We start from the raw sequence: 114,760 nt of genomic DNA on the forward strand, positions 1-114,760 counted from the left end.
GCTAGCTACCTGTATGATTTCGTGTTCCACAATTCGGTGTGTACCTGCGCTACTTAAACTCACATCAACGAGTTCAAAAATACTCAATTGTGGCATGTGATGTTTAAACGACGTAATAATGCTGGAAAACCTCAAAAATGATCGAATTAGCTGTGGCACCCTGAAAAAGGTGCCACAATTTTTGAAGGTGCCACAGTACGGCCGTGTGCCTGTGAAGGATGCCACTATTCGGTGAATACAAACACACACACACACACACACACACACACACCCATATGTATATGCATTTGAACGGATGGTGTTTTGGCATCTAGGGACCTCAAAACGAAAAAGTAAATCGGTCCCGGGTCTAGGTCTTACCATGAGTACTAAGGTAATAGCTTAATCCCTATATGGGAAATTCGCTAAAATTGCCAACTCACATATATTCCTGAAGTAAGTACTCATAATTAAATCAACGATGCATTTACTACGCAGTACCACATACTATATAGAATCATAGTTAAACATACTCCCATAGAACCAATTACTGTAATGGTCTATTTTCTGTGGACTAACTGAATGTTGTGTTTGTGTACTTCAATAAGTTAGTGATATTTCAGGCAGAAGGATTCAGTGCGAATGTTTCGCAAGTGTCAGCTAGTAAATATTGCGATTTTCTGTTTTTTTTTATGTACCAACTATTTAACGCTGGAACTGCCAATTTGGCCATTTTATGGCCGATCTAGTACCTCCGTGAAGTGCCATCAGTCATGAAATGACTGATAGTATTTTACATTTTTATTCTAGCTTATAATCAACTGTTTTACTTCTATTAAGCGGTGATGTGAAGTTAAAGATGTTGGCTACCCTGCGAACTCACCTGTTATATTTTTTGTTGAGTTGGGATTTGGGATCCAGCTTGCTACTACTACTACTACTACTACAACTACTACAACGTCAACAGTCCAGTCAGTCACAGTGGTTTACTGTTTACTCACTCACTGAAATTTTGTTTTCTACCCTAATTTCTTTCTGCTAGCCTAGCTTAACTAAGTTGTAGTTGTAATTGTATACTAACTTATAATGTAAGTGCCTTTTACAAACAATATCAATTATTTGAGTAATTAAAACGAGAGTAAATTGTTTTACTTTATGATTTTTGATACTAACACATAAAAATAGGGGTACATCGTATAAAAACAAACATTTTATTTTTCTAAGATAAATAAATTCAAAACCAACTTAACTTATTTCCAAAAGATAAATAACATTTACTTCAAAATTTATTCAATGAAACTTCTGTATATTGTGTAGTTTTTATATGACCCATAAAAATGTCTATAGCGAAAAGTTTTTACAGCCCATAAAGTAGTCATAAAATGTGGTTATGTTTTATTACAACACAAATAAAAAAAATATTCTCTGTTTCTTCCTAAAAAAAATTATATAGGCCTACAATATAGATTAAATGTCTTATAAATATTTTTTTTCATTTTTAAACCAAATTAAGTTACTGTAACTAAGTTACTTGTAGGTATGCAAACTGTGGCAGCCAATCTAACAGGCAGTTCTAGAAAAGGGGTGTCTGCCACTCTTTTGAGTGTGCTTCGGAGTATGGGTTAAGTTATTTTGGATCAGTTTAGTTCATAGCATGATTGTAAATTTGTGTTAGATAAAACCATTTGGCAAACTACCTCTAAACTGACTTATCAGATAACTTACCCATAAACCTCGAGCCTACCTCTTCAGCAGAAAGTCTGCATATTTTCGCTTATTTTAAGAACTCTTAACATACTAGATTTTTATGGATTGTTAGCATCTTGGTCGGAAAGAAGGCTCCTATTGATGCTTTTCTATCCATTGTTATTAATGATTCCCAAAAAATTCTGCTTTTCTAAAATATTTTAAGACCACAAAGAGTGATGCTTTTCTATCCAATGTTATTAATGATTCCCAAAAAAATCTGTTTTTCTCAAATATTTTAAGACCACAAAGAGTGTGCCAGCTTAGGAAGATTGTGACATTCTTATCAGTTGTAAGCCCGTCTCCATAGTGTCTGTTTTTTTTTTTTTACAGCAGTTGATCAGATTATAATAAACTTAATTTTGTTATCCATAGAACTATGAGCAGAGAGCAGTACGTGGTAGGTGTGGACGTTGGGACAGGAAGTGTACGAGCAGCTCTAGTTAGATCTGATGGATCCTTTGTCAAAGTTGCTACACAGGCTACACAGACATGGAATCCTGCTCCTGGCTACTATCAGCAGTCCTCCATGGATATTTGGTACTGCTGCTGTAAAGTCATCAAGGTGAGTTCGGTTTACCAAACATCCAGCCTCAAGTGGACCTTGTGGGAAATCCTCTAAATTAAGCTCATCTTAAACATCAAATTAGGAGGCCTATGCCTCTTTGTTTTTATGACATAGTGACATTAAAATAATTACTGTAGGGCTAATGTTCCTAACCTAATGCTGAAAATCTAATGAATGTATTTCCTATCTTTAGGATCTAAGTTTAAATCACCTTTGTTGGGTTGTATAAATCCATTTGGGGTTGGCCATTTTAGGCTGTTATCAACTTAAAAGTCAGTCAGATGTGACATTTAATACCTAGTGTGCACTTTTTGACGAATAAAATGTGGATTGATAGGCCTACTATCTCATCAAACTTTGAAACCATGTATATTTAAAGATCATCATTTTACCAAGATAAAGATGTACAAAAAGGCTAACACGAATATGCCAACGGTCAGATTAGTCAATGATATTGTGTGATCAATGAATCTATAGGCCTATATAGTAAATGAATCTGTATAGTCAATGAATATAATATACTAGTCGTTTATTCAATCCTTAAACAATGAATAGAATATTTTATTGACTTCATCAACAATAATAATCACCCTATAAGGCTTTTAAATCTAATTAAATTGTTCCAAGAGACAACATTGCAGGCTCCTAATTTTGGAGTTCAGAAAGATCTCTACCCAATAGAAAATGTTTTGAGGATCTTATTTAAGCTTTTATTTTTATGATTTCTTATGAATGAATGAGATGAGAATGAGAATGGGATTTTTATTTGCCAGATAATATTCCATACAAATACATTGGCACGTCAAATTATTCATAATATAAAATTTATTAAAATCCAGTGGAGTTCTATTGTGCTAATAATGGCTGATTACAAAGAAAGTTATTTATTTTAATCTTGAAATCCTTAAATCACTAAAATATTCTTATGGCTAGTGGTAACTTGTTATTTACTGCTTAAAATTAATGGTCTTTTGTCAGTCTTAGCAAGTCTAACATAAGGAATATTTATATTAAGGAACGCGGCAGCCTTCCGCCCCGCCAAGTCCCCCAGCGGTACACAGCTGCTGCAGTGTATATATACATGACGTGACAAAGTGGCTTTTTTACTCGTCTATAGCTCTGAAGAAACAAAAGCTATTGAAATAATGATTCGTCTACTGGATGGCACTCATTCTCAACGATCTGTGGCCGTTACCAAATCTTATATAGGCCTATTAAAAAAACTTGGTTTTTCTTTTCCGACTACGTTTGGCTCTTCCACCCGACCGGATTTTCATGATTAAGGTCTCAAATTGAAGGTATGCACGCACAGATTTGCCATCAAGCATCGGCATATATTTATCTATAATCCCACTCGGCTTATATGTAAACAAAATTTGCTCCCCATATATTTCTTATGGGAGTTAAATTTGGTATCTCTTTGTCGAGTTGTTTGGCTCTTCTATCCGACCGATTAACATGATTGAGGTCTCAAATTGAAGGTATGCATGCACAGATTTGCCATCAAGCTTCGGCATGTATTTACAGTAGACTCCCTCTTATCCGGACCCTCGGGACCGAGGCCAGTCCGGATAACGGGTTTTCCGGTTAAACCGATGTCCCCAAAATCTTGTTAAAACGGCCCGTTTAAATGCATACTCTAATCCGTATTTGACTTAAAATTAGGAGAGCATTGTATTTAGGCACGTAATCACTGGTCTCAAATATTTCCCATGAGAACAATCGTTTCAGTAACGCCTACTTCCTGCCGATCTAGTCCGGTTAAACCGATGTGCTAATAAAAATTATCCGGATAAAGATATGTCACTTCTACCAAGTGTAGTCCAGTTAAACCGATGTCTGGTTAAAAGGTGTCCGGATAAGAGGGAGTATACTGTATCTATAATCCCACTTGGCATATACGTAAACGAAATTTGCTCCCCATGTATTTCTTATGGGAGTTAAATTTGGTTTTTCTTTGCTGAGTTCGTTTGGCTTTTCTACCTGACTGATTTTCATGTTTGAGGTCTCCGATTGAAGGTATGTGTGCATAGATTTGCCATCAAGCATCGGCATATATTTATCTATTATCCCACTCGGCTTACACGTTAACAAAATTTGCTCCCCATGTATTTCTTATTTGAGTTTAATTTGTTTTTTTTTTTTTTTTGAGTTCGTTTGGCTCTTCTACCCGGGAGTATTTCATTTGGTCCAAAATCGTTTGGTCCAACACTCTAATACGAGTTCGTTTGGTCCAACAGTATGAACTATTGCGTCCCTCACATTGAAGGCGTTCAAATAATCACCGTCACGTCATCAACCCAACCGCCTGCCTTCCGAGGCCTATTTGTTGTTTTGTGTTATGTTTCTAAATAATTGATACTAGTGTACACATTGCTCGAAATCGAGCAATTGCAAAAAAGTAAAGTAGTTATTTAAAAACAAATAATAGTCATCATAATTTACGATGAGTTTAAAAGACTCATAGATCAACATTTCTTGTAAATATTTTATCATTTTTCAAAAGCTGATCTGGCTTTTTAAATGTTTCCCACTTATAGCCCCATTAGTTTTGTGACGCAAAATTCTAGGGGGGGGGATACACTAGTATTCACATAAGTCAGGCTAGGCCTACCCCTAGAACCGGCCAAACTCAAATTTCTTCCCCGGAGTGCTCAGAAGGAGCAAAAAAAAATCCAGGGGTCGATACCAAGTTGTCACGGCTTTGACTGATCAATTTATTCAAATTTAATCAAAGGCTCAGAGCTCTAGAAGCGCTCAGGAAATCCTGCAGACGCCCAGCTGGAGCTATATCATCCCAGCCTTCGCTAACGTGTTGTGGAGAATTTTGCCCAACTTTTAGAATGACTCTGTAGGGCCAACGAGTATTCAATCTTAAGCCAATGTGATTTAAATACTCGTAATAAATTGTAAACTATCTGGCTAAAGACGGTGGTAGATAATAAAATCGAATCTAATGTAAAAAGCAATTCCTACAGAGTCTTCGGGCCTAATTAATATGGAGAATTTATCGTAGGATGATTTAAAATAGATTTAATATTAATATTCGTGGCTGATGATTGTTCAAATCAGCCTGCTCCCAACACTTGATTCTTTCACCCCCCAAAGACGGGGTTTATAACTTAAAAGACAAGTCTCGGGGTATTAAAACGGTGAAAACGAGAGATATAACTTATACGTGATAATTATTTGTTAAGCAAACAGAGAAATCGTAATTTCGAAACTAATTTACTAAAATTAAATAAACGATCGCCACCGCTAGTCACTGGCAGGCAGGAACTGGCGGGTCAAGACCCAAGTTCAGTTATTAAATTTAGACAATTCGAATCGGGACTTAAAGAAAGCGAAAAGGTACAATAGATTAAAATGAAAATAACATAAAACGTGAAAAGGTCCTAACTAAGTATGCTAGCTAACCTTCGTTCGAACGAGAACGAAGATCGTAGATGCGAGCGTAGAATAATCCTGTCTTTGAGGAAAATCCTTCGTTCCTGCCCTGTTGTGCCCTTAAATATATTAAATTAAAACCATTTTGTTAGAGCCACTTCTTTCATTGTATTTAATAACAAAATCCAAAACTTAAAGTAAACATGAAACAATAATATATCAAACCAGATGACAAGCAAATAAACAAACTATTAATGTAGACCTCAGGACATCTCCCTCTTAAAGTTCTTCTATGAACCTCTTGGCAGGTTTAACAATTCTGGTAGGTCTGTGTATGGTTGAAGAATGATTATGTAGGTTGGATCTTGGTGTATGTGTCTGTCTTGGAGGAAGTGTCTGTGTATGGGGGTTTTCTTTATCAGGATTTTCTCTTTCTCCAGAGGAGAACATAGGGAATAAGAATTTTGAATTCCTGATATATCTTCATGGTGTCTACTCTCCGGGAAATTCGGGAAAACCGGGAAACCTCCGGGAATTTTATCTTACCTTGAAATGTCCTGGAAAACTCCAGGAATCCACCCAAACCTCCGGGAATCCGGAGCCCAGTCATCGGAATCGTCGCCTAACCGAAACACTACCGCTTTTGTTGCCACGATCGCGGGAAACGATTATCGGTGTTGCCGAAACCGCAAGATATGCTCACGGGTATTGCCGCGATCGCGAGTGACGATTATCGGTGTCGCTGAAACCACGAGATATGCCTACGGGTGTTGCCGCGATCGCGGAACACGATTGTCGATGTTGCTAAAACCGCAAGATATGCTCACGGGTATTGCCGCGATTGCGGGAGACGATTATCGGTGTCGCCGAAACCACGTGAGATGCCTACGGGTGTTGCCGCGATCGCGGGAAACGATTATCGGTGTTGCTAAAACCGCAAGATATGCTCACGGGTATTTCCGCGATCGCGGGAGACGATTATCGGTGTCGCCGAAACCACGTGAGATGCCTACGGGTGTTGCCGCGATCGCGGGAAACGATTATCGGTGTTGCTAAAACCGCAAGATATGCTCACGGGTATTGCCGCGATCGCGGGAGACGATTATCGGTGTTGCCGAAACCGCAAGATATGCTCACGGGTATTGCCGCGATCGCGAGAGACGATTATCGGTGTCGCCGAAACCACAAGATATGCCCACGGGTGTTGCCGCGATCACGGGAGACGATTATCGGTGTCGCCGAACCCGCGAGATTTCCTCACGGCTATTGCCGCGATCGCGGTAGGCGATTATCGGTGTTGCCGAAACCGCAAGATATGCCTACGGGAATTGCCGCGATCGCGAGAGACGGTTATCGGTGTCGCCCAAACCGCAAAATATGAATACGGGTGTTGCCGTGATCGTTGACGGTGTGACGTTTTGTCGCTGATGTTGAAGATACTGCAAGATATGCTCACTGATATTCCCACAATCGCGGGAGATGATAACTGGTGTCGCCTTACCTACCAGTTATACTGTTTTATTATGTTGTATAAAATATTATTCTTTGGAAATGTTTTGTTTCAAATAATAATAATCATTATTAATAATAATAATAGCCTAATAATAATCATTTTCATTTATTAGCTGGTTGCGATTAGTTAAACGGGTTCCGATAGTAGCTCCTTAAAATTCAGGAATTTGTCTTGAATTCTCCTGGAAAACTCCTTGAATTTTTCAAACCAGGTTTAGTAGACACCATGATCTTCCTCCCTTTTTTGTTTCAACGTTATATTTCCTGTTCTCTAACTTCTCCTTGATTACCCCTTCTTCTCTTCGGTCCGATACCCAAACTTTAGCGTTTTCTGGGTAATCCTTGACCTGGGTCACTCTATGTCTTTTATTGAACTGTTGTTCCTGTTTCCTCTTTTCTTCCATTTGTCTAAGTCTATATCTATTGTGATTTGGAGTGGCTGGAAGTAGAGTTGCTTTATTCACTGGTAGATTTGTTCTTAAAATCCGTCCCATTAATAGTTGTGATGGGCTATAACCACATTCCTTTGGCGTCGTATTGTATGCCAATAAGCCCAGATGTCTATCCTTACACTTCTTTAATATGTTTTTGAAGATTTTCACACCACTTTCAGCTTGACCATTGCACTGATGATGGTATGGTGAACTAGTTTCCACTGTGAAGTCGTATTCTGATTTGAATAGTTCCCATTCTTCTGATAGAAATTGTACACCTGAGTCTGATCTAATTGACTCGGGGATGCCATGCTTTTCAAACGATGTCTTCATTGATTTAATCAATATTGCCGTTGAACAGTTAGATACCTTATATACATCGATGTATTTGGAATAATAATCCATGAGAATTATGTATTTATCATTGTTGAATTCACAAAAATCTACTCCGATTTTCTGCCAGGGTCTTTCAGGAACCTCTGTAGGAATCATAGGATGGCGAGGAGGCACTCTGTCAGCAATGCATTGCGGGCAATAGGTTACTTTTTGTTCGATGTGATGATTAATTTTGGGCCACCATACTGACATTTTAGCCCTTTCTTTACATCTTTTAATACCTTGATGACCTTGATGAATATTATCTAACATTTCTTTTCTCAAGGATGGAGGAATCACTATTTGATTATTTCTCATAAGTATATCTTCATTGATCGACAATTCTGCTTGATGATCCCAGTATTCTTTTAATCTTTCATTTAATAGGTTCTTATTTTTAGGCCATCCTTGAATTGTAATATCTAACAATTCCTGTAATTCTTCTCTTTGATTTTTTATTATTACATCTAATTTATTAGATGATACTGGGATTGATTGAACAACTGTTCTTACACATGCTTCTGCTTCTTCTGCAAGTTTCTCAATATCTTCCTCTTCAGTTTTGTTGATTGGCGCTCTTGATAACGTGTCGGCAGTTGTTAATTGTTTTCCTGGTACCCACAATATGTCGTACGAATATCTCATTAATCTTATTTTAAATCTCTGAACTCTTAGCGGCAGTTCATCCAAACCCTTACTACTTAAAAGAGGAATCAGAGGTTTATGATCAGTTTGAATTTGAAACTTCAATCCTGTTATAAAATTTTTGAAACGTTCACATGCCCATACTATTGCATAAGCCTCCTTTTCAATTTGTGCATATTTCTGTTGAGTCGGTGTTAAGCTCTTTGATGCGTAGGCCACAGGTTTTAAATGTCCTTGATGTTCTTGCAAAAGTGTTGCACCCAAACCATAAGCTGATGAATCGGCCGAAATTATAGTTCTCCTTTTCAAATTGAATGGTATTAAGGCAGGAGTTGTTTGTAAACTCTTTAAGGCTGTTTTAAATGATTGTTCTTGACTAGGACCCCAAACAAAAGCCCTATCTTTTTTTAGTAGTTCCCTCAGTGGTTGAACGATATCAGCAAGGTTTTCTATGAATTTTCCGACATGATTCAACATCCCTAGAAATCTCCTAACACTTCCCACATCACTGGGTGTGGGGAAATCGATTATTGCTTGTAAGTGTTTGGGATCTGCTTGAATCATACCAGAAGAAATAATGTGACCTAAGAATGAAATCTTTGTTTTTCCTATTTCACACTTGTCATTTAAGGTAACTCCTTCTTTTTCCAATTCTTGTAACACTCGGTCTAGTCTGCTGTCATGCTCGGGTTTACTTTCTCCGGTAATTAAAATATCATCCATATAACACAAAATTCCTGGGATGTCTCCAATAATACTTTTCATCCTGTTACAAAATATTTCCGGGGCTGTTGAAATTCCGAAGGGAAGTCTTTTAAAACAAAATCTACCAAATGGTGTTATAAATGTTGTCAATTTTGAGGAACCCTCATCTAGCGGTATTTGCCAAAACCCCGAATTAGCATCTAATTTTGAATACCATTTGGAATTCCCTAGACATCCAAGTAAGTCCTCAACAGTATTAAAAACATTATTTTCTCTCTGTAAATGGTTGTTTAAAGCTGAAGGATCAATGCATATTCTTACACTGCCATTAGGTTTAGGTCTTACCACCATTGGATGACACCACTCCGTAGGTCCGCAAACTTCTTCAATGATTCCCGCTTCAACCATTCTTTTAAGTTCATTTTTCACTTTTTCTCTTAATGGAATAGGTATGTTTCTAGGAGTTTTTAACTCCATCGGTACCGCATTTTGTTTCAGTTTAAGTTGAGCTCCTTTCTTCATCTTACCAATCCCATTAAATAAACTTGGATATTTATTCTTGATCTTCTGTAGGTCTGTGTTGATATTCTGGTTGCTACAATATTCACTTGACTGAATGTCATTTTTAACTCCTCTGATGACCCTTAAGAACCCTAGGGCTGAGATGCATGGTTTCCCAATCAATGCTTCCTCTTGACCATTGATCACATATATTGTTTGACGAGTTGTTTTATTCTTATACTGAATTACACCTTCAAATTTACCTAAAACTGTTAAATACTTCCCCCCAGGTGTTTTTAAAACAATGTTTGATTTAGTCAATAATTTGTTTCTAGCCATTCTTGGAGGCACAATCGTCACGTCGGCTCCACTGTCAATCTTGAAATGTTCCAATTTCCCATCAAGTTTTACATCAATTTCAAATTCATTCTGTTTATTGTAGTTCCTTGTTGTCGCTCTTATTTTCTTAACTTCAGCTCTGTTAATGTAATACCTGTCCTCGCTTCTATTATCCTGTTCCAATCTGTTCTCGGTATTTTCCTGAATTTGATTCAGGGTTGGGTTTCTGTATTTATTGTTCTGATTTCTGTATTTATTATTCTGTCTCTTTTTACAACATCGGCTGAAGTGTCCTTGCAATCCACAGTAGTAGCATTCAATATTCTGAGCAGGACATTCCTCCTTAGGATGCCTCTGTCCTCCACAGTAAAAACAATTAGAAGTATATTGTCTTATGTTTTGTTTCAAGTTCGGATGTTTTTTCACTTGGTCTATTTCTGCAAAATCTTGTTCTCTTGATCTGTTAACAGTAATTTGTTGGTTCTTTATAATTTCACTTTGTTTCAATCTATTTATTGTTTCATGCAAGGTTAGGTCAGCCATCAGTTGAAGTTCCTTAGATAACTTTGAATCTGTTATTCCAACAATGAGTTTATCCCTAATAAGGCTGTCTTTCATGTCTTTGTAATCACATGAAGAAGCTAATTGATGTACATCTGTTATAAAATCGGATATCGGTTCATTTTGCTTTTGTACTCGTTGATTGAATTTCGCTCTCTCGTAGGTCAAATTCACCCTTGGTGTAAAATACTTATTAAGTTTTTCCACCACTTTATCATAAGTCTTTTCATCTTCTTCTGTTACTCCTGCTGCTATTAATACATTTTCTGCATTATCACCCATGGATATTATAAGGAAATTTACTTGCTTTTCTCCATCTATTTGATCTAAATTGGTAGCATTTCTGTACCTATTGAACTTTTTTAACCATGGGCCCCAATCTTCTGGTTTAAAGGAGTATTTATCAATGAAGCCCAATGTTGCTGAATGTTGTGTCATTTTAGATGTTTGTCTTCTTACTGTTATATCTGAGTTTTCTGAGTCTGACATTGTAATGCAGCATATATATTAGACACCCTGTTACTCAATTTATTGGGTCTTTACCGCTGCCACCATGTTGTGCCCTTAAATATATTAAATTAAAACCATTTTGTTAGAGCCACTTCTTTCATTGTATTTAATAACAAAATCCAAAACTTAAAGTAAACATGAAACAATAATATATCAAACCAGATGACAAGCAAATAAACAAACTATTAATGTAGACCTCAGGACATGCCCGCTCGAGGCTTACGCGCTCAAGCGGCGAACTTTAGTACTACTAGATAACAGCTGATCGAATTCACTTGTTGAGCCGGTCTAGTTTCGTCTGTCGTCTGTCAACAAATAAACACCAGCTTGGGGTTATGTCGTCGTCGGCGTTAAATGTCTCTAAAATCGGCCGGTTTAACTTTATTTGGTAAAGTGGAGTGCTAATATAGGTAAATATGTATGGTGAACGTGTGTATGAACTTCACTGTGATTAAAAAGAGGCCTACGTTCCTTGGCCCATAGCCCATAAGCTATGGCCAACACATAGGCCTAGGAGTAGGCTATTGTGGTAAAAAAATCGGGTAAGTTCTGGTGTTCATTTATTCGTAGTACGTTTTTACCCCCCTTAAAATTTGGTACCTTACAGGTTGTCCATATTGATCTTCGTCAATGATAATGTAGTCTGCATGGGTACCACCCATTGTCGCCAGTATGTTTACAAATTTCAGTCAATTTTTTATAGCGATAACATATTATTTACATGACAAAGAACTGCCTGATTTTCTGCACAACCCCTCTGTCGCAATTTTATTTTATTTATCAATTGGCATTCATTTGGCTAGTTACTGTTATATCATAAATTATATTTACCTGAAAAAATGCAGAATTGAAAGGCCTAATGTCGTTCAGATGGTTTTTTTGTTTCCCTTAAATGTGAATAATGTGAATCCTTCATTGAAAGTTTTATTAAGGTTTCTTGGATTTAGTCACATTCTTTTAAAATCACTTAACTTTTATGAAAACATATATTTAATGATTAATGTCCTTGCCGTACCAGTTTAATCCAGACTTGGAGCTTAGAGGGGGTTTCTTTGCCAATCATCATAAAGTTAATTAAGTCCATGTATCCTACAAAATAGTAGCACTTCAGCTAACATCCTTGTTTATTGTTTGTGGAAATCTTCATATTGTAGCTGTAGGTGCTCTTCATTATATAGGTTGATAACGATAGTAAACTGTTTTAAAATCTCTATTTCTTCTACTTGTTGGCGTTCTATGACTTTCCTATGTTTCCATGGTTAAAAAATCAGCTCTTTCAATGATTGCTCAAGAAATACAGTAGGCCTACCTACCCTGTCAATTCATTTTTCATTTTTTGTTAAATATATCAAATATCCCAGGCTTTCTCGATTTTTACATTGTAATATGTACAAATGTAAATTAAAGTAGTAAATATTCAATTTCAACAAAATCAGTGAATGTACCCAATGCGTTTCGTTAAATTGAAAAATAAATAACAGCAATTAAATTATACAAATGATTAAAATATAAACAACCATGTTCTCCATAAGGATAACATGGGAAGTTTCAAAGCCACTGGGGCAGAGCCCAAAGGACTTTTTCAAAAATGTAAGGCCAGTTAAATGTTAAATCCAGTTGTAAAATGTAAGGCCAGTTAAATCTACGCGACACGCTCTTTCCAATGAGACGTCAATGGATAAAATCGGTTAAGAAATGGCGGAGGAGTTCAACCGACAAAGTTTCATGTAGCGTATTATTTATATAGATGTTTGCATTTATATAGCCTACGCGTACATATACATATATTTATTCATATATAATGTGCTTGTGTCCTGTTTACTTTTTATCCCCAGTCAATCTTAAAACAACGCGTTTTAATTCCCTAGATTTGTGGATAAATATTGACTTTGCTCTGAGTTTGCATTTAATGTTAAACAGATGGTTTATTTAATTTATCTATATATTAAATTCAATCTATGTTTGTTGTGTGTATGTCATGGTATTTGTAACAATCATGTAGTTAATAATACAAATATATAAAGTGAATTTCTCAGTGAAGATATATCCTATTTGTAAAACTTCCCAAAATGTTGTGTTTACTCCCCATGAGAACCAAGAATAAATTATTGAAAAGAAAAGAGTTTGTATTTGTTGTGGCTTATTGTCAATGGTATTATCTTAACCATTAACTATATCTATATATATAATAGAGGAGGTATGTATTTATTTATGTATGTATGTACCCTATTGACTCCAAAAGCCAGTGTTAAGTTTGGTATGTTTATAATCGCAGTATTATAATCAATGAAAGGGATGGTAATTCTTTAATATTGTTATCCTTTGTTCTATACCCACACAACGTAACATAAATCGTGAAAAATAATTGTGCGTGCTATCTCAGATATACAAATGCCTCGCAATTTGTCATAAACCGACCACATTACTGTCACTAAAAGAAGGAATGCCAATAATACTAATGTGAAACTTAGGTCCACTCAAGCTGTGCAACGGAACCAGACTGACTACAAAAAACATCGAAGGAACAATCATAAGTGATAAGTTTGAAGTAGAAATAGTCCCAAGAATACCAACGATATCATCTAGTCAAAAGTAGTCAAACAGGCAGACACCAACCAGTACAATAGATATAACATAATGCAATAAGAAATCGTTAAAAGAGTTACTGTAATATTAAGACTATACAATTATTCGTAATGGAACGTTATATAGCTAAACATGACATTATACAGAAGAACATAAATTTTAACATAAGAAAATAAGATCCTTATATATTTTAAGGTCCTGTAATCCAGCTACTAGGAGGTTACGAATTGTGGATATTTATAGGAATGCACTGTGGATGTGATACTCCCTGGTGTGGATTAACGTCCGCACGAGTGAGTACTACGACTAACCGCAGTACTATTCTAATAATTAGACCAATTCGTATATACCAAGGCATAAATGTGGTTCGGATTCCACTATAAACTGTAGGTCCCTTAGTTGCCATTAGCTGTATGGGCTATTAATTAACAGCCGTTTCTAAGGAACAAGTCGGCCTTAGTCACTAACAAGACTACAAGATCGCGCCACTCATCCTACACTCATCTCCGTTCATACTTGGCTTAAAATACCTTCTTTGTATGGTCGCCATTTCAAAGAAAAGTATTAAATTATTAAGTATTAATTCTGTAAGACCAAATTTTTACCAGGAAATTGTGGACGTCCAAAAAATATGAGTAGGCTAATTAATGTAATTTTCATGTTCTATTTTAAACTTTTGATTAAGAACTATAGACAGCGATGGAAGATCAATAGTAAATACTCCATTGTAAATAGATACAACAATAAAAATTTAGGTGTATGATAAACATTTAAAACACGTTGGTCCACTGAATTTCTATACACTCTGTATATTAGGAGGTTGCCAAATGTGATAAAAACTGTTAATTTATAAGATTTCCAACTGTATGATATACTATTGAGCTTTAAGTCTGCTTATGTACGCTTTAGTGGTTTGAATACTACAAAACATGGTGTCTTTAATGTTTAAAACATAGAAAGTCGGCATGTCTAAAGCAAAAATTGTATTAAAATATTATTAAAAATATTATTATTGTATACGACGGCGGATATTTGAAAGCCTTCAATGTGAGGGACGCAATAGTTTATACTGTTGGACCAAACGAACTCATATTAAAGCGTTGGATAAAACGATTTTGGACCATATGAAATTGGATAAAACGATTTTGGACCAAACGAACGGCAATATAAACGTTGGACCAATTACGATTTTGGACCATTTGAAGACGATCCTTCTACCCAACCGAATTTTATGATTGAGGTCTCAAATTGAAGGCATGCATGACAAGTTTTCTCATAAATCATTGGTAAATATTTACCTACTGTATTACTCAACCAAAACACATAATTTGATTTATTTTATAATTCTTACTTTAATTTAAGATGTACCTTCACCAGTTATAATTTTATAATCCTATATATTTTAGTCTAAGAACCTTCAGTGAAATACTGACTTTCATCTAAGCTATTATTTATTAAAATAGTACGAGTTTCAAGCAAACGCAAGGTGAAAAGCCAACATAAAAATATTTTTCATAAGGTTTTTGTATGATTAAAAATTAATAGCTCCAGTATTGGTAATGTGGGGAGCGAGCTGGCGTAGTGGTTAGAGCGCGGGACTTCAGTCCCTGAGGTCCCGGGTTCGATCCCCGCCAAGTCACCAATGGATTTTATCTAAGTGATAATACCGCAACCCCTAGGTCTAGCCTGAAGTAATGTGAAAAACAATCCCAGGCTCGTGCCTAGCGTCCTTAGGACAAAAAAAAAAAAAATGATTTTTTTCTCATAAATTTGATTATTTCTCGGATATCATATTATTTTGTTTTAATGCTGATGAGCAGCACGGGTCCTATAGACTCAAAATAATCAGTAAATTATAGGCTTTAATTTGAGCTATTGATTGTTTGAATCAGTTAAGCTCAAGATACTGTATTACTCAATCAAAAATCATAAATTTAATTATTTCTCGGATATTATATTTATTTTAACGCTACAGTACAAACTGCATTTTTGAACGTCCGTAATTTTATTTACAAAATAGTGAGGTCATATTTTAATGGCTAAAGACACCCTCGCCAATCCAGTGAACACATTAAAATGATCTTGATAGGTACTCTCGTTTTCTTGGAGAAGATAGCGTAAAATGCCATCTTGAGTGTTACAGACAGACAGACAGACAGAAATAGAGATAAGACTTGTTTCTGCTTCTTTAATGTATAACACGTAAAAATAATGAACAAAATAAAAATGTATACAAAAAATATATAATTCTGAGCTATGTACAGACAAAACTCTAATTTTATTTATATAGATTAAAGAAATTTATAGTTAATATCACAGGTAGAGATTTTACTGAAATTACGATAGCCTACATTAAAATTAAAATCTTAGAAATCAGTAAGCATAATACACAGTGAATAGTAATTAATAACTTGAATTTACAAGAACTTAAAAAATTGTATCGTAAGTTAAATTTTATGGCATTAGTTTAAATCCCATAAATTATTATTGGTGAATTATTTTATTCATATTTACAGGAAGTGTTAAAAGATGTAGCTCCAGAGCAAGTGAAGGGGCTGGGGTTTGATGCTACCTGTTCTCTTGTTGTTTTAGATCAAACTGGAAAACCGCTTACAGTTAGTCCCACAGGTAGGTTTTGTTAGACCACACTTGTATATATTTTAACTAGATAATCTGACCGTGCCTCGTCATAGACAGTAGACAATAGACAATTAATCTTAGTTTACACATACATTAAGAATATTAGTATCGTCAATTTACGATTTAAAAAAAAAATATGTGGTTGAGGTGATGTTTAGTCAAAGATCTGTTGATAGTATTCTTTTAAGGAGTAGGAAGGTTGATTAATGAGCCATTGATGCAAAGCTGGTTTGAGGTAATCTTCTGTCTTGCTTCTTAGATCTGGAGGTAGCCTGTAGTAGATTTTCATTCCTGCGTATGAAGGTTTTTTATTCAAACTGTGCCGTGCGATGTTGTGGAAGGTTGTACTGCATGGTGTTTCTCAGGTTGTGTTGGTGCATTTCACCACGCCTTGTAAGGTTATTTCTTAATGTGAATAACACAACTTCCTGGATGTAGAGTGCTACAAGGTTGAGTACTTTGAGTGCCCTGAATGCTTCCCTGCAGCTGTCGAGTCTGAGGAGTCATGGGAAGAGAACACAGAGAAATGGTGATTCTTCACCGCTTTGTCCAATACAAACTGCTGGTTGATTAAGCGCTTGTTCTTGATGTAAATTAATTTTATCAATGTTCATGTCACAATGTAAAAGACTCTACAGATGTGTTTTTTCCCCGGTGGAACACACAAGGCTCTGTCCAAACTCTATGGTTCTGGTGTCACTTAATTATATAGGCCCCCTACACATTTGTCTGCAACATCAATTGCTATGTTTTTAAAATATATACTACTGAACTCATAAGTAAACAATTGAAACATAATTCAAAGGTTTGAACATTATCCTACATTATAAGAATAACGTTCTGTCACTTCTCTTGTTGCAATATAGAAATCTAGGGTAGAATGATTCAAATATTTTCAAACAGAAAATGAAACGGATTGTGGGGTTGGAGCGTCTGCAAAACTCGACAATCCATTCCATTATCTGTTTGAAAAAATTTGAGAACCTTTTGAGAAGTAGCTAGTCTGCTTCCCGTTGAAACCATGTGCAGGTTGTTGACGTGCTGCATGACCCAAAGAGTGTTGTCTCTTTTAAAGCCCGACTATTTACGCAAGAGCCTTCTCTTCGCGATGAGGTTTCCCAGCACAGAATACATCATGGTGGGAGGCTTCTCAAGAGTTTCTCTAGAACTTGAGAGGAAGAGCTTCTCATACTTTGGACCCTCGTTGTACTATGTGACGGCCTGAAGGTTGTTGCATCTAGCAAAACATTTGAAGAAAAACTTAAAGATATGTTAAAAAAAATGTTAATTATTGTCTAAGTGTATAACGGCCAAATAGTAAGTAGAATAAGATATCTAGCATAGTGATGAAAGTTGTTCTGAAAAGCTGGTGTACAAGAGAAACGCTTAATAAAGACATTTTTATGTACTGAAAAGTTTAACAATGGTTAAACGGGTTTTGCCCCGTTTAACTTCTTAATTTTCAAGATGATCTCGTTCGCATGGCTCAATCACGTCCTGGTTGAAGTTCGTTCGCTACGCTCACTCACCTTTAGGTTGGAGCTCGTTGGCTGCGCTCACTTGCCTTCAGGTTAGCTTGTTCGCTACGCTCACTTGCCTTCAGGTTAGCTCGTTCACTACGCTAACTCGCCTCCAGGTTGAAGTTCGTTCGCTATGCTCACTCACCTTTTGGTTGCAAATTAGCTGTTGTTATAAATGTAAAATAAATAATAGTGCTGCACCCTGTTGGTAATCCTTGTAACTTTAATGCTATTGAACATCATAGAACAGAACCAACTTGTTTAATTGAAACAGCTGTTAAGATTCATAAATTCCATTTCTCATAAGGTTAACATGGGAAACTCCAGAGCCACTGGGGCGGAGCCGATTGGACGGATCACGAAATTGATGGTGTATAAACCTATTCGATGAAATTCTACACGTATGTACCAAGTTTCGTGGCCATCAGTTCAGCGGTGTGTGAGTTTATCACTGCCAAATATATATACAAACATCCTCTTTTATACTTATAGATTCAATGGCCCCAAGTTCAAGTAATTCTCATTAGAAGGAATGTTAAAAGCAGTACTTTCATACCTTCATACCTTATGTTCTGAGGTGGCCGAGGTAGTTGTAGGCTACCTGAATTTGCTGCTCTCACGACGACCTGTTAAAGATCGGCGACAACCTTTTGGACTCTTTATTTGGTCAATGGCCTTAACCATTAAATTAGTTACATCAAATTTGATTAGTCTTTAATAGTGATGGGCGGATCCAAGAAAATGTTGGTACCGGATCTGGACCCTGATCTTGAAATAGTCGGATCTGAAGATCTGGATCCATATAGGTTTTTTTCTTTTTTTCCAAGGGCGGGTTTTTTAAATAACTCAAATAGCTAGGCTAGGCAATTTCACAGACGTCAAAAATTCATATGGCTAGGTAATGTGACAGTATATGTCAACGTTCATAATTCATATGGGTAGGCAATGTCAAAGACTATCTGTGTCCAGTCTTGTCAGTGTCCATATACAAGACTGTCAGTGTCCATATACTAGACTGTCTGTGTCCATGTACAGGGCTATCTTTGGACACAGAGTGTTAGTCTTGTACATGGATACTGATCGTCTTGTACATTAATACTGATAGTCTTATACATGGACTCTGACAGTCTTGTACATGGACACAGATTGTCTTATATATGGACACAGTTAGTCTTGTATATGGTCACAGATTGTCTTATATAAATAAATAAATAAATACTTTATTGTCTTGACAATATAGATTGTATCGACAGTACAATTAGGTACTTATGGTATTAAATAAAACTCTTTAAATTTTGATGCATTTTTCGTTGAAGTCTTCAATAGAGTAGATTGGATTTTCAGTAAGGATTTGTTTTAATTTTTTTTTGTAGTCTTTTAATTTTAAGTTTTGAATAATAGTTGGTAATTTGTTAAATAATTTTCTTCCGTTGTAATAAACATGATTTTCATAAAATTTTGTTTGGTGGAAAGTAGAAGAAAATGTTTGTAATTTTCTCAAAACATAATTCTTCTCACATAATTCATAATTTTTCAAGAATTTCTCAAAATTTTTCTTTAAAAATAGTAATGTTTCATGAATATAAATTGAGGTAAAGGTCATAAATTGGTAATTTTTAAATATTTTTTACAGGATTGGCGTGGTTTTAATTTGAAAATAATTCTTAATGCAGACTTTTGCAATTTAAATATTTGTTTAGTTTTTGATGAAGTTGAGCCCCATATAGGTATTGCATATCTAATATTGGAAATAATTAGCAAATGATATACAGTGAGTTGGACACAGTTAATCTTGTATATGGACACAGTTAGTCTTGTACATGGATACAGAGAGTCTTGTATATGGACACAGATAGTATTGTACATGGACACAGATAGTCTTTTATAAGGACACAGATAGTCGCTATTAATTTTATTTTAAAATACATCACTATGACAAAACACCTTTTCTTATGTATGAATTGTACTTTTTAAAGGACGTTTGTGTTAATAGAATGTGTTAACGGAAATACATTCACTTATTTAACTAATAATAATAACAATAATAATAACACCTATTGTCTTTTTTAATTGCCATTCCAAAATTCAATATTTTTTCTTTTTTCTATTTGACAGCAACTTAGCAGACGCACAGGTAGTACTGCCTATGTCTGCTAGTTCCTTATTTTATTGTTATATATTTTGGCTTTATTAAAACTTGTATATATATTTTTAGTGACAAAAGTCTCTGTCTAATACACTTTATTTTAGTTTATAATCACAGTTAATAAACTAATAAACTATATATTCATTCATTTATTAATATAACAGATTGGAAATCAGCCTGTTTAGCAGAGCCCCAATAGATTCTGTTTATACCAATACTTTTCGGCAAATCTACACACTATGAGCTTTGTTTTCATGTGCCACATGTCTACATTTTTATTTGGTTAATTACCTTAACCATTTATTTAAATAAAATTTCATTGTCTCATTTTAATAATATAATAGATTAAATACAGCCTTTTAACTCTCCAACAGGCATACTCTGTAGTGGCAAGGAATTTTTGGCGATTTTGCAGTCATATTTTTGAAAATTCATATAAACTAAACCAACAGAGCAAACCTATTGAACCGTATACTTAAATTGTTTCTAATGAAATAAAGAATTTGAAAATGGCAACAGGATGAATATTTAGAACAGTAAGTATTGACGTTAGGTAGGAAAAAAATGGTTTTTTGAATTTTTAAATGTTGGAGTTAAAACTTTGCTGTATGAACCAAATATTTGTCATGTAAAATTCAAGATACGGTATACAAAATGTTTAGATTTTATTTCCCTGCATGTAGATATAAAAACATTTCAATTATCATTTATTTTTACAAAGTTACGACCCAAAAACAATCAAATGGCAAGTTTAATGATTTTGCACTACAAATTTCAAACAAAAACCAAATAAATGTGTTATCAAGAAATGTAGTAAAAGTACACATTTTTGTAAATGCAATAACATTGGAGATCAAAAATGGAGTAAGAGTTGTCCATGGAAAATGATCATTTCAATAAATATTTATGACTTAAATTTTTATATCTTTCTAGAAAAACATTTTGTTAATCACACATGTATATTATTTTTCAAACACATACCAACTATATAAAATGAAAGTAAATTTATTACTCTACTTGATAGTTATAAAGGCAAATAGAAATAAAAAAATAAATATTTTATTGTGTTTTAAATAAAATGCTGCTGTGCCTTTTTCTAGTGGCGATCAAATTGTTTGTTCATTATGATCAAATGTTTTAAAAACAGACTAAATGTAATGCCCCAGATATCACATACACATTTACAACTAATAAATATGATTTGAAGTGATAAAAGTCACACCTGCGATATTCGTTGTTGGTAAACAGCCAATAGAGTTCATAAAAACTGGCTAAAAATAGTATCTCAAGTTTCTAAAAGTAATATCACATTTCAGTCAAGGCACAATAAATAATATCCAAACTAAACATTTGCAAATTTACAACTTATAATCATGGTGTAAACTGATGAAGTAAAATCACACCAAAACTCGACTTGTTAGTTGTTGGTCAACAGAGATCGAGGTTAGTTAGTCAGACAAATATTCATGAAAAGTAACAGCTGATAACTTCGGCCCCAGTGGTTCAATCTAAAACAACTAAATTCCACAATGCACAGAATTTCATGTACTTTTGAATGAGATAATTTATCGTATGGATAATTATATATTTTAGTAAATAAAACGTGTTTTACGAGTTTACGACTACGACTATTATTGTTTAAAGGTTTATTACGGACATTTTCCATCACGATTGTAAAAAACAATACACAACGTACGACTATTATAGTCGCTCTGCCCCTTCACGAACACGTAAAAACTGCTTGTTTTGTTTTTGTTGTTGTGAGATCATATGTAATTATATCGAGATGATTTTTGCACCATAATATAGGAAAATTCTTCTTTATTGCAGTGGTACAACTCGTTTCTTTGTAGACAAAAAATATCCCTTGTTATAATTTTTTTAAATAACCATGTTTGGCAGTTTTATGATGCGTGCATGGTGCAACTGACTTGCAATTGCGACTGAAATTTTTGTTCACTTTAGTGCCTAATTACAGTGATCTAATTGTGAGATAATCTTCATCTATGTAACAAAGTGAAAGTTTAGAATCTTATCTTTCTAAAGGTATAAAAATTATTCCATTTTACAATTGTTTTCAAACATTTATTTAGATTTAACCAAAACTTTGCAAAACGTTACTATTATAGTCGCTGCCACTACAGAAACCACCTACCGCGACTATTATATTCGTGCTGCCAGTTGGAGGGTTAATTGAGGTCCCTGCCCTTAGGGAATGCAACACTAAATAAACAGGCTGTAATGCTCCTCTGGTAATGGCGTCATCCTAGGTGACAGCAATGACGTAATGTTTGCTGTTTGTGATCAGCTACTTGTTTTAATCTTTTCTTGGAACACCAAAAGATAACTTCAATCAGACAAACAACAAACATTACATCTATGCCGTCGCCTATGATGACGTCATTCCAGAGGAGCATTACGGACTGTTTATTTATAGTGTTGCCTTGACTCAGGAGAGAGTTAATCGAAAAACTGATATTTTGGAGAAGTTTCACTTTCAAGTATGCGGTTGATAGGTGTGTGGCTTATGGTTTCCTCCAAAGTTCAGACCCTTCTTAGATTTCATCAAAATGAATACACCTTCATTTGTTGTTTTTATAAGGCCAGGCACACACAGGCGATTTTGAGTCGCGCAACAGTTGCCCGACTAATCGGGGGACTGTTGCGCAACCCACTCGGAGACTCTGAAGTCTAGCAACAGTTGAGCTGGAGTGCGCACACAGGCAACTTTTTAGTCGTGAATCTAAAGTCTTTAAGACGCAAGTTAGACATTACATTCGTTAACAGCGTTAACAGTACCGAATGGATTTCAATGATACAATTTTATCCTCTTGTGTTAGGTTGTTCCAATCTTTAGTAACTGCCAATGACACTTCATCCCACAACTTCTTCTTCAAATTAATATCCGAACAGTCTTTCAATGACTTTAAATATAAAGGCGGCCTCTTGTCAACTTAATCAATTAATTGTTTGACATCCTCATCACGGAACTCGTATCTAAGTAATTTTCTAAACACTTCACACAAGAAAAAGAGAGCAAACACTAGTGACAGATCTGGCCACGAGTAGTTGAATTCCTCTGTTGAGACTAAGCAACACAGCGACAATTTAGTTGCATGTGTACGCATCTACACTTGGTTCAATGGATACCAAACCTGGAGCGACAGTCCCGCAACAATTGAGTCGCAGAGCAGTCGCTGGCAAATTGGGTCCGGGAACATCGGTTGCAACAGTTGCGCGACTGTCCCTAGACTGTTTCCTTGGTGTACGCACTCCAATTTAAAACAATGTTGAACATTTTAGTCGGGCAAGTGTTGCGCGACTCAAAATCGCCTGTGTGCACCTGGCCTAATATTCGAGTTGTAGTCTAACCTATATTTAAACTAGCTGTACCCGCGGGCTTTGCCCCGTTTAACTTCTTAATTTTCAAGATGAGCTCATTCCTATGGCTCAATCACGTCTTGACTGAAGTTCGTTTGCTAAGCTTTCTCACCTTTAGGTTGGAGCTCGTTCGCTGTGCTCACTTGCCTTCAGGTTAGCTCGTTCGCTACGCTAACTCGCCTCCAGGTTGAAGTTCGTTCACTACGCTCACTCACCTTTTGGTTGCAAGCTGATGTCATAAATGTAAAAAAATAATACTGCTGCACCCTGTTGGTAAACCTAATGCTATTGAACATCACAGAATCAACTTGTTTAGTTGAACCAGCTGTTAAGATTCGTTAACTCCATTTAAATATGAGTACTCATAAGGTTAACATGGGAAACTCCAAAGCCCGATCAGAATAAAAACTACTTAGTTTTCCTATTTAATGCCCAAAGAATCGGTGTACCGAATTTCAGCCTCCTAGGTAAATGGGAAGTGGGAGAATTAATGATGAGTGAGTGAGTCAGTGAGGGCTTTGCATTTTATTAGTATAGACTAGCTGTACCCGCGGGCTTTGCCCCGTTTAACTTCTTAATTTTCAAGATGAGCTCGTTCGCATGGCTCAATTACGTCCTGGTTGAAGTTTGTTCGCTACGCTCACTCACCTTTAGGTAGGAGCTAGTTCGCTGCGCTCACTTGCCTTCAGGTTAGCTCGTTTGCTACGCTAACTCGCCTCCAGGTTGAAGTTCGTTCGCTACGCTCACTCACCTTTTGGTTGCAAATTAGCTGTTGTCATAAATTAAAAAAAAAAAATAGTGCTGCACCCTGTTGGTAATCCTTGTAACTTTAATGCTATTGAACATCATAGAACAGAACCAACTTGTTTAATTGAAACAGCTGATAAGATTCATTAATTCCTTTTAAATATGAAAAATCATAAGGTTAACATGGGAAACTCTAGAGCCACTGGGGCGGAGCCCAAGGGTCCGATCAGAATAAAAACAACTTAGTTTTCCTATTTAATACCTAAAGAATCGGTGTGCCAAATTTCAGCCTCCTAGGTAAATGGGAAGTGGGAGAATTAGTGATGAGTGAGTGAGTGAGTGAGTGTGTCAGTGAGGGCTTTGCCTTTTATAAGTATAGATACAAACAAACTTTTGAACACTGCTAAACTCTCTAACTCATCCCGTGGTTTCGATATTATTTATTACAACAACAAAAAACTACTTGATCTCTTAATTTTTATGTTTTTACATTTTAATTTTAAATTTTATTCATGTGTAGGATTCATTTTTGGAAACACGTGGTACAAATATGCCCCCCACAAATATGAACAAGTTCATACTGTCTTTAAATACACTTGGTACAATAGATTTGTTTTTCAGGTGAAGTTGATCAAAACATCATACTCTGGATGGACCACAGAGCCCACCATGAAGCTAAACTGGTCAATGACACCAAACACGAGGTGCTGAAGTATGTAGGAGGTAAGATATCCTTGGAGATGGAAATACCCAAGTTGATGTGGCTCAAGAAATGCCTGCCCAAAACTTGGAAACAAGCTGGAAAATTCTTTGACCTACCAGATTTTCTGACTTGGAAAGCTACTGGAACAGATTCAAGGTAGTGATGCATAGCCTACTTAGGTACATTTTTTGAACTGTTTTTCATTTCAGGGCGAGTGTATTATTTTGATTGAATGGATTGAGTGAGATAGGCAGTCTGCTACTGAATAAATTGGTTTACTACCCAGTGATCAAGAATAGCTATTTTCAGTTTTAAGCTGTCAAAAGCTACTGATATTTTTATCATTATTGAACCAGCTTTCTATTAATTTTCAGCCAAGTATCTCATAACCAAACTACTACTACTAGTCAGCTGCAATGCCGATCCTAAATTTTGGTGCTTAGTTTAAGGATGGTGATTACCGTAGGATGGATAGAAATAAGATGATAGTGGATCATTGCTGTTTAAAGCCATGTCTAAGACATGGATTTTAAAACACATTTCAATTCAAACCAAATGATTGCAACAATCAAAAATGAACGCCAACATTTTGCTGAAAATACTTTGATGTTACCAAAGTTTTTTCAGTGTTTGCAACAGGAATTTGGTATCCTATAAGAACCCGACGATGGGCGACAACAGATTGTAAACATTGGCGGTTAATGTTGAAAACACATAGTCAAAAACCTCGTTTACACCAGAGTTAACAAGTAAATTTTCTTAACAACAGCTGAAATCAACAAGTCTTAAATATTTTGTAAAATCTTTGTTGATATTATCTGTTGTCAAACAATTGTTAAAACAGTGTTAATTTTGCCGTTAACAGCAAGTGGCTAAGGATCAGCTCATTTCTGCACACTAAATCTGTCTGGTGCAAATCCTTAGCAAGTTCAAAGCTAAACATTAATCCATTCCCACAATCAAAAGTATTGAGAAAACTTAAAAAACTTGTGTAAGTCAGCAGCTACCGTAATGAAATGTTTTCATTTCGATTTCTTCCATTCACATTTGTTATTTGCTTATGTTGTGGGGAGGTAGTGCTGGGGCAGATAGGTTTTTTTTGTGACAAAAGAGACCAATAAGAATCTTGTTTGATTTAGAGTTAAGGAATAGCGCTAGGAGTAATTTCTTTGCACATAAAATTATGACTGTTTCATACACTTGGATTTTTCAGAATTTAATTTATGTTAGGGAAAATATTACTGACTTTGGTTGTTTTAGCGTCTAAAGTATGCAAAGAGTCACAAATATCAACAAATGCATTTTGTTAACAAAATTCCAGAATCATTTAAATTGTTGGATTTAAAATCATTTAAAAATAAGATTCATGATTGGCTTACTAGTCACACATTTTATTTTATAAAACATTTCTGTTATATATAGTGTAAACAAACTAAGTTTTGGGTCCTTTATTTGACTGTCTGTATTTGTATATCTTGTTGTTGTTTTACTGTTGTTATGTATATGTTTCATTTATTTATTTTGTTGTGACTACTTTAAATTTATATTGATTTTATTTAATATGATTATTACCTTGGTGCTGTCTTTCAATGTAGCCTATAACTGATGAAGCCTATTTTAATCTTGTAATACTCAATGGCAAATAAAATTCTGATCAAATTACCTATTTTAAGAAACATGGCCCAAAATTAATTGAAAAAAAAACAAATTAATTGATGAGCTGTAAAATAGTGAATGAGTTGTGTGTTGTAGCCTAGCCAATAATTGAAAATGAAATGACATATTTCATATTTCACAGGTCTTTGTGCTCAGTTGTCTGCAAGTGGACGTATGAAGTAGATGTGGACACTGGTGTTGTCAAAGGTTGGAACAGACATTTCTTTGGATTACTCGGCCTCTCGGACTTGTTGGACAACGACTGTGCCAAAATAGGTGAAGCTCTCCTTCAGGTATTATAAGTTCATCCAATGCTTATGTGTTGTATGGCGCATGCTCATTTCGTACTGATAGCATGGCTGTGTTTTTTGTTCACTAAAAGACTTTTATAGACAGATTTTACCTTTAAGATTTAATAAAAAAAAATTATAGAAATATTTTTTTTTTTAAAGAGGATCAAACCAATTTTATTGTGCATTATCATTTTAAATTTTCCCCATGATGGTTGATTGATTTAATAGTGTACTTCTAGGTCAGATATCACATTAAGGTGAAAAGTCTACTTACAGTATCAAAGATCAATACTAAAACACTGTCTTGTAAAGCCAACTGAGGTTAAAATGTTTGTGAATTGCTATTACCACCATTTTAATCAATATGCATGCTTGATCATTATATAATAGTTTGTCATTACAGTAACTGCTTAATTCTAAGTAGGTTATTGTATTTTTGTGGCGATATTCCTTTTTTAATGTACCCGATAAACTTATTTAATATCCAGTTTAATTAGTAGTTGCCTACCAAGGGAACATTTATTCATAATGCAAAGTACGTAAGGTAACTTATCAGAGTAAATGAATAAATTAAAATGAACTGTAAATTAATCGAGACAAGTTTATAGATCTCATTTCTCTTGGGAATTATTCGTTTGGACAGTTTTACTTACAGTTGTTAATAAATAACAATAAAGTGAGTTACTATTAAAACAACAACTTAAGTGCAATAACTAATTATTTATTATCGACATAAAAGAGTGTACAAAATAACAAAAGCTTACAGCAACTTAAATAGTTATGAAAATTTAAAAAGGAAAAAAAATAAAATGAAAATAAGACATCTTATATATAAAAGTGCAACATGCGTACCACAACTAGCTCCCTCACAATAAAAACAGCCTTTAAGGGATGAAAGAATTGTGTTTATCCGGTATTCATTTATCCGCGATTCTGGTTTATCCGCAAATGGTCTGCTTCAACCTAAATGAAAACTATACTTAAAGCAACAATTTACCTACGCAAAGAATAAATTAAATAAGATCGCCTTTGCAAAGGAAACGCTACAACCTGCTCCTGTATTGCGGGTATTGAATTTACTTTTTCTTTATCTCATCTTGAAAAAGTCTCAGAGCAAAGTTAATCTCGCTCGAACAAACAAGAATTTTTTAATCTCAGAAGTTTCTCAAATATTTGATACCTGTCTACCCCTACCTACAAATGAAACCATTGGGTTAACATTATTGTTCATTACTCTAAACAAATAAATGGGATTGGGAGTGGAAGTTGCTATATTATGATGCTAAGTAGTGACATCTGAATAAATCATGAGGTTGTTTCATAAATTAACACATTCACTACCAGGTCTTACAAGACTCCTCCGTGATAGCTGGTAGACAACGAGTTAATACATATAATAGAGATTGGTGGTTTGAATAGTCATGGTTAATTCAGGTTTTACTGTGTACTGATTCACTATGAAGCTACTTGTAGATAGTTGTAAAGAATTATCAATATTATAAAACTGTATAAATACCTGCTTCTAAGTAATCCAAATTGTTGCAAAGACACACAACTAGTTTTGACTTTTCAAAGTCATCTTCAGCCGTCCAGGGAGGGAATGTCAGAATCGCTTCATCAGAAGGCATAATTTTGAGTCTAGATGCTATCCATCTGGTTGTGACGCATCATCCCTAAGCTAGGTACCATTTTTATTCATCTTCCACTCGTACCTCTTTTTTGTAAATGTACCTTTTTTTCGTAAGATTGTTCGTGTGTATTTGTAAATCAAATTAAATCGTCTTTATTTCATATCTATATCTATAAAAGAGGAACTATGTATGTATGTATATATGTGTATATACTTTATGGACTCCAAAACTGCTCGACGGATTGTAATGAAACTTTCAGGCATTATTAAGCATCTTTCAAGGATGGTTCGAGTGGAGTTTGGTGCAGATCCGTCAAAAGGGCTCTGCCCCATAGGGTTTTAAGTGGGCCAATGTCAGACTTTTTGATCTACAATTTTATAAATAAATATAATTATTTAAAAGCAGATGTTTACTTTCACCAAATGTTTTGTAGGTTTGAATAATCACAACATTCTGTATTGGCATTTATTTAGTCATGATTTGAAATAGTGCCACAGTGTTTCTACAGAGTGCAGCACAGAAAACTATTTTACTTTTGAATAAGTTCAAATCCCCAATCGCAGCACACCTGTGCACTCAACAACGTTTAAATTCTCCAATGTTAAATATTTAAAAAATAAAAACCTTTATCAAAGTATTATAAACGATAAATGTGATGACAACGCCTAAATATTTTTATCTTTCGTTCTATACCCACACAATCTAACATAAATTATTAAGTGGATAATAATCATGCGTGCTATCTCGGGTATTCAAATGCCTCTCAATTTGTAATTAACCCACCACATTACTGTCATTAAAAGAAAGAACTCCAATAATAATGCGAAACTTAAATCCACTGAAGCTGTGCAACGTTACCAGACTTAAGATTTAAATACCCCCGCCGCAGCAAACCTGCAGACTAAGCGAATTTCCATTTATAACATTTATTCTTGATTTAAAAAGAATTAGTTTAACAAGTACTTAGGTTTGCTGCATCAGGGAGGGTAAAACTGTTTTTTTTGTAAAATGTTAATAGTTAGTAAGAAATAAAAACATTTTCCAAATTTGATCAAAATATGTTCACAAACAAGCAAACTACAACAGTTTACTTATTCTCCATAAGAATAACATTGGAATTTTAAATTTTTCAATTTTTTGGAATTTTCTCCGTAACCGTTAGGCGCATAATAACGCTTCAATATACTAAATTATTTGTTTTTTTAAGCTCTACAAAATGGTTTGGAAAGAAATTGCTAAATTTTATGTTTTTTGGGTTAAAAATGGGAAAAACCTATTTTTACCCCATAAAACCCCTCGTAAACCCCCGTTCCCATGGTCCGATCATGCTGGATCGCGAACTCGTTCGAATAAACGTACGTTTACACGTTTGTACCAAATTTCATCAAAATCGGATCATTTTTGCTCGAGTTATCGTGCTGACGGACACATATATATCTATAATATTAAAACGAAACTGTATATATATCTATAATATTAAAACGAAACTGTGTTTTTTTATTTTACGATTCTGAATCAACCACTCGACGGATTTTCATGATTTTTGTGTTGAAAGAAAGATAATTTTGAGAACTAGGGAATGTCGAAGCCATAATTTTAGTTTAGGGTCCCAGTTTTTTAGAAATTGAGTTTTAATTTTTAAAAAGTCTAGCAGCCGACGCTTAGATTTTAAACTAGCTTTTGGCATAAAATAATTTGTTTAACATAACAGCTGTAAACATTCAGCGTTTGTGTCACAAATTCAGCATTTGGATAAAAATTTAAAGACATACTTAGGGTTGACTTATTTATACTATGTGTAATGCTAATCATTGATACGTTCAATTCTTCTGTAAGAGGATGCCAGATTAATTAAATATACATAGTAAAATACTAGGATGTTCAAATTATTTTTTAAAGCAATCTTTGTAATCTTCGATTTGTTTTAGAGCAATATAATTTGTTTTAACTAACAGCTGGTTAAATATAAACTATGGAACTATGAGGTTATTTTATTTACTCTTATTTTGTCATTGATTATAGGAAATAAGTAAGATTAGTAGAGATAATTAGACCACAGTTTAAAATAGTTTAGACCAAAATAATTAAACCACCGTACAAATCGAGGCTCTGTACACGAGTCTTAATAAAAAAGGATAAATGCAAATTATTTTACTGCTCCACTTTTCAAGGAAAGATTAGAAAAATAACAATGTTCACATGTTTTAATTCTTCATGGTAGCTTTTTGTTTACAATTATATTTGTCTGCTTTAACTTTGTTTGGATTAGGCCCGGAAATATTTATGTCACAAAAAGAAGATAAAGAATAATCAGGAATCATGATTTTAAATTACCACCACAACCTCAGCCGGGTTTTATACAAAGATAAACAGATGGATGACATAGATTGAACACAACGTCAACATTGACCTAGGATACTGCAATTAGACAAACCATCCTTTTATGAAATCGTGTTCAGTTGTGGTTACGTTTGGGGTTGCCTATATCAGCGCCCCCAAACGTGAAAATATCACTTTTATTTTAACTATGAATATAATGTAGTTTAAATTAACTAATATGGAAAATTACGATGTACATTTATTCAATGAGGGTGGGTAATTATCAAGGATAGAACTGATAACGGTATAGATAATAAACATTGACAATTACGTCATTAGCTTTACTAGCGTGTTTACTTTTTATATTCCTGCTACATGTGACCAGTTCTTTTTTTCAAATGAATGTTATTTGAACCAAACAGCTGTTACAAAACAAACTGTTATTGTTTTTACTTTTCTTTGTTTACACTTATTTATTTAGCAATTAATGCAGTGAAATTGAGGATAGGTGTGACGATTAGTTTTGATGTTAGTACACCAAAGTTAAATGATGTGTACTGTGAATTTTATTGAATATTATCGTTTTATTTTAGGTCGTTTCTATTCAGACCTACTGGAAATTGTGTATAGTAGTTGTATTGTGGTGATAATAATTATTAATGAAGAGGCAGGTATGCTATGGAAGGTAGTATCGTTGACTATATACTTCTCAATTGACTATTACTCTCTCTTCTGTAGCACAGAAAACATACTACTATTCTGTGACTGTAGGCTACTTATAATCAGTGTGCGTCTGTGCGAATCGGCTGCCTCACTTCAACGCTTTTCACATCATAAAAATTGCAGAATTGCTGTTTTATTGTAAAGTTATCGGATTTAAAATGCATATCGTATAGGCCGTATCAGGTATATATTATGATGGAAACATATTTAGTCACACAACATTTGTTTACAAGATGATTTTTCACATTAAAACTGCAAGAAACTTTGTCTTTATATCTGTAAACTAGCTGATCTGAATTGTACACGGTTTTAACTGACTACTGAATTCCTGTACGTAGGACGGGCTAACACCTCGTATATATAAATATTACATTAAATATCATTATATTATATACTCATTATATTAGTAGCCCTAAAAATGCAAGAAAATAATATATATATATATATGAATTTGAACGGATGGTGTTTTTGGCCTCTAGGGACCTCAAAACGAAAAAAAAAAAATCGGTCCCGCGTCCAGGTCTTACTATGAGTAGGCCCTACTACGGTAATAGCTTATTCCCTATATGGGAAATTCGCTAATATTCCCTAATTTGGGAAATTCGCTAAAAATGACGTCAAAATTTATTAAAGCAAAAATTATCAGTGGTAGGTTTAAGGGAGAAATAGTCTTAATCCCAAGAATACTGATTTCATCCGAATTACCCTCTGAATTTAAGCAACTACAATTTCCTTAGTGTCTTGCTTTCGCAATCACCATTATAAGGCACTAGGGCAATCCCTGACTATCGTCGGTTTAAATGTAGAAAAAAACATGCTTTTCACACAGACAGAAGTATTTTGTTAGCGCAGCAACGCGCGCCGGGTAACTGCTAGTTGTACATAAATCAGTACATGGGATGGTGTCAAAAAATGTATCTAAAACTTAAAATAAAGAAAACAAGTCTAATAGTAATAAATGTACAATATGTGTATCGACAACCTTCTGATGAAGCGATTTCGACACCCCCTGAACGCCTGATGATGACTTCGTGAAGTCGAAACTAGTTGCATGTCTTTGCAACAATTTGGATTACTTAGAAGCAGGCATTTACACAAATTTTTAAATTCAACGTAATCCAGAGACTAACATCAAAAATGAAATTATAAAGTACTTAGCCTAGACTCTTATAATTAATCTTGTTTGTTTTAGGCCAAGTAATTCTGCCTCCTGGCTCACCCTGTGGCTCAGGATTGAGTGCAGAGGCTGCTAAAGAACTTGGTGAGTGCTTATTAAAAAGTGTACAGAGAAAACCTCTAAGTGCTTTAGTTATTGTTTTATAATTGTAGTTCTCATGGATGCCACAAAACAATAGTATATTTATACACCCTTCTTACTCTAGCTCTTCTCTTCCCTGCACAAAATGTGTCTTTGTTTCTTAGCCTGTTTGCTGAATAACTGTGCATACTAATAATCAAATATGTTACAACTAGCAGAGTACCCATCCTTCGCACAGGGTTGGCGTATAAGTATAAAATGCTTATCGCAGTTATACTCATGTTTTGCGTTTGTCATGATGGGGGACACAGTTTGGGAACATTTGGTTCGTTAAATTTACACTATGCTATAGTTAACACATCTACTATAGCCATAATGTTCTACCACTGCACCTAAACAATAGAAAATACCCCCGCCGCAGCAAATCTGCCGATTAAGCGAATTTCCATTTGTCTGAATTGATTTTCAACTAACTGATATTTAAATAACTTTAGGTTTACTAACCTAGGTTTGCTGTTACAAGGAAACTAATATAGTGTATTTTTTAGTAAAATATTAATACTGTAGCTTAGTATAATATGAATAAATTTGCCAAGTTTGATCAAAATATATCCATAAACAAGCAAACTACAAAATTTTACAATATTCTCTATAAGAATAACATGGGAATTTGGAATTTGCAATTTTTTGAATTTTCTTTGTTACCAATAACCCTACAAAAACACTTTGATAAACTACCATAGCCACATCTACCATAGCCATAATGTTCTACCACTGCATCTAAATAAAAAAAAGTCAAGTTCTCATTGTATATCACAGCTTTTTGTTGCTGTTTGGTTCAAATTAGCTGTTGTCATAAATGCAAAAAGGTTTAATAGTGCTAACCAATAATAGTTTAATAGTGTTTAGTAATGCGTTGGGATGGTGGCTGCTTTTGGTAAACCTTATAAATATCTAATGCTTATTTAATATCATAGAACCTAGAACCAACTTGTGTTGTTGTTGTGTGTGGAAACTCCAGAGCCACTGGGACAGAGCCCGAAAGGATTTTTGAGATAAGAATATGTCTATATGTTAATCGGGAATGTGAGCTATCATTATACCAAATTTCAGCCCAATCCAACCAGTAATTAATGCATGATTGAACGTCAAACAAACAAATAAACAAACACACAAACTTTCACATTAATAATATTACTAAGATTACTATCATAACACAGATGATCACAATAAGTGTTGTATCTGTATCTTGGTTAAGAAATTTTCAACTTTAAGGAGATAGTTTGAATGAGAGCCTAGCCAGTTGTATAGTAACTTTATTGGAAAAGTGTATCAAATACACCGTTTATTCATTTGTAGTTGGTGATCATGTAGTTTCTTTTTAAACAAGTATTTTCCTACAAAAATTGTGTACATAATTAACTAATTCATAAGAGATAAAACAAAATTTTTTAGTTTTTGAATCTAAAAGAAAATCAAGATTTTTGGTTGATAACATTTTTGTAGCTGAATTTTATCGAATTTCCCTATAGGGAAGTAAGCTATTACCGTAGGTGGCATGGTAAGACCTAGACCCGGGACCGATTTACTTTTTTCATTTTGATGTCCCCAGAGGCCAAAAACACCATTTGTTAAAATTTTTATACATGTATATATATATATATATGTGTGTCCGTGAACGCGATAACTTGAGTAATTTTTGTCCGATTTTGATCAAATTCGGTTTAAAGGTGTAAAGCAGGATAAACTTGAATGAGTTCGCGAACCAGCATGATCGGACTATGGGAACGGGGGTTTATGGGGGCTTTTATGGGGTAAAAATAGGTTTTTCCAATTTTTAACCCTAAAAACTCAAAATTTCACAATTACTTTCCAAACCATTATGTAGTGTTTAAAGAAACAAATAATTTAGTATAGGTATTGAAGCGTTATTATGCACCTAAGGGTTACGGAGAAAATTCAAAAAAATTTAATTTTAAAATTTTCATGTTATTCTTATGGAGAATAAGTCAACTGTTGTAGTTTGCTTATTTATAAACATACTAGTGTACCTGTTGCTTGAGTTCGAGCAATTGCTAAGTATTACAGGCGTTATCTATACTTTTTTTAAACTAATAACAGTCATAATTTATGATGACTTTAAAGGATTCGACTCAAAGATTATGGAAATACTCAAGATGTACATAACAGATCGATATAATCAATATTTCTTGTAAATATCTTATCATTTTTCAAAAGCTGATCTTGTTTTTTTTTTTAGTGTTTTCAGCAAATGTTTCCCACAATAGCCGCCGCATTAGGTTGTCCATAATAACAATTATAAATAAACATAAAAATAAAAATTTCTATTTCTTCTCCTTGGTGGTGTTCTATGACTTTCCTATGTTTCCATAGTTTGCAAATCGGCTCTTTCAAAGATTACTAATAATTTAATGCTTAAATGCAGCACAGTGTTAATTAAGTTTTCTTTTTAGTATATCTCATTATCCAGGCTCTCTCCCTTTTTTCCATTGTAATATTTACACCAATCCAAATTCAAATAGTAAATATTTCATTTCAACCAAGTCAGTAAATGTTTGTAGCAAACTGTTAAATTAGCAAGCTTATTGACTGTTTACAATTAACATATGTTCTTCTTCTCACTTTTAATTTATGACAACAGCTGGAGTTTCATAACAATGTTTGTTTCCCATGTTAATCTTATGGAGAGATACAAAACTTTAAAGGGCCCCAGGGCCTCACTCTGTAATTATTTCCCTAAAAAGAAAGTTTCCTGCACAACTTCACATTACGCTCTTTCCAATGACACCAAAAACGTGTCAATCGGTTCAGTAGTTTCGGAGGAGTAACTGTCACAAAAAACCTGCTTGCGTATTAAATAAGTATATAGATTTTGATCAAATTTGGAAAATACATTCATTTCTTACTAAACTATAGTACCTATTAACATTTTACATTAAAAAACACTTTTTTACCCTCCCTGTTGCAGCAAACCTAAGTACTCGTTAAACTAATTCTATTTAAATAGGGAATAAATGTGATATATATAAGGAGACATTTTAGTGTAAATCCAATGATGCAAATGGAAATTCGCTAAGTCTGCAGGTTTGCTGCGGCGGGGGTATTTTGTCAGCATTTTGGTTTGTTTAACACTCTCCATCTATTTCTACAGGATTGATTGTTGGAACTCCTGTAGCCACTTCTATCATTGATGCACATGCAGGCGGTCTAGGTCTAATTGGATGTACATTCACTGGCTTGCCTTGTGACTTCACCTCAAGACTTTGTAAGTTAAAAAAGTTATTTTATAACTTAAGAACTTTTTAAAAAAGGTTGGCAGCCTCTTTTAACTTTGCATTTGTCTGTCAACATATCCTTAGAGCTTGTGCATTTAATACGTATCCAGCAAACCTATCCTATCACAGTGCCAGGAGTGTGGGGACCTTAATTCAGTGCCATGGCACTAGCTCTCTGGTTTAGTCAGGAAAGACAGAGTGCCATAGGTAAGTTGCTAACTATATTCTGCAGTTGGTCTAATCTGTGCTGCATTGCCATGCTACATTGCAGTGAGTCAGTCACCTATCATGGTGCCAGGAGTGTGGGGACCTTACTTCAGTGCCATGGTGTCAGCTCTCTGGTTTAATGAGGGCGAGCAGAGTGCCACAGGCAAGCTGCTAACTATACTCTGCTGTAGGTCTGATCTGTGGTACATCATCATGTCACATGGCAGTGAGTCAGTCACCTATCATGGTGCCAGGAGTGTGGGGACCTTACTTCAGTGCCATGGTGTCAGCTCTCTGGTTTAATGAGGGAGAGCAGAGTGCCACAGGCAAGCTGCTAACTATACTCTGCTGTAGGTCTGATCTGTGGTACATCATCATGTCACATGGCAGTGAGTCAGTCACCTATCATGGTGCCAGGAGTGTGGGGACCTTACTTCAGTGCCATGGTGCCAGCTCTCTGGTTTAATGAGGGAGAGCAGAGTGCCACAGGCAAGCTGCTAACTATACTCTGCTGTAGGTCTGATCTGTGGTACATCATCATGTCACATGGCAGTGAGTCAGTCACCTATCATGGTGCCAGGAGTGTGGGGACCTTACTTCAGTGCCATGGTGCCAGCTCTCTGGCTCAGTGAAGGAGGGCAGAGTGCAACAGGCAAGTTGTTGGATCACATCATCGACACTCATCCAGCAACCGCAGGGATAAGAGCAATGAACGCTGGAATGTGAGTTTTCAAATAAACACATATATTCAACCTTAGCCATAGAAGACTTTAGCTCTTTGTGCTAGGTTCTCAGATCTTAAGGTAAACAAAGGACAGTTTAAGTATTAGTTATTAGTTGGCTGCCTTCTCTGTGGTTTGGCTTGGCAACATTTTCTCAGCAGTACAGAACTATAAAAATCCTTTAGGGCTATGCCCCTTGGGGGTTCAAAGTTTCCATGTTATCCTTATGACTATTCATATTTAAAAGGAATCAAAAATTTTGCCAGCTGTTTCAACTAAACAAGCTGGTTCTATGACATTTAATAGCATTAAAAAGTTACAAGGTAAAAAGGTTTAAAAATTGGTGTAAATACCTGCTTCTTGTAATCCAAAATGTTGCTGCTATGACGCAACTAGTTTCAACTTCTCACAAAGTCATCTTCGGGCGTCCAGGGGATGTCAAATGACTTCATCAGAAGGTCGTCAATACACAAATTATACATTCATACACGAACATGAACACAAACATGGCCTTTTTGACATCCCCTGGACGCCCGAAGATGACTTTGTGAGAAGTTGAAACTAGTTGCGTCATAGCAGCAACGTTTTGGATTACAAGAAGCAGGTATTTACACCAAATTTTATATTCAACGTAATCCAGAGGCTAACATCAACAGTAAAAAGGTTTGTAAAAAGTTACAACAGGGTGCAGCACTATTAATTGTTTTTTGCATTCATGACAACAGCCAATATAACCATAGACATAAAGAATTAAATATAGACTGTCAGCCGTGCTGCGGTTACCATGGTTACAATAGGTTCTGGGGCACACCACTGGGAGCGCCGTGTAGTTACGTAGCGTGTACGCTGTAACTAAATTTACGTAGCTCGTACACCGTTACTACATGGCGCTCCCAGCGGTGTGCGTGCCAGAACCTATGGTAACCGCAGCACGGCTGACGGTCTATATTTGATTATTTTTGTCTATGATATAACTAAGGAGCAACAAAAAGCTGTGATACACAATGAGAACTGTCAAAGAAGATTGTTTACAGTTATGTTTTTAATTTAATAAATAATTTGTGATATTGTAGGAATGTTTGATAATTTACTTTTTACCTTCTCCCTCTATACCATAGTATATGGAGAAAGTATTGTTTTCTTCAAAATTTTCGAGTTTGAGTTGTGAGTGGATATATCCGTTTTTGGTCCCCCTGGACCAAAAAAAGTTGTTTTCGAAGTGATGTGTGGATGTGTACAGAGCTGAAGTGGTAGATGGTTCACTGAAGAGTGAAATATGGTATGTAGGTACTAATCCACAATATCTCTAGGCTTTTTTTCATTTTTTTTGTATTTTTGGATTTTTTATGGTAATTTTCCCAAAAAACCCATAAAATATAAGAAAAATTTAATTTTCTCGAAAATGGCCCGAACGATTTTGATAAAAGTTTAGCATGTTATAGCCCTTTGTATTTTGTATTTTGAAAAAATGTTATAACTTCCATTGCAGTAAAAATTACGGTTCAAGAGTTATTATAACTTATGTTATAACGGGAGAAAGTATGTGTCAGATTGCTGATACCCTTTATTTCTATTGTTTAGGTGCAGTGGTAGAACATTATGGCCAACGTAGATGTGTTATACTATAGCATACTGTAAATTTGAAGAACCAAATTTTCTCAAACCGTGTCCTCCCCCATTGCAAACACAGAGCACGAGTATAACTGCAATAAGTATTTCATACTCATACGCCAACTCCGTACGAAAGACGGTACTGTTCTAGTAGGGAATGAATCTAAAAAGGTTGTGGAAATATTTGAGTCAAAATCCAATTTAGAGACAAATAGAAATTTGCTTAGTTTACAGGTTTGCTGCTGCGGGGGTGTTTATTTTTATAAGTATGGCTTGATTGTTTATTACAAACAATATGCACCAACGTGAGTTCTGTTTGTAGCCACCTGGTGACTTACCTGAACAAACTACTTGAACAACTTGCATCGTCTGAAGGGCTAGACAGTATAGACCAGCTGACTCAAGATCTACATGTGTGGCCGGATTTACACGGCAACAGATCTCCACTGGCTGACCCTACACTTCGAGGCATGGTGAGAATTCCCTTGACTTCTTTTACCTAGGGTTTTTTTATTTCCTAAAGAGATTTATTGTTTTTTTGCCAAAATATTTTGATGGAAAAGAGGTTTTCTTAAGAGGTTTTCTGTGAAAATCCCAGACGTTGCTTTAAAAAGTTCAAAAAATTGTGTACTGTTGTTATTAAGTTTGTGTGTTGATCGTTATATGAATATCGACAATGAGTAAACAAATTGATTAAACCTTTTTGGAGAGGGATTGATTTCAGCCAGATTACATTAGAAAATTAAAATCACATGACATTACAAAGAAATGTATTAGTACATTTTTTCTCATATTATTATCTCTATAATCTATATATATAATACGTGAAGCCGTTTTTTGTTAACGCAACTCCTCCCTTATTTGCGGACCAATTTCAACGTTTAAGGTGTCAAAAGATTCGTCTCAATATGTAGTTTTGCAATAAGGTTTTAGAATTTTAAAATGCCAACTCTTAAGGGCGTGAGACCCTCTCAAAGGTCGGGTTTTCCCCATAAGAAATACATAGAACAAATTTAAAATCAAAAAACAGCTGTTTATAAAAAGAAACTCACTAGCTTTTTGGGAGTGAATATTAATAATGCATATAATGTTTGCAATATTCAGTAGGTTAAGACCAAGTTAAACAGTTAATCAGTTTTATTGGAAGAACAGAAAATGCCTTAAGTTCAAATAAGAAATATTGAAAACGGGAGGATGAGACAATTAATAATAAGATATCTTATGTGTATGAGGAGAGTAGAAAAAGAGAGGTAGAAAATTCACCAACACAATCCAGACATTTCAAGTCAAAAATAAGAAGTTGCTATTGAAAGCTTTAGTGGCAATGTATTCAACGATCGAGTAGGGACGGTTAAGTTTATTTTTACGATTCTAAGGCAAATAATATACGTTGTTCAAAAAGAGCAAGTTGCAATTGCTATCCAAATCTTATAGCTACAAGAGTTAACTAACCTATTTCGACAAACGAATCCATACTTTCAAAACTTTAAGACAGGTATTAAGAGAACCCCAGAAACTCCACTGAACAACGTAAGAACGTTCTGATGCGAGGCATATACTGAGACTGAGAGACACGTTAAGTTAACCAACTTTCAATGGTGTTGCTGCTTTCAAAGCAGATTATGGCTGTCCAGTTGGTAATCCGGAGACTTTTCGGGATTCTATACGGAAAAAAATCGTTGGTTTAGGAGGATGTCTCAAATAAAAGAAATGAAATTACCAAACTAAAAAAACCCAACTAAATTACTTAACACGGGTTATCAGTAAGGCAACAGTTTTCTTCAATTCTTAATGCTGGAAAAACTTTGTTGCAACATGTTAACTCGAATTGAAGCAGAACGTTTAGCTTCCATTAAATTTTATCAGTTAAAACTGAGAGCAGAAATAATGTAGGTGAACCTTGACGACGCAAATAGAGTTATTCAAAATAATTTTGTAACAAGTTTTCAAACAACTCTAAGATATAACTAAAAATACTCGAATTTAAGCATAACGCTCTCTTCGGCGTTATGTTTCATACTATGCGGCTCATTGAGCCGCACGGGTTCTCTAGTAATACTATAATATGTGAACTTATCTAATATCTGTTGTGTGACCTTTTTTCAAGTATCTCACGTTTCCTGGACACTAAAGTCTTGTTCTATATGGTACGTTACAATGTTGCAATGATGTACACAAGGTGGTCCCTTTTGATTAGTTTTTAGATCTGACAAAAGTGTAAATGTGTTACCCTTTGCTAATTATTCAGTGCTATCCTTGTTGATTTTCCAGGTGTCTGGTCTAACCCTCTCTTCAGATAGCAAAGACCTGGCTCTTTTATACTTGGCAACTGTACAAGCATTAGCTGTAAGTATTATATACATGTATTTATTTATTTATCTATTCTGTATTATAGATATCTTAAAATCATCAAAGTTTTGAGCGCGCCCATTAGCCTAAACTACTTATGGTCCAAAAACATTAGTTAGGTAGCTGAAGTCTTCCTGCATACAACAATAGAACATTGAGGGCTTGTGTTGTCTAGTGGATAGTTAGAGTGACAGGTATCAAATTTAAGGGGTTTGGATCACTCTTTCCCTAAAGGTAGCTTCTTTCATACATAATACAAATAGTATATATAGTGCAAACAAAATATGAATGAAAAGTTATTTAAATTATTGTAAAATGTATAGTTATTAAGTCATGTTTCATTAAATCAAAGACTTTGATTTATTTTCTAATGAAGTTAGGTTGAATATTACTGTGGCTTTTGTCTTTAAGGAAAAGTCAACAACAACGTGTCAACAATATCAAATATTTAATTACTAGGCCTGTATGTATGAGCTGATAAATATGGGTCTGTCTGCTGGACTTTTGCACTTTGGTTTGAATCAGGTCGAACCAAAAATGAAAAAAATGCTAACTTTGGTCTTGGGGCCAAAATTAGTTCGGACCAAAATTGGGTCACTTTGGAAAGTAGTAGAAATTAAGTTGATACAGTTATTTCAGCAGTCCAGGTATCTAAACCACTTTAAATCAAGTTGGCTTGGAATAATTTTTATTAAATAACAAATTGTTATACCACAGTCGGTTTGAAAATATTGCATATTATTTCCCATGTTTAGAGAGAAATCATGAACGTCCCTCGCCATGAAATTGTGAAGTTCTGTGTTAGTGGAGAAATATCTCCATTGGTCATTATGTAATAATGAATCTCATCACAATTGTAAAAATTGCAGTCGTGGCAAAATAAATTTCTCCTGTGGTCGCAACAAAAAAGTGAACATCTCCTGTGATTGAGACAATCATGATTGTCTCCCTTGACCTAATCAAAATTGTGAACATCTCTCACACTTTTGCGACGAAATTGTAAATTTTCTGATTGCACTATCTTTGCAGATACTTCCTGCGATTGTGACAACATTGCTTGGTTCAAAAATCATTAATCAAACCATTCCTACAACTTTAATATCATCGTAATGACCTGAGGCAAAGTTATCTTATAGCCTGGCCAGAGGCCAGACCTAATTTGAGGACTCTCAGACCGATATGAAAAATCCCCTCAATCTTACAAATAAAATTGCTTATCAAAAGTCACATGTTTGATGTGTTTGATCTTATTAGGAATCACAACATAAGCTGTTTAAATGTTTTGTATACATAAATGTAACAAAGCTGTGATATCATTCACTGAACACTTATCATTCACTCTTCTTCGCCTTACTCTGGGGTGTCAGCATCACAAAAATCTCTAATCTCTTTCTCTCTCTGGTAAAATACACAAGATATACAGTTTATAACTAAAACGTTTTGTATTGGAAAAAATGGTGAACTGTGTACAGTACCTTTTTATGAGTTGGTGCGTATAAATTAAGTGCTAATATAAGATATATATTTCAAACATTTGTTTGATTTACAGTATGGGACCCGTCACATTCTAGACAGCCTGGAGACAGCTGGGCATCACAAGATGGAGTGTTTGCTGATATGCGGTGGACTCAGCAAGAACCCAGTGTTTGTGAAGACTCAAGCCTCTGTGATCGGACGAGCGGTGTTGCTGCCTCAACGTACTGAGGCTGGTATGTTGTGCAAAGTAGAAGGATAATGTATTGTTGTTAGACATCATGTGCAATAGACATAGTCAACGTTATCTCATATAAAAACAATAAGTAACTGGGGAATGCTCGGCGGTGTTAAATTTGTTTGGGAGGTTAGAAAACAGAAGATACGTGTGTATGATTTTCTCAAACAATAATATTATAGAACGCTGTCTTAAACATGTAAATAAAAACAAACTATATCAAAACTAAATTACATGCTATTCTGCGCTATTTTACAGACTGAGAAAAGGTAATGTATGAGTAGCTATGATGAATCTAATGGATCTGTAGTTAACCCAAGCTACACGAGTCAACGAGTATTTGCTATTCAAAAAGAAACCATGCTGTTGAATTACATAATTAGATGTCCAGAAATGAACAATGGTTTAACATACAGACAAGTTTGACAGTTTACTCGTGATTATGCAAAACACCTTGCCTGTGAGATCCTTAATAGTTGACAGGATAACAAAATTACAGGAATAGATAGGATAACGAGCTTGAAACAGCATCCTACTGTAACATTAAGAAAATACGAGTTTGAAATTAACAGAGTTTTTTGACAACTATGAAAGTGCCCTCAAGTCTGAAAACAGACAAAATTTACAACATCGATGAAACTGGTGTATCAAAACTTGTGCAAACTCCAAAATGTCGTTGCAAATCAACAACGACAACATAATTTTACAAGTTTCATACTAAAACGACTAAAATTAGAAAAACTCTAAACCCAGCCATAAACCGGATTTTGTTTGTAGTTCTATAAATATTAATGATGATTGACATGTTTGTTTTTGTGTTAGGAGTTGGCCAAGTGGGTCAGGCGGTCTCTGGCAAACATTACAATGATTACCGTGTGTATGGTTAATAATGTCGTAGGAGATACAGTTATACAAGTTTTGTTTTTGCATTTCCTAGATTAAATTACTAAACTTGATCTTGTTTGATGCACCACCTGGAGGTTTAGGTTTGATCAACAGCCTTAAAAGTGGGAGGACAATTAATTGGTCCCCAGGTTTTGTAGATACTAAAAAACACACTGTTCATGCCAAGGAAAACGTCATGGTGTTGGAGACCTTTCCTCTTCAAACTAGATTTCAGCCTTTGGACGTTGGGGTCTCGGGACCTTTCAAGTCAAAGTTTAAAGTAGCTCAGAACGACTAGATGGTTTCAATCTGTATCCATAACCTTGCTTCACTGGTAAATACACTGCCAAATATTCTGCATCTTTCATCAATAAATGTAATTGCATCATTTGTAAAAACCGGTGTCTGGCCCATTCAATAGCTTTGTTTGTTTGATATTGTTGCTTCATCTGTAGATCACATGCCTGAGAGAGTATCAGCTCAACCTGTTGGGAACGGCTCAGAGTACAAACAAAGAAACCCTAATTTTTACAGCCCATACGCGAAACAAATCAGACAAAAATAAAAACAGTAGTTTTATAGGTGGCCCTACCCAATTTTAACTGGTTTAGTACAGAAAAAAGGGTATGCCAAAAAAAACTAAAATCAGCAGTGTTGATTGATGGAAACACCAGAAAGGAATCAAATAAAAAAAATATTGGAAAGATTGGAAAGAAAGAAAAAAATTAGGCTCTGGTTGAAATAAAAGTAATACTAAAAAAAACAAAAAAAAAATTATTTGATTATTCTCATAACGAAAGTGCAGATGTAATTTCTTTCAAGATAATTCGGAGTGTGAAGATTTGGCTCAACTTTTGATGTGTAAAACTGTAGAGGTTAATAAAAAAATTGATTTTGAAAGGTGCCTTAATGGTGAAACAGCGCTGCAAGTTAATGACTTCATCCTTGTTCAGTTTGCTACATAAAGAAGAAAGTTGTCATGTATATGGGACAAATTTAAGTTAAAGCAGACGGATGGAACTACAATGTGAAGTTCTTGCATAAAAAGGATGATTGTTGGAAATTTTACCATCCTGAAAATGATGATACAACAAACAACGTAGAGAGAAGCAAAGTAAAAAGATGAAACTGTCGTAACAAATATAATTGCAGGAACTGCTTGTGCTGTATCTGCAATGACATTTTCTTTGATGAAGGAAAAATTATTCACCTTAGGACTTGTAACCTAATGAAATATGCTATATTTCAAAATAGATGTTAACTTTCAAATTTCCACTACAATTCTATAAGTTTGCCAACTCCCCACCTACTGAAATTCAAGTCTCCTGACCCGTGCACACAATTATTATAGCCATGGGTGATTAAGATCCAACACCCGGCATGTATCAGACCGGCGACCAGAATCACAGACCGACAAACCCTCCGTCTCACAGCAAAAAGTTCCATTTATTTATTAATACCTTAATCTGTAATACTATATTCATTGACTATACTCAAAATATATTCTAGTATGTAATCGAAAAATCTTACACTTCAAACAAATGGTCTTAAATATGTAATGACCCACTTTCACTCGTGTTTAAAACTTTTTTTTTCGCTACACTACAAAGACCAATTTTTTAAAATTAAAAACATACGTTGGAATAATTTTTTATTACAGTTAGGAACATTTAAAAATTAACAGCACTTTTTAGGTTAGGCCTTTTTTGCATTGATTGCACGGTTTTGATTGTTGCAAATTTAAACAGTTGATTTAACAAAATAAAATGTTTGTTTGTTTATGTCAGAAAAATCAAAAAAAAGATTGTAAACATTACTTTTGCATAGTAAAAAACATTCTTTTTGCGTCAGACAATGTAATGATGAATTTTTGCAGGTGATGAACATATAACGAAAACAGTAGTGATTTCACAGTAGTGTAGCAAAAAAATAAATTTGATTTCTACAGTATATTTTTTAGTTATTATTTTTATTTCTTCACCCGGTTGAAAAGTCCCCGAAGGTGGGGTATATGTCAACACAGTGCAAGATTTATAAGAAATGATGTAAAAGTTGGCTCAATAAAATTAATTATTATTTTTGGAAACAATTAAGAAAATTTTCTCTAAGTATTGGATTAGTTGTAGGTGCTTGAAAATTTAGGTTAAAAATAATAGTGACTTAGGAAGTGGAAACTGTTGAAAGGTGCCCTCCTCTCTCGTACTCTAGTATCTCGTATGATGTTAATAACTCTCCTACAGTGTTGGGCGGAGCTGCCATGTTAGCAGCATTTGCAGCGGGACTCTACCCCTTTGTGGAAGCAGCAGTGACTGCAATGGCAGGGCCGGCGGATCTCATTGAACCTGATGCACATTCCATAGAGTGAGTTGCTATTTAGAATTACCTTCATACCAACGTTTTTAAATTATATTATAAAGGGGATAGCAGCTAGCTCACCTTAGAAGTGTATGAAGGCTATAGAACACACGGAAGATATATTATCGCGGAGGGGATTTTGTCAAGTGTAGAACAAGAAAGGTCACAAAAAGGTTTCAGTAATGGCTATTGACACTTATGCAGTGTTGCCCCTTCTCACCAGTTTACTTACATCTATATACAAAACATATATTTATTTACGCCACAATTTGCTTGTATGCTTGTATATTTGCTCACAAAGATCTCGAATACATCTCGAATACAGCTTTGATGATTTTCTTCAAATGCTGTAAATAGTTTATTTCTAGCCTACAAACGTGTTTACTGCAGTTAGAACTGCCAACAAAAATCTAATTAAAAATTTGATGAAGTGAAAAAGCACCCATTTCACCAATTCAAATTTTTAAATACCTGCCATTTTGTTTTGGCTATAGGGGACATATCGACTTCAGGTTTGCAGGTTTGCACCATTGCTTATGTCTTGACAAACTTCAAAATGAGGGGTCACTCAATAGGGGTTGTTATTTGAAAAAAATAAAATAAGTCACCCCCACCCCAATGAAATATATTTGATGTAAACAATTTCGGAACCTTTGTTAACAATCAATGCCACAAACAGAATATTTATATCTATTTCGGTTTTAAAAATACAGATTTCTTACCATATTTGTAAAATTGGTGCTTTTTCACATTTTAAATTAAATTTTGGGATACCTGCCATTTCGGCTAGGTGTGAGATATCCACCTCGGGTTTGCGTTATTGTGTTTCTTTTGACAAACCCTTTGCAATGAGGGGTCACTCAATAAGGGGTTGCTATTTGAAAAAAAGTAAGTCAACCCCTACATCCTCTTAGGAGGGTTAAAAATATCGTTTATGTAAAAAATTGCGGATTCTTTGTTAAAAATCAATACCACAAAAAGAATATTTCTATCTATTTTGGTTGAAAAAATACAGATTTGTTTCAATACTTAATTTACACACTGTATATAATATATATATTAGCTCTAGGTAATATAAACGACAAAGAATTATTCAACGTAATTAAATCCAAACTAGTATGATGGGATAAAACTTTGGATTCTTACAAAGATAGGATAAAACAAAAAATTGGCAAGATTTACTAATTTTTTGAACAATCAAAATTCTTTTCGCTGTTGGTAGTGGATGAACTCATTGTAGACGATTGTCTTGTATTGTACGACCTCGTTGAATCAAAATGTTGTAGTGAGAATAAAACATAGACAGCCCATAAAATCATACGCAGTGTTGCCACCAGCCATGAAAACCTTGAAAAGCTTGAATTATGCATGAATTCTTGTGACCATGAAAAAAAGCATGGATTACGCATGGATTTCTCCAATGAACCATGAATTTTAAAAATCAGGAACAATTATTCTACCAGTACCATAAATTTTCCAAATAAAAAATATTTCATATTTAAAAACAGTTCATAGAAACAAACACCATGAAAATACTGTATGGAGATGATTATTTAACATGTTCCACGATCAGAAACAGTTGCTTGGTTCATTCCAAGTCATTCAAAGATGCTGATGTCAGCTGAGACTTCCCGAGGACTGTATATGATTCGAAAAATCATTAGTAGGCCTACCCCCGCATATGAAAAAGGGGGATGGGGACTTAAATCACAAAAACAGAAGTTTTAGACCATGCACGGAATTGAAACGTGGTGCACAATAAAACCAAATTTCCGACTCTTGGCGCCTGATTTTTTTTAGCTTTTTGGATAAAACCATCATATCTTAGTACGTTGTGGAATAAGATAAAAGAGAATGCACATTTTTATGACAATTATGTAGGGAGATAAAACAGGACTTTTTTGCTGAGTGAGTGGGATTTTTGTTTTATTCTGGTGAAAAAACTGAAATAGACCTAGACTTAATACATTTTACAATTCTTCTCCAATACGGTGTCTCAGCTGGACCAGTTTTTTTTTCAACTTTGTTTTGAATGTTTATAAATCACTCAAAAAAAGTTGTATATTAAGTATGAAAGGTTATTCAAAAGTAACACACAAAGAAACTGCCTCTTTGACGTCAGTTTATGAAATCAGCAAAATTCAATTGTGTTTAAATTGTATAAGCACATCGACCATGAAATTTTTTAAACTACCAATGAAAACCATGAATTCTGCATGAATTTTATGCATCCCACTATGGTGGCAACCCTGAATGGGTTTCAACCAAAACGCAAAACCCTTATTGTGTCAAAGGAGAACATATTTGACGATCATTTTTAGTAGCTCACAGACTAATAAATTAATGTTTGCTTATAAGAGATCCGACCATTTTGATTGGTTGTTGATACACAGTCGCATCGTTATTTAGCGTGCCTAGCAGCTGCTTATTTGCTGCTTATGAGCAAGAACACTCTCTTATTTCTTTTTTACAAAAAAAAAAAATCAATCCACATCAGAAGCAATTTCTGCGATAGCATCATTCCGTTTGTACTTATTCTTATACCTTTTTTTCACATGGATTCCACAATTAAGAATGTTTTTCATATGATTGGATCAGAGTAATGGTGTTTTCTACTGTCCACATTTTATTATGTTATATATTTTACTATTATGTTTCTACACTCAATCACTGCTGATTCACTTATAATGTCCATTGAAAAATACCGAAACTGATTTGAAAATCAATCAAAAAACAATACAAAACACTATGTCTTAAAAAAACATGAGCAAATGCCAATCTTCACTAGAAACAATGAAAACAGCACTCAGAATGTTTGGAAAGGTGTCTCCACCAAACCGACACCGAAAAATTTTCAGGGGACCTACAAAATGTCTGTCGAACACTGTTTGACAAACATGTTTAGTTGGTAGATACGCGGCTTTAGGCTGAAGATCTTTAGAGTTGCCATAGAGGTTAGCTTTAAATTTAAATAAATTTTTTTCCAGATACCACAACAGAAAGTACACGATCTTCTTGAAAATGGTGGAGGATCAGCAAGCCTACAGGAATATAATGCACTCAAAATAAATTTGTAGATGAAAATCCCAATGAATTAATTACATTCCAGTTAAATTTAGCCAAGGTAAAGATTTTGTATAGATGACTTTGTGAATTGACTATTGAGTTAGTTGACTTGTTTGATAATATATTCTCACAAAATGTATTCATTATTCATACTTTTATAACTTAGGAATATAAAGGGTATGAAATAAAATATAATACAAATATAAAATTGAGTAAGCTTATTTAAACATCTAACAAAAGAAGAAAGTAGAAAGCCTCCAGTACCGTCACGATCAATACAGCTACTTTCCTTCAAAATACTATTTGTCAATTCTTGAAAATCCTGTGGTTTTGCTTTGCATAACTTGTCTTTAAGGTAGCTCCAGAAAAAAATCTAAAGAGGTTAAGTATGGTTTGGTGGAATAGTGGTAACGTACGTGCCATTCAATTGCACTTCCCTTCCGGATCCATCTTTGAGGTAACGTAGCATCGAGGATATCTCTAACAACAATTTTGCTGTGTCCCCTAGGATATTTTGAATCGTTGGTATTATACGATTTTGGAGCATAGCAAGGCAAGAGTCTCCGATGAAAAACTGCCCCACAAATTTCCCTCGTATGATGACAGCCTAAACATTCAACTCAGGTGGGTGTTGAGTGTGACCTTCTATAATTCAGTGTGAATTACTATTGTTTCAGTACCATCAGTTGTGTTTTTTCTGCGCCTCATCTGAAAATACCGTGTATAATGTTTTATAGAATAATTTGTTTAGTATCTATCTTGTTTGTTCAGTTCTTGATGCAATGTCAATTTTTATGGTTTGAAGCCACTTTTATCCAAAACGTGTAGCACAGACCTATGGGACATATCATTCTGTCTACAACTGATCTCACTGTATCGTGAGGATTCACCCAAACTCTGTTTGTTGCACTCGGTGGATGATCACTTCTAGGAAGGTCTAATTCAGTTCCATGTGTTACGAAGTGGTTTATTGTTCCCTCTGAACTGTTGATTTAGCTATTGGGTTTCAGTTAGGAACATTAAAAATGTTATGAACTGCATCAATAATATGATAATTCTCTCACATTCACTAAGAACCATAACATACGTAAAGTCAATAAAAAACTGTAACAACTTACAAGACTCAAAACGAATTAAGTGAACAACTTTTGTTTGATGTCTTCATTAATGAGTGAGTAATAAATGCAACTAATAACAAATACCCAAGAGTTAAGTGTTTCCTTGTAAACGTGGGGAAACAAGATAAAGGGAAACCTATTACCAAGCAGAAACTACTTTCTATTTTAACCCTATTGTTTTTAATTCAACTAATAATTACTTGGTTGTCCATTAAGGTTCAGGTCTGTGGCAATGTAATAATAAAGATCTTTAATTTTATATGCATACCATCGACCAATGCTTACATTTACAATTTTTCCCGACTCCTGGCAGGCTGACCCTAACTGAAAATTCAAGAAGTCTTTGAACAGCTGCAACTGTTGACTGGTTGACTCTGTTGTCCATTTGAATTCAGGTTTGCGGCATTGGATTCACTAATTAAGACCTTTTGATGTGCATATCAAACCATGCATTTTTATGACCAGTAGCTTAGTTAGTTCCAGGTTTTGTTGCTTTGTCTTTATTAATTTTTTTTAATATTCATCTGTACCGGGTCTTTTTTCCACTCTGTATATGCAGTATATGTAGGCCTAACACTATGTGTGTACATAAATTAATACAATTTTAAATCAGCATCTGAGAGAAATGTGAAAGAAACGGGTCGCCGGAATTGTACCCCCCTGGAATTGTACCTCCTGGCGATCGTTGACGTCATTTTGACGTCACGCCTAGGGGGGGTACAATTCCACCCCATACACTTCGATTTGAACGAAATCTAATCTATTTAATGTGGGCAAGTGATCAGTGAACCGGATAATTATATTAGATATTAAAAAGAGCAGGATATGTACGGCCCGGAATTGTACCCTCCTGGAATTGTATCCCCCAGAATTGTACCCCCCATCAGAAAGCCAAATGTGTACGGGGTGGAATTGTACCCCCACCCACTCGATAAACTTAATTGGTATTATGAAAATGAAGTAGTAGAGAATGAAACATTAAAACATAATTAAATATGCAACTCTATAAACCAATTTTTTTTAAATAATATTTACAAACTTTTACTGAATTTACAATCCGCCTATTTTACATTTTTCTTTGTTACAGTAGCCTCTAATTTTCCCCTTTTAATCATGCATTTAGTATGTTACAGCACATAAGTGCAGCTACCGTGGTCAGAAATTGAGCTTGAGGATGTATAATTGTAGCGTAATATTCGCCAATGTTTTCCCGTAAAAAGACGGGTGTTAAGCAAAATGAGCCGTCGTAAATGATACTTAATTTCTGGAATTAGAGGTCAGTAAGCAATTTAGTCACAGACTGTATATGTTTGTTACTGTAAATTATATAATTAAATAACAAATTATGAACAGCTATTACTGGCAAAGGTGGACAAAATACCTGTTGTAAAATTTAGTTGTAGGTATCTGGTACAAAGTATTTCACAGTTTGTCAAAGTTTTAACCTTTGTGAATTTAAGCTAACCCATGAACAGTTAGTACTTGGGAAGGTTAAGAAAATATTAATGAATAACGTATAAAGAAGTCTGTTAGGCCTCTCGCACGTTACTCGGAATGGCCTTAATTTGCAGTTTCTTAGAATATCCTTTCACAACAAGCAATTCGTTAGCTGTCGGGTAACTTGGTTCAGTTCACTTTCGTGCGATTCCCCTCTAATATCCAACATAACTATTGTTTTGATTTTACTTGGCAATCACAATAGACAAGCTCCTGGGTGAAATGGAGGGAGGGGGTACAATTCCAGGGGGTACAATTCCGGGCCGTACATCTTCTTCTGCGGTCACCAGGGGGGTACAATTCCAGGGGGGTACAATTCAACCCCGTACACTGGCCAAATAAAAGTGAGTTCTAACTGAGGGGGTACAATTCCAGGGGGTACAATTCCGGTCCGTACAGTTTTTTAGATGCCAGTGGATTTAATCAAACCACTCGTGCATATCAATTTCAAAGTTTTATGAGGGGGGTACAATTCCAGCCCGTACACGCCGTTTTGGTCGAGAAAATGAGACGTCATCGTGATGTCACTAACCTGCAGGGGGTACAATTCCGCCACCCCAAAGAAACCACAAAATCTTTTGCCAGAATAAATATTTATTTGAAATATTTAACAATATAGAATCAACTTAACAACCAGTACTGTAAATGTAACATTAATAATTAATATTTAACTTGCACTTTCAACATTTTTTGAAGAAAACAAATCTTCCGTTGTGTTTTATTTAAGACTTTTTTGGAAACACCTTGTCACAACAACTGCAAAATAGAAAACAAATAAAAATCAACATACAAAATTTAATTTACTATCACAAAAAAGTATGGAAATAATATTTTACAAAATATTAGCTAGAAGTTAAGCTAAGAAAAGGTTTAACAAGGATGGATATGAAGCATACTAAATTATTGCAAGCACACATACTACTGTACCACAATAATGTGGTTTGTGTGACATAAACAAGGACAAATAATGATCTTGTATCAGTGATGAGTAGATATTAGATAACCATCAAAAGACTGTATATTTGCCTATGATGTACAATATACAAAATTCAAAAATTAAATCGCTTTCTATGAACTAATATTCTTGCTGTCAGTTTTTATAATAATGAATCATTGTTATTAGAATTTTCAGATAATTGTAAGACATTTTGCCTACACATATACTTAACTATATTATATGCATATCCTTCCCATTAAGATTGAGAAATCAAAAAATATAATTAGGTTTGCTTGCATACCTAGTCTGTCTTCAGCCATCATAAAAGTAGTTAAGGATTACTAGTTCAGGGATAATTGCTAGGCTATAGTGTAGTTTAGAACAACTCTGGGCAACCTACATCGCTTGGTTTCAGTGTGGCCGGCCAATATTCTATAGCCGTGCTTTTAACTTAATAAGCAAGATTTGTCCCCTGATATTAAATGTTATACTCACTCTACGTAGAACCACGGAGCCAGTGCAGGTATAGGGGAGGGAAGTGGGGCCTCAGCAACCATCTCTGGTTCTGGCTCAGCCTGCTGGTGTAAGATTCTACGTAACTCTGCTTCAAAAACCAGATCTGGGGACTCCAGCTCATTCTGTGCAAAACAAGACTGTGAGATTAAAAAATAATAACTAAAGTCTTGGGAGTACTAAGCCTGTAATATGGCTCAAAGAGGCATAAAAAGGATGTATAGTAAATATTTTATCAAATTTTAATTTACATACCTTCATTTTCTTAGTAAAATAAACAGTATCAGCAATCTGACACATACTTTCTCTCATTAGCTTGTCAACAACCTTTATCATGGGTAAGGGGTGGGAGTAACTAGGATCACAAAAGTTGCAATATTGGATTTATGCAATGGTGTTATGTTGTTGGATCCTCTTTTGTGGTTTCTATTTTATAATTTAACTTGCACTTTTTTAATCCTAGTCATAATTTTTACTACAGTAGACTCTCTCTTGTCCGGACTCCTCCGCACCGAGGCTAGTCCGGATAACGGTTTTTTTTGGTTAAACCGACGTTCCCAAAAACTCGTTAAAACAGACCATTTAAATACATACTGTATACAGTATTCGACATAAATTTTGGAGGGCATTGTATTTAGACACGTGATCACTGGTCTCAAATCTTTCCCACGAGAACAGTAGTTTCAGTACTGCCGATCTAGTCTGGTTAAACTGGTGTGCTGATAAAAATTGTCCGGTAAAATAAATTTAATTTCCGACGAGTGTAGACCGGTTAAACCGATGTCCGGTTAAAAGGCGTCTGGATAAGAGGGAGTCTACTGTACTTAACTTAGGGATTTCGGAGGGGGGTTTGACCCCAACCCCCGCTCCTGGCTACGGCCTTGACGGCAGAACAGCTGGCAGGCTCTGTTTAGTGAGCACATTTTCCTAGTACCGAGAAGTATAATATCAATTTGTCATATCGAAATCTTTGATCGACTATTGAATGGACTTATTAGTTTTGATTGTCCTTTGATTTATTTGGTGTCAGCTTTGCACTAAACAATCGAGTGGTTGGTACGATAACAACCGATATTGAAATGATATCTATACTCCCGATGCAGACGATAGGAAACATTTTTTACCGCACAGGTGACTCAATGTTTATAAACATGCTCAAGCTGGTTTTTCACTTGCATAATGAACTGTAGTACCAGTACCTTCTTCATAGGGTATTGCGTCGGCTGCAAACAGGCCTGGCGGAACATGATGTCGCTCATTGTAGAACACACAGCAGTTCCCTTGTTCCACACCCCAGCTTGCAGCTGACCTGTCTGTAGGTGGTAGAACTCTCCGTAGCCATGCTTCTGATTGGCTCTCCAGTCACCCTCGTACCGATTACCGTTGGCTGCAGGAAATGTCATATGTAAATGCATTTTACTGTATTAATGAATTTGATTCCACGATTTTGTTATATGAATGGTTTGTCATCTAACTGTGGTAGAATACATGATATCTTTATGAAATACAGGAAAGCTGGACGCCGACAAGAGAATCCTTAATGGTTTCTTTGAACAAAACGAGCGGAATAATACAATTTTAAAACGTTATTTAATATGTGGTTATTCACTGTTTCAATGATTTATGTGCGATATTTTTTTCCAACAACCTGTTTGAACATTATAATGATAATACATTCAATTTTATAATTAGGAAGTACAGGAGAATACGGATATGTGGACATGTTGTTAAAATCATTCAGTACACTATAGCTTAATAGCATATTTTCCCATGACAGATACAAGTAGAAACCGAAGCTTAAACAGTCGTTTCTCGGGTGCACCCACCCTACTATACAGGGTGTCCCTAAGAAAGTAAATACAAAGAATTAAGGAATAGGCTAATTGGGTCAAGATAAAATTAAAATCAAGGGACCGCGTCTCATTGTCCCGCCGACTAGTTGTACCTACATCTACTTGTACCTCGAGGCCTAGGGACAACTAGTCCTAGGCACAACTAGACGTAGGTACAAGTAGACGGTGGCACACCCGACTAGTTGTACCTGCAGATTTTTAGGAGGTACAACTAGACGTAGGTACAAGTAGACGTCGGTACAACTAGACGTGTATCCCACCGACAAGTAGTATCACCTAGCTTGGGAGCAACCAGTTGTCCCTACGACTAGTAGTCCCTACGACTAGTGGTCCCTCCGTCTAGTAGTCCCTACGTCTAGTTGTACCTACGACTAGTTGTACCTACGCGTATTTTACGTCCTTATAGTCTGATAAGGACTGTTTAATTGATTACACAATGAAACAGATTATTATTCTAATTAATCCGTAGGGATGAAAATTAACCTTAAAATTCGTGTAACTGAGCAGTCAGACATGTTCGGCAAGCCGCTGGTTTTCAGGCGGGCCTGCGAGGACTGTTTTCCATAGCAGCACGAACTCTATCGAATGTTAAGTTGTCTGGCGTCCGATCTGTAGTAAAATCTTTTACTACTCGAATTTTTGAGGAAAGGTTGGGAAAGTAACAACGATCACAAGTTTTAATTAATATTGGCAGCTTTTTCTTTAAAATAAATTTTGAACTGCTTACACTAAGCTTGAATTAGAAATAGACATAACTATATATAGTTTTAATGGACTGCTCGATTCCCGTCCGTAGGACGGGCCAACAGCTCGTAGTGATTACACTTAACTGAATTTTAATTTCTATTTTGATTTTGGTATATTTTTCCCTTTGAATACATGTTCTTGTTAGATTCAATTGAATGTAAATTATTGTTTACATTCATATTATGTTGTTCTTTTTATATATTTCTTCATTTAAACTATATAAACTACATTTTATACTGAGCTAGGTATGTGTACACTGGCTATGTAGTCTGCAACTAAACCAAGATTAGTTTTACTAAGAACTAATAAGCGCGCGCAAAAAAGTCATAACTGGGTTATTTTTTTCAATGGTATTTCAATACTGAGCTTTAATTACGTTTGCGTAGAAGGTAATTAAGATGTATTTTTGAGAAAATGAAATGAAATGAAAAATGAAATGAAAAAAGTGCTTTATTAACACAAAAATAAACTCCATAATACATATGAACTTATAACTAAACATAATCTTCTGCATAACAACAACAAAATTACTAAAAACAGCACATTACAGCAATGGTCATAAGACCGTCTGCCGGGTTGACAACATTTTATTTTATACAACTAAAAATGTGAAATATTTGTAATAAGCTATAATATGTATATTGTTTTGCTGCTAGACATTGAATTCTAAAACCAAATCCCACCTATACTTCCAAGCCTCTTTAAGAAAATTTGCCAGCGAACGCCAATCCTTACCATTAAGAAAATCTATAAATTCTGAGCGAGTTAAAACAGGTTTCAATAGCCATTTATTTCTAATTTGTGTTAAAATTGGACAACGAGCAACAAAATGATAAGTGTCCTCATTCTCATTTAGATTACACAAAGAACATATAAAATTAGCGTCTGTCATCCAAGGTTTAAAATTTAAGGAAATAGTCTCTGTCCTTACTTTGAATACCCATCGTCTAACAATATCAGGAACGTTATCTGATAGATATCCATTATCTCCAAGGTCAAGATTCAGTGAAGCATAAGTTGTGTGGTATCGTGAGGCCAATGCCGCCTGGACTAATCCCCGCCTGCTCTCCCCCCTTACTGCCTCTACTACTGATAACAGGTGTCGCTGGGTATCCTCAATGGAATTCACATCAAAGGATAATTCAATTCCATGTTTACTTCCAAGACCCTTCCAATCTCTGCTCCAATAAATATTTTCGCTGATTATTTTCTTTGCTAATTTATTTGGTAGACGGTTCGGCGGCAGTGACAGAGCATGTATGATGTAACGAGCATGCATGCTGAGTGTATAAATGTACTCTTTTTCTAGTCCAGTTTCGAGATACAATGCATAGTTGGGAGTATTTTTTGCCAATCCTAAAATTTTCTTTACAAAATAACAAAGAGTCCCATCTACATAATCACTTTCCCATAAACCCCATATTTGACACCCATAACAAAGAGTTGATCTGACAATTGAAAAATAAATAGTGAATTTTTTACTTAAAGGTACATTTTTGTTATTTAGAAATGTATTCCAAATACTGTTAATTGCTAATTTTGAAGAGCTGCACTTGTGTTTTAAATGCAAACCCCAGGATAGTTTAGAATTTAAGTTTATTCCCAAATATTTATAATCATTAACCACATCGATTCTTTCACCTCGAAAATACCATTTGTCATTTTTCCTCAGTTTCCCTCCTTTCCTAAAAACCATAATCTTTGACTTACTTAAATTCACAGTCAAGTTCCATTGTTGACAATATCTCTCAAGGTCATTTATCATTAACTGCAGACTGGTTCCCGTCGGAGCCATCAACACAATGTCGTCAGCATATAACAAAGCCTTAATTTGAACATCTCCAAAAATGCAGCCTCCACTTAATGAATCTATAATGTCATTTACAAATAAGTTAAAACATAAAGGACTCAAAACATCTCCTTGTTTTAGACCGAGGCCTGTTTCAAAGTAGTCTGTTATTCCATCTTTACACCAGACAGCTGACGAAGTACCATTATATAAATCCATTAAAACGCGTAACATATGCGTAGAAATACCAAGACATGATAACTTATAAAACAAAGCATTTCTATCTATTGTATCGAAAGCTGCAGTAAAATCTACAAAAAAAGTATATAATTTACCCTTTTTTTTACTGAGACACAATTTTGCAGCATTTGAAAGAATAAAAACATTATCAATTGTCGAATAGCCACTCCTGAAACCAGCTTGATATTCACACAGCTTATCATGATCTGTTATCCAAAGATTTAATCTGTTGTACAGTAAACTTGTGTATAACTTAGCTACGCAATCTATAAATGATAAACCCCTATAATTTTGTGCAATGTTTTTATCACCTTTCTTAAACAGAGGATAGATAATTGATTGTTTAAAACTTTTCGGTACTTTATTAGTTTTGAAAATATTGTTATAAAAATTCAGCAACTTAACTAAAAATGACTCTGAACCATTTTTAAAGAACTCGTAGGGTATTCCGTCAGCTCCTGGTGCCTTACCATTCTTTACTTTCAATAAAACTGTTTTTAATTCGTTCAAATTAAATTCTTTATCTAGAAAGTCGTCTTGAATAAGAGGAAGCGCATAACAGACATTGGCTGACAGCAGGGGCGGGTTCAAGAGACTCTTAAAGTGTTCTAACCATTCGTTTGGGCTGACTTGACCACCTGTATTAGGACTTTGAATCTTAAAACTATTTATAAGTTTCCATAAACATTTACTGTCTTTAGCCTGAGTCAAAGATAAATACATATTGTCAAAGTAAGCAGTTTTTTTTGCTTTAAGTAAATTTTTTAATGATCTGTTGGCCTCAATATATTCATTTTTTATCTCGATTTCATCGCTTTTTCTGTACTTTCTCAATAGTTTAAACACATTGTGCCTAGCTTTAGCGCACTGTAAGTCAAACCATGGCTGTTTCCTTGCAAACTTGAAAGAGTTATTTGTATTTGACTTTACTTGTTTAACATGAGCTGACTCTGTAATGCATTGAATGAGACTCTTAACATTTCTTTCCTCGTCTATGTCCAATTGCAAATTTAAAGCAGCAGTGTGTATTCTTTCCTTAAAATTAAAATCATCAAAATTGGTCCACTTTAATCTTGGAAGTAAAGATAAAACTTGTCCCTCGACTCTGGAATCTAATTCTTTCCTTATCTTAAGAGTTAATTGTATTGGCAAGTGATCTGACCCAATGTACTCTATTATCTTAAAATCACTAACTATTTGTAAACAATGAATTGAAACAAGTGCTAAGTCTATCACTGACGCTCCCAATTTATTTATGAAAGTAAATTCGCCCTTAGAATCACACTTTGTTCTCCCATTCAATACAAGTAATCCAAAATCATCACACATTTCTAAAATTTTTTTCCCATTTACATTTAAAACTGTATCTTTTGACTTTCGATCATAATTTAGGCATGCATTGGTCAGTATATTAGTATCTTCAGTAATGTTTTGCTCACTAGAAATTCGACTGTTTAGATCCCCGATTACGATTAAATTTTTACCATTGTTACCATGGATTATTTCATACAAATTTTCGAAATCATTTTCCCAAGTGCTATAATTCAAATAAATTGGCAAAATAATAAATTCTCTATTATAGTTTTCTTCCAGTAACTTAAAAGCAGTTATATTTCTAAAATATTCAAACTTAATATTATTGAAGAATTTTGACTGTTTATTTATTCCTAAAACTATACCACCTGACTGTCTACCTAGTGTTGCATTTCTTACTGCAAATTTAAAATCTATCTTAAAGTTAACTAGTCTTTTTAAAACTAAATCATGTTGCTCGTGATTAATAAATGTTTCTTGTAAAAAAATTAAATCATACTCATTGACAAAATCTATAAATAAATTATCCTCTAGCTTATTTTTAAGTCCACAAACATTGTATGCTAATATACTAAGTTCCTTGTTCGCTCTGAAAGTAGTGACACTTACAGGATCGGCGTCCACTCCCTAGACCTTGGCACCTGGAGATGAAGCCATGGACTCCACCGGCGATACTGTCGGTGTCGGTTTGGTCGTACCCGCCGCCGTCGACACGTGCTGCTGCTCCCTCGCCACTTTCGTCGCCTCCGCGTACGTTGTTCTCACACCTGGGTTGCGGTCTGTCCTCTTCCCAGGGCCCTTCTCAGCGAGATTCTTAAGAAAATCCGTGAAGTCCTTGCCGAGGATGTGTAGTAGCTTCTGCCCTCCGTCTTCTCTCCCAGCCATCAATTTATTCTCCTCCCAGGTGAAGCGAGTGTTCTCCACCTTCAGATGGTCGTGGACGATCGGCATTCTGAGCTTCCCGGAGACTTTCTCAATTTCCGTACGGACTTCGGCTAGATAGGCGCGTTTCGTTCTAACCTCCCGAGTCAAATCTCGATGGACCACGTACCTGGTGCCTTTAAGGTCCCTCACATGAGCCATTATGTATTCAAGGTCATAGTCGTCCGGAAAATGCGCTATAATGGCTTTACCGTCCCTCCCCAAGGGGTGTGCGCGATTGACCCATAACTTAGACTTATCAGTTCCAAAATGCTCCGAACAGAAGTCCCTTATAATTTGACAAAAATCCGGTGTACCACTCCACTTTAGTCCTCTAAACACGAGATTATTTCGCCGCGAACGACTCTCTAGGTCATTTATTCTAGCAATCAACCTCGAGTTCTGGGTCTTTAATGAGTCTATGTCTTCATTTATTTTATCACATCCCTTACTAAGGTTACTAACCTCCATCGATAAGGTGACTAAATCCTGCTTGGAAGCTAGATTAGCGAGTTTTTGGTCTAGTAGTCTACTTATGTTATCATTTAGTCCCTCTAACAATTGACCCATAGTCAAACTGCTTACCGCTACACTGTCCATATCGCACGTCAATCTAGCACGCCTGTCAGGGTTTGTGTTCGATTCCAACTCTGGTGAACTAGAGTATCTATGTCGTTTAAATCTACGAGGAGTAAAATAATCACTGATTTTGCGGTCGGACATATAACCTCAAAATGTCTGTCACCACGTGGTGTCCTCACTGCTCCACTCGCCCGCACAGACCCGCTCGGCCGCACCACCACAACGCACCACAATATGTCGATTATTTACCTCGGCACACGATTAGCTTCGGGCTGATAGCTAACTAATCTTATGCGGACACTAAATAATCTTTTAAACACAAAATTAAGTCTTCTAACGTCAATAAATCCACTAAAACTGCTAGAAATGTGGGAGCTGTCGTACCAGTAGTCTTAATCACATGCAGTCAGTGCTGCCAACCATTTTTGAGAAAAGTTAGTAGTTAAGTGTAAAATAAACTAATTTGTCCAAGTCATCAACATCAACATCAACAACCAAAATACGCCAGTTTACGTAATATCCATAAGAATAACATAGGATACATTTTTAATTTGAACTTGTTGTAATATTCTCCGTGACTAATACCATACAAAAACACTTCATTTTACTCAATTACTTGTTTTTGTAAACTCTGAATTTATTTATTTAAGATAATTGTTTAAAGTTGTTGTTTAAGCTAGTTAATGTTAGTTTTCTATAGAAAGGTAGAGTTTAAGTGGAAAAAGCAATGATAGCAGATCTTGACAAGAAATAAGGAAAACCAAAGTGTAATATGGATAAGGACTGACCAAGGGACACAAGTACATTGTTATCAAGAACAGGGGTTTCTCAATGAGCTGCAGACAAGCCAAATTTTCCTGGCTTTTGTAGCAAGTTGTTTATAAAAAATTTGTGTAAGATTGTATGGTTTTTAAAGAAATAAAATAAATCCCTTAAACTGGTGACAAGTTGAAGGGGAGATACAACTAGCCGTAGATACAACTAGACGTAGGTACAAGTAGGCGTAGGTACAACAAGTCGTAGGTACAAGTAGTCGTAGGTACAAGTAGTCGTAGGTACAAGAAGTCGTAGGAACAAGTAGACGCAGACGTATGAGGTACAAGTAGACGGTGGCGTACCCGACTAGTTGTACCTGTAGATTTTTAAGAGGTACAACTAGACGTAGAGACAACTAGACGTAGGTACAACTAGACGTCCGCACCATCGTCAAGTTGTACCTACAGCTTTGGACGAGGTACAACTAGACGCCTGTCACCAAAATGCAGGAGGTACAACTAGACGCCGGTACAAGTAGACATCGCCCCAAAATCAAGAATAAAATTTTTTTTCAAAAATGCCTCGATAGTCATTTTTATCCGCCATTTTGTTTTTTGTGTTTTAAATTTATATCTCAAGAACTATTTAACATATATTTATGAAACTTGGTATAATTTTATCTAATCATAATGTATTTACAAACAAACAACTATTACAAAATGGCAGCCTTTTTTATTTGTATAACTTAAATTACTAAATAACGGCTGATTTTATGAAAAATGCTATCCATACTTATTTAAAAATTGGGTTTGCTTATTTTTTTACCCTCAAAACACAAAATTTCCCAATTTCTCTCCAAAAAATTTTAAAGAGGTTAAAAAACAAATAATTTAGTATGTTGAAGTATTTTGAACACTTATTTGATAACGGAGAAACTTCAAAAAATTGTAAATTTAAAAGTCTATGTTATTCTTGTGGAGAGTATTCTAAACTGTTGCAGCTTAGTCGTAGCATACATGACCTGTAAATATTTAGTTTTAGTGACATGAGTTATTCTGTAAAGTGTAAACTATTATTGTACTGAGAAACGCTCAAGAATAAAGGCATTTTGATTTGATTTGTTTTTGGATATATTTTGATCAAACTTAGTAAATTTATTTATCTATATAAATAAAAGTACCTGGGGACCGAGCTTTGCTCGGGGAAAATCATTAGTTCACTCTGAAAGCACCTTAGTATTGGAGATGCATAAATCCATTCCCAAACTCCACACGGCTCGCCTTCACCACCATTTCCTACGTCATGGACCTGTTTCCCTCCATTCCCATTGCATTTAAAGATTGCAAATACCTTAATCTAATCGTCATAAACAGTTCCCACACTCCGGACTACTCGCCTTGACTACTTCCTTCACCACTTCCTACGTCGCGGACCTGTTTCCCTCCCTTTCCATAGCATTTTAGGATTGCAAATACTTTAATCTAATCATCATAAACAATTCCCACACTCCGGACTACTCGCCTTGACTACTTCCTTCACCACTTCCTACGTCGCGGACCTGTTTCCCTCCCTTCCCATTGCATTTTAGGATTGCAAATACCTTAATCTAATCGCCATAAACAGTTCTCACACTCCGGACAGCTCGCCTTGACTACTTCCTTCACCACTTCCTACGTCGCGGACCTGTTTCCCTCCCTTCCCATAACATTTTAGGATTGCCCATACCCTTATCTAATCATCATAAACAGTTCCCACACCCAGGAAAGCTCGCCTTGACTACTTCCTTCACCACTTCCTATGTCGCGGACCTGTTTTCCTTCCTTTCCATAGCATTTTAAGATTGCGGACACCTTAATCTAATCGTCATAAAAAGTTCCCACACTACGGACTACTCGCCTTGACTACTTCCTTCACCACTTCCTACGTCGCGGACCTGTTTTCCTTCCTTCCCATAGCATTTTAGGATTGCAGATACCCTTATCTAATCGTCATAAACAGTTCCCACACTCCGGACAGCTCGCCTTCACTACTTCCTTCATCACTTCCTACGTCACGGACCTGTTTCCCTCTATTCCCATAGCATTTTAGGATTGCCCATACCCTTATCTAATCGTCATAAACAGTTCCCACACTCCGGACAGCTCGCCTTGACTACTTCCTTCACCACTTCCTACGTCGCGGACCTGTTTCCCTCCCTTCCCATAGCATTTTAGGATTGCCCATATCCTTATCTAATCGTCATAAACAGTTCCCACATTCCGGACAGCTCGCCTTGACTACTTCCTTCACCACTTCCTACGTCGCGGACCTGTTTCCCTCCCTTCCCGTAGCATTTTAGGATTGCCCATACCCTTATCTAATCGTCATAAACAGTTCCCACACTCCGGACAGCTCGCCTTGACTACTTCCTTCACCACTTCCTATGTCGCGGACCTGTTTTCCTTCCTTTCCATAGCATTTTAAGATTGCGGACACCTTAATATAATCGTCATAAACAGTTCCCACAATCCGGACTACTCGCCTTGACTACTTCCTTCACCACTTCCTACGTCGCGGACCTGTTTTCCTTCCTTCCCATAGCATTTTAGGATTGCAGATACCCTAATCTTATCGTCATAAACATTCCCCACACTCCGGACTGCTCGCCTTCACTACTTCCTTCATCACTCCCTACGTCACGGACCTGTTTCCCTCTATTCCCATAGCATTTTATGATTGCCTTTATTACTTCCTTCACCACTTCCTATGTCGCGGACCTGTTTCCTTCCCTTCCCATAGCATTTTAGGATTGCAGATACCTTAATCTAATCTAATCGTCATAAACAGATCCCAGACTTCGCACTGCTGCCCTTGACTACAATCATAGATAAAACCATAGACTATAAAACATACTCCCTACAATGTATCGAGTAATCTTCAGTATAATCTTTGCTAAATATTATGCTAATTATTAAGTGATGTTTTCCTTTTGTACTGTATTTGTAATTTGCTAGTATACTGTGGGTAGTTGGCTTACTATGAACACATGCTACAACTTCAAGTCTTTTGTTTACTTTATCCAGGGGTGCCCATCCCCCCCTAGACTCATGACGCACCCCCCCCCCCCCCCAATTGAGCAACAGCCCCCCCCCCCATAAATGATGTACACAACAAATGAGAAACAGAGAAACATTATTCCCCCGCCCAGCACTATTTGTAAAACTATAAAAGAAGTTTTATATTTTTGTTTTTATATTTAAAATTCAAACCCAGTTAATCTATATCAATAAAGTTATAGTTTTGTCTGTACATTGCTCAGAATTATACATATTTTGGGTTATTTATGTTTTATACATTGAAGAAGTTGAAACTGTTAACTGAAACTGAAGTTAAAATGTTGATTTTGAAGTTAGTTAAATAGTTATTTTTTGTGAATTTGACTTGGCTTATGCATTTGTAATGTTAATCTAGCTAAATAAATGAGTTATTGAGTTATTGAAACATGTCTTATCTCCATTTATGTCCGTCTGTCACGGCCCAAAAGGCATTTTATTTAGCCTACTCATGGCCTACTCTGAAGAAAACTAGAGAAACTAGAGTACCGATTATGATTCTAATGGTTTAAGTGTATCCACAGGATTGGCGAGAGAGTCCTTATAGCCATTAAAATATGGCCTCACTATTTTGGAAATAAAATAACGGACGATCAAAAATACAATTTTGTGTGATTTTTCTAGTTTATTTTCTCCATGTTTACTACATACGTCATTAATTTATGAAATACTAATAATCTGTTAAGAGAACACGTCATATGAAATTACGAACAGCTGTTTTGATAAAGATTCCTTTTCCTAGCTGTCACTGATATGTTTACATAAATGTTCTTTAAGAATACTGTGTAGGCCCTGACCATATCCGATCACGTTTGTAAGCAAATCCAAAACCAAGTGAGATTAATAACCGTGTGGCTTTGGCTTACATAACGGGTTTGATTTATCACGAGTACTAATATGTAACTGTAAATTAAATTAAATAACTAGCCATCATCCAGGTCGGGAACCGGAGATTCTGTGTGTATCAAGTTGTACTTGAATTTTGATTACCGGGAAAAGACCGTGAATCAGTGTTGTAAAGGACTGGAAAACTTATCTTTCTATATAAATAAAATTAGAGTTTTGTAAGTCACCTCATTTTAAGGAATCTTTTATTACCAGAATATCCCCTCTCCCTCCCTTTAGAAACATCAGAGCTCCTTTGATGGAAATGAAATGGAAACAAGGCTTGCGCCAACAATCGTCTGCTCCGTTATACACTTCTGTCTGCTGTGCGCTATGTTACAACAGATTTCAGATACAACAGCTGGGGAATGATGACGATATAATGCTTAGTAAACTGTGATTGAGTGATAACCATGGTAACTTAGTAAAGCTGTGATTGGCCAATGAGTAGGCCTAAATATGGCGACTTGTTTAATGTGTGCATGAATTGAAGAGAAACCTATTAATGAACAGAAGAACAAAGAAAGAGAATAACAAGATTGTTCTCTTTACATTCTTTTTTAAGAGTGTTTTAATTATCTCTAAATATAATTTTACACTTTTTTATTACTTATCTATCAATTCCTATGCTGTGACACAGCACCTATCTGTAGCCTATCTGTTTATCATGAGCAGTACCTTATAACACTTTCGAAAGGTTCCTTTAATATTTACGTTATTTATAGCAATGTTATGTTTGGCCAGTGATGAGTTGAGTTTGAGTTAGCTACAATTTTAAACGTTGCCTTTTGTACAACTGAACCAAGATAAATAATTTGAAATTTACAATAATAATGATTGTGCAATATTGAATTTCGTTTATAAAAATGTAAATCGTGACTTATTGGCTGTTTACAGCGTTTTAATGAGTTTAATGTTTTTATACTATATTGGATTAACCGTATTTTTCATTCCCCCCTCTCCCTAATAACTCAGGTAATCGAGTATACACAATAGTGTAAAGTATTGTAGCCTATGCTACTTGCTACTTGATTGTATTTTAACGAGCTTTATGTCAACAAAGCGTTCTGCTGTGCTTAAGTCGCGGTGTAGCTGGATGTGTCTGTACCACGCGTTATCTTTTATCTATCACAGCAGTTGAGCCATCCCGTGCGCTCCCTCTCTTAGATCTCACGTCTGGCTAATCTTAAATAATAACTTTCTACACGAATCCTAAACTATCCTAAAATCCTAACTAATTTAATTCAATAATATAACTATTGTCTTATCCACTTTGTATCTGGCGATTTCGTAATGTATTTTGGATTGTCGTCATGTTGAACACTGTTGCAATTAACTTTAGCCGACCCCCCCCATTTGAATTTTTGAGCCCCCCCCCAAGAATTTCAATGACGCAGTCTGCGTCACGGCCCCCCCTTGTGGGCACCCCTGCTTTATCCTTGTTATTTAATTCATCCAACATGGTTACCTAGCAACCCATAAGACTAATGTTAAAAAAATGTGATTTTCAGTTTCATTTTTCTACGTAATCAGATTTTTGTTGGCAGTTCTAACTGCATAAAACTCGTTTTTAGGCCAAAAATAAACTATTTACAAGATTTGAAGAAAATCGTCGGAGCCGTTTTCGAGATCTTTCTGCAAGCAAGCAAGCAAGCAAGCAAGCAAGCATACAAGCAAACATTGCTCGTATTAGAGTATAGGATACCAAATTAAAGAGTTAGTACCTGGGGACCGAGCTTTGCTCGGAGAAAATCATTAGTTCACTCTGAAAGCAGTCTTAGTATTGGAGATACAGTACATAAATCCATTCCCAAACTCCACACGGCTCGCCTTTACTACTTCCTTCACCACTTCCTACGTCGCGGACCTGTTTCCCTCCCTTCCCATAGCATTTTAGGATTGCAAATACCTTAATCTAATTGTCATAAACAGTTCCTACACTCCGGACTACTCGCCTTGACTTCTTCCTTCACCACTTCCTACGTCGCGGACCTGTTTCCCTCCCTTCCCATAGCATTTTAAGATTAATTTTTTTTTATTTTCTAATTTCGACATCATAAGATGTGGGATTGCCCCTGAACTGGTTATAATAACTAATATAATGGTTTTAAATACCTTCAGTCACCTTCACTCAAAACTGGCCAACCTGACGATGGTACAACTTCGTGCCGAAACCTAGGTCGTAATAGCCGACTATTTTGAACTGGTGACTGAAGGTATTTAAAACCATTATATTAGTTATTTTTGGATTGCAAATACCTTAATCTAATCGTCATAAACAGTTCCCACACTCAGGACAGCTCGTCTTGACTACTTCCTTTACCACTTCCTACGTCGCGGACCTGTTTTTCTCCCTTCCCATAGCATTTTAGGATTGCAGATACCTTAATCTAATCGTCATAAACAGTTCCCACACTCCGGAAAGCTCGCCTTGACTGCTTCCTTCACCACTTCCTACGTCGCGGACCTGTTTTCCTTCCTTCCCATAGCATTTTACGATTGCAGATACCTTAATCTAATCGTCATAAACAGTTCCCACACTCCGGAAAGCTCGCCTAGACTACTTCCTTCACCACTTCCTACGTCACGGACCTGTTTCCCTCCCTTCCCATAGTATTTTAGGATTGCCCATACCCTTAATCTAATCGTCATAAACAGTTCCCACACTCCGGAAAGCTCGCCTTGACTGCTTCCTTCACCACTTCCTACGTCGCGGACCTGTTTTCCTTCCTTCCCATAGCATTTTACGATTGTAGATACCTTAATCTAATCGTCATAAACAGTTCCCACACTCCGGACTACTCGCCTTGACTACTTCCTTCACCACTCCCTACGTCGCGGACCTGTTTCCCTCCCTTCCCATAGCATTTTAGGATTGCAGATACCCTAATCTTATCGTCATAAACAGTCCCCACACTCCGGACTGCTCGCCTTTACTACTTCCTTCATCACTTTCTACGTCACGGAGCTGTTTCCCTCTATTCCCATAGCATTTTATGATTGCCTTTACTACTTCCTTCACCACTTCCTACGTCACGGACCTGTTTCCTTCCCTTCCCATAGCATTTTAGGATTGCAGATACCTTAATCTAATCGTCATCAACAGATCCCAGACTTTGCACTGCTACCCTTGACTACAATGTACCAAGTAATCTTCAGTATAATCTTTGCTAAATATTAACAAGGGATGTTTTTCCTTTTGTACTGTATTTGTAATTTGCTAGTATACTGTGGGTAGTTGGCTTATTATGAACACATGCTACAACTTCAAGTCTTTTGTTTACTTTTTCCTTGTTATTTAATTCAGCCAACATGGTTACCTAGCAACCCATAAGACTAATGTTAAAAAAATGTGATTTTCAGTTTCATTTTTCTACGTAATTAGATTTTTGTTGGCAGTTCTAACCGCAGTAAACTTGTTTTTAGGCCAGAAATAAACTATTTACAACATTTGAAGAAAATCGTCGGAGCCGTTTTCGAGATCTTTGTGCAAGCAAGCATACATACATACATACAAGCAAACATTTCTCATATTAGAGTATAGGATACAGTTTTGTCTGTACATTGCTTAGAATCATGCAGTTTTTGGTTATTTTTACGTTTCATAGCCTAAGAAATCCGAAACAAGTCTTATCTCAATTTCTGTCTGTATGTCTGTCTGTCCATTCTGTGACTCGGTCTGTAACGCCAATATGTCATTTTACGCGGCCTACTCCTAGAAAACTAGAGTACCGATCAAGGTTCTAATCATTTTTCTGTATTTACTGAATTGGTGAGAGTGTCTTAGGCTATAAAAACATGGCCTCGCTTCTTTGAAAACAAAATAACAAACCATCAAAAACCCAATTTTGTTCGATTTTTGTCAAGTTTTCTTCTAAAGTTTACTATTACATTTTATGAAATAACGAACAGCTGTTTGGATCAATTCTCACTTCTAGCTGTCACTGATATGTTTAATTGTTTACATTACATTTTGTTTACAAATACTGCAACATTTCTAATCACATTTTGTACGCAAATCGAAAACCATTCATTGAGGAACCAAGTACGTTAATTGACCTTTTGACTTGCATAACGGATTTAATCGATCGCAAGTACTATAATGTTAACTGTAAATTAAATTAATCATCATCCACATCCAGGTCAAGAACCTGCAGATTCTATGTCTATAAAATTCAACTCTAAGTTTTGATAACCAGGGAAAATACAGCAAATCAGTGTTGTATAAGACTGGGAAACTTAAATTTTTAAATAATCGCCACTAATAGCCTACAATCGAGATTTCCACTCATTAAAGGCGTTTCGATCGCTGTTCTATTAAGTAAATAATTACTACAGTACTGCAGTGGGTGATCGAGGGTGTTGCTGCGACCCCGGAAGACCTTTACGATTTCGTTGTCAACGTTACAGTGTTTTTTCCAGCTAATCTCACTTTTCCAATATGTCACTTATCACCGCTATTGCGCTGCCTTCATTAGACCATTCCATCAATAGACCTATGAGCCATCTTCTATTGGTGCGTAGGTCTACCCAATCCTTTAATATAATACCCCCGCCGCAGCAAACCTGCAGACTAAGCGAATTTCCAATTGCCTGATTCGATTTACACTAAAATGTCTCCTTAAAAATATCGCATTCATTCCCTATTTAAATAGAATCAGTTTAACACATATTTAGGTTTGCTGCAAGAGGGGGGGGGGGGGGGGGTAAAAGTGTTTTTTTATGTAAAATGTTAATAGTTAGTAAGAAATAAAAACATTTTCCAAATTTGGGCAAAATATGTTAATAAACAAGCAAACTACAACAGTTTACTTATTCTCCATAAGAATAACATGGGAATTTTAAATTTAAATTTTTTTGGAATTTTCTCCGTAACCGTTAGGCGCATTATAACGCTTCAATATACTAAATTATTTGTTTTTTTAAGCTCTACAATATAGTTTGGAAAGAAATTGCAAAATTTTATGTTTTTTGGGTCAAAAATGGGAAAAACCCATTTTTACCCCATAAAAGCCCCCATAAATCCCCGTTCCCATGGTCCGATCATGCTGGTTCGCGAACTCGTTCGAATAAACGTAGGTTTACACGTTTGTACTAAATTTCATCGAAATCGGCTAATTTTTGCTCGAGTTATCGCGCTAACGGACACATATATATATATCTATCTATATATTAATAGGCAAGCATGTTTCTTTAAAACCTTTTTTCTCAGCTCGTGTGCATCGTAGGGAAAATCTACGCATACCGTTGGAAAGCTATTTTCCTGTAGGTGTGCAGAATCCCTTTATAAATTTAAATAGGCTCAAAGATAAGCACAAAAAATGAGTTTAAAAATTTGAAAAAATTAACATGGATCTTATGCGTTGCTATGCTGGTTACGAAATAACAACGAAATATAAACAGAAAATCAAAACAAATGGAGGAAACTCCAATCACATGTTTTATTTACAGTGTGGGGTGAAAATAGATAAGTGAGTACATTACATATTTTTGGTCGAGTTTCGACCACTGGACGACCTCTCGTATATATAAATATATATATATATATGAATTTGAACGGATGGTATTTTTGGCCTCTGGGGACCTCAAAACGAAAAAAAAAATTGGTCCCGGGTCCAGGTCTTACCATGAGTACTACGGTAATAGCTTATTCCCTATATGGGAAATTCGCTAAAATCAAACTATCATAACCATACCAACCAAACTTGCTGATAATATAAAAAAGATATTAGATAATAATCGAATTATGGACTATAAATGGCTCAAACTCTAAGAGAACATGTACAGTACAGTTAAGAAGTAAGTTAATCGCATTCTAAGCAAAACCTTTGACAAAAAGTTAGTGTCACCGTTGGGATTCGATCTGGACACCTCTTGAAAAACAGTCGAGTACGCTATCCATTACACCACGACATGACCACGACCACCGATGGGTTCATTTTGTATCGTTGCTGCAAAAAACAGCCTAGGGTAATATATATACACTAATATTGAAGCAGTATCATAACCAAAACACACTATATTTTTAAACATTACTTAAAGAGTGAATACTTTAAACAATATTTTAATATTATTATCATATAATTTTGCTTACGTTTATGATCCATACCGTTTCTGATCTAATATTCGTGGATAACATTTGTTTTTTACAACAGATGTTTTTTTTTTATTTATATTGTAGTGTCAAGATTTGTTTACATTTCACGTCAGCATGATTTGATTCCAGTTGCGTCATTTGTTTTTTAATGATGCATACCGTTTCTGTTTTAATATTCGTGGATCACATATGTTTTTTCTAGAACAGATGTTTTTTTTATTATTTATATTGTAGTGACAAGATTTGTTTACATTCCACATTCGAATGACTTGATTGAATTGTTTCAATTAAGTTTTTTCAATATTCAATTTTTTTACGTGATTGTTTTCATTTCACAACATAATGATTTAGTCTTTTTACATAAATTTATTTTGTTTGTGCAAATGCCACAAAAGAAAAGATGTAGTTTAGGAAGACTCTCTCAGGATTCAAAAAGGAGAAGAAAGTCTCAGAGTGTAGAAGTTAATCAACCTTCCACCAGCTTTCAACCTTCAACCAGCTCTCAACCTTCCACCAGCTCTCAACCTTCCGCCAGTTTTCAACCTTCCATCACATCCCGAGATGAGACATTTTCCGAAAACTTTACACCTTCCACAAGTCAACAGCGCGTGGCTCGCTTCAGAGCAAAACAAACTGATGCAGATCGAGAACAGCGGTTGGCTCGAGATAGAGAGAGTCACAAACTCTCTCGAACAACTCAATCCCAAGAGGAGAGGGATATCCGTCGGAGAACAGACAATTTACGTCATTACCGAGCAAAACAAAATGAAACTACTCAAAACAGAAAGAACCGACTAGAGAAAAAACGAAATCTTCAAAAGAAAAAAAGGCGGATGGAGATCACCTATGTTCGGGAAGCAAGGAAAGAAAAAGACAGATTGTGGCACAACTTAAATAAAGAAAATAAGACTGAAGAAGAGATTGAGGTAAGGCAATTTGAGAGTTTATTTTCTATTCTGATCTGCCGAATTGGGCCTTAAGTCCGCTCCTAGACCAGAACAGGGTTAACAGTTTTATATTACTGCAGTTTTGTTAGCCTGCACAAATGAAAAATTTTGAAGATTTAAAGACTAACTATTTCATCAATATAAAACAAATACTTCTTACTTCGATATAATTATAGTATATTTATTTATTATAGATTAGACCCTACGTTATACTAACATTACTCTCTGTATGCTAAAAAGGATGTGTTTTCAAGGATAATTTAATCTTTACAATACATTCCACAAACATAACTTATATTTATTTATTTATTTATTTATTTAGGCATGAAGAGGAGTTGACAGAGTGCGAAAAAAACTCAATAGAGCGAATGAAACTGAAGAGGAGCGTGAGGTGAGGCGATTCCACAATTTATAATATATACCTACTGAACCCCTGCTTGGACCTAAAAACCACTCTCACGCCAAAATCGGTTCAACTATTTTACATAGTTTCACAAGATAACACATTTTTGAGATTTTATGAGATAAATCTATATAAATAAAATTAGAGTTTTGTCTTTACATTGCTCAGAATCATATTACATAAAAAAGGAAATTTTTTCAATGTGTTTTAGTTTTAGGCCTACTACCAACTCTTTCAACGCGTCAAAAAGAACACTTTTTCAAGGGTAATTTATACGGATTGTTTTATGTTACAGACATAGATAATATTTATTCATTTGTTTATTTAGGCTAGACGTAAAGAGGACAGAGTGCGACAAACATTGAATAGAGAAAACGAGACTGAAGAGGAGCGTGAGGTGAGACATTTAATTGTAAAGTATCCTTACATAGTTTCAAGAAATAACCAATTTTGGGAACTTTATTACTAAACATTAAATTTTAAATATCTTTTTTACCTAATGGTTGAAACTGCGGAGCAGCAGGAAGATCGCCATTTATCTGATAACGAGAGATACCGAATGCGTGTACATGAAAGCAATTTGATGTTAAATAGTTCATCCGATCGAATTCAGTTTCACAGGACCAATCAACACCAGGATGAAATAAATACCCGAATGGCTGCAGACGCTGAAAGACATCGTATAACACGGCAACTTGAGACTGCCCGAGAGAGAAGTCACAGGCTTGAACAAGAGAGGACACGACACGCACACAGAAACCTTATATACTGGCAAAACCAACACAACAGTGGATTCCTGTATGACCCGCATATAAACTATAGTCAAGCTGCAAATATTGGAGAATTCAATAAAGCTTGCAGATTTTGTAATGCGTTGACATGGGAAAAAGAACCACCTGGAATATGCTGTGCTTCAGGTAAAGTGTCCCTTGCGCCTATTTTAGAGGCACCCGAGCCTCTCCGGTCTCTTATATCAGAAAATTCCCCTCAATCAAGAAACTTTCTTAGAAATATCAGAGCTTACAACAGTGCCTTCCAGATGACATCCTTCGGAGGCAATGAGATCCGGGAAGGAGCCTATATGCCAACATTCAAGATACAGGGACAAATTTATCACCTGATTGGGTCTCTTTTACCACCACCTGGCCAGCCACCATCTTTCTTACAAATATATTATTTTGTAGGAAATGACCAGGATCAACTTGAAAGAAGGCGAAATTTGTTTCAAGACCTTGAACCTGATGTATTAGCTGAATTGCAGACCATGCTGAAAAACAATAACTCATACTTACTAAGTTTTAAATCTGCGCTAGAAACATTGCCTCTAGATTTACCTGATTTGAAAATTGTTATTAGGGCTGACAGATGTCCTGCAGGAGAACACCCAGGCAGATATAACGAGCCAACGGTCAGTGAGGTTGCTGTGTTGATGGTTGGGGACCCCAGTGATAATCGTGATATCATCTTGAACTCAAGAGAAGATGGTTTGAAGCGAATCTACGAAACTCACCGTTCATATGATGCCCTACAGTACCCACTTATGTTTTGCAGAGGTGAGGATGGTTATAGTTTCGACTTGAAACATGTAGATCCAAATACTAGAGAGCCAACCAACAAGAAAACAAGCTCCCGGGAGTTTTGTGCGTATCGCATAATGGTAAGGGAAAACAACGCGAATCATATTCACCACTTTAAACAGCTTTTAAACCAGTACTTAGTAGACATGTATGCAAAGGTGGGAGTGAAAGGCTACTATATGTCCGAACCCATCAAAAAGAGTTAAGAGCAGAAAATTGCATACACCTCCAAGATGCTCTTAGACGAGATGACAACGTAGAGCAAATGGGACGAAAAGTGGTGTGGTTCAAGGTAGCACGTTAGGGCCTTTACAATTCTTGATATACATTAATAATCTTGTGAAATTGGACATTGAAGGTGAATTTTACCTCTTCGCCGATGACACCTTAGTTTTATTCCAAGGAGAAACTTGGGACTCAGCTTTTGCCAATGCCGAAAGAGGTGTATCGAAAATTAAAAAATGGTTTGATCAGAATATTTTAACGCTAAACGTCACCAAAACAAAATTCATTCCAATTTCCTTAAGAGCTCGAAGTGACACACTTCGCAACGAAATCAAAATTCATTCATGTGGTCAAGAAACCGGAAATAACTGTAATTGTCCAGTAATAAATAGAGTTCAAAATTATAAATATCTTGGAGTTGTATTTGATTCGAAATTGTCATGGACAGATCACGTGTCATATTTAAACAAAAAGTTAAGAAAGTTGATATTTGCTTTTCGTCAACTACACCAATTCCTTGAAAAAGATGAAATTAAAAATGCATATTTTGCTTATGTACAGTCGCTGCTTGAGGGGGGGATAATTGCCTGGGGTGGTGCTTACAGCAACATTCTACAACCTCTCGTTGTAACACAAAAGGCAATCATAAAAGCGGCACTCGGCAGGTGTAGGCAATACCCTTCTGAAACTCTGTTCACTGAAATGAATGTGCTTGATGTAAGACAACTTTTCATCAGAACAGTTTCACTGTTTATTTACAAACACCATGAGACGCTCTTTGACCGTCCACAACATGACCATAATACTCGACGTGCACTAGGCCAAGGTATACGCTTACCCAGACTTACAAAGACATTTTCTACCACTAACTGTTATTATGTTGCACACATCATTTATTCTAACCTTCCACTAGACTTACGAGAATACGGCAGACACTCAATTTCAACGTACAAAAAACACATTGTTCACTGGCTTAATCTCATTGGTAGGGATGGAGCTAATAGTTTATTAGTTTCTATATACAGACAATAGGTTGACAGCTGATACAGGTGTGCGTGACATTGCTGTGTGTGTGTGAGTGCGTGTGCGTGTGTGTGTGTAGGTGTGTGCAGTTCTCGATTCTGTGCCACAGGGACAGAGCATTGACGGCCCTAGTACCCTAGGGCTACCAGCCGCTTGTTGGTGTTGGGACCGAGGACAGCTGAGTGTATCAGTGTGTGGATGTGTGTTGGTGTGTGTGTGTGTATGTGGGGGGAGGGTGGGGGGGGGGGGTGTTCGGGTTGGTTAGGGATGGGGTAGGTCATCATGACACTGATAGTTGTTATCTACATGGTAGATTAAAAGTACATAGTGGGCCTAATTTACTATGTCATGACTCCGCTGGCGCTTTGGAGTCTTGCCCGCACTTTAATTATTAGAAGTACCTGTTTTTTGTTATCAAACCTTTTAATTCTTTCTAATCAAACATCATACGACTCACTCCCACGCACGGGTTATCCCATGTGGGATTAATTTCGTTTATTTTAGTTATACATTTAAAACCTATTTCTATTGCATGTATTACATTTTGTAAATATTGTCTATTTTATACGAAATAAAGGATTTTGATTTGATTTGATTTGAGTAATTTTACCATCTACATTCACTGGAGGACCAAGGTATATGCATTCAAGAACTCAAGATGCTTTCTGTTATGTTCGAAAGTTTGGGCGTCCTGACTTATTTATTACAATGACAACCAACCCAAAGTGGCTAGAAATAACCAATGTGATTACAGAAATGCAAACTGCTCAGGACCGATATGATATTGTTTCCCGGGTTTTCCACCTCAAACTGCAAAGCCTCATGACGGTTCTAACTAGAGGTCAGTTATATGGCTCAGTACGATGCTACATGTACTCGGTGTAATGGCAGAAGCGTGGCCTTCCTCATGCACATATTCTGATTTGGTTAGAAGAGCCTATTCCTCCTAAAAGAGTTGATCAAGTTATTTCCGCAGAGTTGCCAAACCCTGAGGATGATCCTATACTTTCTGATATAGTTAAGACTCACATGCTACATGGCCCGTGCGGAGCTTTTAACGTAAGGCAACGGAGACTTCCCTGTATGAAAGAAGGCCACTGCAGCAAAAGGTACCCTAGGCCATTTGTTAAGGAAACAACTATGGCAGACAATGGATATCCCACATACAGAAGACGCGCTCCAGAGGATGGGGGTCAACAAGTTCTTATTAAAGTTGGGAACGAAGACATTACAATGGATAATAGATGGGTTGTACCGTACTCTCCTGTATTGTCTCGAATGTTTGAAACGCCATCAACGTTGAATATTGTAGCAGTGTAAAGTCAATCAAATACATCTGCAAATACATCAATAAGGGCACTGATCAAGCTACATTTTCCATGGTTGACACAGATTAAATTCAAACATACCAGAGTGGTAGGTACATTTGTTCGTCTGAGGCAGTATGGAGGTTGTTGTCCTTCCCTATTCATGAGAGATTCCCTTCTGTAATGCACTTGGAAGTTCACCTACCCGATGAACAAAACGTTTATTTTCAACCAAATAATGTGAGAGACAGAATGGAACAAGATACTACTCTCATGGCATTCTTCAACCTTTGTCAGACTGATGCTTTTGCCAGGACTTTACTCTACAACGAAGTTCCCTCCTACTATACGTACACGAAACAAAGAGGTTGGAGTAGGAGACGAAGAGGAACACCAGTGCCAGGACATCCTGATGTAAGACAGGACTCTTGCATAGGAAGAGTGTATACTGTCCATCCTAACAGCAGCGAGCGATACTATCTTCGACTGCTTCTGCACACCGTTCGAGGTCCCACATCTTTTGATGACCTTAAGACCGTTGATGGTGAATTGCAAGAAACCTTTCAGTCTGCCTGCAGAGCTCTCGGTCTTTTAGAGGACGATGTATGTTGGGAAGCAACAATGAGAGAGGCAGCCGTCGCAGACAGTCCTTCCAAACTGAGAGACCTTTTCAGTGTGCTGGTAGTTTTTTGTAACTTGAGTCATCCCCTCGAACTATGGACGTTGTTCAAAGACTCTATGTCGGAGGACTTCTTAAGGACTGCTCAACAGGTGGATGAAAATATAACATTTCAAAACAGTCCTAACCTTTATGATCTGTGCCTGTCAAAGATACAGGAAATTATCACATCCATCGGAGGACTTCAGCTAGATAGCTATGGACTTCCTGTTCCGGCCACGGCAAACAACCATTTTAACTTTGATTATCTAAAGGAGACCTGTTATGATCGAGTTGAACTGAACGAATTTGTCACACAGAACTTACCACAACTCACAGAGGATCAACGAATTGTTTATGATCGTGTCATCTACAGTACAGAGAATCCAACGGACAACAATATGTTTTTCCTTGATGCACCTGGAGGAACAGGGAAAACATTCTTAATAAATATAATTTTAGCTAAGGTTAGAAGTGTTAGCAAAATTGCCTTGGCTACGGCGTCCTCAGGTATTGCAGCTACCCTTCTACCTGGTGGAAGAACGGCCCATTCTACGTTCAAAATTCCCATTAATGTTGACCATATGGAATTCCCGATATGTGCAATTTCAAGAAACTCCTCTATGGCCCAATTACTGAGAGAATGTTCACTCATAGTCTGGGATGAATGCACGATGGCCAATAATTGTCAGTCGAAGCTTTGGATAGAACATTGAGAGATATAAGAGAGAGTAATAACACAATGGGGGGAGTAACAGTTTTGTTCTCCGGAGATTTCAGACAAACTCTGCCTGTTGTCGTGCGGGGAACACGTGCTGACGAAGTAAATGCTTCTCTGAAGAGATCCAAGCTGTGGCCGACTGTAAATCGTCTTTCATTAACTACGAATATGAGAGTTAATTTAGGGAATGAACCAGATTTGGAGGAATTCGCCAGTGTTCTTTTACATGTTGGGAATGGGTCACTGATAAATGAAAGTGGAGTTATTGTCATTCCTCCGTCTCTGGGCACCATAGTCACATCTCAACAAAACCTCATCGACAGTGTCTATCCAGGAATTGAAGGTATATTAAATATGGACAGTGGCTGGCTCTGTAACAAAGCAATCTTGGCGCCAACAAACGAACAGGCCAACGAATTGAACATCAAGGTGATGTCTCTTTTCACCAGCGAAGAACAGACGTATACATCTGTTAACACGGTTCTCAGCCAGGACGACGCGGTCCACTACCCTACTGAGTTCCTAGACTCTGTCACAGCCCCTGGATTGCCGGCTCACGAGCTAACACTTAAAGTTGGAGCCCCAATAATGCTATTGCGTAATTTACATCCACCGAAGCTGTGTAATGGGACTCGCCTTCGTGTTCGTCGGCTACACAGATATGTCATCGAGGCAGACATCCTGACAGGATGTGGAGCTGGGGAGGTGGTATTTATCCCCCGAATACCATTAATCCCCAGCAACTACCCATTCGAATTTAAGCGCCTACAGTTTCCCGTCTCTGTATGCTTTGCTTTGACCATCAACAAAGCTCAGGGTCAGACACTGTCGACAGCTGGCGTTGAATTACATAAATCAGGATGTTTTTCTCATGGACAGCTATATGTTGCATGTTCTAGAGTGCGATCATCGAGAAATTTATTCCTCCATGCTCCAAATGGTCGAACGGCCAACATTGTTTACGAAGAAGCCCTTCGTTAACAAGGGTCAGATCATAACTGTTCCAGTGTTTATTTTTATATGTCATTTCCCACTGTTATTTATTATTTGTTATTATTTGTCATTAGGTATTTATCATTTGTTCTATTACCTACCATTCAAAAATTGCCAGATGTAAATCTTTCTTTGTCTTCCTGTTTTTTTTTTATGGCTTGGTCAACTTCATTCATTTAGTATGTGATGCACTTATAATTACTATACCTCTTGGGGTACTGGTTTATGGGTTAAAATGTATTTTATTTCTCTTCTTTGTTGTGTTCAATTAATCAATTTTTTGTATTGAATGTTTTAAAATCACTCTGGAAAGTCATCATTCAACATAATCAAATTTCAATCGACATTTTCCACTGACGAGATACTACAAGATAAAGTTTTAATCGAGCACCAATATGTATGCTATTTTGTTATAGGTTTGATTGCATTATTCATTGTCATAAAGTAAAAAATATGGGTAAGATAATCAGATGACTAGCACTATTTTTTATATAGTTTTTTGATTGTTAAATGTCTCCTATTTTATTCAATATGATATTAAATTTAAATCAATTAATTTTTTTATATGCTTACATTATTTTATAAGATAGATTTAACTGATAAGATTTTTTGTTATTAATAGGTAAAGTTTCTCATCTCCAATTTCTCTTCCCATGCAAAGCACGGGTACAGCAGCTATAGGGAATAAATGTGATGTTTTAAAGGGACATTTTAATGTAAATCCAACCAGGCAAATGGAAATTTGCTTAGTCTGCAGGTTTGCTGCGGGGGGGGGGGTTTATGTGTAGTGGTAGAACACTATGGATGTGAATTTTCTCAAACCGTGTCCTCTCCCATTGCAAATGCAAAGCACGAGTATAAATGCAATAAGCATTTTTATAATTAATACGACAACCCCGTACGAAGGACGGGTACTCTGCTAGTTTTATACTAAGATAATAATATTCGTCTAAAAACACACTTTATTACCCTTCCTGTAGCAGCAAACCTTGGTGCTCGTTAAACCTAATGTTATTTAAATAGAATTAATTGAAAATCAAATTAGGGAAATGGAAATTCGCTTGGTTTGCAGGTTTGCTGCGGTGGGGTTAGTAATTAGTTTCTGTATTTATGATTTCTATTTTGATTCATTGTAAACTGATTTATTTAATAAAATATTTGTTGTATACTTATGTAAAGGTTAAGGTGTAAGAAAAGGCCATGTGCTTGTGTAAATAAATAAATTTTTTTTATTTAATTTCAAATGTAGTCAGACTTTAGTCTAGTTCCCTACTATCTAACCTTTTAACAGCAGAAAAATTCTAATTTCATCCAACAGTTCTATGGTCAGATTTTTAGTTTGAAGTTGTAATTTTGTACAGTAATTTCTATTTAGGATTATTAATATAGTGACTGTGTCATGCGATTCCCACCTACAAGACAAGACAAGCTATCTCATGCCCCATTCCAAAACTTTGTAATTGACTTTGAAGCTTGTTCAAGCGGTTTCAACTTAACAACCTTTATCCTCTTTAGGCTTCTTTAGGGTTTTATTTAGGCTTTGTTATCCTCAAGTAGCTTGGTATTTTTAACAGAGAGATCGTTTATGAAAGGACTATACATTTCTTAGTCAATCTTTTAGTCCAGGATATTATCAAATAAACCTGCAAGCTAATTTCCATTTACTTGGTTGGATTTTCACTAAAATATTCCCATAAAATTGTCAGATCTATTTTCTATTAAAATGACATTAATTTTAATGTCTTACTGCTACAGGGAAGTTAATAAAGTGTGTTTTTTTTTTATTGAGATGTTAATAGCTTAGTATGAAACAAATTTGCCAAATTGTGTGTGTGGATGTGTACAGATAGCAACAGACCACCTGTGGTCCGATTTTGATGAAATTTAGAATGTAGGCAGTAGGCACTAATCCATGGTATCTGAAGGAGTTTTTTTTTTAATTTTTTTTTTAATCTAGATTTTTAATGAAAATTTTTCTACAAAACCCATAAATTAGAAAAAAATGAATTTTCAAGAAAACAGTTTGAATGATTTTGATTAATTAAAATTTAGTATGTTAGAGCCCTTTTAACTCAACAAATTGGTACAATCCTAATTATAGCGATTAGAAAAAAAACTACCAGGAATATTTTATAAAAAGTAGTAGGTAAAGTGACACAAGTATTAAGTTTGTCGAGTAAGTTATTGCTGTAAAAATTATGGATAAAAAGTGATTGCAAAACAGATCAATCAGATAAAAAAAAAACTCTTTGAGTTCTTTTGATTAAAATTTAGTATGTTATAGTCCTTCTAACTTTATCCAAAACGTTACAACCATTTAAAAGTTTCATAATACCCATTCCCATGACCCAATCTTGTTGGTTTGTTTATCTCACCCTACACCTTCAAGCTAAATCGAGTCATGGATACATTTATACATATATATATATATATATATATATACATATAATATGTATTTATGTAATATATATAAATATTTGAACAAATTGTGTTTTTGGCCTGGTCACATCAAAATGAAAAAAACAAATTGGTTCTGAATCATGGTCTTATTGTGCCATCTACAGTAAAAGCTACTTCCCTATGGGGAAATTTGCTAAAACTCAAGTAAACTCAAAACAGAATGGTTGACGTTTTATTGCCAATGTCTTTCTAAAAACCTAACAGCAATGAACAACGTATGGGCCTACTATACTTGCGTAACAAATGCATCTGGAATGAGGTTTGAGATTAGGACATTATTTATTAAAATCTAGAAGTCCTCTCAGGGACATTGGGCAAATTATATGGTTTTTATAACGATTCCTGAGCCTCCTTCAAGCACCTGAAACACGTGCTCAAATAGTTATTTGGTAAGTTGGAAAGTTTTTTTTTATAAATTGATCGAAGGCCAAAGATGACTTTAAGTGGTCAGTGGGCTAAGATTCGAATAGAAGTTTGAAACTTAGCAAAACAAATCACTCCAAAAATTGTGTACTGTGGAGTGGAAAGTATTTGTTTCGGCCCTATGCATCCATGGAATGAAAGTCAAGCCTGTACCGAACTAACATTTATAAAATCTTGACAAATTGAGGCAAACCTACGGTAAACAAACAGTCCTAGCCCGTTCTTCATGTTGTCCACCCATGTCCCGTCATAGAACGATCCGTCAGCAAACCACATTCTGCCTTGTCCGTGACGTTTGCCTGACTTAAACTCTCCCTCGTAATACTCGTCTCCAGAGTGTTTTCTCCCAAAACCCTGTGAAAAGATATTCTTTGTATGCATGATACCAATAATTTTATTGGTGTCAAATGATGGTAGAACTGCTTAACTTAGCTTGTTAGTGAGACATTAACGAAAAGAATTACAAATTCTGTGTAGGTTTGACAGAGTGATTAGGGAAAAAAACTATCAGGAATATTTTATAAAAAGTAGAAGGTAAGTGACAGAAGTAGTAAGTTTGTCAAGTAGATTTATCAAAACTTATCGATTGAGGCACATATTAACTGGACAGCTTACAAACTTACTCTCTAGTAAAAAAACTGCTATAAAGTACCTGATTTAAAATAAAAATCTAATATTACATTAACATTACAGTATATGAAAATAAGTTAGGCCTATGTGATTAAAATTTAGTGTTAAATGCTATTAGTTATTATAATGAATTTACACCTCTGGTTTTCCATACTGCCAATCCCCATCATAAAGCAGTATCTGTGTTACTCCATCGTCAAGTATTTTTGACAGCACTCCATAGCCATGCCTCTGACCATTCAACCAGTCGCCTTCATACATGTGCTTGTTTTTCCACAATTGTGACCCTTTGCCTGAAATGACCAATTCTGTTTATTAAATGTGGTCTATGACATAAATAAAATACCCCCGCTGCAGCAAACCTGCAGACTAAGTGAATTTCCATTTGCCTGATTGGATTTACACTAAAACGTCTCCTTAAAAATATCACATCTATTCCCTATTTAAATAACATTAGTTTAACGAGTACTTATAGGTTTGCTGCAATAGGGAGGGTAAAAAGGTGTTTTTTTTTGTAAAATGTAATAGTTTAGGGTGAAATGAATGCATTTTCCAAATTTGATCAAAATATGTTCATAAACAAGCAAACTACAACAGTTTACTTATTCTCCATAAAAATAACATGGGTATTTACAGATTTTTGGAATTTTCTCCGTAACCATTAGGCACATAATAACGCCTCAATATACTAAATTATTAGTTTTTTTAAGCTCTACAAAATGGTTTTGAAAGAAATTACTAAAATTTAAGTTTTTAGGGTCAAAAATGGGAAAAACCAATTTTTACCCCATAAACCCCTGTTCCCATAGTCCGATCATGCTTTTTCGGGAACTGTACCAAATTTAATCAAAATCGGATGATTTTTGCCCGAGTTATCGTGCTAACGGACATATATATATATTATATGTGAATTTGAACCGATGATGTTTTTGGTCTCTAGGGACCTCAAAACGAAAAAAGTAAATCGGTCCCGGGTCCAGGTTTTACCATGAGTACTACGCTAATAGCTTATTCCCTATATGGGAAATTCGCTAATATATGGGAAATGCGCTAAAAAAAAACTAAAATGAACTAATAGAGGTATATACATCTTAATTTGGAAAAAGTACATAGTATAAAATACCCCTGCCGCAGCAAACCTGTAGACTAAGTGAATTTTCATTCCCTTATTTGATTTTCACTTAAATCTATTTAAATAACAATGGTTTAACGAACATCCCCTAGGTTTGCTACTACTGCTACAGTGAGGGTAATAAAGTTAGTTTTTTGTAAAATGTTAATAGCTTAGTATAAAATAAATAAATTTGCCAAGTTTAAAGAAGCGAACTATAACAGTTTCTTATTCTCTATAAGAATACCATGGAAATTTTAAATTTAAAATTTTTTGAATTTTTTTTGTAAGTAGTAGGAAGTAGACTTCCTATCTACATAACCAGCTGTAGCCAATTTTTTTATTAAAAAAGAATTTAGTTGTGTGAGCCAGTCACAGAATGCGCTAGTGTCTAAAATTCTATTTTATACCTTACTAGCTGACCCGACAGACGTCGTCCTGTCCTAATGGTTTTATGTCAAAAGCTCGTTCATTTTCAAGATGAGCTCGTTCGCATGGCTCAATCACGTCCTGGTTGAAGTTCGTTCGCTACGCTCACTCACCTTTGGGTTGGAGCTCGTTCGCTGTGCTCACTTGCCTACAGCTTAGCTCGTTCGCGACGCTAACTCGCCTCCAGGTTGAAATTCGAAATTAGCTGTTGTCATAAATTAAAAAAAATAATAGTGCTGCACCCTGTTGGTAAACCTATTAACTGTTTAATACTATTGAACATCACAGAATCAAATTGATTAGTTGAACCAGCTGTTAAGATTCTTAAATTACATTTAAATATGAGTACTCATAAGGTTAACATGGGAAACTTCAGAGCCACTGGGGCGGAGCCCTTTTTACGGATCTGCACCAAACTTCACACAAACCATCCTTGAATAATGCTTAATAATGCCTGAAAGTTTCATTAGCCTACAATTTGTCGAGCGGTTTCGGAGTCCATAAAGGACAAACATACATACATACAAACAAACATACATTGGATTTTATATAGATTTTTTGTTGCTGACCAGGTTGATGGGTCATAACAGTTGCTATAACTCATCATAAGTCATTCCCTAAGTTTGACTTGGTTAAAAATATTGCGTATTCGGAAATTTAGTAATTTAGATCAGCGCAATCTGTAGGTGGCTCACATCAACTAAGACAATTTTTATAAAAAATCTGGCTACAAATTTAACATGGGGGTGGAATGTCTAGTTGTATTGAAATGCTAATAGCTGTATAAAAACACTTAAAGCATACTACCATTGACTATATTAATTTTGCTGGTTTTATTACTCAGAAAGATTGACTTTATAGACCTGGGTTTTAATTTCTCTTTCGGTTATTTTGATTCATAGCATGAGCATAGCATGAGCATAGCATGAGCATGAGGTTGATTGCAGATAACAAAACTAGCCTTACAACCATTAAAATTAAAAAAATCCGAAATATAATCTGTTCACACTGACCATGTTTCAAGTTGTTTTTCCACTCTCCCTTGTACTTTTCTCCACTGACACTGAAGATTGCATGTTTAAGACCATTCCTTTTTGTTGATTCTTCTAGAATTCTTGACCTTGGTTCCTTGTAACACTTAAGAAACGGCATATTTGTTTATTTATATTTTTTAGACATATTAAACACTATCATTTGTATGTTCAAATTTTTTCTCTGAGATAAAATCACTAAAATTTTTTTCTACTCACAACCATATATTTTGGTGAGACTGAAAGTAAACAAAACAAAAGAATATTGAGGTAGGACTGGACTGCAGGTCAGCTGATGAATGTTCACTTGGCAGTTTAGTAAACATGCGACTTTGGTTACCCAGGAAACAGTTTTTGGTTAATCTATATATTGATCATAATTCGTAATCACTGCTGCAGCCTAAATATGATTGTTTTGTGGAGCATCAAACATGACATGCTTAAGGGGTTTCCATAACACCATTAGGAATTACTGGGAGTAAAGTATATTTTAAGTTTAAGCCAATCCCAAAACAACAAAAAATTGCTGTCAAATATTCCACAAGTTAATGACTGTCAATAACTCATTTTAGCACGAGCAATTCACTACCTATAAACAAACAAAAAATTATTTATTAATACATACAATATTAGAGTATACCTCTTGTCCGATTTTATTTGTAATAACATGTGGTGTATATTATTAAATAATAGTTATTTCCTATTGTATTACCTTAAACTAAAGTTATACTGTATAGTTTGTTTACTAACTTATTAGTTTTTTGTTTGCAATAAAAAAAGAATCCATTTTTTTATTGAAATTTATGTTTTGTTACTTTTCTTTTGTTTTGCCTTACCTTTTAGATGTTGAATGTTAATCTTATAGGGAATTTCCCTATAGGGAAGTAGCTATTACCATAGATGGTAAGACCTAGACCCAGAACCGATTTACTTTTTCATTTTGTTGTCCCCAAAGGACAAAACCACTGTTTGTTAAAATTGTTATATGTGTCCATAAACACATAATATTAGGGGTAACTTAACTCGGGAATTTTGGTCCGATTTTGATGAAATTTTGCTAGAAGGTAAAGTAGGCTGGGAAAATCTTAAATGAGATTGCAAATTGACAAGATGGTGTCATGGGAACAGGGTATTAGGAGGGCTTCAAAATTTTAAAAAAATTGTGGTTTATTTCAAATTTTTACCCTTAAAACATGATTCCCATCCGCGCAGTTTTCATTATGACCATTGTACAGAAGAGCTAAAAGAAAACAAATAATTTTGTATATTGAAGCGTTATTGTACAATTAAAGGTTACAGATAAATAAAATATATAAAAAACTGTACATTTACAATTTTTACCCATGGTGAAAGGAAAATACCCCCGCCGCAGCAAACCTGCCGACTAAGCGAATTTCTATTTGTCTGAATTGATTTTCAGTTAAATATATTTAATAACATTAGGTTTAACGAGTACCTAGGTTTGCTGCTACAAGGAAACTAATTAAGTGTGTTTTTGAGTAATATATTGATAGGTAGCTTAGTACAAAATAAATAAATTTGCCAAGTTTGATCAAAATATATCCATAAAAAAGCAAACTACAACATTTGACAATATATTCTCCATAAGAATAACATGAGAGTCTTAAATTTAAAATTTTTTAAATTTTCTCCGTTACTAATAACTGAACAAAAATACTTTTGGATACTAAATTATTTGTTTTTTTTTAAGCTCTTTAGGAAGGTCTAAAGAGAAATTGGGAAATTTTGTTTTTTGAAGGTCAAAAGTTAGAAAAACCAATTTTTACCCCTTAAAACCTCCCTAAAGCCCCGTTCCCATGGTCCGATCATGCTGGTTCGCGAACTCATTCAAGTATATCCCGCTTTACACCTTTAAACCAAATTTCATCAAAATCGGACGAAAATTACTCAAGTTATCGCGTTCACGGACGTATATATATATATATAAATATATATAACATATATATAAATTTGAACAAATGGTGTTTTTGGCCTCTGGGGACATCAAAGTGAAAAAGTAAATCGGTCCCGGGTCTAGGTCCTACCGTCAGGGCCGATTTACCGAATAGGCACGGTAGGCACGTGCCTAGGGCGCAAGGCAATTGGCTTTTTGGGGGGCGCCGAAAATTTGGAAAATAAAAAAATTGGTGGTTGTATTTGCATGTGATCGCGGTAAACTTCTGATAATCCCTCGCGGCCGTGTAGACATCGTAATCGTCTCCCGCGTTTGCGGCAAGATTCTTACCACTTTCCGTGGTTGAGTTGTTTAGACATAATTATCGTCTTCCATGATCGAGGCAATACATGAGCATATCCCGCGGTCGTGAGGATATTATCCTCGTCTTGCGCGATCGCGGTCAAATTCTGACCACCCCTCGCAGCCGTGAAGACATCATTATATCGTCCCCCGCCGGTCTTGTGGACATAGTAATCGCCTCCCGCGATTGAGGCAAAATGGTAATCATCTCTCTCAGTCTTGTGGAGATCATCATCCTCTTCCGCAAATTAGGCAAAGTTCTGACCTTAACCCGCGACCGTTTGGCCATTATCATTGTCTTCCGTGATCGTGGCAATATTCTGATCACCCCTCACGGCCGTGTATAAATCATTATCGTATCTCCCGCGGTCCTGTAGACTTCGTAATTGTCTGCCGTAGTCGTGAAGACATCGTAATCGTCTGCCGTAGTCGTGAAGACATCGTAATCGTCTCCCGCGATTGTGAAAAATGGTAAATGTCCCCCACGGAAATATGGAGATCATTGTCTTCCGCGAATGAGGCAAAATTCTGATTTTTCCCGCGGTCATGTGGACATTATCATCGTCTTGCGCGATCGTGGCATAATTCTGATCATCCCTCGTGGCCATGTAAAAATCATTATTGTATCTCCCGCGGTCCTGTAGACATTGTAACCGTCTCCCGCGGTCGTGAATACATGGAAATCGTCTCCCGCGATTGCGGCAAAATGTTAATCATGTCCCGCAGTTGTGTGGAGATCATCATCGTCTTCCGCGATCGCGGCAAAATTCTTGCTGTTTCCCGCGGTCGTGCGTGGACATTATCATCGTCTTCCGTGATCGTGGCAATGTTCTGATTATCCCTCGCGGCCAGTTGTAAACATATTATCGTCTCCCGCGGTCGTCACGGAAACGTAGACAAAATTCACACATAATTCCCGTTTAAAAAAACTCCCGCATGATTCCCGGATTTCCCGGTCGGTGGACACCCTGTTATATATATTGCAAAGGGGCACTACTATTAATTGTGCCTAGGGCGCTGACAGGGCCAAAAGCGGGCCTGCCTACCGTGCCACCTACGGTAATAGCTACTTCCCTATAGGGAAATTCGCTAAAACAGGTGTGCTATTCCCGTCATATTCTGACGTCACTTGGATTGCAAACAAAAGATCACCTGATTATAACCGTCAAATTAGTATATGTATTTGTTTTGATTTGGTTGTTATTTTGTTTTTATAATGTGTGTTTTTATAAAAAAAAAACAATAACAAATCAAATCAAAACAAATACATACTAATTTGACAGTTACAATCAGGTAATCTTTTGTTTGCAATCCAAGTGACGTCAGAATATGACGGGAATAGCACACCTATGTTTTTTCCTTCCACCATGGTTTTTACCTACGACAGTTTTAGCGAATTTCCCATATAGGGAATAAGCTATTACCGTAGTACTCATGGTAAGACCTGGACCCGGGACCGATTTTTTTTGTTTTAAGATCCCTAGAGGCCAAAAACACCGTCCGTTCAAATTCATATATACAGGGTGTCACAAAAAAGTGTGATGGGCTATACAGGACCTAATTCTACATGCAAAAATAAGTCAAAAATGAAGAATAAAATTTTTTTGATTTCGGCTTAGTTTAGCCGTAATCCGCCATTTTGTTTTTTGGGGAAAATATTTATTATTTCAAAATCCCTTTCAGATATTTTTACGAAACTTGGCAAAATTGTTTACACTATAGTAAGTAACATTTATAAAAAAATATATTATTTTAACTTTCCAAATTTCAAAATGGCGGCCGTTTGAATCTTTTAATGACAAATTTCATGAAAACCGGTACCTAAATCAAAATTTTGTAAGGCACAAAAGTTTTAGTATTTATTATGACAAATCCAACAAAACAAAAATGAATAAAATCGGTTCATAAATAAAGAAGCTGTGTTTATTTTAGTAATTTAGACTGAAATTATTAATATTAAAATGTATTAAATGTAATGTAATAGTTTATGTAACGTATTAAGTAATTTCAGTCTAAATTACTAAAATAAATACAGCTTCTTTATTTATGAACCGATTTTATTCATTTTTGTTTTGTTGGATTTGTCATAATTTCATAATAAATACTAAAACTTTTGTGTCTTACAAAATTTTGGTTTAGGTACCGGTTTTCATGAAATTTGGCATTAAAAAATTCAAACGGCCGCCATTTTTAAATTTGGAAAGTTAAAATAATAATTTTTTTTATAAATGTTACTTACTATAGTGTAAACAATTTTGCCAAGTTTCGTAAAAATATCTCAAAGGAATTTTGAAATAATAAATATTTTCCCCAAAAAACAAAATGGCGGATTACGGCTAAACTAAGCCGAAATCCAAAAAAATTTATTCTTCATTTTTGACTTATTTTTGCATGTAGAATTAGGTGCTGTATAGCCCATCACACTTTTTTGTGACACCCTGTATATATATATATGTCTGTCCGTTAGTACAATAACTCGAGCAAAAATGATCTGATTTTGATGAAATTTGGTACAAACGTGTAAACCTACGTTCATTTGAAGGAGTTCGCGAACCAGCATGATCGGACCATGGGAACGGGGGTTTATGGGGGGTTTTATGGGGTAAAAATGGGTTTTTCCTATTTTTGACCTGAAAAACATAAAATTTTGCAATTTCTTTCCAAACTATTTTGTAGAGCTTAAAAAAACAAATAATTTAGTATACTGAAGCATAATGCGCCTAATGGTTACGGAGAAAATTCCAAAAAATTGTAAATTTAAAATTCCTATGTTATTTTTATGGAGAATAAGTAAACTGTTGTAGTTTGCTTGTTTATTAACATATTTTGCCCAAATTTGGAAAATGTTTTAATTTCTTACTAACTATTAACATTTTACATTAAAAAAAACACTTTTATCCTCCCTGTTGCAGCAAACCTAAGTACGTGTTAAACTGATTCTATTTAAATAGGGAATAAATGTGATATTTTTAAGGAGACATTTTAGTGTAAATCCAATCAGGCTAATGGAAATTCGCTTAGTCTGCAGGTTTGCTGCGGCAGGGGTATTTTAAGTACCTACCGTAGCCGTTTTAATTCAGTTTTAAGAATTAAAAAGTTTCACATAACAGCATTAACAGCATAGTTTTACTCATAACAACACGTGTATCGGACCAATGAGGTTCAAGGATTGAGAGAGAAGTAATAAAATTGTAATGATTCGAACTTTAACTAATCAGCTGTTCAGGCCAATTTAATTGTTGAGTGATGCAATTAGTGTTTGGTACCGTACAGTGTTTCGTTGCATCACAGTCAGTGGCAAATGAGGGGATGTGTCCTAAGACTAAACTTGCCCTAAAAAGCTTGCAGAGCAAAGGAATAAGGATGTTTAAACTTTCTTGCAAACAGACACAGGTCTTACCTCATCAGGACCCAGTGATTTGAAGGGTCATAACAAGATGACCTTACTAGTACCTATAGTACTGACAAAATTTGTGTGTATTCTTCTAGTAATCAATTAGAAGAGAAGGTAAGATGACCTTATGATCTTACCTTACTGAAGGTGACTATGGGGCAGGTAATACTCCACATAGAATGGGTGGCATGCCTCCACAGACTGGGCCGCTCAGAACTCGCCTCTTCCTGCTGCACTTCAGACAGAATACATCCAGGAAAATGAGTTTTAGCCGTTTTTTTTTTTACTTTAAGTATACTAGGATTGATTTCATAGCAATGAAAGCCAGTTGAGCAGAGCGATCAGTTTCATGGTTTTTAATAAAGCAATAAATAAATAAAAATTTTATAGATATAATTCAAATACAACTAATTTATCAATTTAACTTATTGCTCAGAACTATCAACATCTGTAACAAGTTTCATTAGTATGATGTGGAAACAGAAAAAACCCTAAAACTGGCATCAGAAATATGTTCTTCACTAAACCTCAAAATCAACACATCAAAAACTGTCAACATAAACTTTACAGCATCGAATCAACCTGACCATAACCCACCTGCAAACTGCACCTCGATCACAATGGCAACAGAAATCAAATTCCTCGGTATCACCCTGGACAAAAACTTGTCCTGGCACCTACACATAGAAAACCTGGAAAAGAAATTGTCAACAACACTCTTTGCAATAAGAAGGATTTGGTCAGTGACTGATAAGAGTACGGCCAAAATAGCGTATTTTGCTCTATTCGAAAGTCACTTGAGGTATGGCATCATAGCCTGGGGCTCAGCAGCAGACTACCATCTACAAAAGCTACTAATACTTCAAAAAAGAGCTGTGAGATCAATTGAACAACTGCAATATAGGGAACACTGCAAACCTTTCTTCACAACTTACCAAATCCTAACTTTACCCTCCTTGTAGGCCTACATCCTAGAAATAATGAAATTCCTAAAAAATTACCCCCCCCAAACCAGAAACAATTGCCATAACTACAACCTCAGAAATTTACAGACAAACTACAATCTACAACCACACAGACTCACTAAAACTAGCAGAAATCCAAAAATAATAGGAACTAAAATATTTAACACATTGCCAAACCTAAAATCAATAGATTCAAACACTCTTTTCTTTAAAAACTGAAACAATACTTAATCAACAAACCTTACTATAGTCTAAATGAATATTTCGAAGACCACACACCCTACAACAATACATAACAGTACCCAAAGAAGAAAGAAAAAGAAAAAAACAAGAATTTTGACGATTCCCTGGTCTCAACGACTATGGAGAAGAGGACCTAGGTAAAAGAGCCATCAAGATTATAGTCCTACATCAGGGCCGTCCGAAGAGGGGGGGGGGGGCAAGCTGCTCCGGGCGCCACGCCGCGGCTATTTGTATTAACATAGTATTAAAAATATGCGAATGCGACTATTGTGGGGAGAGTGGGCGCCACGACCACGTTTGCTCCAGGCGCCACAAACCCTAGGGACGGCCCTGCATTACATAGCCTACATATCCTTTGTATCGGTATTTTTCCTGTGTTTGCTTGTTACTTGCTAATGTCATCTGGTGAATCCATATTTCTAGTTGTACCTGACCTTGAACCTAAACCAATTGACATTTTCTCAATTTTGGCCAGATTTTGCAGTTCAGAATAATACAGAAATAATACACTTTAATACTTTTCAATGAAATGGCGACCATCCTGAATGGATTCATAGGATGATGGATTCAATCCCTTAGTCATTCAGTGTATGATGTGGTTATACTGGTGGAAACTAATCTTTCAGAAGATATAAGCAGCATGGAATTGGATTTCATCAATTATAGGGTATACAGGTGTGATAGATATATTGCATCGAGCCAGAAAACCAGTGGTGGTGGGGTTGTCGTGGCGATGCGTGACAAGTTTGATTCTTGGGAACTCTCCCCTTCTTCTCTTGACATTGAATGCGTATTTGCGGCCTTGAAACTCAAGAACTCTTTATTTATCCTGGCTGGTGTCTATCTGCCTCCTAATCAAAATTCTACTCAGTATTTGCATTTATTCTGGAGGAACTGTCAGTTACAGTGCAAGACATAAATTCGTTTCTGATTAGTGGGGATTTCAACTTAACGAATGTAGACTGGTCCAGTCCTTCTAGCCACCTCAATACATCAGCCCAATGTATTTGTGATATTATGAATTTTCTCAATCTAAAGGAGTACAACAATGTCTACAATGATCGAGGAGTTCATCTTGATCTGGTCTTATCTTCTATACATTTGCACGTCCACAACGCCATAGACCCTCTTCTTCATGCTGAAAGTCACCATCCTGCTCTGGAGATGGACCTGGACACCAATCCTTCAGAAGACCTCAACTATAGTGTCTTTGCTCCTAATTTAAGGAAGTGTGATCTCGCCCATGTATTCGAATGGGTTCAACACCTTAACTACCCTGTTTTGGATAACATTGCTCCCTTTGAAGACTTGTTCTCTGACTTTTGTTTCCAACTTACTCATAACAACAGGAACAAATAATGACAATAATATATAACAATAATAATACTACAATAGAAAAATATAACAATAGTAATAAATAAATAAACTGATATATTAACTTAAACAACAAATCAAGGTAGCTCCTCACAGATCAACAAGTAACAACCTTTTTTTTAACGACCCGCCACTGGTGGAGAAGAGGTCGATATCTTCCGGTAAGCTGTTGGCCAAGAGTTGGATGCGGGGAAATGTACTGTGGAACACGTATACTGGGTTGAGTACTGACGTCTAGCGAACGGATGAGTTTGGCACAGGTGACGGGATGTGCGGTAGTTCAACTTATATAGTAGATCAGGTGCATCAATGTCCGAGTTAATTAGCTTCCTCAGGAACAGAAGGTCATTGATTTCACGTTGTGTAAGTAGTGGCCTCAAGTTCAACTATTAGGTTGTAAATCCTGGATAGGAACGGTGCGGTAGTCATAACATAACCCATCAGCACACCAACCAGACGAATGAAACGGCTCTGCACGTTCTCAAGACTCTCGATCTGCCCAATCAGGTAAGGGCTCCAAACAGGTGACAAAAACTCAAGTAAAGACCTGACGATGTATGTAGAGGATTCTCAATGCATTGATAGAGAACATGTTGCGACTGTTCCTTATAATGAAATATAGGGCAGAATTTTCTCTCTTGCAGATATAATTTATATGGTCTTGAGGGTTTAAATTTGGAGAAAGTATGAAGCCAAGGTCCTTGATCCTGAAAGAACGTGGGAGGGGTTGACCGTCAAGTAAGTAGGGGAAGATGGTGGGTGTGCTAGATCTGGAAAAGGATATCACAGAGCATTTTGAAATATTCAGGGTCATTTCATTATCACAGCACCACTTCATCAGCGAATCAATACCGTTCTGCAGAGCTTGGCAATCATCCAGGGTTTTAATTGTTTTAAAGATTTAGCATCATCAGCAAAGAGCAAAATGTTCGACCCCTAAGTATGCTGTACCAGGCCATTAATAAATATTAAGAATAGAACTGGGCCTAAAAGTGATCCCTGAGGCACACCGGAGACAGCAGAGAAGGATTGAGACAGACAGCCAGCAACCCGTACCTGAAGAAAACGATCCTGGAGATAACTTCTAAACCACATCAAGAGGCATCCGCCAAGTCCAATAGCTTCAAGTTTGGCCACCAGGTGTTTGTGACTTACACAATCAAAAGCCTTCGAGAAGTCAGTGTATATGGCGTCCACCTGATGAGAATCCGTAAAGGCAGTAAGAATGTGATCCTGGAAGGCGAGTAGGTTGGTAGTAGTCGAGCGTCCCTTAATAAAGCCATGTTGTTCAGTACATATGATACTCTTGAGATGGAATGTCAATCTCCTCAGAACCAGGGATTCGGAGATCTTGGCAACTGTTGACTGTATAACCACCGGGCGATAATTTTTGACATCAGCGGGGGAACCAGGCTTGAAGATAGGTGTTATATGACCCAACTTGAGATTGGTGGGGAAGATGCCGGCAACCATGAGCAGGTTGAAATATACGGTAAGGTGAGGAGCTAAAACGCTACTGCAGGATTTCAGAACCAATGAAGAAATGTCGTCAGAGCCAGCTCCCTTATTCACATCAAGCGAGTTCAACTCATCTTCAACCTCTAAACAGCTCACATAGCAAGAGGAGATTGCGGTACATGCCTTGAAGTCGTATTGTGGTGGAGAAGAAGTCGGAGACTTGTATACAGAAGAGAAGAACTTAGAAAACAGGTTGGAGATGTCTTGAGGTTTTTCAGCAGCTTCACTATCGAGCAGCATTCGAGAAGGAAGTGATGAGGTCTTCTTAGACGACTTGACATAACTCCAGAAAACACGAATGTTACTATTCAGAGATGAGTCAATAGATTGAATGTAAGCTGAGTAACATTTCCTCGTAAGTCTATTGCATGCCGCTCGAATTCCACAGAATTGATGATATAGACGGTCATCAAGATTCTGCTTGTAAGCGCTTATTTAGGTGCTTTTTCTTGATAATCATAGATTTGAGCTCAGGGGAGAACCAAACAGGAAATGATCGTTTACCAATGTATTTAGATGGACATGCACAAGACCTCAACTATAGTGTCTTTGCTCCTAATTTAAGGAAGTGTGATCTCGCCCATGTATTCGAATGGGTTCAACACCTTAACTACCCTGTTTTGGATAACATTGCTCCCTTTGAAGACTTGTTCTCTGACTTTTGTTTCCAACTTACTCATACTATAAGGAAGTTCTATTATTGCCCAGTTCTATTCTTAATATTTATTAATGGCCTGGTACAGCATACTTAGGGGTCGAACATTTTGCTCTTTGCTGATGATGCTAAATCTTTAAAACAATTAAAACCCTGGATGATTGCCAAGCTCTGCAGAACGGTATTGATTCGCTGATGAAGTGGTGCTGTGATAATGAAATGACCCTGAATATTTCAAAATGCTCTGTGATATCCTTTTCCAGATCTAGCACACCCACCATCTTCCCCTACTTACTTGACGGTCAACCCCTCCCACGTTCTTTCAGGATCAAGGACCTTGGCTTCATACTTTCTCCAAATTTAAACCCTCAAGACCATATAAATTATATCTGCAAGAGAAAAAATTCTGCCCTATATTTCATTATAAGGAACAGTCGCAACATGTTCTCTATCAATGCATTGAGAATCCTCTACATACATCGTCAGGTCTTTACTTGAGTTTTTGTCACCTGTTTGGAGCCCTTACCTGATTGGGCAGATCGAGAGTCTTGAGAACGTGCAGAGCCGTTTCATTCGTCTGGTTGGTGTGCTGATGGGTTATGTTATGACTACCGCACCGTTCCTATCCAGGATTTACAACCTAATAGTTGAACTTGAGGCCACTACTTACACAACGTGAAATCAATGACCTTCTGTTCCTGAGGAAGCTAATTAACTCGGACATTGATGCACCTGATCTACTATATAAGTTGAACTACCGCACATCCCGTCACCTGTGCCAAACTCATCCGTTCGCTAGACGTCAGTACTCAACCCAGTATACGTGTTCCACAGTACATTTCCCCGCATCCAACTCTTGGCCAACAGCTTACCGGAAGATATCGACCTCTTCTCCACCAGTGGCGGGTCGTTAAAAAAAAGGTTGTTACTTGTTGATCTGTGAGGAGCTACCTTGATTTGTTGTTTAAGTTAATATATCAGTTTATTTATTTATTACTATTGTTATATTTTTCTATTGTAGTATTATTATTGTTATATATTATTGTCATTATTTGTTCCTGTTGTTATTTATTATTGTTGCTATTGTATTTGTTGCTGTTGTTATTTGTTGTTGTTGTTATTATTATTTTTGTTATCTTTGTTGGCTACACATTTTTATTCAATGTTAATTATATCAAAGATTTATCATTGTTAGTCGACATTGCTCAGATTTTAGTTTGTTGTTCTTGTTGTCAAGTTCTCTCTATTAAGTAGAATCTTAGGCCCCTTTGCATGTTTGGCTTGACCCTTAGTTATAGGAACATTGAGTAAGCATTATAAAAAAAATATTGTAAATTGGTTTGTTTGGACCGTTGGAAGCAAAATAAAATAAAATAAAAAATACACAACTTCCTATGTCGTGGACCTGTTGGTGCGGAGTTATAAGTTTGTTCTAATTATAGTAAGTATTTAAATGTGGAAGCGTGAAAAAAGTTTTATTTTTGACAATTAAAGTATTTAAGTTTCAGTTAACATTATCCTTTTGCTCTTAATTCAACTAGTCCCATTCACATTATTTTCTTTTTATAATCACAACATATGGTATTAGTAGTAGGGAAAAGCCGGTACTGGACCAACCACAACAGACCATCAGGGATTCATCATCTGTTTACTCTTCCACTCATCGAAAAGCCGTTTCTGGACCAGCCCCCAGTAGACTAGAGATTTGCCCATTTTCAAGGTTGACTGGCTTGTGGTAGTGAACCCCTTAGACAAGGCGTGCAAGAAACATGATATGTGGTATCGGGATCATAGGCGTGCTGAAGACTGATGGGTGGCAGATAAGAAATTGCAAGACGTCTTTTGAGATAGGATAACGTCACTCCACCCCACGATATACCCAGTAGAGTATATATGTTTTTTGTCCTACTCCGGGATCCAATATAGACCCTTATGGGAGTAAAAATCGGGAGGTAACGAAGAACCACCACCACTTTCCCTAGTAGTATATGTATGTGCGTTGTTTTGGTTGGGCTGAATTGGAGTCCTCTTGTTACTTGGCTTTTCTACTCCTGGCTGTCGTTAGCGAAGAGGCTAGTCCTCTTCGTGCCCTGGGTTGCTTCTTCCAGTATAATAAGAGAACGTGTATAAAAAAAAGGACTGCTGCTTCTCATCCCTTTTTTGTGTATGCCCAGACTCTATATAGGACAACACTCGCCCGTGAAAATGGATCATGTGTATTTGGAAGCGTGCCAGTCCATGGACAGCAATACTACGTTTTTTCAACGCCTCTTCAGAAAACGCAGTTTTCACTGCGACCCCAGAAAGCGTGGTTTTTCACCGCGACCCCAGAAAGCGTGGTTTTCACCGCGACACCCGAAAGCGTGGTTTTCACCGCAACCCCAGAAAGTGTGGATCACCGCGTCACCACCACTTCTCGATTCGGATGATGAGTTGAGATCATTCGAGCTCACTGATGAGGAAGCCGGTTCCGGCGTTTCTCCGATTGTTGGTTCTAGCTTACCCCTTGACACTAAGGTGCAGTGTCCAAGCTGCAGTGTACGTGTTTCGAAGCCCTACTTAGGAAGACACAAGAAAACTAAGAAATGCTCTAACGCTGCAAGGGCACAAGAGACAAGAGCTGATATGGTGGTTGTTGAAGCTACTCCTCAGGAGAAGAGTTCACGGTACAGTGTGAAGGTAGCTTGTGACCGATGTGGAGAAAGTGTGTCTGTTGCGAATCTTAAACGTTATCAAAAGTCAAAGAAATGTCTTACTGCAACACAAGCTGGTGAGCCGGCTTTGGTACCTAACTTTGCCACAGGACCCCGACGTCTGTCTAAGATTGAGTCTGATACTTGTGGTAAGCTTGTTACTACTGCGAACTTGGCTCGACATCAGAAATCAAAACGATGCAGTCGACCTATGGATGTTCGAGAAAGCATTACCCCAAAAATGAAGACATGTTTGCTATGTGGAGTGTCTATGCTATCGGTCCAATGTAAGCATCATAAACTGTCGGATCGTCATATTAGCATGTTGAGACAAACTCAAAATATGACAGGTGTGAGCTCCAGAAATGGTGTATCGATTGCTCCACCTATGGACAATCAACATGCTGAACCTTCCACGAGTCGTGAACCAATGAAACAATATGTGTATCCTCGAGTTGGTTCAACTGGTGTGGGAGTGTGTAGGATTTGTATCCAACCCGTAAAAATGTCAGAATGGTCTCAGCATTCCAAACACCATCTTCGTCCTGAAAAGCGTCAAGTTTGGATATTAGGCGGTTGGTCAAGAGATATCCGAAGGTTAAAAGGAGTGTTAATGTCCCACACCCGAGTATGGACAATGTTGATCAGAATGCTATGGTGAGAAAACCTACTAGACCTCAAAGACCTGACAAATTCCTTCGTAAGACCCCTCAGAGCCCACTCCCATCGACATCAGCTGATGTTTCAAATGTTGTGGAGGAAATTACACATCAAAATCTCATTGATGCATTGGATGACATTCTAAAATATACTGATTTTGTGACAGACGAACAATTTGCAGAAGCTATTGAGGATTTTGATTTCGGAATGATTGATGCGAACCACACTCCGTTGTGAAGAAACCCAGTAGACTTTCTCTTAAGCTCTTTATTCCTTCTCCTTCAGAGCTGAATATACCAAACAGTCCTGTTAATAGATCTTCACTCCATATTCCTAACAGCCTGTCCTATAATCCACTGTCACCATTTACCTTTGGGAGCAATCCTCCTGGACTAAACCTTGGGGAAACGTCTGAGAGTTCGATCGATTTGGTTGCTCCCCCGCCATCTCCAATTAGCCCACTCCCACCAACACTATAGGCTGGATGTGAACAGACATCAGAAGATAACAACGCAAGTCATGATGACAGTGGGTCATTGGAGGTAAGACAAACTGAGACTGCTTTCAAGTCAAGACTTAGAACTTTTGTTATCGACAACAAGACTAATGTCAAGGATCCAATGTTGTTTTTGAACATGTGCAGGGATTTGGTTGAACAAAAAATTGAAGAAATGGTCGTGGAAAGCAATATAAAAGTCAATCTTGTCTGAATGTCTGCTGAATTTCAGAGAGTAGCTCAAGACAAGAAAATAAAACAACTGATGAATTTCAAGACTACTAATAAAATTGTGTATCTGACAACAGACATCTCTGAATATTACAATGATGCAAAGGCAAAGATACTTGCAGAGATTGAAGACTTCCAAGCAACTGGCTCTAATTGTATTTTGATGAAAGTAATTGACTTGGAAATCAGAGTAAATAAATATACACCCCTTAAGGGCTCTAGTTACATGAAACTTCCACCAAAGATAGAATCCAAGAAAGCAGTGATAAACATAAAGAATTATGATCAGAAATGTTTCCTGTGGTCTATCCTTGCAGCTTTACACCCCCCGAAGGATCATGTTGACAGAGTGTAACATGATAACGTGTATAGAGGTTATGAACATGAACTTGATGATGTTTTCAAAGATATTGATTTTCCCATGAAATTAGATGACATTACAAAGTTCGAAAAACGTGCCAATAAATCTGTTAATGTTTATACTCTCCATGGAATCGAAAATTCAGTTGTTCCTCTCGGAATCAATAACGAAGAGATGGAAAGACATGTAGAACTGTTCTACTTGAAGTCTGCAGACACAAACCATTATTGTTACATAAAGAATCTCTATACTTGTACAATCACAGATATCAAAACATGATCATATGTTATGGTTGTGTAAACGTTGTCTGATACACTTTGGATCAAAAGAAGGTTTGGATGGACATAAAGAGGATTGCAGCAGACACGAAAGTATAGAAATAAATCTCCCAGAAGAAGGAACTGTCATCAAATTTAATGATTTCAACAAGTCAATGCCAGTCCCGTTTGTGGTGTATGCAGACTTTGAATGTCTTCTTGAATCCAACAGAACCATCAAAACTGAACAAACACAAAGCTACCAAAAACACTTGGCCATGAGTTTTGCGTATTACACATCGTTTCCAAAGTTGGAGACTACAAACCTCCTGTCACATACTTTGGTGCAGACGCTGGAAGGGCCTTGTTGAACAACTTGAGACGTAGTCTGAAAAAATAAGACATTTGTATTCTAGTGAGGCTATCAAACCTATGGAGTTAACGGTAGATGACCAGCGTATTATATCAAATTGAACAACATGCTATATTTGTGAAAAACCTCTAGAAGATGATAGGTTCCTTGATCATGGTGTTTGTTAATCATGGTGTTGATCATGGTGTGGTTTAAATGGTGTTTCCGTATGAAATAAATAAATAAATAAATCATGGTCAATTGACAGGAGAATTCAGAGGAGTTGCACACAACAAATGCAACATTCTGTACAGAAAACCCAAGTTTATTCCTGTCTTCATTCACAACCTTTCGGGCTATGACACACATTTGTTTATTAAAATGCTGGGTATGAATGATGAGGAAATAGAGGTGATCCCAAACAATTAAGAACGTTACATATCATACACAGTTAAAAAGCAGAACATGATCGAACTAAGGTTTTTGGATTCGTTCAAGTTTATGTCCAGTAGCCTTGATGCACTCACCAAAAACCTTAAGAAAGATCAGTTTACACACACTGCTAAATACTTCAATGAATCCGAGTTGAACCTGGTTTTGAGAATAGTATATTTCATTACTAGGACCGAAAGTGGCATTTTCCGTCGCGCGCTCAAGTTTTTGTGTGAGGCGAAGCCGAACACAAGGAACATCAATTTCACGTGCGAGGCGAAGCCGAGTATGTGAGAGCTATTTTCACGTACGAGGCGAAGCCGAGGACGGGAATAATGGAGCAAGTGTCGGATGATAACTTTCGGTACGAGTTATGAACGATACTTTTCATCACGACGCAAAAATACACAAACACAGAATAGCAGACCTCAGTAATATTACAACTATTTTATTTCTCAATATTGGATGATTGGACATCAAAATAAAATAAAATAAAATTTTCTAAAAGGAAACCTACGTATATTTCTCAATACATTTGGTTTAAATATAAAAAAAAGAAGGTAAAACTGAGTTTTCACTACTTATGTTATTTTGACTTTTTTTGACTTTATTTACCTAAATTAGACTTTTTTGAGCACTTTTTACATTTAACACATTTGGGGGAAACGCCGTTTTCACCCTCAAAATCGCGTTTAAAGTTTGCCAAAAATTATCACAATAAGGCCATAGGTAATTATGTCGACCTCCAGTCAACGCTCTAAAAATTAATTTTTTTTTTAATCTATTCGTTTTTTAATGCTGATTCCAAAAATGATGCTAGCATTGCGGGTGACTCTAAGCCATTGTAGAATGCGGGCTTTATTTTGAGTTAGGTTAGGTTAAGTTTGGTTAGGTTAGGTTAGGTTAAGTTTGGTTAGGTTAGGTTAGGTTAAGTTTGGTAAGGTTAGGTTAGGTTAAGTTAGTTTAGGTTAGGTTAGGTTAAGTTTGATTAAGTTAGGTTTGGTTAAGTTAGGTTAGGTTAGGTTAAGTTTGGTTAGGTTAGGTTAGTTTAGGTTAGGTTAGGTAAGTTTGGTTGGGTTAGGTTAGTATAGTTTAGGTTTGGTTAGGTTAGGTTTGGTTAGGTTAGTTTAGATTAGGTTAGTTTATCAATAACATGAGTATTGTAAGTAAACTAACCTAGCCAATCTCAACCTAACCTAAACTAACCTAACCTTAAATAAAGCCCGCATACCACAATTTTAGGTCCATTTACTTACAAAACTCATGTTATTGATAAACTAAACTAACCTAACCAAACTTAATTTAACCAAACTTAACCTAACCAAAACTAATTAACCTAACCTAACCAAACCTAACCTAACCAAACCTAACCTTACCTAACCTAACCTAAACAAACTTAACCTAACCTAACCTAACCAAACCAAACTTAACCTAACCTAACCAAACCAAACTTAACCTAACCTAACCTAACCAAACCAAACTTAACCTAACCTAACTTAATCAAACTTAACCTAACCTAAACTAACATAACCTAAACTAACTTAACCTAACCTAACCTAACCAAACTTAACCTAACCTAACCTAACCAATCCTAACCCAAAATAAAGCCCGCATTCTACAATGGCTTAGAGTCACCCACAATGCTATCGCCACGCGGCAGTACATAAGTAGCCAGCGCGGTCGCTTTTCCGGTGATATTTTACTTAATAGTGTATTCTTGTTCAGGAGGAAATTCCGCACAATTTGAGTACCCACAACATGGGTTTTGGGAAAAAAATTATTTTTCCCGTTTTTCCCATTTTCCGGGAAAACGGGACGTTTCCGCAAAAAATGAATATCATTTTTGGAATCAGCATTAAAAAACGAACAGATTAAAAATAACATTAATTTTTAGAGCGTTGACTGGAGGTCGACATAATTACCTATGGCCTTATTGTGATAATTTTTGGCAAACTTTAAACGCGATTTTGAGGGTGAAAACGGCGTTTCCCCCAAAAGTGTTAAATGTAAAAAGTGCTCAAAAAAGTCTAATTTAGGTAAATAAAGTAAAAAAAGTCAAAATAACATAAGTAGTGAAAACTCAGTTTTACCAAAAAGAATAAAACAACTTTGAACAATACATACAGCTGATTCAAATATCATTAAATTAAACCATAACAAAACACTAGCGAGCGTAGTGAATAAATATAGAACTAATTGAGAGCGAGGGAAAGTAAATTTAGAGCGAGGGAAAATCAGCTGATCGATTTTCCCTCGCCCTAAATTAGAGCTTGGGAAACGACTACTTTCATTGATGTCAGCTATTTTCGAAAGTAGTTACTTTCGTTACGGAGTGATGAAAAAGGTATTTACCCATATGATTACATAGACAGTGAGGACGAATATGAGCTAACTCATCTACCTAAACAGGAAGAATTCTACAACATACTGACTAAAACAGACGCCGACCTTAAGATTATGAACATGCTAAAAGAGTGTGGGATTAATTTAAAATGAAGGATATGAAAGAGTACACATTGATGTACAACAAATCAGATGTTCTCCTTCAAGCTGACGTTATGGAGAACTTCCGAAATGTGTGTATGTTAACGTACAAACTAGATTCTGCATGGTTTTTCACAACACCTGGTCTTGCTTGGAGTGCTATGCTAAAAACGACAAACGTTGAACTGGAACTTTATTTCAGATTACGATATGCTACTTGATTGAGAAGGGAATTAGAGGTGGTGTATCGCAAAGTTCTAATCGCCATGCTAAAGCCAATAACCCCTACATGAAGGATTACGATTCGAGCAAACCAACTGAGTATCTGGTGTATTTGGATGCAAATAACCTATATGGGTGGGCATTGGTTCAACACATGCCTTACGGAGATTTCAAATGGTGTGATACAAACATCGATGTCACTGAAATCCCCGACGATGCTGATACGGGGTTGGGGTATATACTTGAAGTGGATTTGGAATATCCTAAAGACACTCATGACTTGCATTCCGATCTTCAAATTGTATGCACCTTTGTTTATTTTCAAGTTTTTCTGGGAAACTGTTGATATATAGAAGGGAGAGAAGGGGCCCCAGTATCGAGCCTTGGGGAACTCCTTTAGTGGACTGTTTTAAGGAAGAACTGGTCTTTAGTATTGCCTTGTTTTTCATTTGTTCGACTCAACAAATTGAAATGTGTCAGTTAGGTAGTGTTTAATCCAGCAGTCTAATGCTTTGTCCTTTATATTAAAGTAGGTCATTTGTTTAATTAATATTTCCCAACTAATAGTGTCGAAGGCCTTATGCATATCAAGAAATAGGCCTGAGGCGGATTTTTTATCATCCCATATTTTTGTAATTTCATAACAAAGTTGTCTAATAGCGGTGTTGGTGCTTCTACCTTTCCTGAACCCATGCTGTTGATTTGCAGATGACACAACAATCTAAATCCCCCACATAAATCCTTTCAACAAAAACACAATAGTAAATTCAACCCTGGAAAACGCAACATCAATCTGTCAATCAATAGACCTCAAACGATTAACAAAAATAAAACAACTCACATAAACTTTACTCCATCAAACAAAATTAGACAGGAAAACGACAACAACTGGAAAGATCTGGAAGTACCAACAGCTAACTCCACAAAATTTCTTGGAATCATCTGGCAAGAACATATCGAATTTCTATGTAAAAAGTTAAATTCCTCACTACATGTCATAATAAGAATAAGAACACTGTCAAATGAAGAAACTGCTTTCATAGCATATCACTCAATCTTTGCATCACACATTAGATACGGAATCACCGCATGGGGAGCAGCATCAGGAGCCAACATCAACAAAATTCTCGTTTACAGAAAGAGGCTTTAAGATCAATACTGAGACTAGAGAACCCCCTGGAACACTGCAAGCCACATTTTCAAAAACACCATATCCTCACCATAATCTCAACCTACATCCTCGAAACAGTTATCCTAACAAAAAACTCCTCACCACTTCTCCGCCAAAATCAACATACACATTTCACCAGACATAGATCCGACATTGACCTACCGCAACACCGTCTTAAAAAATCTAGTAACACTCCACTACATACAGGGTCACGTTTCTTCAACCTACTTCCAGACCACCTCAAATCCTTAAACAACAACAGAAAAATTGCCTGTAAATTAAAACAATACCTATTTGACAGACCATATCACACCATTACTGAATTCATCGAAGAACACACCTTTCAACATCTAGAACTCACATTGCCTAACACGTGCACAAACACACAAAACCTACTTACTTGTAATACTTGCAATACTTGTAGTTTCCGTCCGTAGTCCAGGGCAGGAATTGGACAGGTCAATAGGTTAAGGTCTAATAATAATAAAAAATAACTTACTGTATAATAAGAAAATCACATCCTAGGCCAAAGGGCTCTGTTTTGTGAAATTTAGAAATTCTTCCACATCATAAAAACCATTTTTTGTCAGGAAAGATTTGATTTCTGTTTTGAATTTTGAGATTTTTTGAATGTTTTGAAGTTGTTTTGGCATCAGTGCCTGAAAAATTTTTAAATCGGAATAATGAGGTTTTTGTTCAAACAATTTTAGTCTGTGTTGTTGAGCATGGATTCCTTTGTTTCTAGTGTTGTATTTGTGATCTATGAAATGAGGTTGAATGTTTTGTGATTTTATGTATACTACTGCTTCGTAGATGAATATGCAAGGGACAGTCAAGAGTCCAAGGTCCGTGAAGTTGGCGTACCCATATTAGCGTATCCACTTTTGATCATCCCAATCGTTAGTTCATCGTTAGTTCTCGATAGTTCCCAAATTTTGTCGTTAGTTCTGAAAAAATAAAAAAGTTATAGCCGATAATAAGTGGGTACGCTAACTTCACACTTCCGGGTTCTAGCGCGCGCCGTTTTCTGATGAGAAATGTTTACATCTATATATCAATCGTTAGTTCTTCGTTAATCCTCGATAGTTCCCAAATTTTTTCGTTAGTTCTAAAAAAATAAAAAAGTTACGAGGCATACAAAGTGGGTACGCTAACTTCACAATTATAGAATTTCCAGCGGGCACACTTTTTTGAATAAAAATGCTTATATCTATAGGCTATACCAATCGTTAGTTCTTCGTTAGTTCTCGATAGTTCTCCAATATTTACGTTAGTTCTCAAAAAATAAAAAAGTTACGAGGCATACAAAGTGGGTACGCTAACTTCACAATTATAGAATTTCCAGCGGACACACTTTTTTGAATAAAAATGCTTATATCTATATACCAATCGTTAGTTCTTCGTTAGTTCTCGATAGTTCTCTAATATTTACGTTAGTTCTCAAAAAATAAAAAAGTTACGAGGCATACAAAGTGGGTACGCTAACTTCACAGTTATACAATTTCCAGCGGGCACCGTTTTCTGACTATAAATGCTTATATCTATATACCAATCGTTAGTTCTTCGTTAGTTCTCGATAGTTCTCCAATATTTACGTTAGTTCTCAAAAAATAAAAAAGTTACGAGGCATACAAAGTGGGTACGCTAACTTCACAGTTATACAATTTCCAGCGGGCACCGTTTTCTGACTATAAATGCTTATATCTATATACCAATCGTTAGTTCTTTGTTAGTTCTCGATAGTTCTCTAATATTTACGTTAATTCTCAAAAAGTAAAAAAGTTACGAGGCATACAAAGTGGGTACGCTAACTTCACAGTTATACAATTTCCAGCAGGCACCGTTTTCTGACTATAAATGCTTATATCTATATACCAATCGTTAGTTCTTTGTTAGTTCTCGATAGTTCTCTAATATTTACGTTAGTTCTCAAAAAGTAAAAAAGTTACGAGGCATACAAAGTGGGTACGCTAACTTCACAATTATAGAATTTCCAGCGGGCACCGTTACTGACTATAAATGCTTATATCTATATACCAATCGTTAGTTCTTCGTTAGTTCTCGATAGTTCTCCAATATTTACGTTAGTTCTCAATAATAAAAAAGTTACGAGGCATACAAAGTGGGTACGCTAACTTCACAGTTATACAATTTCCAGCGGGCACCGTTTTCTGACTATAAATGCTTATATCTATACACCAATCGTTAGTTCTTCGTTAGTTCTCGATAGTTCTCTAATATTTACGTTCGTTCTCAAAAAGTAAAAAAGTTACAACGCATACAAAGTGGGGAGTAGTGTATGCGTTTGACACTTTGTATGACTCGTAACTTATTTAATTTTTTTTAGAACTAGCGTAAATATTGGAGAACTATCGAGAACTAACGAAGAACTAACGATTTTTGTGTAGATATAAGCATTTATAGTCAGAAAACGGTGCCTGCTGGAAATTGTATAACTGTGAAGTTAGCGTACCCACTTTGTATGCCTCGTAACTTTTTTATTTTTTGAGAACTAACGTAAATATTGGAGAACTATTGAGAACTAACGAAAAACTAACGATTGGTATATAGATATAAGCATTTATAGTCAGTAACGGTGCCCGCTGGAAATTCTATAATTGTGAAGTTAGCGTACCCACTTTGTATGCCTCGTAACTTTTTTACTTTTTGAGAACTAACGTAAATATTAGAGAACTATCGAGAACTAACGAAGAACTAAAGATTGGTATATAGATATAAGTATTTTTATTCAAAAAAGTGTGCCCGCTGGAAATTCTATATTTGTTAAGTTGGCGTACCCACTTTGTATGCCTCGTAACTTTTTTTTTTTTTTTAGAACTAACGTAAATATTGGAGAACTATCAAGAACTAACGAAGAACTAACGATTGGTGTATAGATATAAGCATTTATAGTCAGAAAACGGTGCCCGCTGGAAATTGTATAACTGTGAAGTTAGCGTACCCACTTTGTATGCCTCGTAACTTTTTTATTTTTTGAGAACTAACGTAAATATTGGAGAACTATCGAGAACTAACGAAGAACTAACGATTGGTATATAGATATAAGCATTTATAGTCAGTAACGGTGCCCGCTGGAAATTCTATAATTGTGAAGTTAGCGTACCCACTTTGTATGCCTCGTAACTTTTTTACTTTTGAGAACTAACGTAAATATTAGAGAACTATCGAGAACTAACGATTGGTATATAGATATAAGTATTTTTATTCAAAAAAGTGTGCCCGCTGGAAATTCTATATTTGTTAAGTTGGCGTACCCACTATGTATGCCTCGTAACTTTTTATTTTTTTTAGAACTAACGTAAATATTGGAGAACTATCAAGAACTAACGAAGAACTAACGATTGGTGTATAGATATAAGCATTTATAGTCAGAAAACGGTGCCCGCTGGAAATTGTATAACTGTGAAGTTAGCGTACCCACTTTGTATGCCTCGTAACTTTTTTATTTTTTGAGAACTAACGTAAATATTGGAGAACTATCGAGAACTAACGAAGAACTAACGATTGGTATATAGATATAAGCATTTTTATTCAAAAAAGTGTGCCCGCTGGAAATTCTATAATTGTGAAGTTAGCGTACCCACTTTGTATGCCTCGTAACTTTTTTATTTTTTGAGAACTAACGAAAAAATTTGGGAACTATCGAGGATTAACGAAGAACTAACGATTGATATATAGATGTAAACATTTCTCATCAGAAAACGGCGCGCGCTAGAACCCGGAAGTGTGAAGTTAGCGTACCCACTTATTATCGGCTATAACTTTTTTATTTTTTCAGAACTAACGACAAAATTTGGGAACTATCGAGAACTAACGATGAACTAACGATTGGTATGATCAAAAGTGGATACGCTAATATGGGTACGCCAACTTCACGGACCTAAGAGTCCAAGCTGGATGAATGCATCTCTGCAGCTGGCATCTGGTGGCATGCCTAGGATGGTCCTTATTGCTTTTTTTTCAGACAAAAACTGTTTCCAAATTCTTTTTGGTGGAAGAACCCCACAAAATGATAGAATATGAGATGTACTGCTCGAACAGTCCATGATAGACGAGCCTGGACAGAGCATCGCTGCCGTATGACCTCATCCTACGTAGAATGAATAGTCCTCGATTAAGCGACCTCTCTAATCCATAAATGTGCTCGCCCCATCCGAGTCCATCATCCAGCCTCACCCCTAAGAAGTCAGCTGTTTTTGATTGTTCAATTTGATTCTCTCCTATAAATAGGTTCGGAGTCCTATTATTTTTCGAATTTTCCTTTTGTGCTGTTTGAAAACACAAATAGTTAGTTTTTTGGGAATTTAAACTGAGTTTGTTTGCTTCAAAAAGTTTAGAAAGATCTGAAATTTTTTCATTTGCTTCGCCCTCCAGAGTCTCAACGTCCTTACCCTTCATGACCAATGTTGTATCATCGGCAAAGAGGTAGACATCAGACTCTGGAATCGCGTTGGTCATTTCATTAATGTAAACCAAGAATAGGAGAGGTCCTAAGACGGATCCTTGCGGAACTCCGCTTGTTATTTTTGAGGAGTCGACATGACATTTTTAATTTTGTGATTTGATTTTCCTCTAATTTCAGTAATTTGGTATCGGTTTGTCATGTACGACTCAATCCATTTTAAAACAATTCCGGAAATGCCAATTGAAGCCAATTTTTCCAAAAGAATGATATGATCGACATAGTCGAATGCTTTTGACAAGTCGGTAAAGCAACCCACCACTGTCTCACCAGCCTCAACAATAGGCCATTGTACAACAATAGGACAATAGGTATTGTTTACTTCAATGAATTCAGTAAGTTGCTCCGAAACAACTTTTTCGATTAATTTTGAGACTGACGGAAGAAGCAAAACTGGACGATAGTTGCCCGGATCGGTTCTGTCCGCCTTTTTGAAAAGAGGTTTGACTTTAGCTACTTTGCAGTTTTCAGGGAAAAGTCCAGTTTTTAAGGAAAAATTTATTATTTGAGTCAACGGCAGTAAAATCTCAGATTTGCAAAATTTCAGTGTGTGCATGCTGATTTCATTGATTCCACTAGATTTTTTAGATTCCATTTTGGAGAGGATATTATCAAGTTTTTGATGTGTGATCTCAGAAAAATCGGTCATTTTGCAGACTGTATTATCTTTGCTAGGAAAACCTGAGAATTGGAAGCCTAGATGGTTGCCATTTACAAGGTTTGATACGTTTGCAAAATATGTGTTAAATGTTTCTGCGACTTGGCAAGGATCCTCTATGGTTCTGTCATTTATTTTCAAGCTTATATTGGTGCTATTATCTTTTTTTTTGTGTTCTTAAGCTGTAAATCACATTCCAAGAGGCCTTTGATTTATTTTTTGCTGTGGTTATACTCTCTTGAGCCCAATTTAACTTTCCTATTTGGATTTTTTTCCCTATAATTGTCTTTGAGTTCTATGTATTTATTCCTATCATGGGCTGATTTTGTAAGCTTCCATTTTGTATTGAATTGAATTGAATTGAATTGAAAATAACTTTATTCATAAATCATACAAGTATGTACATTGAATGGCGTCAAAATTCTTAAAACTACTTAAACTTACAACATAATATCAGCTGTACAGTTCATCAAAATTATACAGTACTTTTTCTGTTAAGTATATTTTAAGCTGTGATTTAAATTTTTTACTATCATCAATTTTCCTCAACCCCTCTGGAAGCCCTTCCAAAAATTTTCTTCCAGCACATGACGGTTTTTTGTTATAAAATTCCAATCTATGGGCATCAACAGCAATTTTGTTTCTATGCCGGGTGCCATATTCGTGATTATCCCCTAGTTTAGGTAACATACTTTCAGACAAAAGATTTTTAGTCAAAAGAACGGTATGGAAAACATAAATGCCGTACACAGTCATTATACCCATGGCTAAGAAATGATCACGTACGGAAACATCCCAGTTTAAATTCAACATTAGTCTTAATGCTCTTTTCTGCAAAATTAAAATTCTGTCCAAATTTTTCTTTGATGTTCCACCATAAACACTTATGCCAAATGATATTGCGGATTCAATGAAAGCAAAATAAAGCTTTTTCAAAATATCTGTTGAACAAAATTTAGACATTCTATAAATTGCATAAATTCCAGATGTGATTTTGCTGACAACATGGTCAACATGGGAGTTCCATGAAAGATTTTCATCAACTACTAAGCCCAAAAATTTAGTTGTAGTAACTTGATTAAGATTAGAATTTTTAAAATTAATCACTGGATCAATTGGACTTTTTTGTTTACCTGTTGAAAATACCATAAAGTTGGTTTTACTGGAATTTAAAAGTAATTGATGATAGTTTAAGAAAGCATCTATTGATTTTAGGCAATTCAAAGAGTTACATTCCAAACCAGAAACAGATGTACTGCTTACTTTTAAACTTGCATCGTCTGCATACAAACTTATTTTATTAAATATATTGTTTTGAAATGACCCGGGCATTCCTTTGATGTAACAAAGAAATAAAACAGGTCCTAAAATCGAACCCTGTGGGACCCCATGTTGAATAATAGATAACTTTGAGCAGGAGGTTGAAAAAACGTTATTTTTTAATTGCTTCATTTCAACATACTGAGATCTCTGAGTTAAATAGGATCGAAACCACTTCAATGACCTGCTGTCGGCACCCAAATCTCGGATCTTCCCCAAAAGAAGCTGGTGTGAGACACTGTCAAAGGCCTTAGTCAGGTCCAAAAATATGCCCACTGTTTTATCCCCTTTATCCACTGAGTTTATTATTGAATCGATAAAATCTACTGCTGCAGTTATAACAGATCTACCTGGTCTGAATCCATGTTGTTCATCATCATGCAAATGGTTTTCTTCTAGATAAGTTACTAATTGGTTATAAACAACTTTTTCATATAATTTAGAAAATGATGACAGTAAAGATAATGGTCGATAATTTGTTATATTTTTTGGGTCTCCATTTTTATAGAGAGGACTAACTTTGGCAACTTTTAATTTTTCAGGGAAAATTCCACTCAAGAAAGAGGAATTTATTATATGAACAAGTGGTTTGACCAATTGTTTGCCAGCATATTTTAATACTGTCATAGGTATTTCATCGTAACCGGTTGATAGTTTATTATCGAAAGAGTTTAGAATACTTAATATATCATTATCACATACAGCATTCAATTTAAATTTAGCCGTTGGAGGACACTGAAAGCTTGGACAAGTCTCACCCCCATGCAAACAATCATTTTGAGCTAGCTGAGGAATAATTGATGAATTAACATAGCTATTAAAAAAGTCATTAAAAATACAACTTATCTCTTTAGGGTCTCTGTACAAGATTCCATCAAAATCTATTTCAATATTGCTAACATTCTTTTTCTTATTTGAGATTTCAGCATTAAGTAATTTCCAAGTAGCTTTACATACATTTTCAGCATTACTAACCTTTTTAGTGTAAAACTGTCTTTTGGCATGTATAATTTTCTTTCTGAACTCCTTATTTAATCTCTTAACCTTATCATAAAGATCTTTATCATTACAAGCCCGAGCAGTCTTACTCAGTCTAATAATCTTTGATTTTTCATTTTTTAACTCTTGTGAAATCCAATTGTTGTATTTGATTTTACAGCGTTTTTTAAATTTAGGGAAACATTGATCAAAATAGAACTTAAAAATATTGTAAAAAACAGAATACTTTTCTTCGACTGTAGCCATATAAACATGCATCCAATTTTCTTTACTCACTAATTTTACAAACAAGTCTAAATTATCCTTAGAAAAATCCCTAGCATCTCTTAATATATGTTTATTTAGTTTATTTTTACTTGAATTTACATCCTTGACATTATCACATTCAATAAATACCAACAATCCATCATGGTCAGAAATTTGTGTATTAATACCATCTACTTTTAGCTTATAATCTGTAATATTGGTGAGAACATTGTCCAATGCAGTCTCTGATGAACATGCAATGCGCGTAGGGAAGTTAACCAAATATCTCATGCTGAACATTTCAAGTACATCAAGAAGCTTACAACTTTCTGTCACATCCAGAACATTTATATTAATATCTCCAACAACTACAATATTTTTAAATCTTTTTATCAATAAAGTCAATAAATAGTTAAGTTTCTCAAGAAAAATGCAAATTTTAGTGCTGGGGGAACGGTAAACAGCAACCAGCAAAAACTGAAACTTATTGAATCTATATTCTGCTAAGCAGCATTCAAATTCCTTCTCACATATTACATTCTCTACAGAAAAGTTAATAGTTTTATGTTTTATATCATTTCTACCAAGGATAACAACACCACCACCTCCTGCAAATTTCCTGGAAAATGAGGAGTGAATTTGATAATTAGACAGATTTAGACGAGATAACTCTGTTTCAGTCATTTTGTGTTCATTTAAAACTATTAAATCTGGATTTAGTTCTTCTAAAGTTATCAACAAGGAATCAATTCTGGATGGTAGGTGTTGAATGTTTAGGTGGAAAATAGTTAAATTGTTTATTTCTATTTTAGCTGTGTCATTAACTTTTCCAAGAGATGATTTACTAATGTTACGCCTATTTAACTCTAAGTAATTTCCATTGGCACATGGATCAAGTTTTTTAACAGAGAGGCTTCAGATAGATATGATATAGAATGGTTTGGGTTATCTGGCACATTAGTTAAGTTTAAGCTACATGGAAGAGGAATAAGAGACTCATCACTCACACTTCTAGAACACTGATTGCCTTTTTCACTCAAATTATCACTGGACACAAGACTTGTGTTGACATCGAATTCGAGGGGTCGTTCTAGAGAAGTTCCAGATGCAGGATCAGAGAAGCAGATTTCGTTTACCTTGGAATGGGCTGTTGCAGGCGATTTTTGAGAGTCAGAAAACTTGGGGACATCAGGTTGTGGTGGAGCAGCAGTCATCTTAGGTTGCATGGAGGTAGGTACAGTGTTAGCAGCGGTAGTGATTAAGTCTTCTGTCACTGGTGAACTTCTACGCATTGCATAATTCGGTATTGGAGGATATTCAGTCAAAGAACCTATTTTAGGTGTTGAGCTAACACACTGTGGAAGGGTATTAGAAGGCTGGCATTCGTTGATGGAGTTTTGAAGAGTTTTAACGAACTCGATGTGAGACAACCCTTTCCATAAAGGTCTTCTTCTTGTCGGCTGATCCTTTGTTACAATGACAATAGACACTCCCGTACTTCTTCCAAGGTCCATAATCCTGGCAGCAAAAAGCTTGGGATCTACGTTGTCCCTTACGCAGCCCATTGGAGAGCATACTAATCTGGAGAAATTTCTTTCCTTTAAGTGTTTCTTCAATTCATCGAAAGCAGCATTGTACTCATGCTCTGAGGGCTTACTGTTGAAGGTGGATTTGGTAATTAGACTCCAAACTGTCACACCATTATCCTGTACTTGGCATGCCAAATAATCACTCAGGCAATCAGATGGTTTGGGTCTGCCAAAAGCCTTACGGAAGGCCACTGCCACACCAGCTGTCATATTTCTATGGTGATGTAAATCCCTTGATATGGTGTGGGCAAAAGCTGTTTCAGGGTCATCTCTATATGTTTCAAAGTATTCTGTTATATCTGCTTGGACAATACGAACTTCACTTTGAGTAGTACTGGTGTTTAACTGAGAATA

The 114,760-nt window shown here is 35.9% G+C and overlaps 2 protein-coding genes across 2 annotated transcripts; one reads left to right on the top strand and one right to left on the bottom strand.

Annotated features, from left to right (window-relative positions):
* The first annotated feature begins 958 nt into the window (after positions 1-958).
* LOC128982765 (FGGY carbohydrate kinase domain-containing protein) lies at positions 959-49,258 on the top strand. The gene is made up of 13 exons (XM_054401725.1): positions 959-1,067; positions 2,101-2,290; positions 16,365-16,476; positions 24,904-25,141; positions 26,784-26,917; positions 32,800-32,868; positions 36,038-36,151; positions 36,886-37,090; positions 39,024-39,174; positions 40,973-41,047; positions 42,600-42,759; positions 45,887-46,007; positions 48,989-49,258. Exons 2-13 carry the CDS (start codon positions 2,105-2,107, stop codon positions 49,068-49,070), a joined length of 1,647 nt encoding a protein of 548 aa, XP_054257700.1. The 5' UTR covers positions 959-1,067; positions 2,101-2,104; the 3' UTR covers positions 49,071-49,258.
* Positions 49,259-52,268: 3,010 nt separating this feature from the next.
* Positions 52,269-85,602, bottom strand: LOC129005031 (MORN repeat-containing protein 3-like). Its single transcript, XM_054433789.1, has 6 exons — positions 85,329-85,602; positions 82,914-83,068; positions 82,343-82,499; positions 54,332-54,519; positions 53,115-53,257; positions 52,269-52,438 (listed from the first exon to the last, which is right to left on the bottom strand). Exons 1-6 carry the CDS (start codon positions 85,465-85,467, stop codon positions 52,405-52,407), a joined length of 816 nt encoding a protein of 271 aa, XP_054289764.1. The 5' UTR covers positions 85,468-85,602; the 3' UTR covers positions 52,269-52,404.
* Between the last annotated feature and the right edge of the window lie 29,158 nt (positions 85,603-114,760).

The sequence above is a fragment of the Macrosteles quadrilineatus genome, unplaced genomic scaffold, assembly GCF_028750875.1.
Source record: "Macrosteles quadrilineatus isolate MER2022 unplaced genomic scaffold, UCM_ALF_1.0 Scaffold_1__1_contigs__length_201487025, whole genome shotgun sequence".
In the NCBI taxonomy this organism is placed as follows: Eukaryota; Metazoa; Arthropoda; class Insecta; order Hemiptera; family Cicadellidae; genus Macrosteles; species Macrosteles quadrilineatus.

Coding starts and splice junctions, on each gene's coding strand:
- LOC128982765 (XM_054401725.1), top strand. CDS start 2,105: ATGAGCAGAGAGCAGTACGTGGTAGGTGTGGACGTTGGGACAGGAAGT. Junction 37,091..39,023: donor AGAGCAATGAACGCTGGAAT/GTGAGTTTTCAA, acceptor TTCTGTTTGTAG/CCACCTGGTGACTTACCTGA. Junction 41,048..42,599: donor CAACTGTACAAGCATTAGCT/GTAAGTATTATA, acceptor TTTGATTTACAG/TATGGGACCCGTCACATTCT.
- LOC129005031 (XM_054433789.1), bottom strand. CDS start 85,467: ATGCCGTTTCTTAAGTGTTACAAGGAACCAAGGTCAAGAATTCTAGAA. Junction 83,069..85,328: donor GAAAAACAACTTGAAACATG/GTCAGTGTGAAC, acceptor TGGTCATTTCAG/GCAAAGGGTCACAATTGTGG. Junction 52,439..53,114: donor GCTCCGTGGTTCTACGTAGA/GTGAGTATAACA, acceptor TCTATTTTGCAG/TTGTTGTGACAAGGTGTTTC.